Here is a 111,554-nt window from a genome sequence, read left to right as displayed (position 1 = left end):
ACTGAGGGTATATGACGGTGTACAGACGCGGACAGATGGAGAGAGGCCAGCAGGGAGGAGTGTGTAGAGGTTCAATCTGAAACACTACCTATTCCATAGGCTGAGTCTTCAATACCCCGACGTCCCAATTTTCGTTCCAATTGCACCCTTCGTTTTCGTTCTTTTTCTCTTTTCTTTTTTTTTATCACTGAAAATTTGGGGCAACACTGTGCCGAAGTGGTCACGCCCGAAATTGCTCGTCTAGTACGGCGGTGAAACTACATTGCATGTGCACCACACTGGGTCAAAAAGTTAGTTGGCAATGTATCGGCTACGTAGCCATCAGGGGCAGCAAAATCAGTCGGAAACATCTATCACTGTTGCTTGACGAATTGGACATTTCGCACAAGACGTCGCGCCAAGCCGCTTTTCCGCAATATTGCTAGCAAATTAAAAATATTACGCGCTCTCTGTCACATGCATAGCTTGTCGTGCTGAGTTTACAAGCAAAAAGTTGGTAATCTACGCCTTCAACATTAACTGCCTGTCTGCTGCTTTAGTGTACCTTTTCTGTTTCTAACGTCGTGCTGATATTACGTATTTATGGTCCAAATAAAATGCCTTAGAAACAGAATTACGAAATTATCCATGCAATAACGGAAGGGTTTCGCTACGTTGGTATTATCCATAATAGGGCAAACTGTACACAGCACCATTTCGGTCCCAAGCGGCCACGAATCTAAACAGTAGGTATAGTTTCGTCAGCGGGTTCTGCGTGGTGTTTCAAGCAGTATGGCGCCAAGGAAATATACAAAACCTGTAAGAAATCCACAAAAAAACCGGTGCGGTTTGTGTCGGATTACCAAGACTGTTCTAATCAAGGAAAGGTAACGGGATTAGTTTCGCTACGGATTCTTTTCTTTTTTTTCCTTTTCATTGCTCAGATGTTCCCGCCACCGTCGCAGTTGTGTTACTGTTCCCGGTAATGGAACGGCTCTTATGTGGATGCCGATAGATAACCCTTTTCCGCTCTGTCAGCATACCTTTTGCCTAGGGCGGTTCTTTAGAGCACATAACACGTACCAGCTTCCCGTGGCATAGTGTTTAGGGTGGCCGCTGCCCACGCCGAGACTGGGAGGTGACGCGGGTTCGAATCCCCGAACCGACTGGGGTTTTCCGGCAGACTTTCCAGACGAATGTCCGCACAGTTCCTCTTGAAGTCGGCCCAGGACGCATACTAACCCCTCTGTCCCCCACTCCTTCCTGCTGTCCCTTCTCCATCTGTCCACGTCTGTACGCCGCTCACAGGCACAGTTGCTTCGCAGTGCTGACACAGAATTTAAAAAAAAACATAACACGTGCACAACACACAAGTAATTTCGCTTCGGTGAAATCGTACACCTTCCACTGCTCCCCCCAAAAAAGTCTATAGAGAAACGAATCTTCATCTTTCTTAGCACCCTGCAGGAACCAACCAGACTTCCTGTTATAGGGTCATAGACACACACGGACGCTACCAGGAGTAAACAGCGCTGTTATGCGAATGTGAAACGAAAAAGCCTTATGCACGCGTTCTCGCGCCGATATATCATGTGGTGTTTGCCGCACGTACTACCGAGAAAAGGATGCTCAGAAAAAGAAAAAAAGAGAGGAGAAAAAAAAAGATCGCTCATGTCATCTCGTAATTATAACAGGGATTCTCCGAACTCAATGCCAGCCAGTCACTTTCCTTTCCGGTACTGGGGAAACGTGATATGCGTTTTCGTTCCATCAGAGTTCCCTGCTTCTGACCATGTTCGAACACAAACAACAACAACTTTTGAGATGATGAATGGGGAGTTTCATCGCTAGGGGCGATACTCTACCCCATCGCGGATATATAATGCACTCTGTTAAGTTAATATTACGTGCTGACACTAGTAAACAGAGTATCGCGTTATATTCAGTGTCAGCACGCAATATTACAGTGCATAATATATTCGCGAACAAGTAAAATGGCAGGACAGCCAACAGGACAGGACAGGACAGCATGACAAGTGAGCATGTTAGCAACGAAACTCTAGTGCTTTTAGTTGGTAAGAGTCATTCCAATCGCAATGGACGATTGGAGATTTGGTGCTGAGAGTAATTGAACCTCTGCACTCTGAAAGAAAAAAAAAAGGAGTAAAATGGGGAGTAATTGCAGCTTCTAGTCCCCTAGATTGTAATTCCTCCCCATTTTAGTCCACTAACCCCCAAATTTACTCCCCAGGACTGCAAATTGTACTGCACTTCGCAAATTGTCTTCCGAATGCAACAGTCTACGTAATTATGTGTACTTGATCAATTTCATGGCATAAGGCTGTATAACTTAGCTAACGTAGCAATTTTCCACCCACACAGAGTAAGAAACAGTTAGCCCTTCTTTCTTCGCATATTGTGCCCTATGTATGTCGCAAGGTTTTATATCACTCGATATATAACGGTTGACGGTTTAATTCGAAGCATTTAAGTAACAGAACGTGAAATACAGTCTCCACTCTGTGACATTCATTTACTCCCGTGCATTTACTCCCTAAAGGGACTATTTTTTGTGGCAATGCATTTAGTCCCCAAAATTAGTAAAATTACTCCTTTTTTTCTTAGAGTGTGTATGCAATAGGGGGATAAATCGAAAAATCCCAAACCGAGAAAACTTCAAGTAAATATTTGGTAAAGCAACTGCAGCTGGGTTTCCTCGAATAACGCAAATACAAAATGTGTAACATATATGTGTGTGTGTGCCCTACATATATGTCCTGATAACATCGCTTTTGGGTGTGTGACTTACCAGAAAGTGAACAAAATCCAGGAGCATGACATACCCCTTTTTTCAATGTAACACTGCATGCACAGGGTTTGGGTGCAGAAAAAGAAACAGTTCTCACGAGCCAGACTTTGATGGCTGAGCAATGGTAATACAAGGTAGGGTGAAGTCACCTAGTGGAGCACTTCATTTCTGCATCGTAGCGAAATTTAAGCTACGCCATTTGTATGCGTGTGTAGAAAAGGGGCTCGGACTGACTGTCCATCCCATTAACACACATGTATTTCCCGTTCCTTAACCTCCTGCAGCGGAACAACAAATTGTAATATGGTCCTAAATATTCTCTGACAGGTACATACTGGTATGCAGATATGTCATTGCAACAAAAATACTAAAAAGGGGGTACTTATCCGCTTACTTGGACTTATCCCCTTATAGGGTTTATTCACATGACGTCATCCGCAGGAGACCGCCGCTGTCGCTTGCAGGCAGATGTGCTGCATCGGCCGCCATAATGTAGGTCCCATCCAAGCCGCTAACCATATCGCACCCACCGTATACAGTCAAACTCCTTTATAGCGAACACCTTTTTAACGAAAATACCACTACAGCAATTTTTTTTTGCGGTCAGGCTGGAGCCCTATAGGTCCAATAATGGACATCCTTTTTAACGAATGTACCTTTACTGCAAATTTTTTTTTGCTGTCCCCTGATTTCGTTGTAAAGGAGTTTGACTGTATTTGGTCTTTCAAAGTTACTGTGCAGCGTAATTTGTAGTATATCCAAGCAACTTCCATGTTTTCCACGTTAATAGTCACCCAAAAAGCATATGGCAGAGAAGTAATGCGGGAACATAACTTCGAGGGACCTACAGCTGCGGCGGCGAGGTGACGTCAGGGAATAAACCCTATAGCATATAGAAGCTCAGTTGGTCCTGCTTCCGACATTGATCGGCGTCACGCGGGTTAGAGATCTGGTAGCCTGATTGCGCCTCGTCCCACACGCCATTCTTTTCGCTGACAGCTGGTGTCATGGTTCCGAGGGATTCGCGAGGAGTCTTCGCATATCAAGTCGCGCTTCCAATTTCAGAAAAGTTGGAGCATTCCTTCCTACTTTGGGCACACGTGGTGCCAAATAAGTGGAACTGCGGTGGAACTTCAGGCGCAGCGAATAAGTAGGTATTTTGGCAACGGTAAGTCAGGCCATGGATGTGCCAAAGGACTATTTTCATATTCGCGTCGGCCCAGGCGGCGTAATGTCGAACGTCGTATCTTTCCCATCATTAAACATGGGGACGCTTTTCGGACTGGCACGTTGCGTGGGAAGTCGCAAGAGAAGATTGTAAGAAGAATGCGGAAAGAGTGAAAGCGCATTGTACTGATTATCCGTACAAAGCACTGTCAAATGTCGACCTCAAACGTCCGCGTAACCTTGAAACCAAATTCCCCCCAATGAATATGGCAGTTGCCCATAGGTGGCTGCGCATATGCTTAACCGGGGAATCCGGACAAAACGTCTCCGGACGGAAGGTCCCCGGTCAAAATGTCCCCGGCTGCCGTCCCTCGCTGCGGAATGAAAGTTCCTGTTACACAGCCGCTGCTAGCTTCTGTGACAATAGATGTTTGTTTTCATGCTGTCCCGTGGAGATTGTGCGTCCTGGCCGACTTCTCTCAAGAGCATTTAATTGCCTTTGCACAGCCGTTGCTAACTTCCATGACAATAAATGTTTGTTTTCTACCTAGAACTTTCTTTTCGGTCCCTCAAGGTAACTAATTAACACCTTGTCCAGCGGCATGCTGCCCGTTGGAGATTGTGCTTCCTGGACTGACTGCCTCCCTTACCTTTTCCTTGCTTCATTGCCTCCCAGTTCGGTGGAATGCTGCTCCGTGGCCCGAGAAGTTGGCATAGGACGAATTATCTCCACCGCACAGCATGCTGCCGCGCAATGACGCAATTGAATCCCTCTGCGAGAAAACGGCCCAGGACGCACAGTCTCCACGGAGTAGCATGCCGCCGAACAAGACGATTAAATTCCCTTGAGAGAGATGTCGGCAAAGACCGCACAATCTTGGAGATTGTGATAGCACGGAGCTTACGAGATAGCATGGAAACAGACATCTATCGTCACGGAAGTTAGGAACGACGGTAACAACAACTCAAATTTTAACTTTCATTTAGCGGTGAGCTGGGGACCTTTCGTCCGGGGACATTTTACCCTACATCCGCTTACCCAGAAAAGGTCCATTACGAGTACAGAAGCACATTGAACGTGCGATAGAGTGTTGAAAGTTGGATAACTGTAATTTCGACCCTACTGTGATCTGAAATTCGTAAACACACAGTGGGCAATAAAGCAGACAACCAGGGCAACAGTTCGTTGACTTTTTTGTGTTTTGTAGTTCGACTATACCTTAAAATTGAAAAGTCCATATACCATGTTGCAGGAATTCAAGTGTTAGACTTAGCACACGGTCAGCGTCTCGGAGATCCATAATATTTTTCAGTCATGAGCTCCGCTGGCCGTTCTGGATTATGTCTTCGGAGATAGTATGATAACTGGAATGTACTGGAACGTTTCTGAATTCCGTCGTGGTCGATCTTCGTGAGATCTGGAACGCTACTTCTCTCGAATTGGTTAGAATTGTAAAAGTTTGTGAGGATGCTTATCTGTCGCGAATCAGCGACACAGATGGCTACACCGCCACCAGACAGGCCATACTAATAAGTCTAGCGTGCTCTCGGACGCTATTCACGTAAGGAACACGCCAGCACCCTCTTTCTGCGTTGGTCCTCTCTGTCACGGCGCGTAGCCGTATCGCCGAAAGTAAAACATGTTTTCATCAAACGCGGGTACCACACTCCGGAAGAGCTCCTTGAGTCGCAGTCTGTAGTGTATCTCCGAAACCTTCTGAGCGCACATTCGCTGCCGTGGAGCTCAGCTCAATCCGACTAGGTTGAATCGCCATGTATACCATACCCTTTGCATTCGTGAGCGAAACATTTATAAGGCCTTCGCCTACCTACCTACCTACCTACCTACCTACCTATTCTTTACGGATTTGACACCACTAGAGCGTGTACCAACATTTTCCAGCTTAGGTTCTCATGCAGATACAACGAACCACGAACTCACCGAATTCAGAGTCATCATCATGCTCGTCGGTCCGGCTTTCGTAACATTCAATCCGTTTCATAGAATCATTGTCCGAAGGTTGACATGCCGACAAAGGTCTTTCACGCACCCTTTCCAGCATATAAACATGAGGAGCTTCTTCACCTCTAGCAGAGGGGTCATGACCTCCAGGTGGAAGGTGAATAAACCGGTAAGTCTTCGAGGCGAGCTGCGGCTCTGCATGGGAAGGATGACGGCAATACTGTTCCAGGTCTTGGACACTTGAGTTCCTTGATAAATTTTCCACTTCATCCGGGCCGTCTTTTCGGTATCGCCATGCACCTGCCTCATTGGCCTACAACATATACAACCAGTAAAAATGACAAATCACAATTTATGCTCACGACCCGGACTACAAAGACATGAACACGGGTGGCTATTCGAACAGAAAAATGCACTGACGTAACACCTCAATTTTATTAAGCCAAGTAAAGAAGTTCGTATCACCAGCTATTAAACCGTGCACTCAACGGCTCCTTGTCTATTGAGTCGAACCCGATGGAATGTTTCTTAACACAATTATCGTGGCAACAAAATGTCTGTGGAGCGCGCAGCATCGAACTGGGAACCGTCAGGTACAGCAACATTTTCTAAAGACGTCGCTGACCTCAACATGTTGATCTCAAACGCACTGACACCTGATCCCTCTCCTGACTCCTCCGCATGTAAAGACAACGATTCGTCGGATCTACTTGTGTTCATGACTTGGGAACCCTCCGATGAAGTTTTCGACCAAACGCTGGCATAGTCGTACGTCGACGTGGTGGCCAGATCGTAAACAGCATTCTTCAAATCCTGAACTTCCACAAAGTCGTCCCACTGCGACCGTGCCCTCCTCGCTTTGTCTTTGCCCAGACATTCTACCACCGAGGGCTCGCTAATGCGTCTTGGTCGTGAAGCAAATACATTTCTCAGCGAAGCAGCGGTTGCTATGGTATCAATTCTCATTACAGTTTTGTTGGTGCCTCCAAACGGCGGAGGTTGTCCAGCAGACACCACTGGAGCAGATGGAGGAACATGTGCGCTAGCAGGTGGCGGAGTTGAGGTCGTCTCACGAGGTGGTGTTTCACTACGTGGAAGCTCGGTTGGTGATGGCTTGCTAGGAGGTGGTAGGTCCCGATCTGTTTGTGGGGGCTCGTCAGGTCCCTCTTTTCGCGGCTTCAGAGTTGCGCCTGCTTCGCCGTTCTGCGGTTCCTCAGTGTTTGGTTGCTGGTGTTCATGGCGTCGTCTGTGTCGGTGCCTGTGCCTGGGACGGTCTTGTTCCGAAGAATTTTCGGGCCCTTCCTCCCTGTTTCTACGCTGAATAAGTAGCGTGGGAAACACTGTATCACCTGGTCCCGATGATGTCGTGCTGGGTTGCATTGCCCCTGGTGACGTTCTTGGAAATACGTCTTGAGAGTCAATGGAGTCATCTTCACCTGTTTCGATTATGATAAACGTTGGAAATCGTGGGATTCCGTGAAAACCCGCAACACCACCGCCCATACCTGGTGCTCCCATGCCACCCAAGCCACCCACACCTCCCATAACACCGACTCCTCCCACTCCACTTGCACCTCCCATACCGCCCATACCACCAATGCCTCCCATGGAAAATGTCGGTCCGTGGAACATGTCCATGTCTGGCTGGTCATAAAGGCTGAGTGGAGGGTGGCTGTGTTGGTACAAAGGAGCACGGGCACGAAGCTGAGGAACTTGTGCGTTTGCTGCACGGAACGGTTGGTACAGGTCAGAGGCTAGTCCTTCCTCTCTCGGCCGCTGGAATGTTTGGTCTTGCCGTGATCGTTGGGTGGGGTCCTGTCCCGTCTCGCTCACAGTCATAACAATAGGACCAGCTCTGGGATAATTGGCATCTAAGAAGAACTCTGGAGGAGCCGGAAGTCTAGGCCTGTTCGCCGTGTAAGGCACTCCACTGGTCTGTCCTGTGTCCAAGGGAGCTTGCTGCAGTGGTCGCAGCTGTTCTGGCGTTCGATTGTCGGGCATTCCTTGCTGATAGTAGTGCGACGGGAACCGTTGTTGTTGCTGCAATGTCGGTTGTCTGTACGCTGGGTATCCCTGAGGAGCAAGCTGACCAGGTGCTGCTCCAGATGCTGCTCCAGGTGGCATCTGATTCAAGCTTTGCGGACCGTCGCGCCCAGAAAAGGTGTACTGCAAAGAAACAAAAACTGCTGCTACAGTAAAAACGATGCAAACAGGGAATAGAAGTCGTCAACAGCTGTCAGTACAAAAGAAAACTCGAGATACATACTTACATTAAGAAACCACACAATATTTCCAGCTCTCTCGATTGTAGTTTGTTATATTTATGATTACCCATTGCATCGTTTTGCTGTGAGCAGCAGTTTCTGTGCATACTCTATTGCAGTGTGCTACCCGGGGATTATTGAAGTATCTTTGAGCATTCGATTAATCAGCGGCCTGTCTGCAATCTATGCAGATATGACGCGTTGGAAGCGACGTACGATGAAGCGAGTCTCCAACCTTTGACGCACAGAAATCATCAGTAGAGAACTACGCGGGTGCGGGTATACCCGCAAGTACCCGCACTGTTTTGCGATTTGCGGGTAGAAATTCAATGTCCCAAAATGCGGACGTATCCGCAATACGTTCGCGTACTTCCCGCACGTTCCTGCAAGTCTTAAACTAGCCGTTCGCGACCTTAACTTATTATTAGTCTTGACATTCATCCCGGGCTTCATCGTGAAAAATACCAAAAATAACATAACCCATGACCTTCATTTGACCTTCAACCTGGCCATCCGCGTCTATCCGACAACACACGAGACGATCATTTTATAATATCGCGGTCATATTTGCACTAGCTGACCAACGTTGAAGACTGCGTTTGTTCGCACAACATGAAGTGTTACTTGCGAGTAGGAAATTCACCGTCGTTGCAGGCGTATCTGCACTGTCGTCCGTCAACTTTGGTTGCGACGGAAGCTCTCAAGGAAGTTGATCAGAATTTAGTTGCATTGATACATCGAAATTTAATACTGCGCTCAATTAAGCACTCTGCATGCCTATAGAAAAAGCGAAATCCAGTACGGATCTTCAGCGCCCATCGGATAACGTATGGGGACACAACACGTACGCAACGACTTCTGCCGTTGCCGATTACTGGCCAAGCAATAAACTCCACACACTTACTGCACGAACAGTTTCCTCTGGTGGTTGTTTCGAGCAGCTCCGTATAACCAGTGGTGTTGCAACACATAATGCCATCAGAACCATTACGGGCAAGATAAATACGAGTGGGCCTAGGTTTCGACTCCATGGGGAACTGGTATCTGCAAATGATGCAGCCAGTGAGCCTTACAACAGCGGGCAGGAACATGTAATTCGGCGGCACAATACAACCGCTCGTGAGACACTCACCACAGACTTCGTCGCTCTTGTCACCACAGTTGTTGTGGCCGTCGCAAACAAAGTTGTCTGCAATGCATTTGATATCAGCGGTGCACTTGTGTTGTCCCATGCTGCAGTATGAGCCATCTGTAACGGGCAAGTAATAGCGAGAGCAACGCGTTAACTTTAACTCCGTTTACAAGCAGAAGCTTTCCAGATTAGATAAAACACATGCGTACAACAGAAATCTCTGTAGAAATAACTAACGGTAATGATTAAAAAGGTTATAGCACAACACAGTGATTTTCCAAATATTTTCTTCTAGGGGGGTGTTGGAAATCAGTGTGGGGGGGGGGCGACATAATACGTGACGGTCTCGCATGCGTCACAACCACACAACGTCACGTGACGTCACAAACACAACCAGGGTTGTGAGCATCTATTTCTGGTTCTGTGACATTGTGACAAAATCCGGCACTTTTCTTTCCCGCTTATCGCACCAACGTTGAGGGCACCCCCCTATGCCCGAGGGTAGCATGCGGATTCATTTAGCTGCGCTCTCCGAGGCCGCATTGTTCCACCGTCAAGGTATAGGGTTGAGATGGTGGGAGTGCTTCCGTCCAGCTATTTGCGGTAAAAGAAAACATATGTGGCCAATAACCCACAGGCCGAAAGATGCATTTGTGTAAAGTGGCCCCTCCGCAGCAACAAGTGCGGCAGTGGACGGCTGTCGGGACATGTGTCTCCCATTACGTCCACTTAAAAGAGGGACACAAGTATAAAGGGTACCGACGGGTTGGATGGGAGGCCCGTCCTTATTGTTCCTACACCTTCGGAATACGTGTTTGTCGTTGCCATCAATTGCCATCACGTGTTTGTCGTTAAGGGTAGGAGGAACGTAATGCGAGTCGGAATCTTAAAAGGAAAGCAACGAACCCCAAAGAATGGCACAGTAAATATGGAGAAAAACAACCGAGAGTATAAAACCTAAGGGAAGACAAAGACTGGGGCAGTCGGATCAAAATGTGAACCCAGAACGGACGCGCCAGCACCAACTCCGAAGTTTATCCGCGAATCAGTGTCTTAAAATTGTGAAGTGAGGTGAAGTGTGTCATCGACAGTCATCAGGAACTCCATCTGAACAACTCATCCATTCAAATCATCAACGGCTGCCATCAACGAAATCATCGCCATCATCACTCGTCAATCAGATAAGACATTTTATTCCCACTCCCCGTCCTACTCGAACTGTTGTGAAATTAGTCCTTGTAGTTATGTTTGAAATCACTGTCCGCACTGTTGATAGTCAGTGTTGTTAGAAACCTTATATTAAATATTAGTTGTTCTATCCTGGTACCTGGACTTTGTTTCGATGTGTGTCCCATTGAGTGTATGTCGGTCGACATAGGACAGCCCGTCCCATATTTTACTCTTATTGTCCGGATCGGTGATTGAGGTACGCGCGCTAAGAACCTCTGGCTATTGCACACCTGGTTTCCGTGACAGACATTAAAAACAGAAAACGAGGACAGGTGAAAAGAAACACACACACACAAAAAAAAAAACACGCACACATGACGCAGAGCAGTTCTCTTCATGTGAAGCGGTAAGTTTCCCCTTCATAGCCTCCTTGGTTTCCGAACCCATTTTTGAAAAGCTTTATCTATTAACTCGTGGTACTTGTCGGCGCTGCCATCAAGCGTCACCTGCTGTCGCGGAATCTGTGGTTCTTCGATGGATGTCTTCATTAGAGCGTCAACATGCGCAGGAAGCAATCGCGAAACTTTCTGACCAGAGTATTCGATTCATAGAACCATTCATGAAACCAATAGTTTAGTGCGAGAGCACAACACTCGGTCTCGTTCCTGTATATCTCGTTCAAAAATACAGTTACCACACATTTAGCAACGTGATCCACCGAGTGCACCGTACTCTCGCACGATGACCCGGTGTAACCACGTTAAACCGCTGTTACTTTTTTATGCTTTACTCACAGCGTTCAAAACCAGTAGGCATCGTAAATATCAAGATTTGACTTGAATACTCTACAGGACCAGATGGCACTCCCCCGGTGGTGGTGGGGGTGGGGGGGGGGGGAGATGTCATGAGCAATTCCTCGGGGGGGGGGGGTTCGACGAACTTTTGGGGGTGTTAGGGGGGAGGGGTGCTGGGAAAACACTGGCACAACAGCAACGCATCCTATATAGTGCGCCAGACTATTGTGAAATTGGTGGATGAAAAGTACATGCAGTAATTCTCAAACTCAAAGACTCTACGAAGGCACCTTGAAGAGGTCGTGGTACCTTGATAGATGTAGAAGGGTAGAAAATCAAGCGGACTGGTAAGGAGATGCTACGGCAAGAGCCTCAGCACGAGAGCCGCCGATATTCCCAACAGAGACTGTTCTTCTCATATGTGTAGTTCATTACATCACGCACGCGTTGTGCTACACGCCAGAGTATCCAGGAGAAAGGAATTTGTCTAACTCTCGTAGTTTCGCGTCAGGCGTCTCGGTCATACCCATTGGTTCTCGAAAGCACGTGACTTCGCCTGCGGCAGTCTCATCACCGACGGAGATTCCTTCGGTGCTGTCAGAGACGCATGAGTTTCGGTATTCCCGGTCCACTTCCCCTGACGCTGTTAAGACATCGAATGCAGGCTCACATCTGTAGTCCACAACGAGTGAGCTCACGAGAATCAGTCTCGTGATCTCGGACAGCGGGCAGTCTTTCACCTGATCAGGCAGTTGATCCGAAGGATCGTACGGGTCTTTCAGTAAACGCTGCTTCCAGCATGAAAACCACGGTATTTCTGTCTATTTAACAGTTACGACTGTTACAACACTTGATGCAAGTAACCGTGTTTAACGTTTACCAGGCATAACTTGGTGTGAAGTTTCAGAACACCGCGAACTTCGCTTGAGACCTCGCTCGGTGTCAGAGACAGGTCAACGAAAACGAAACTACTGGAAACCAATCTGGAAACGGCGATAAAAATGCACCCGTTTCCTTTTCCCGGTTTTAAATATGTTGAAGGGAATGGGGTTACCTTTGAATGATGTAACAACGGCGCTGAATCCTTGATCCGCTGACTTCGGTGCTCCTCCTGTACTGAAGGTAACATTTATCACATTCGACGCGGACTTCAGCGGTTCCGGTAGAGACTTGCATATGGGTCCTGGATCGTTCTGAACGTTGCTAATCTAGAGAGAAAGAGAGAGAGGAAAAAGAAAAGAACAATAAAATGAAATTGAAAATGCCGTGAGCTGCAGCTCTCTCGACAACAACTCTGCATTTCAGCACCACATGGCGACAAGGTCAGAACTGCTGCGTTATAGGAGTACCGTCTGAAATCCCTACGTTCACCGTAATGTAACGACGTGTTGCTCGTGCAACGACACTCGTGACATCTTGGCTTTAGCCAATAGACGCAGCGCACGTACATCCCCTCTATGGGATTTATCACCCGAACCCCACGGGGATTCACCGCCCGTTCAAAGGAACAAGATATGGTTAATCTTATATGCTCAATCTCATACTCGCAGCTGCGGATAAAAGGCCGTTCAGGAGAGGCTTGAGAGACATTCAGTGTGGGAAGCAGCGGAGTGCAAGACAGAACAATTTCTTGTTCTTCAAGCTTGCTATTCTTGTCTTGTTTGGTGTGCAGTCGGGCATGGGACATGGGCGCTAAATCCCCGCACGATTCTGGTGGGAAATCCTACACCTGTTACTGAGATATGTATTCAATGCATGACGGTACGTGATAAGTTTCAGGGCTGTCGGGAAGTAGGAAATCTGGAAAACATAAAAGCAAGAGTTTGTTCCCAGGAATACGTTCAAAGGGTTGCGACAGTAATCGTTTCGGGCAGAAACTGCACATTGGAAAGCTCACTGATCTTTCGAAGAAAACAGGCTTGAAGAGGTACTAGGGTGAGCGACGCAACGGATGAAACCTGTTCCTTTTGCATTGCTCTCAAGGTAACGACAGTTTTTATTCCGTGATTAGAAATTTTTCCGCTTATATGCACTTGTTCGGCTTACCAACAGTGTGTCTGAGCAGTTTGGAAATGCCAGCTTCTCGAAGACAACGATTAGCCTGTAGCCGGACTTCGTCTTGACGGTGAGAGTGCAAGTAAGACCGGACTTGTAAGCATCGGATTGGTGCGAGGTGATCAGCAGTGCCGAGCCGCGCCCAGAGGCAGCGATGACGATGGAACGCGGAAGAATGTCGCATGTGTCTTCCATAGTGACTGAAAGGGCAATCAGCATCCCCCAATCATTACAGAACTAACACGCGAGTAACATTTCTCCAGAGGTCATTTGTTCAAAGAGGAAAGATGGAAGTCACTGAAAAGGTTAGCCAGCTGTAGGACTCGAACCCACATCTTCTGGATTACCGTTCCAGGGCTCTACCAATTGAGCTAAGCTAACACACCTCTCCAGCGACGTCCAAGGGTGCGTCATCGGAAGGGACAAACCAGCTACTCTCTCACTCATCCCCCTTTCACTCTTACATTTTTTCTCACCCATACACACATTCATACGACGGGAACGACGGGATTCATACGACGGGATCCAGCCTCAAGAACATCAGTTATCTCACATCGTCATTTGTTCGGTGGGTATGGCGTATGGCACTAAGACGAGACCCGCATTAGGGCGTGGTATAGGACTCTGGTAGCATACGAGAGTTAGCACGCTTATGTAGTTTCGATACTCACTTGTCTCATAATCAAGACTAGACGCATGGCCATCCCCCAGCTGTGACAACAGAAGGGCAGCGAATATGCCCCACACTGCCATTCGGCTGGCATCTGCCCTTTAATCCTGTTAGGAGTGTCATAGATAAAGTTGAGTCGCAGACGACGATGCAAATAAAACGGTAAGCGACAAATGATGCAAGACGTTTCGCAAGGCTGTCTTAAATGCGCTGTAACCCTAGTTCCCGTTCCCATTAGATATACCTCTTAATGTACCGTTAAGCGTGTATGTCCGATGAACAGCGTACACTGCAGACATGTCAAAATATCAGGAGGACATTACCAAGTTCACCTTTACTGCAGCATGCCCAGCTCGAAGACCTCCGTACCGACATCAGATGCGAGCCATGGAGCAACTGAGGGATCTCGAGCTTTGAAAGCACGTGAGCCCGATCATCATGCGTGGCCATTGTTTAACCGGCTGAGGTGTCGCAGCAGGCCACAGGCTATCCGCCATGCACCTCATGTTTGTCATGGTATCGATCTTATGTACGCCGTTGGTCATGCATTAATTTCGCTCTTGCTCGTTGTTGACTGCCTCGCAGTTGCGTATGCTGGGCCCAGACCTATTGGTATTACAAGTGAGTAAGTCAGCAGCTGTAGCTGCTTAGAAGATTTGTCTTTGTTTATTTACACCACTGGTCCTCGATCGGTGTTCTGCGGAACCCAGCGGTCCCCCGAACCTTTCCCTGAGGTTCCGCGAACACGATACCGTCTAGCTCCCGCAAGTGAAACTTGAGTGCGTACCAAAGCTTGCCCTATAGGCCAGCGTCGGATCACACCGTGCCCGACATCTCATCGCTGGCATAGGGATTGGCATTGAGATCGGCGGACCGGTTCCCGGTTGCCGTACTAATGTTCGCTCTAAAGAGAAGACCCTGCGGCTAATGTCATCTACCATGTGTAGTTGTAGGTTCTTCAGAGTCGTGCTGACGTTGGGGGTCCTGCTGGGGGTGTTAAGGGTTGTTGACCTAACGTAAGGGTTGTTCTAACAGTTGGAAAATATGCCTTGCAGACCTCCCAGACTCCGACTGCACCAAAGACCCCCTGACATTGGAAACCAATGCAACAGGCAGCGCGGCAACGGGAGAGCTGAGAGTCTGGGTGAAAGCTACAACGACATTGGCTGATTCGTGCGAAATTCTTGTTTGGACACCTCACGATACCGGACTTGTGCTTTCTTTCATCGACATGTACCTCCGACCACCTCACATACCAGGAGCCTGCGTCGATCATTTGATGGTAATGACATCTGTGCGTTTTCAAAGTGTGTCACCGGTAATAGTTGGGGATAAACTATACGGCAACGACACATTATCTTGTCCCAGATAGGCGCCTCCCTCCTGTTTTGAACAAATCAGGACAGTGTAGGTAAGACGTAACCGAGTTTCATGACGACACAATTTATGAAGAAAAAATTTATTAAATACATATCAATAGCGCTGTGTGGCAGCGAATGCGGGTAATGATGACTCGTCGTCCGCGTGTGTCTAAACGTTCATTCTAAATATCCTGAGTGATGTCTTACTACATTGCAACAACAACTTTATTGTGAGACGATCAATGGGGAGATTCATCGCCAGGGGTAACCTGCAACAGTATGCTTGACATTCTCCCTCATTGTCTATTATCTTCTTATCAATTAAAGCTGTTCGAGGCAACGAGAGGATCAACTGTTCCGCTCAACCGCCTTTTTGGAACCTGTACCATGGACACCGCCAGCGGCCTGTACTACACACAAACCGAGACTGACGTCATGCTGCATGTAAGGCTCACAGTCGGCGAGCGTGACAACCAGTCCATTGTCGGCTATCACTTACATTACAGCACCTACCAAGCCAGTAAGTCATCTTGTGAGAAATGCACCATGTATACGAACGTGCCAGTGTCTTTCGCCACAGCCAACGGAAGCTGCCCATCGAAGGACCAATTCCAATGTAAAGACATGCATTGCATATGGAAGGGCCTGGTATGCGACGACATGCAGAACTGCCTCGATAACTCGGATGAGTTTCACTATTCCTATGCGATGTGCAGTGAGTAAGACCCCCTCATTTGGCTCCTTGATATATCAAGAAAGTTAGCTGAAATTGAGCACAGGGGAGACTAGCAGGGTATGTATAGTTGGCACATGGTCAGTTCCTTTGTCCGTGTTCCTTTCGCCGATTCGATCTGGCTAGCAGAGGCAATGGCAAGAACGAAATCTCACGTTTCTTTCTGTTCTTCTCACGAAATACAAAGGTAACGTTCCATTCGAGTTTGAGTAGACACAGCTGGGTTCACACGGAACGAGGTAGTCAAGACAGACCCAAAAGTATGTCCTGCTATGTGGTCGACTATTTTTGGACTGTGACGCACCACGATGAAGCTAGGACATCACTCGGTTGACAAATCTGAAATAAATGAACGGTTCCTTTCTGCACAGAAACTTCTCTAGCTAAAATATTGACAGCGGAAAATTCGAAAACCGCAACGCATCCGTTTCTCACGGACTAAACCCCGTGTCGACAGGTTCTTTTTAATTTTTTTCTGTATGGAATTTTTTCAAAATAAATTTATACTTTTGAGAATTGTGACTCCACAGTGTGCGCAATCTGCCATGACTCTGGCGACATTGCCCCTCGAAGCACTCCCACGGAGTGTGTGTCAGCACTTACTTTCTAGCCCTTTCTTATAATAAGGTATATTTACTGACTTTTCTAAGTCATTACAAGCTTTTGCGGGATTGGCTTTTTGGTACCGGAGTATTTGCGCTGATTTAACTGGTATCTAATAAGTCTGTTGGAAGTAGAGACAGTCCCTCGGCTCTTCAGTGGGCGCTTCTCGATTTCCTCATGAACAAGCCCAAACATCAACATATCTGCTTGTGGAGAGTCACTTCCCGTCTCCTCACCACAACTGTCGGCAATCTTGAAACGTGGGGAGTATAGAGCGGAGACCGGGAAGGCTCGTGCGCAATGGGAAGATGTGAGAGAACACAAGGACGTCACTATTCCTGAGAGCCCTACTCCTACCATCCTATACTCTTGAAGAGTCCGAAACTATGAAGTTTTGCGGGTTGCTTAGAAAATTAATGAAAGTGCGTACGTACATCGACGGCATTTATATTTTCGCACTGAATGTTTGAGCGAAGTTGATTTATAATATGAAATTACATAAGCATTTTTTTTTTTCAGAAGCATGGTAAATTATTGCTGTACCTAAGCGTTGTAGTTACTGTATTTTTCGGTGTATAGCGCGCACCAATGTATAACAGGCGCCTCCGGAAGATTAGCAGAATTTGAGAAGTACATGTGCCCGTATACGTGACTCATTCTCAAAAGCTTTAACAGCGCTTCCAGCACGAGCAGCGAGCGCGTGGTCGAGCGTGCACTGCCGAGGCTATTTGAGACTCGCGCTGAACTTTCATGCAAATTGTCCCTGGTGTAAACGTTTTTTTTTTTTTTTTTTTTCGAAGCAATCAAACTCCCCGCCGGCAGAATCGGTGTCATGGCAAACCTTGGTCCCGGCACCACTCTCCGTCTCTCTATCTTTTCTGCCTCACGTTCCTCCTCAGAAGCGTCAGCCTTCGCAAATGAGTTCATGATCCTTCATGGAGGGAACCCCTGAGACACGGAGAAAAAAAACGAGACGTACGCGTGCACACACACACACACACACACACACAAGTACGTCTCGTCTTTTTCTCCGTGTTTCAGGGTTTCCCTCCACGATAGTATTTCACCAGCTAGCCTGCGAATAATCCTCTACCCGATAAACGTCATCATGACCCATGACGAAAACCCGAGACTGGGAAAAAGACGAAAAACAGACGACACAACACAAAGTGAGACTTTGTGTTGTGTCGTCTGTTTTTCGTCTTTTTCCCAGTCTCGGGTTTTCGTCGTGGAACTTAGCCACCAGCTCGCTTGCTTTTTAACCATTTTATCTGTGTCATCATGACGTTGGTAGACAGACCGAAACAGATCGGAACGGGAGAGCTGGGTTCCACGAATTGGCAATTGTTCGCTGCCTCCTATTGAAAGAAAAGTAGGGGTCGCGTCCCCTTCAGAGACCATCGTAATCCCCTCAAGACCGTGGCTTTCGGCCGCGATCTTGTTCGCCACTAGCTCTGAACATAGTTCAACTCTACCAAATTCGTGGCGTTATGGAACACCATGACGTCATTTGTTTACAACCGGTAGACGTCTATTGTCCCTTCTCCGTGAGTTTAGGATCGCTGGCACATCAACGACGTCCTATGATTCCTGAACCCACTTCGCAACCATTTTGTACGGTGTCTCTGTCCACCCTTTATGTACTCCTGTTCGTCGTGTATCGTATAGTTTTCCCAATTTTCCCGATCACTGCACTCAAGTGTGAGTAACCGCGGCTAGAACAGGGGCGGATCCAGGAGTTTCCTGAGGAGGGCGTCCAGCTATGGACAGCATGCTAGACACGCGATCTAGGGTCAATTAAACACTATGTGAAGACAGAAATTGAGGAGGGGGTCAGGACATCCGGACCCCCCTCTAGATCCGCCCTTGGGTTAGACCAAGACGCAAAGCTAGACGTTAGAGGAAATTTTCCTAGAAACAACTCTTTCGGGAAAAACTACGATGCGTACACGTAGATAACGCGCACTGCCTCTTCCGGACACTTTTTACGCCGTGTGTATACACCGCTGTTAATACGTTACTGCCTTTTGCAGTAGTTGTGATGTCTTCAAGAATATGGTACCTACCATCTATTGCATGGTACTGATTGGGTACGTGGTCTGTGATTGAATGTGGAATATATAATAGTTCTTTATATTCTACAGGACAGAAATTGAACTATGGCCTGGCGATGCTGGGTTATTTCGCAGCCATCGCCGCCACGGTCCTGTTGCTTCTTACGGTCGACGCGCTGCTAAGATTCTTGCTCTACAGCTGGAGAGTTCGAAGAATGCAATTTCGAAATGGTCGGCCATCTCGCAAAGCAGCAGAGATCTTCCGCGGCAACGAAGAACCTACCCCATTGCAGACACCCGGGACGCAAGTCCACCCACTAGACCGAGACCTCGCTCTGCTCGAAGAACGACATAAAAGTAATATCCCCACCAATGAAGGAAGTGACAGCAAGGATGCTGCTCGCAAGCCCATTCTGAAGCACGGCAGCAATCAAGGCAGTCCTGCACAAAGCGCAGACAACACCGGCAACGAACAGAACGTGGTTGACATAAGCAGCAGGGCAACAGCAACGGAGACTCAAAAACGTCCGACGTCATCTGCAAGCATCACTGCAATAACAAGAGAGGATGACGAGTTGGTAATAATCGGGCGAAGTACGGGCACTGCACAACCACCATCATCCTTGTTAGACGCTGCAAGTCATCTTCTAGAAGAGACTGACACTGCTTTGCAGACTACGCGTGCTGATTCGCCTACAAAATCGAAGGACAAGACAGAGAATATGGATATCGAACGACCGGAGAGCGCGGGGTCGATGAGTATCTCTTTGCAGGAAATGTGTCTAGTGGAAGAAAATGCCGACAAAATAACCATTCCTGACAACGACACCACTGATGATGAGACGTCTGTACCTCAAAAGAAACGACGTTCAAAGTTTAAAAAATTGCTCGGAAGACTACATAGCCAGGGAAAGTGAATATGGGCGCGCAAAGAAAACACAAGGAACTGCGGGACACGGCAGAAGCTGTGAAGCCGTCCGTCTGATCAATTACGTCTTGGTTTGTGGTCAAAGGTGTCCATAGCAAGAGCATCGTGCACAGAGAATGTGAAGGGTGGACTGGAAGTAATCATAGGTTACCATATAATAAAATAAGGAAATAAACTGCATTGTACTTAAGGAATCAGTATTTTCAGGCTACTTCGCACGGGGGCGGATCTAGGATTTTCTCGAGGGGGAGGGGTTCCGCAGTGGCCAAGTGCCACGTTGGTCCACTGAACCCTATGTTCAAGTCTGGATTGAGGGGGCGTCCGGACCCCAGGACCCCCCCCCCCCCCCCCCCAGATCCGCGCCTGACTTTCGAACGGGTTATATACAGCAGAAGACGTCTGGCATGTGGAGTTGGTCACTAATCGTCGTGGTTCAATTAAACAAACAAACACCGGAACTACTCTGCATGCTTTCTGGGGTTCACGGTGTTAACACTAGACTGTTGCGGTGATTGTGATGTGCACGTCAAAGTTGTCTGGTGCGACACCAGGGTTATTCTGGTGTTGCCTGGTTCTCCTGGTGTGCACATTAAACCGACTTTGTGTTCTTGATGTGCCCATCGGGGTGGCCTACTGTGGCACCAACATGATTCTGCTGCTTTCCAGTATGCCTATGGTATGGTGTGCGCATCACAGTGGCGTAGCGTTTTAGTGTGAACGTTAGAGTGGCCTGGTGTGGTGTAGGTACGGACACCAGAGCACATGCACTGGGTGTTGTTACCATGAAAACCGTTATTTACAATAATCACAAATAGTCATATGGTCCTTAGAGCAACTTCTTTTTGCTTGGTACAATATCTCGGAAACAACTTGCTTGAGTCTCGAAACCGAGACGTTTTCGCAGTCCTCAGTTTAAATCGAAACTTTGTGCTCTCATTGTCACGCATGACCAGCATGACAGAGCTCCATCGGCATTAGAATTTTGAACTTCGCAAACGAACAGTCGCTGAGCTTCTAGGTTTGTACCTTTCATCCTGCATTTGAACACCTAAAACCGTGCATAAATGTGAGCACCTTCGAATCTGTGTTTCTGAGGCGCTATGTTCAGAAGGGTAGAAAATCCAGGGAACCGGTAAGGAATAATAATAATTAGGACTAGAAAGGCGGGAAGGAAATATGAAGGGAAGTGCCTCAGGACGACAGCCGCCGATATTTCGCACAGTTATTTAATTATATTACCTGTAGTCAATAGATATTTCTGTCTGACTGAACAGTCTGTGTTCGCAATATCGGCGGCTCTCGTCCTGTGAGGCACTTCCTTTCACATATGCTATGCGCGCACGCACGCATACACATGCACTCTGTGTTCTACTAGCGTGCTTCGTAGGTTGTGTGTCACGTTTTGGTCATCTGCTTTGTAGTTCTGTAACGTCCCCAGATATACGAAGCAGATCAACATGTAATGTAATGTTACATATATCGATTCAATGTGATGTTCGAAAAGCTACTGAAACAGACTGGTACTGTGAAAGTGTGTCCACTGTTCACTGAAAGACAGTGCGAAGATATACATACAGAAGAAGATGCATAGCGCTGGTGGTACACATCTCTAAGAAAGCCTTGGAATTCCACACTGAACATTACGGTTTGAGGTTTCATTACTGCCATGTGTTTCGCTGGATTTTTGCCATTTTTTCTTCCTATTATTCAATAGGAATGAGCCGAGGACTCTTCTGGTTCCCAGCCTGTTTCCAACTGGCTTAAAACTTATGAGCTGTGCCCGTGCTTGTGCTGTAGTAGCACGGGCAATGCCACTGCCACAGTATATTGCACATACTTCTGTCGAATGTGTGCTTGCTTTGTTTGTTTGTTTCTTTGCATGAACTCTACCCCTCACCCTCCGCAGGGACTTTGGAGAGCAAATAAATTGGTTGGTTGAAATTGTACTAACAAAAGAGGAAGATGCCATGAAATGTCATAAATTTTGAAATGGAAAAATTTTGAAAATGCTGAAGGAGTCAAAATGTTAATGTGCTTACATTAGTAAACAAGAAAGTAGAATGCAGGCACTGACCAGCACCTGTCTTTTGTACATTTGTAAGACAAATGTTCTAAATATGGCCATGACAGGCAAGTCCGTCCATCTTTCCCCCTGAGCCACCCAAAACATCTCTGCCATGAACATGATATGCATTAGAGATGAGGACTAGAAAGGTGTCGATTCAGAAGCCAAGGTGCTGCAAAGCGACTATAAAAAGTGTTTCATAGGGAAAAGTTTATTTGCCTTCTGAAGATAAATATACCTATATAAATATATGTACGTTTCTACATATATTTATATATTGTATACGAACAGCAGATCATGGCAAACACTTTGCTTGATCATAAACATATCATGCATCACTTTGTCTGCTGCCATCAGTCAGTCATCATTAAATAAGACCTTTCGAAAACAAACAAAAACGGCATTTACATTCAGCAGTGATGAAACTTGCACAATACAATAATCATATATCGCAGTTGATGTCTATCTACATGAACATGGTGAGAGGCTTAGCACGGCACTTTGTCATTTGGCATTAATACTCTTTGGATGGAGTTTCGATGGATGACTTCTACGTACTTATTGCCACAGTTTAGGAACCAATAAGCATAATGCAAAATGAAATGTGGTACACATAATTGCTAATGGTGACTGCTACATTTGGGGCACACACATGCTTGACAATTCCAGAACAGAAGACACCAGTATCCAACAACTGGACTTAAAAACCGCATCACTCGTCTTGTGATTATTTGTGTCCATGATGCATCTGCAGAACCTGCCTAATTTAACATGTAAAGGGAAATGTTCAGGAATATATGTTTCCACTGTCTGTTGCTTCACCAGTTGATCTCAGATGTAGCAGGCTTAAGCAACTTAACATATGCAACTTAAGCAACATATCTTCACTGGCACGAAGTTAGGTTCAGTTGCGAAGTTCACATCATCAATCAATGCAGATGTTAAATATTTCAGCACAGAGAAGATGTGCACACTGAGCCACTAAAAGCGAAGCTTAAAAAGAAGTCGATTTTTTCTGTAAAAGACGGAACACGACATAATTTACAATGACCGTGTGGACTTTCCTTTGCGCAACCTAAAATACAGCATGGAAACATCCCAAAATCTGCCCTACCAATGAAAGACAACTGCGGCAACTAGAGATCTCGAGGTTTGTCCCCTGTCTGACTTTTAATCTATGGCTGCTGTCTGCGGAGCATTAAAAAAGTTTGCTGTGGCGCAAATGTGTCGGTAACCATGAGGCAATGAAGACATTGTTAAGTACAGCTTGCCACAAGAACTGTACACGATGTTAGAGGCTCAAAGACTGCTAAATCACTAATCTCTAGAAAAATAAGTATCAATTCCAAAGAGGTAAGTACATCTACCTTGCCCCTTCTTCTGTCTCAGTTACTATTGTAAAATAAACATGCTTCGTTTTTTGGTTTTCACATTATTCTTGTGCATAAGATAGCTTTGTGAATTATGAAGTAATTGCTACTTCCATTTGTCCAACGACTTCAAACTTCCATTTGTGTACGACACCACAATTCTTCGAAAAATGTTGTGTCATGCTGTTCTAGAATAACTACACCATGAAGAAATGAAGCAAACCACTTATTAAAAGTTAAGAGTACTGACCTCCTGCATCCAGGAGAATGAGATCAATGGCAAGATGCCTGCCATATAAAGATTGCCCTGTTGTATATTTATAGCATACAAGATTGGTTTGCATACTAGATGACTGCGTGATACTGCAAAATTACAGTGCTTCATATTAAATACTGGAAAGAATCTCCCGCTCTCTCTACAATGCATCAAGCATGATTTTAAAAAAAAACTCCACTAAAGCCAAGGATAATCAATTGTAGCCTTGCAACAAGCAAAACTGCCTTAACTATTTAAACATTCTCAGCTTTACTAAGCACCCGCCATTTATGCCACTGTCATTGTAGAATTATTGCTACTTTAAAGTAACATTTACACAATACAGAAGCTTTGTGGAACACCTGGCACTGCCAACATAGTGAGCCATTTCAAGCATCGACACAGCAATTAAAAGAGATGAGCACCATCCGACAAAGGAGGGAAATGTAATGACAGCTGTTTAAGGACAGAGAAAGTAAATGTAATTTCACAAAACAAAGTGTTACAATTTTTTTGTAACAATGTAGTCCTCGTCCTCAGAACAGTAAGCTGCCGAGCACAAAATAAATAAGCTTTGCTACAACCTTGTGCAAGACCTTGCAATAGTCTGCAGTGCTAGATAGAAAGATACAAGATGGAAACGAAAATGTCTTTTCAGTGGTCCAATTTAGGAGTATCTACTTTTCATGGCACACTAAAACAAACAACATGAATACAGAAAAGTAAGCACAACCCACTTGCCTACGAGCACAAACACAAAGTCACGGCAAACTATCTACATTTTCAATAATGCACCTTTGACATATCATTGCTTTGGAGCAATGCTTACATGCATATCCCACACTAATCTAAAATAGCATAAAACTGGAACAATCTATGCTCCATAATTCCCCCACACTCAAGCAGCTTTCTGTGACAGTGCACTTGCCTTTAGAGTGTTTAAAAGCTCCTTATTTACTACTTGCATTAAGGCAGCGCACAAATGGACGACAACAGTCGTGTTGCAAGGTAACACAACAAAGACTCAACGGCTATCAGAATTGAAGGCAGGCAGTGCAACGTAAGCGGCATGGCTGTAGGCATTGTTGGTATGGATGCAGGTCAGCTAGAGAGATTTCAGCAATGTAGCAAGGGACCATAAAATGTTAACCTCAGAACTTATGGGACTAACATGCTCCACTTTCTCATGTTTAATGCGTAACACAATTACCGATCCAAAATGTCCAATATATTCAATTGATGTAACCTTGTGGCTTGTAAGAATTTATCAACATGAAGTCTAGAAATGTTGTGTGCCTTTGATCTTAGCCTGCTTCTCCTCAACTACTTTATTTGAAGTTTGTAATCCATGAAGCCAAATGCAAAATGACTAGGTGGTACTGTATTTACTATTGCTTCAAGGCAACATCTTCCATTTTAGAAATCTTAATTGATCACTGCCTCCTATGTATCACTATCTCTTTTTGTTGGTTGAGAGCTATACATTCAGCCATGTCCAAAGCTATGCAGAAACAGAGATATACACATAACACAATGCATCCTGACATGCACGCACCAAGTGAAGCCCATGGTTGCTAAGCATCCAGAGCGAAAGACAAGAGCAGCCTTACGGCGTACAGTCCCACATGGTTTGTAAGGTAGTGAGGTGGGTTTTGGCATATATGTACAAATGTTCATCTGTTTCCATGTGATTTGCATGTTGGATGAGGCACTAAGAGGCATCCTGATGACAGAGGTTGGAGTCTGCACCAACTGTCCTCAGTCTTTGACAAGGCGATAGATGTGATGCTGAGCCCCGTGGACGCTCGTTGAGACTTCAAATACATAGGCAATGCACAGCAGTGTCTCTTGAGTGTCACGATTGGTAACCACCTTGGGAAATTAATTCAAAGAATTAATTAATGTCAGCTGTTGTAAATCACCTTGACCTCCTTTTAGAGGCAAGAACTGAGAAATTTTTCATGTCCAACATAAAAAATTCAGATATATGAGCAAACGCTCTAAGTATTTAAATTTACGCAACTTGTGTTAACGATGACACTTTCTAGCAGACACTATAGGAAGCATGCACAAAGTATGGGTAGCGCTGCAGCGGTCAGCAGCTGATGTCTTGTCTAGACGAACTGTGTCATCTCTAAAGCATGTCGCTTCCCTGCACTGTTTCTGGAGTGCCCCTACCAGTATGCAATGGTCCTCCACAGCATGCTTGATAACTACATATATATTTTACGTGCAGCCACTGATTTCCAGATTTTTTTATCGTAGTAGTACAACGGGCTTTGCATAGCAGACGGCGACTTATATTTTTTACTTATATTTTCGAAATAGCAGCAACAACAACATTCTCTGTCTCATCATCCTCCCTCCATAAGCCTGTTCTCATGTTGTACCAGGACAAAATCGAGACAGTTCTCCACAGAACACAATCTCACGTGAACTGAGAAAACGAAGTGACTACCATTTGACCGTTTGCAACTGGACATAGGGTACGATGCGCCCCATTGTGACAATACAACAATGATTGATATAATCCTCATCAAATCCGCCTAACTCCCCTGGGGAACTTCGTTGTATGTGTTGGAAATTACGTTGAAGGGGCCGCATTTTTGTTTGTTATTAATGTATTTTCGTTGTAAAGAAATTTGTACTAAATGTTTGAAAAATACTTTAGCCCTATGGGGCCTCTGTCAGGACGGTGAAAAAAAATCAAATAGTATTTTCATTAAAAAGGCTTTCGCTCTAAAGGAGTTTGACTGTATTGCTGATGTCAAGTGATTACTAAAGTGAGACTGGACTATCTATCACCATCTAGTTTAACGATGAATAAATAGCAAAAACATTAACGAACTAAGGAAGCTTGTCTGCAGTGTGTAGTATCAATGTGTGAATGGGTTTTGGTGAGAGGAAGTTCGATATGTTAGAAGCAAAATGGGCATTATTACCATGCAACACTAAAGTGGCTTCACAGGAACCTACCTGACATATTATAAAAGTTTCCTGCAAGTACTCACTTGAAGTATTGTGAAGTTTTCCAGCACACTATTCATCATGTACTTTTCTGGAAGATGTTTCAGCTTGTGGATGAAGTTTATCATGTATTCGCACATGGGGGAGCGATGAATCCTGTACACAAATCTACCATTTTCAAACCTTGCATACTCGGTCTGCAATAAAAAGAGCACAAAATGGAGCTGTTGTGGCACCAATGACAGCAAAGACGTGTATTGTCCTACGCTACGCCACTCAACATTATGATGTCAATGTATTATTCCAGGTTGGCATACTGAGTTATTGTCATTGCATGTCCTATTTTGCCATGCTGACATCATCGCTCAGTTTTTCCTTATCAGAGTCACACCAAACCACTGGGATAAAGCGGAGCAGTTGGTTTGAACTTCAAACTTCACACCAAACTTTTCTCTCCTTTTCCATTTTTCTTTTTTGCGTGTCACCTTGCTTAAGGGCCATAGGAAGAGCTTACAGTGAGGGTCGCATCCGTTCCAGTCGATTTTTGTAACTATGGTGTCATTTCATTCCTCGCTGACCACTGACCATGGTATAGAAAATCTCATGCAAAATAGTGGCGCATTTTGACTCCTACAGCAGAACCATGTTATTGTAACTCTGTATTGTAACGGTATTGTAAATCCGAATTTAGTAAAAACCCGGTTATTGCATATGCAAGCACCACTCCCGACTGAATTATTGCACCTTCTATGGCTTAACGTACACTGGTATAGTAAGCCACAATGACACAAGATACCAGTTATAGTAAAAATTATTTGGTGTGGTCGCTGCCGTAAGAGGCATTGGAGCACGAGAAATAGACCAAAACACCAAAACGAGGCATGGATGCATTAGAGGTGGCGCTGCGTGTGCTGTCATTGCAACTGCCGCCTTCAATGGAGCCTCCACACGTTTGTGTCACTTGTACTGCACAGTTTGCATGTGTTTGTTTGTCAAGAATGAAATTGTCACGAACGTGAAAACAAACTGCAGATGACTTGGTGTCTCGTCAGCAACGATGTCAGTTCTGGTTAAGCGAATTGAAGACGCATTTGCGAATGGCAAAAGTGGGAAACGGAAAAGCTGCAAGAATCTAAAAACACTGTCGAAACAGCGTTACTCGAGTGTTTTTTTAAGGGCGTGCAGCCAATGTGCCAGTTAGTGGACCTGTTATAATAAAAATTGTTCCTGGTATAGTAAATGGCTTGGTCCCGACCAGTTCACTATAAAGGTGTTCCACTGTATTTGATGGGATACATTAAAAGAGCAGATGTTGGATGGTGAGAGTAAGCCGGAATTCCCTCTCTCATACTGTGAGTGAGAGGGATGCCCTCTCACTCCTCCCACTAGGGAGTGACATCATGCTGATCTCGTTGTCGCCGGACACTCCGCAGCTACGGAAACCTGATATTCAAAATGTGTTTATTTAATATCTACGCACTTGTTGTGCACTACCACGTGCACTGTGCACAGTGCAACCACGGTGCACTACGAAGCCTCTGCCTTCGTGGCGGAAACGAAGAGCACCATGGCAGGTCGCAGTTTAATGTGCTATTTTGAGTGGCGCCATAGAAGTTCTAACGTCTAATAACAGTGAGGTCTCACACTTTACCAGGAACGAGTCTAATCACTGTCCGTCTGAGTGCCACTGCCGCAATATCAGGCTCCCAGTTGTCTCACAGTGTTAGATGCAAGTTCGCACGCGTGCTGAGGCAGCATTGTTGTTGTCCTGTCGTTCACGGTAGTTTAGACTATTGTACCTGTCACGTGACTAAATTTATCATTTCTACGAGGGCACCCGCAGTTCGCCCTAGATAGCTGTCTACTCCGTGAGACTGTAATTTGATCAAAACGGGAAAAATATTTGCAGGATGCTCGCATGAACGAACTTATACGAGAGCCGAATAGTTCAAACCTCAGCAAACATATTGCGCTAAACTTCCGTTTGTCTTCTGTCGATAGACCAAGATCATCCCCAACGAAAAGTGGGACCTCTAACACAGAAATTAGAGCTGTTTTAGCCCTCCCCAGGGGCACTCTGGTGCATCGAATGTTCCTTTGTTTACCTTCTTGAAGCGCGCACATGGTTCCTCCGGCCAACCAGGAGCGTCCTAGAAACTTCACTGTGACGTCATGCGCATTGACCTCGCGAACTTGCGGGCTGTCTACTTATCGAAGAAGTACGACTCATTCGGCCTGAGCAAGAAGCTACTGAAGCGGTACTTCGGTCCCTACAAAGTACTTCGACGCATTGGAGACCTGGGTTACGAAGTGAGTCCTTGCATACCTGAGGGCAGCGTTCCCTCTCGACGACCCCCGAGGACTGAAATAGTTCACGTCGTTCGACTCAAGCCGTACTACAGCAGGTAGCGCTGAAGACTGGCTGGAAGGAGACAACATGACAAAAAAAAAAAGAAGGAGAAGAAACTGCATCGAGACGATGCCACGTCTATGGAGGAGGCAACGCCACGAATCATCACCGCGAAACTTCCAGGACAGGCACGAAACGGTACATCTCATCCAAGCTGGAGCATTTATTCTTGAGAGCTACCACTCTTGTGTTTTGCTACCAAGTAGTCTAATAAACCATTCGCTGTTTATTCGACGACTCGACGACACATTTCGCTTCATGACAATATGCAGTCAAATACGATACATCGTAATCTCCAGTAAATTGTTTTAACCAAGTTTCATCATAGAAGAATAATGGAATTAAAGGAACAATGTAGATGCTGAAGCAAGCACTGAGCATTATGTTAGCAGTGGACATAACATGTAGCACCTTATCATGGAGCAGTGGAGAGGGGTGGGAATGAGCGCCAGCCGAAGGTAGGGAAAGACAGGCAAGTACAGCCCACAGAATGACGCAATGTGTGATTGACATAATGTGTGATCTATTCTGATCCATGGTCGGCTTCTATTTTTGGACGACTTTGCTAATAATTACCACAAACTATTTCAATCATCAGAATAACGAACACATACCTCAACCTTTTCAACAACTTGCTTTCCAAATGAACAAACTTTGGTAGAGCAGGTTATTGTCATATTTTCGTTACTTTCATACCTGAAAAACAAAAATCATTCAATGAGCATCAATCCCGCAACAAAGTACAGCTGCTGACTGATTCTTCGGACTGTCAGAGGCCACAAAAATTGATTGAAGTGATAGAGCCCAGACTTTTTAGGAAAGATTCACTCTTTTTAAGCTTCAAAAACTGCAAAATGAACCACTTGTACAACACATGTTCCACCAACAGGCCTCAGAAGCGTGAAAAATGAAGCCCTCTAAACCAGCTACACGTACTCGGAAGTCCATCCCTTTTTCTAGGACCACGTATATCGTGATAGATATTCAATCTAGTGCATCAAACAGAACTATCAACTCACTAACTTGCTATTAACCACTGTTTTCTTATCTTCTTTTTTTTTTTTCAGGTCTGTACAGTGTAAGTACATGTAAGTTTGCAGTACTGCAAACTTGCATGTACTTCAAACTATTGACAATGTCCAACGATTCATACAGCTTTGCGAGACATACGTTTCATTCTGCAGGAGTGCCAAGTTAATTTCTTCCAGTTCTTTTTGTAGTGTCTATTTATAGTGTAATTTGTATTGTCTCTTCATAGTGTCATTTTTCTTTATAGTGTATTTCGAATAGTGTTTCAGATTATTTGAGCAAAAAAATATGCACAGTGCTTTGAAACGTAAGATTGCTTAAACGTATAAGCCTGTATATGTGTCCGGCCCAGCATTCTCAACATATACTTGGTAGAGCTGCCCTTTGATAGCAATGTCTGCATGCAGATAGACGGTGTATTGGTAGGGAAGTATGTCCTTGTGCTGGCTTATAAAACATGATGAATAAGTGTATACTTACTGACTAGTAACGCCGTAAAATACACCAGCCTCATCTTGAATGCTGGTGTTGAGATCAGCCCAGAACTTGACAAGAAAGAAGGCATCTTGAGGTCCCTTGTCATACAATTCCTTAAGGCCCCCCTTTTTCTCAGGAAACTTGTCATAAATTTGCCTGATATCGACAGCCTACAACAGAGACAAGATCAAATGTGAAACACAAAACATGCGAAATTGAATATCACTGCATCTCTACTTTCAGTAGCGATTTGCTAAGTATCGTATCAGCTAAGACACAAAAACAGCAGATACTTCCCCAAGGTCATATCCTTGAGACTGAGGCAACAGAACACACACAACTCACACCGGCTCAAGACTGAGTCGGTGTGTTGAGTGTGTGCTGTTTCGTTGCCTCAGTTTCTAGCATATGACACCTACACAAAGTTTGCACCAGTTGGCTTGCATCCTGCTAGAAACATGTATGCCATGCTGCATGGCATACATATTTCTATCATAGATGCATGGGAACTAAGAAAAGGACGTATGAATCATACCTCTAAAAGTGGATCTGAATATGTTGGGGGTCCACCTATGTGAACAAAAAGGTGCTTGTTACACTGAAAGGAGATAGAGGTAAGCAATTAGTTCCATCATTTAGCAACATACTGCATTTGAAATGGACGTACATACACAAAGATTTCAGTAAGACCCATCAATCATTTGACACCACGCTGTACTCACTGTGTCAGCGTCTTGCTGCTGCTCCATAAAGGCAGAAAACTCGACGAGGCGCAGCTTGTGCGTAGCAATAGAGCGGCCCTCCCAGGACGGAGGGATTGCCGAGTGCGGTAGCAGGTCCACCGCCGCTCCCGAGGGGGGGGCCTTGGGGGTCTGCAGGGAGTAGGGCTGCGCTGCAAATGGCTTCACACTGCAGAAGACACGAAAAGGCCATATGTCACGCACCCAGGTATTTGGTACAATGCGGCACAAGTGTGCAACTGTGCAGATATTCGAATTACATTTGTATAGGGTTCGAATCCCGGGATTTCTGCAAAATTACATGTCCCGAAATCTCGGGATTTCGGGTTCCTTGACAGTTTGGTGGAATTATTTGGTGGTACGAGTGAAAAGGAAAGAACAGCGTCTTACCGACTTTTAGTTTCAAGTGTTCCTACCCAAAAAAATCTCATTTTCAATCCAAAACCGAACCAACTTCATCGTCCTCGACACATGACAAAGGCCTTAGCTGCTGACTCGTGTGAACCACGCAAGCCACAGCTGAGAACAGCCCTAAGTAGTATTAAAACTACGAAATCAGAAGGAGTCTTCCGATCCATGAGAGTATACAAAGTATTACAGTATCTCTCTCTCTCTCTCCAGAATATCCTTTTTGTTCTTTTGATCCTCACGAATACGTACATTTGAAAATGAAGAGAGAAAATGGAGACAGCCTGTTCAGAAAACTAGGCTCGGCTGCTCCAGACCAGGCCACAACAGTTACTGTGGATGAATAAAAGGGGAGAAGAGCAAAATGCACCATTTCATGTATACACACAAGCGACACTCCCCAGAGTACTCCAGTGGAAGATTAGAAAAACGTCACTGATTTTAGATGCCGCATAAGTACCTAATATCTTCTCGTGCACTGCTAACCGCAGGGATATATTCCGTAACAGACGACAAGAAGAGACACATTCCAAGGCGAAGTCGATAACCCGGCACGGTGCGACTGGTCGGTTTGATATGCGGCGAAACTTTTGCCCAATGAGCTTTCATTTTATTTTTTCACTAGAAAGTTCCGTTGGGATGACAGGAAACGCGCACTGTATCACAATTTGTGATAGCATGGATGTGCAGGTGGAAACAGTCCTATACAGTAACCTGGGGACTGCTGAATAAAAATCCCAATCCCGGCCCGGGATCCACACTTAAAAATCTTGAAATCCCTGGATTTCGAGCCCTACATTTGTACTGCTTATATGGCACACAAAAGTATGAGAAACGCATTGGTGCTAAGTAATGAACTACTACTTCATGCATTGTGTTAATACTGAGCGCATACGAGAGTGGATCCGAATGTTTGCCACCATTATGCTCTACACAGGCTCATTGCAGATCTACATAATGTCAGGTGTCATATGACAACAATGTAGACATGCCATGTGCAAGGAAATCAACATCCCATCATCTCACCTCAGTAATGATGTGGTGATGCATCAATTTGCATCTAAAGTTAACTCAAGGAATTAGTACACATGCAGAGCAACAAACAGCGGAGGCCAACAGCAATGATTCCCATTCAACCTGATACTATATACGAAAAGAGTAGTTAGCTACAGCCAATTCGAAAAAACTGATTGATTTTGGCATGATACCAATGAAAAATATACAAGCAAAGGCAAGCCATAAAGTCAGCGGGAAGACGTAATCTTGAATGCATGCTCACACACTATCACAAGTGTGCACGTGGACAAGTCTGATGAAAAAAAGTTAGATTGTACTCACTCTTCTGAAGTTCCAGGCTGACCAATTGTAGGTTGCCAGAACTGCATGAATAAAAACAAAGAAACCAAGTAAGCTCAAATTTCATTGACAACTAAGTGTAAGGTCTGTACGAACATTTGGAGTTTTTGAAACTGAAGCGAAGAATTGTGCACTCGATTGGAATTTTTAACTGAATATGAAATATGTACTATATTCGAAACAAAGCTGCACAGATAAGCCAGAAAATGCCACAGAACGATACAGTAAGTGCTGCGTCATTCAAACACCATTACACATATATCAGGCACATATGTTGTATATCTGTATGTATGCTAAATGTGTATTCGATTTGGATATAAACTATCTGCTTTGTATTCGTTTTGGTTATATATCTATTTGCGCCATATCCACTTCCGTTTTAAAGTGATTATTCACACAGCACACTACTAAATGTAGCCGAAGTGTGTTCTTCGTGGTGTTGCTCTTTCTTGATGAACAATACATGTTCTGATGTTGCATGAGTGCAACTGTCATCCAGCAAAATTATTTAACACTGAATCTATGCAAATGTGTATATGCAGTGACTATATGCATACCATAGTGTAATTGCTGCCAAGTTTTGCACCTTGTCTTGTCCACTTGAGGCAGAATATAGAAAATGATGAAACATTTTATAGATACTGCAAGATGTTAAATGTTATGTCAGATCGCGTAGATCCTACCTGAAATAAATTTTGTGTCTCCCTTTTGAAGTTACCGCGCTAGTTTGCAGTTAAAGCACTTAGCCAAGTGGTTTTGCAAAGTTATATTGCTTCATATACCACTTGCAAGTGATCCTACTTGCAAACATTTGACACCTCAGAAAGCACTCATCTTGGATTCAAATCCGTATTGCAGTAAGTTCCCGAAAGACCTCTAACAAACTTTGCTTACCATAAAGCAACACCATGGACCGCAAAAAGACCAGAATAATCACTGGCTAGTAACTTGTTACTAAATTCCTATCTCTGATGAGATTCTTTTACTCACAGGTGCTCCTGTGTAGGTAACCGGCGGAACTAATGCTGCTAGTCCAGCTTTGTTTTGCATTGCAGTCGCTGACACAATTTGTGCTGAGGACAATGATGTGAGTGATTGCAGGGCCTTCTCCTTGGCTGCAGTATCCTGGAAGATGTGGAAAAGTTGGCAGCGATTTGTAAAGTGCAGATGAAAAGGTTTGAAAAGACAGATGTTTTATTTTTGTCTGTCTTTTCCTTCAGTGATAGTTTTCTCAAAATCAGATGGTGAAGTCCTGCTAAGAATAGCAGGCATTGTGCACATGCTGAATTTCTAAATAACGTTTCGATAGAGGGTACCTCCTCTCCGCAGCTTGTTGCCCTGATACATTAGTACAGTTTACTGATGAATATTACTTTATTGACACAGCTGTTTCCCAATCTGCCCATGGCCAGCGAAAGTGAATAATAAAGCAGCTCCAAATGTACTAGTCACATGTAATGTAAAACATCAGCTTTTCTTGCTGCATATACATGAAAAGTATATTCTGAAGAGAAACAAATACCTTTAGCTTCGACTGAATCTCCCTAGCTTTTCTCCGGGCAAGCACCTGGATGTGGCTGGAGACCTGCTTCCGTGTCCGCGTCTTGCCCGTCCGCAGCTTGATGTACCTTGCAATCAGCTCATTGCGTCCTGCATACCCCAAGATAAAAACAACTGTAAGTAACATCTAGCAGCGAAAGCCAGAACAGTGGGGACAATCAAGTGTGGGCCTAAAAGACCAAGCTCCACACACTTCTTCAGCTTTTGACTTGTCTTTCTTTTTCCGTTTTTTTTTATACGCTCCATAATACTAGCACCAGTAAACAGCAATCAATTCTGCTGCATTACTTCTAGCCGGAGGTAAGCGCCGTTCTCCAAAGCTGTATCGCCACGCCGATACACAATGCAACCGCAAAATGAGGTCTCAATAATAATGGTTGTTTCCAATACGAGGGTGTGCTTTGTCTGCTACCTTTCCCTTATTTACTTAGGGGAAAAGAGCAACAAAGAAAAAGCTATGCCCAGATAAGCACAGATAGGTATGACCCTAGTGTACACTTTGATGCTATGGCACATAGGCCAGCTTGTTTTTGTTGATCTAACAAACATCTAGGCGAAAATTTATGAAATTATGGTATTATCAGAAGTTACTGTGGAAAGCATGAGACACTGCATCATTGGCTGAATGCAGAGTTTATAGATACTGAAAAAAATAAATAAATACAACGCAATTCTTTCAGTTTGCAAATGGTTTTGCCTGCGGCATATCCTGCAGCATATCCTGCAGCAAGTCACAGCGCTCTTGCAATTGGAGTTTGGAGTTTTCTGGCGCAAGGAGCGCTCTTGCAATAATCGTAACAATAATCGTAGCTGGCTGTATCGCGCGCGCATGTGCGCGAGGTCTGTGATCTTCAAGCCCAACCGCGTGGAGAGTTTTTCGGACGCTTTCGCGACGCGCGCTCGGTGTGCGTGTGACCTCGGAAAACCAGTTTTCCGACGCGCGCAGTGTGTATACGCCGAAGTCTGCCGACTGCAGATATAGTATTCGCGCGCGTCCGGGCGCGTTTTCCGAGGAGTGGACAGAGCGATGGACGCCGTGCGGCAAAGTTGCGTATGAGTAACTCGCATACATTTTGAAACTATCTACACCACACTAAATTTTACTTGTACATTTCAACGACGTCTGGAACGAATTAACCCAGAAACCGTAGAAAACAACAAACGCTTGTGGTCGACGAATATCGCAACGTTTCTGTGGCCGTGTTTCCTAGCGTGGCTTGGTTCGTTTAAAGAGAGGGTAGCTAGCATGGCGCAAGCATCTCTGACCAGCAATCAGAAGGTGTGGGTTCGAATTCGTTCCATTAGAATATGGCAGCAGCGGTGTGCGTCACTCGCTCTGTACGCGTGCCACGCGTTTCGTGTGGTCGTCCGGTCGTGCGGCCGTTTCTTCGCCGCGCGTACAAGGCCACGGCGTGCACGCGACGTTTTTTAACGCTGAGAAAACGTTCCATGCGTTTCGGCCTTTACACACACTCCAGCACTCCCATTCTTCAGAGGACCCGTGATTAAAATGAGGGATTCTGACGTCACTTCGTGACCATGGAGGATGGACCTCAACGGTTTCTCGTTAGGGTGATGCTACGTCACACGCTCCCGATTACGTCACGCCGGGAAATCGCGCAGGGCCTCCAACTGACTGTCGCGCCACTCGTGGCTTTTTTCCTGAACCGCCTAGAAAAAATCGGCAATGCGCGAAGCGGCGAAACCTTGGGAGCGCGGCCCGATCTGCTTGTTGTGACGTCGAGGGAAGGTTAGCTGTGATTGGCCACTGAAAATTCGTCTGCTGGGGATACGGCGCGGCACTGAACGTATGCGCTTCGGCCGAGTCAGTTGATGCCACGCCTTGGTCCACTTGTTCGGAATGTCTCGTCGTCACGTGGTAACGTGAACGTCCCCAATTCGGGTATCTCAAAAGGAGCGCGTAGGATTCAAGAACGCCCGCACCGACCAAAGACCTCTGGTGAACCCTACAGGTCAGCTATGCTTGTGTAAGGACGGATGATATTTGTCGTACAACTAAGGAAACTTTATGGAGGGGCTTGCTCTGCTGCTTTAGAATAGATCTTCTCAGTTCCTGGGTTTTCCGGCAGACTTTCCAGACGAATGTCGGCACCCTGAAGTCGGCCCAGGACGCATACTAACTCCCCCTGTCCCCCACTCCTCACTGCTGTGATCCCTCCATCTGTTCATGTCTCTACGCCGCTCATGACCACAGTCGCTTCGAGGCGCTAACACCGAATTTTTTAAGAAATATGTTTTTCAACATAAAGCAGAGTTGGCCAGCTGCGACTTGACGGCACAAGTTGCGGGCTTCCCCGCGTTCCGAAGATGGAAGTGAAAGACCTTTAACGCATGAAAGTGCTACTTTTTTTTTTAATTCCGTGTTAGCGCCGCGAACCAACTGTGGCTATGAACGGCGTACAAACGTTGACAGGACAGCAAGCTGGAGTGGGGACAGGGGATCAGTGTGCGTCCTGGGCCCACTTCAGGGGGAATAGTGCCGACATTCGCCTAGAAAGTCTGCAGGAAAACCCAGGAACAACCTCACACAGCACAGCCGGTGCGGAGGTTCGAACCCGCGTCACCTCCCAGCCTCGGCGTGGAAAGCGACCATGCTAACCACTACGCCACGCGAGCTGGTATAGCGCTTTAACGCACTTGCAAGACGTTGTATTCCCTCGTTGTCTTGCAGTGTGGCGACTGCCAGAACCCCAGTAAGCGTTACTGCTCCCCAATCTTAGCGTTTTAAGTGTGAGTGTCGGGGTGACTGCATGCAGGAGTAGAGATGCAAAATTTCCGGAAATTTTGAATCGCTCGAAAAAAAAAAGGTTTCTTTTCTGTTTTTTTTTTTTTCGAAAAATTGGGGAAAATGGAAACAAACGCGGTTACTGCTGAGTCGAGCATTGCCGGCCAAGCTACAGCATACAATGAGCTAGAAACTTTAGTAGTATTCACCCTCTAGGCATAAATGCAGAGCAGAGCATCCCATGAGACTGCTGTCTACTCAGCGATAGGTAATTGGAACAACTCGTCCACTCCGACCAGAACTCCGACATTATGTGAACGCGATGGCGATCGCTTGGAGCAGCCAGGCGGCGCTCTAAGTTGGTGGTTGTTGGCGGATTAGAGGCACCTAAGGCACTGCTGGCGAATTGGAACGCATCAAAGGCACGAAAATCTGCATTTTTAAATTTTGTCGCCTGGAAATTTTGGGCTATTTTTCCAGAGGCGAGGAAAAAAACCGAAAAAACTTTTTTTTTTTCCAGAATTTCCGCGGTTTTTTTTTTCGGGGCTTCGCATCTCTAGGCAGGAGTCCGGAGGAGATTTCGTATTTTCATGAAAAAAAAAAATGCTTGAATTGTATCTGGAAAGCTTCTTTTTGTGTCTGTATATTGATTTTCTGCATGTTTCACGAATAGGCATTTACGATTATTCCTGATGGAATAGCAGTAATAAATGGTATCGTGCAGCGAGAGAACCCTGCAAGGACACTATAGACCCTTTTTCGCGTTGATGCAGCCTTTTCAGGGGACAAATTAACAGCTAGCGATCTTGGGCATCGAAACAGGAAATAGTACGCACTAGATAAAGGAAAAGCCATCCGTTGTGCACTTTGTATTGTGCGGCGTGTCATCCGTGGCAACAGATTTCGACCTCCTCCTTTTCGCTACAACCAATCCCTTTCCTCGCCTCGTCCAGGCGAACAAAACGAACAACACTGCTAGTAAAAAAGCGGATAAAGGAGAGGGAGAAAAGTAATACTTGTGCTGACATTCCAGACGCATTCTTGCTACGGTCGAAAACAGATCGAAAGGAAGCCGTGACGTTGGAATCTTTGACGCGGGAATATCCGACGCAGACGCCAGATCGTCCCCGCTTGTTCTCATGCTTGATGACTGAGTTTTTTTGTGTTTTTCTTTCTTGTGTTTTTTTTTTTACCTGTTTCACATGTTCTGTCTCTTCCTTTCATTTACATCAACGAAAGACTTTTTGTTGCTCGTCTTCAAACTCCTCTATACGGACATGCTACGGTGCAGCTCCGACTATCTCTGCAAACACTCAACGTGCTCCTTCATGTCGATTTCAATGACAAGTGCACTCAAGTGAACTTCTCGATTGTTAAGTTAACAAATGCAACAACTAACAAGAACGAACGAAGAGTATGCAGGAGTTTGTGGAATGTTTTTCCTGATGGAGGGGTGGGACTATGGAGGGGGGGTTGTTGCTCCAGTTTTGGTTAGACATTGTGCAGTGCAGGGCAGGCCATGCAAGCACATACGAAACCAGAGGAGGACGCGGGTTCAAACCCCACGAACACCTTTGGTAGTGGATTCGGGAAAAGGAGGACGGGGGCCAAATCCTCTTCCCCATGCAATGTTGCCACAGAAGCCAATACCAGAATATTTGTCTGGCGGCGCTACTGCTTGCAAGTGAGTCCATACCTTATAAAATGGTTTTGAAACAGTAGTGTAGCGAGAAAAGGAGTTCTACGGGGATTTTGCATGAGGGAGACGATTTCACCTTCGTTTTTCGGGGGGTATGAACCTCCAAAACCATCCTCTCGGGCTACGGCGCTGTTTTCAAATGATGCTTGGCGTTTCATGTCTCGTCCTTGCGTTCCAGACCAGATTCGACTTATGGTCGAGTTCTTTTTTTGAAAAAGAAAAAAAAATGCACATGAAACCCATATCAAAACTTTCAGACTTCGCTGTTTCGTTAAAGATTTTGAGTACTTCCGAGAACGTCGCTTACTGCACAGGTCTATGCCACAAGCACGTAAAAGAAAAAAACTGATGTGCAAGTTTCTGTGCGGACCGTGAATTAGTGTTCCCAAAAGTTACACCCCTCCCAGGACACGTGACAAGCATCTGTTTCGAGGCCATCTCGACCATTTCAAAGGACCCCCCACCAACGTACCCATGCGCAGCGAAGAGCTCAACGCGGGCAACGCACATCTGCTTTGAACACCGCAGCGACAACAGCGCCTTCGCGGTCGATACTTACAAAGATGGGTGCAAGCCTGGGTGAGGACCGGATGGCAGCGCCCCCACCACCATCTGCTGCGTCAGCGTGTACGTGCGTGCGTCGCTTTGGAATGCCAGGAATGCGCAATTACGGAACGGCGGCTCATCAGCCAGGCCCGTTGCGCGGGAGACCGGCTCGCTGGAATGTCCGGAATGCCTCTCGCCCGACGCTGCCGTCGCTATATTCGCAGGAACGGGAGAAGGCCTTCCAAATTGAAATTCTACATCCCAGCTTTCTCTTCTTCCCCAACCGAAGCAGCGAGGAAGCCGGCAACTGCCGCCGACATGTTTGGTCTGCACCAGGGGCCTAGCACTCGGCAGCTGCATGTCTAGTCACAATGAACGCGATTGTTGTATGGTGTATCAGTTGAAAATGCTATCTGCTCTGGACGACTATAATCAAGACCAAGAAAGAGACTGCGGTACATGGCACCAGAATGGTCCTGCGGAGCTCTGTAAACGTGATGGCAAGATAACTGGATTTCGGTCGCGTCAGTTTTGTCTGGCTCGTTTTCATCGGCTTGAGTGTCGATGGACAAATGGCAGAGTTATCTGCACGCTTCGTGGTTATTAAGTTCGTTCATCATCCTGGCTTCCCGTATATATGTTCCCTTTGTTGGTGTGGATCCCCCTTCGTCAACAGAGGTGGCGTAACAGTTGTTTAAGCGCTCCTCCATTCACAGATGCCCCACTGGATCCGTACCTCTTGAGAGTCATTCATCTCTATTGTCACCAATATACTGGGTAAAACGAAAGCACATAATTCGAGTGATAAGCCGAATTATTGCATCACGGCACGAACGACTGCCCACACCTAACTCCCCTAATCGCCATGCAGTGCCATAAAGTGGAGGAGTCAGACGCAGACAGTATTCGCAATAACAACCACGCAGAAAGGCATGTGACGCTTTGAGTATCAGTACGCACGTTTATTCATTTTATTTTCTTTCTCTCATAGAATGGACCCTGTAAAAGCTTTAACAGGCTCTTAAACGTACAAACATTAGTGAGTTTTAGTATAACGTACGCTGTCGCCTTTGCGTACGTATAGAATAGCGTGGTGGTTCTTGCGCACTGCGCGAAGCTCTGTTTCGGCTATGGGCGTGCGCAGACCCACCAACGCTATCCCTTACGTACGCAAAGGCGATAGCGTACGATGTACTAAAACTATCTAATATCCGAGGCGCCAGACACGAATTATCAGCGGTGGCGTTTCTGAGACCATTTAATCACTAGGAGGAGGTAAGCTAAGTGACCATGAAAAATGTTGGCTTGTTTGGCTGCTGTGACCCTGGGCAGAAATTTTCAGAAAGTACTCCAGAACGACAATATGAGGGCTTCTAGACCGTCATGTGACCACTGCAGCAGAATGGATTTTACGTGAAGTACCTCAGTCCTTGAGATCTACCACTGGTTAAAAATGTTTGTGGACACACTAAGTACTGTATGCGCGCACGTTTATAGAGGTATTTGTACAGACACATAAAGCCTAGCTGTGTTAAATGTGAGAGGGACCGTTCGCGCAAGAAGGAATACCGAAGATGGCGACACTCGGCTTCAATGCAGTTAATACGTTAGGAAAAGAAATAGCTCTTCCACTACAGAAACACCGAGACAGAGGTAAAAATTCATCTTTTCCAATCGAGCCATTTTATTTCATTCGGCTCCGGATTGGTCGAAGCAAAGGTAGAAGACAGCCAATCGCGCAATATGTGGGCGGCGCTTGTTCTCCTTTATATCGTTTGTCGAGCCAGTCAATATTGCCGTGAACGTTTTAAGGTCTCGGTTCTTCGAAGTCTCTTCGTAATTTTGCACGTATCTATGTAATACCTAACGTAATTAACATAAACGCCGGTGTCGTGCGAACTAGCCAACCGTGTTGGGCGTCTACTGCTCCTGGTAACTTAATTTACTGAAAAAGATCTGGAGAAAAATCATACCCGTTCACCCGCTTGTAGCATTCCTGTCTTCAGCATTTCTTTTTTCTTTTTTTACGCTAGGAGACAGAGGTTACGTTGCATAACGATAAGCCAAGTCTCTCGAAATCCTTGAAGCGAATGGGTGCGAAAGAACTGGTTGACCTTCTGAGGTGCTTTTGCGTGCTCACCGTCTCACAAGACTGTTGGAAGTGAGAAGCACTACGTCACGTAAATGTGCCTTAACCTTTAACAGAATTGTTGCAGTAAGCGCTGCTTGGTAAATGAACATGATCATTATACAGATAGACGTAGAGCCTGGGCAAGCTCCATTTATATGACGGCACAAACACATGACCTTCAAACACCTAACGTACGATGAAATTCACGAAAAAAAGCCAATGAGTGCCCGAGACAGCAGTCCATCCTAGACCAACCCAGCATCCCTGACCGGTAATCATAAGGGTCCAGGCTCCACCTGTCCACGGTCACAGAGCCGTAAAGTGGGGCTCTTGTGGTAAGCGCTAGTCGCTAAATTGAACGTGATCGTTATACACGTGTATGTCATTACAACTGCCTTTAACTTCGAAAATACAGCCACCGCTGTCCAGTCAGCCAGTCGAGGAACCTGTCCGCGGCCACAGAGACATAAAGCTGGACTCTTTATAGCAGCTTTAGCCGGACTCTTCAGGTAAGCGCTAGTCGACAAACAAACATAACTGTGCTTAATTGTTTATCATAACAGCTGTCTTTAACTCCGAAAATACTATTTCTGCTAAAACCATACCCTTTCATTCCACGAGTTGCTATTACATCAAGAACAGCCGCTGTCCAGTCAGTCAATCAAGAAATCTGTTCGCGCGGCCACAGAGGCGTAAGAGGTCCGGAGCCACCGGAAGATCCTAAAACTACGGTAGTTTCGAGCCCATTCCCACCGTCTTGTCATCAGTGAATGCGATTGATGCACACAGATACGTACCGTACATCTTGCCCTCGTCGGAAAGGATGATTTTGCGGCGTCCGCATGGTGGATAGATGGCGAGAGCCTCCTGGAAGCTCTGCTCGATATCGGGGCTCCAGACTCCCTCGGCATCCGAGTTGGAAACGTCATTGATGCCGTGGCGACCTGCAGGTCCGTCCTTGGAATTGGAGTCGTCGGAGCCCGGGTCCGAGAGGGGCTGTTGCTGCGCCGGGGGCCCGCCGGCGGGCGTCGGCCCCGGCCCAGAGTTCCAGGGCGAGGATATCTTGAACACCGAGATAGGCGCCACCCTATGCAAAGAAAAAGAATATGTGAGGGCGATTTTAGAAAAACGATAGTGCAAAACAAGCTACGCATATTCAAGCGGCTTTCCTACTGGGAACAACTGGAAAAGCATCCGTAAGCTTCGTCGTAGTGTGTAACAGCGCGAAAGTGATGCATGCATTAATAGTTCCTGACATCATTTACGAACCAGTGCATGCTCAAAAGTAGTTTGCTATCAAGAGCCATGAGCAGGCTGAAGAGAGAGATGACGTTTGAGCTCCCAGAATAGAATAGAAGTAGACAGAAAAAAAAAAAAAAAATGAAACGTAGGTCGCACTGGTGCGGCCAGCTGTTCCATGACGCCATGATATGTGAAAGCACTGAATGATTTAAAAGATTTGAGCTCCCTTTATGCTGAAGGTAATAAAGTGCTTTACTTGTAACAGGTGCTACAGAGGCCTGTGACGCTCAGAAGCGTAACGCGTTATAGGCTCCAATACACGACCAACATATGACACAATCCCGTGGCAAGAAGTTCCCGTCGTGCACGCCCAAAGTTCAAGTTCAATCGCGGGCTTTTTGTTTTTGCGAACCGCAGACAGAGGCGAGGATCTTGAACGGCGCCATTTTTCATTTTTTCTTATTTCGCCGTTTCCTGTTATGACTCATGGCGAAACTGGTTTCTCTTCCTTCGCCCAGATAGAAGCGTGTATATATTTAGATAGGAGAACAGGACGACGTGGTGGTGCTCTAGAGTTGTCGACCCGTTGACCTCGAACAGCAACTGGGAGAGGCAGACCTCCACCTGCTTGCTTCGAAAGAAATTATCTGGGCAACAACTCCCATAATCGCTACGTTGCGCCTGCTATACATTGGATGAAAAGACCCTCTGCTGCAAAACAGCAGCGGACAATAGATCCACTGAAGCGCGGAGAAGTCTTGGCCCCTTCATGACGTCATTATGAGCCTGCTTTGAAAAGAAACGTCGCGGGTGACTGCTGTCCAGAGAGTAGTTGATTTCGCGGAAGCCACTAATTTTGTCCGTTGCACCTCTGTTATTGTGGCTGAAGGAAGGATGAGGAAGAGTTTTGAGCAGGGCAGCCAAGCATGGTAAAGGGTAGCTCTGGATGGAGGAAGTTTTTGGGTCTGATGACATGTTTGCGGGAAAGTGGTTTTTGCGTCGAGGTTTATTACGGGCCATATCGAACAACTGACAGGCTTGCCTGCAAAGGAATACGTCTCTAGTCGCCGTGAGAGACTCTATTGTTAGAATGCTAGAAGGCCGATTGCAAGCTGGACAAGATGGAAAGTAACTGTTCTGAGGCAGGAACTCACACACAACACAAGCCCCTATAGGAGCCTAGGAACATGGAAGATTGAAATATGGAAAGTCGTCGAAAAAGTGGGACAGTGTCAGAAATCAAACACGCACCCCTTGATTACCGATCGAGTGTCAGTGTAGCGCAGACTTGTACGTATTTTTTAAGTACTGTAAACGTATTTTTATTCGCGATGTACTAATTTTCGCGAACCGCGCATTCAGTTATTTGCGAAGTTATTCGCGAGTATTTAATTTCGCGATTCCGGGGCTATTTTTCTTTCGCGGGATAAACGTCAAGCTCTGTTCGCGAGTACAATTTTTCGCGATTCTTTAGCGGTCGCGAAATTCGCGAAAATTAATACAACGCGAATAAAAATACGTTTACAGTATTATATTTAAAATACTGTACTTTAAGTACTTTATTCGGTATTTAGTATCTTACTAGTTACTTTTTCCAATGACTGTTTTGTACTCTACCGAAAATACTTTGTTCGGTATTTTCTACTCAGTACTGTAATTACTTTGTCAAGTGTCTTGGCACTGCTGCTAGCTTCTCGTAGCCTTTCCGTTCTTTTTTTTTTTTCTTTTTTGCTTTGAGTCAAATAAGGACAGTGTTCGATAGGGCTCAGTTAGGTTGGGTCTTTGGGACTGTCTATATTGTCAGATTGTAGCATGGTGCCTGCCAAGCAGCCGCCTCTACGTCCTTGGCGATATCTCAGTTTAAACACCCACGGGTCTTATTTACAATCAATAGAGCTCAGGTATCTTAAACGTATCTTAAATACCTTTCGAAGTATTTGGTACGGGTGTACCTCGAAATAAAGTGACCGAAATCCCCTTTGCAACGTAAACTACTGTAAATAGATGTTATATGACTATAAGATGCACAGTCGTGCGCGTGAAGCTGCCAGCAGCGACCTTGGACTAAGCTGGACGTAGAAATGCCAGCACCGAACTTGGACTAACCTAATTATAACTACCCAACGTGCTGTTCCGTCGTGTCCGCCCTACTAAGCCTAACGCCCGCTAAAATGCGGCTTTCGTTCGCTGAAACGACTTGGACAGACATCGAAAACCCGTGCATTTGAGTATAGTTAAATAGTGAGTGTCGTGTTTTTAAACACGGCACATCATCTTACGAAGCAATCGAACATTCTCCTTGATTTTCCTTGTTTCGAGAACGGGAATTTCGATATCGAGAATTTCGCAACCAGGAATATCGAGGTCCATCCTTTCCCTTTGGTGCTCTATATAAATATTTATATATTTATGCTCTCTCTATATAAATGCTTTCGTTTTCAAGCATTTTCAAGTATTGTTTAAATACATTTGTGCGGTATTTTGTACCTGTCTGGTGTAGCGGAATGGTTAGCACACTTGACCAAGAAGTGAGGGTTCGAATCTTACCACAGTCTGGCTTTTTCGACGACTGCCGCATTTCAATCTCTCAAAGCTAAAGCTCTGTGCTGTGAGATGAAACCTATTTTTCGTTGAACGCCTAAATAGCGACTCGTTTCTTACTAAAATACCTGAAGTTCTCTGTGACATTTTGACCCCTAATCTGGATTGGTTGGTCCGTGTCGCAATATAGCCAGGATATGCGAACCTGTAAGCTTAACGTAATGAGCCAATCAGTAATGAGTTCTGTATTGAGCCAACATATTTTAGTGCTTAATGTACGTAGCTGTAAAACCATTTTTTCGCGAGTGGGGCATGGGGCACATATTCGCGCACACTAAGTTTTGCGAATTCTGGATGCTCAAAATCCGTGATGACTCCGAGGTTAGCTTATCGCATTCGACAAAAGCTGCATCCCACACGTTTGTGAGTTTCAATGATAGAAGCCCGTACAACCATCTGTGAAACAGAAGTTTGCGACTGCACCACAGTTTTCGAAGTATTCATTCGCGGTCGAAATTTTAGCATGTTCATAAAATTCGCTGAATTCGCAAAAAAGAAAAAAAGAAGAAAAACAGGGGCTCGCGAACATTCGGGACTTATGCAAAAAGATTAGCTGTAAAAGCCAACTTTCACTTCCGGAGTTTTCCTTCTCCTCTTGTCATCCAGTAACCCTATGTCGGCGCCCATGCCTATGCACACGCCTCCCCGCCCCTACCCCCTACCTGAGGCCGGCTCTCCTAACCTTGCAGGAGCTGCAGCTGACCTAAGTTCAGGGACCTTCGAGACCCTGCTGCCAAGTCTGACGTGAAACGGAACCCTCCTCTCGCTTCCCCCCTCCTGCTGCACACTCAAAACAGGTTTTCTGGCAGTGATTTATCGCAACCGCTATAAGAATAACATAAAATTCGCAATGACTACGAAAAAAAAAAAAAAGACGAAGCCAGAAGCAAAGAAAGAGCGTCTGAATACAGTGGCGCCACCGGGTTCAATCTTCGGACGTCGCATGCAAGCTTCTCGTCTACTTACTTACTTTCGCATACACAACAACACGGGCGCACGCAGACCTCGGACACCTGTTGCTCCTCTCGTATTTATCGTTCGCTTTTATCAGCCCAGAAACAGGTTTGACCTGGCACCGGTCTTGGAGCCTCAGAACGGATCAAGCAAGCAGTGGAAAAGAAAACGAATGATGCAGCAGAAGACGGGGAGCGTCACGTAATAACTGTGCGCCATTGTATAATAGACACAATATACGTATATATAGAGAGTATAAATGGGGTGGTGGGAACAGTAGCACAGAAATTTACACGCACACACACACAGGTATTTACGAGACACATCAGGAAGGTAAGTCGCGTTCCCATATAGGGTTTATTCACTGACGTCATCCGCAGGAGAGCGCCACTATCGCTAGCAGATTTGCCGCCGTAACGTAAGTCCTCAGGTTTAGACTGTCCAGGCCTTCACCCACATCGAGCATTGGTGTTTCAAAGTTACTGTAATACTGTAGGTGAATATCATACCCACGTAATTTCCATGTTTCCAACGTCATCTAAATAGCATATGGGAGCGAACGAAAACCGGAACAAAACTTCGCGGGATCATGGCGGCGATTTCGCCTTTTCGAAGCTAGTGCCCTCTGGAGGGGTGACGTAAGTGAATACTACTACTATACTGGCGCTGCCGGACTACGATCATTGTTGTAGGGATGCGTGGAAGACTGCAAGTCCACTGGGGAGTCACAGACGCCAGTGTGAGACAAAACAACAACAACTTTATTTTTAAGATGATGAAATGGGAGTTTGAGACAATAACATGGTGTTGACGTGTCGTTCTTCGTATTTCATGTGTTTCATGTGTGAGGATCTCTCCACAGTCCGCCGCCCCTCGTGCATTTCATTTACATTACACTTTTGTCACTTTGTGGCATGCTGGTGATGATGATGATTTGAGTTTTCTTTTTTTTTTGGCAACTAGGTAATGTCATGATCCTAGTTAAAACTTGAAACGCTGATGTTAAAACAACGTCTGTGTGTGGCCAAGAACGACGTACTTTTATGAACAGTTATTTTAATATGTCCTCGACGTTTTTTTTTAAAAAAATATATTATAGCCGCCGTCGAATATGAGGCTGATTCCGACGCACCGGTTATCGCTTATCTCTGCTTGACACACACACGCGAAATGACCACTGTGTGTCACAAACTCTCGTGGTCAAGAGCTGAAAACGTGCTCTGCCCAGCGACCTCGAAGTTTGAGCAAAGGCAGCATATTAAAGAGGGACGTCTCATGAACAGGTTCCGTGCATCCCCGCTGAGATTATGAAAGCACCTAGGGCACACACCAGTCACCTGTTGACAGCAAGGCCACGACATGTCGATCGGGAATTCTGTCTGCACTGCACCATGCGAGAAATGTTGGTTTGACATGGTGGAAGAAAAAAAAGAAATGTTATGCCGTGTTTCTCTGTCTGGCTCATTTTACGATGCAGACGCACTGTGGAAGAAAGCAAGAACATGTGCAACAAGAACACGTGTCAAAGTGGCGATCGGAAGATTATGAAAGGCTTCACAGAACGGAAAAAAATTGTTCTTTTTCTTTTTTTTACTCCTTTCGAAGGAAGGGCACTGAAATTTAGTCGTAGTGGCATTTGTAACTTAACTTGCTTGCATGACGTCACGAAGCGCTGTCTGGTGGCTTACGATGGATTGGCGATTGAGACCGGTGTAAAAACTTGGACCAGCAAGGAGATGTTAAAACATCCACTTATCTAATAAACAAATCTCTGCAACAGTCGGGCGTACGAAACGCTATGGCGTACAATGGCACAGGCGCCCATGCGTAAAGTAAGCAATGGAGGAAATGCTCACCCTCATTCACGTGCGCCTTGGCACCGAGCAGAAAGTGAAACAAAGGAGAGTTAATAATTTTATCCCGCCCGCATGATCTAACTGGGCCATGGATGAAACGTACGGTTAACCTTGGAACGCACCATTAGGTGTGTGCACTGCCCGTCCCTTGGGGCTATTACTTCTTTTTACTTTTTCGCAATAGGCATAAGACAGGTTCTCCGAAGACTTCCGTGGGAATTTCCGGTCTCGAACGTGACCAGTGGCGAAAGGCTATAGGGAGCTCATCGTGGTGTGCGTAACAGTGGAGTCCGAACAAGCTAAGCCTTTTGGCAAAATCCTGTAAGCGAGCCTGACGTGCCTGACTGGAGTCGATGTGAAGTGATCCTCAGGGGCCGTATATGCTGTGGATGTGAGTTGCGAAGTAGAAATCATACGATTGGACGGACGAGTCGGAGTCATTTCGAAGACGTACGAATATCGCACTGCTGAGTGGAGACCGTCGTTCCATTCTTCGACGTGTAGTGGCACCCCTGGCTTCCCGCCAGTAGACAAATGACATCTCCCCATCTACGCTTAGAAGAGTTGATCCAACGCTCGCTTTCCGGATGCCACGAAACACCTCTCGTCAAAACGCTGCATTAATTCATCGGATGCGGCTCAAAGTGCCTTTTACAGCCCAGTGGGGTTACCGCTTGAGACAAGTTGACTCTCCCAGATGCCGTCACTGCGGTGATCTGGAAGATCTAGAGCACATCCTTCTTCATTGCCCACATTACCAACCTTCCCGAACCACACTTTCCGGGTCTCTCAATCAGCTGGACTCTCGCCCCCTCTCTTTGTCAAAATTGCTTGGTCCATGGCCGAATCCAGCCCACCAATGCTCTGCCCTCTAAGCTCTTCTTTCATTTTTCTGACACCGTAGGACTTCGGTCCTCACTGTCAGGCGGCCCATTATTCCATTTTCCCACATCACCACCACCAGGTATCGCCCCTGGCGATGAAACTCCCCAATCATCTTCAGTAAATAAAGTTGTTGTTGTTTTCTTTCTTTACTTTGCATATGTGTTCGTTCTTCTCTTCCATCACTATCTCATCATACCTCTTCCTCATCGCCTTTCCCTTTCCGACTTCCCTTAACACTATACACAATAGTAAGATGCAGCGCATGACGGTGAACATTTGTGGAACGGTGTCATGTTACCCGCAAGCTTTGTGCACGCTCGATTACAATTTAAATCGTCAGCTTTTAATACAGAACACGACAGGAACCTTAATCAATACGCGCGCCGCAACGGCTTCTCGGCCTACATTCAATATTGTCCGTGTTAGTTCTTAAGCATACAAGTCGCGATTAAGGGAGCCAAAAGCCTGCCAGCCTCCAGCCCGGTTTCATGAGCCGTTATTCACGCACGCGGCGGCACGCGGTAAACATTACATCGCTCACGAAGAAAGGAACGGGCAGTTATGTATCGCTAAAAAAAAAATAACATAACAAAAAAGCACGTCCCCCTCGAACTGCCATCGCTCGCTATCTGCATAAGAAAAGCATCAGGCCCGTGTGACGTATGGGCTGCACGCTCTGGGCCCCCACTCAGAGAAGGAGACGTGCACAATCAGCACGTGTTTGCTCCATAGTCCCGCCCTTAAACGTAGAGACGCAGATACATAGACTAGTGTTTGGGGTCATTGTTGCCGCACTCCCTTTTTATTATCATAGCCAAATGGAGTTGAGTTAAAAAGAAGGCCGGTTTGCCCAATCGAAAATAGGTGAAGGGTGTGGAGGATGCGAGATTTGTTCTCGATTTGGTCGCGCGCGTGGACCAAGTAACTTGGATTGGATTGGAAAAGAAAGAAAAATATGGAACCTGTATGGAACCTGGAAAGTATGGAAAGTATGGAACCAAGTAACTTGTTGCCCGTACGGGTTGTGTTTGCTTTGTGTTCCTCCAAATTGACTTTCTTTTTTTTTTTCTGTTTCAACGGAGTGCACGTTCAGTTAATGTCTGCGCCCTTTAGACGTTGCGATGGAGTCGTCAAGAGGTCCGGGAAATGATTCTATGCATTGTGTTACTCGTATTTTTTTCTATGTGTACTTCCTCGTACCTCTTTTTGTTGCAGCAGGTCGAGGCATATTTGTGTGTTTAATCACTTTCCATGCGTTTTGTGAACACAGTGTCTTAAAACATGGAGTACTCATATATGGTTTATTCAGATGACGTCATCAGCAGGAGAGCGCCACTGTCGCTAGCAGATTTGCCGCCATTGCATAGGTTGACTGTCCAGGCCTTCACCCCACATCACATTCACCGGGCATTTGGTGTCTCAAAGTTACTGTACTGTGTAAACATTATTTGTACCACGATTCGAGTAATTTCCATGTTTTCAACGTTAATATCCTTCAAATAGCACATGACAGTGAACGAAAACCGGAACCAAACTTCAAACCCTACGTCATGGCGGCGGTTTCGCCTTTTCGAAGCTAGTGCCCTCTGGAGGGATGGCGTCAGTGAATAAACTCTATACATCTTTTAGGAAGCGCACTAGCGTACTGGGGGAGGTCTTTGAGACTTTGGTCAGTGTCCTTGGTTCGCTTACGTCGAGCTGTCGACGATCCAGCACACTATTATTTACGTTCCATGACTTGAAAACCCGAGACGAGATAGGGACAAAAACAGACAAACACAACCACGGTCTCAAACTCAGCTCAGTTTGAGCTGAGTTTGAGACCGTGTTTGTGTTTGTCTGTTTTTGTCCCTACCTCGTCTCGGGTTTTCAAGTCATGGATCGTCACCACCAGCTCGCTTGCTACCTAACTTTCCTTTCGTTATTATTTACGTATTTATTTATTTACTGTTGTCCATGGTTGATTAGTAATTTATTCATTCATTATGACGACACTCGCAGGGAGCGCTATACAGGCGCTACCGCAGCGCATTTCCCGTCATAATTTAGGACCTGAGAGTCTTGACCATCCTGACCTTCACCTTTCATATGGTGTTCCCAAGTTGTATGTTTTCAACGTTAATTGTCTTCCACAAAACATATGGCAGCGCATATAGAAACCGAAACCGGACTACGGCGTTCCTACATCATGGTGCGAGAAAACGTAAAGCGTGTTGGTTGAGTAACATGGTAGCTAAAGCGAATGTCATGGCGACGGTCTCGCCTTTTTCGTAGCTAGCAGCACTCCACAGCCTAGAGCACTACACGGGCCGAATTCTTAGGCCCAGGCCCGGCCCGATGGCTCCTACCTGACCCGGCCCAAGTCCGTTGAATTCCCTTTTCTTCCTTTTTGTTTACCCACAAACGCGTTTTGGAGTAGCCAGTTCTGACTGGGTCGGGACTAACCTCTCCATATTTTTCTTTCTTTTCCAATCCAATCCAATCCAATCTAGGTTTCCTGGTCCAGTCCCTGCCCGAAGCCGAGAAATGCATAGGCTAGCCTACCCGGTGAGCCCAGCCCAGTGTAGCGGGCTGTAATAAATTGACCGTGGCTAACTAACAGTGCTGGGGTAACACATGCACGAGCCCGATCTAGACCCGGCACAGGCCCGACGCGGTCCCCGTAATGTCAAACGCGAGCTCGGCCCAGGCCCGCGAAATGGTAGCTTTACCCGGACCGGCCTGCGGGCCGGGGTCGGGCTTTCGGGTAAGCCCGTGCAGTGCCCTCTGCTCTCCACAGCGCTCTCATGACAGTTCGTACACCCTCGCACTCCACCGCAATAAACTGCCAACTTTGTTTATGTTACTTTTTCTTCCAATACAGGAAGTACGGAAGCTTTGTTGCAGTTGGCGGTTCGTCAACAACAGCAACTATATAATGATGACGACATGGGCTGTTCCAGTTCGTCAAACATCCGACATAAAGTCCGAACTTGCGCGAAGCTGCCGCTTACCGAGTTATACTTCAATCATACATAGTACACACAGCTACAAACAGTTGATGCAAGGAAGCTGTTTAGACAACGTTCTACTAAAATAGCGGGGCATGCAGTGAACCGCTTTCAGACGTTCCCACGCAATCGTTCTGTTTGCACTTTCAGTCCGACCGTCCGGCGCTGATGGACCAGCGTTAGGCACGCCGGTTCGTGTGCTTCCCAATGAACTTTTCCCACGTCAGCGTCCGTCGCCTCGGCCAGCGGTGCGACCACCTCTCCCCATTAGCAGAGACCCGACTATATACTTTGCCAGGGGTTGATGGGAAACGGGAGCAGGGGCGTTCTCGCCCACATCCCGATAAGTGAGGGGATGAGCCACCCACTCGAGGATTAATGTCACGGTCGGAGCATTTTCCCAGGTGGACGTCGAAATAGCTAACGGTTGTTTATCCAGCTTACACGCTTCAAACAGAACTTCACCGCACAGCACGATGAAGGCCAAGCATTGCGCAGGATGATACCGTTATCACTCTTGATTTGTGATAAGCGCGGGGCATACGTCTTTCTGTGGCACTTAACGTAACCGCTAAGTGTCACAAAAAAAGGCATTTTTTTTATTCCGTGTTAGCGCCGCGAAGCAACTGTGGCAATGAGCAGTGCATAGACGTGGAGAGAGAACAGCAGGAAGGAGTGGGGCACATGGGGATAGTGTGCGTCCTGGGCCGACTTCAAGGGGAACCGTGCCGACATTCATCTGGAAGGACTGCCTAGGGAAAACCTCAGACATCACAGCCGGTGATAGGATTCTGTTTGTGAGATCGCACAAAGCCTTTTTATAAGCGATAAGCGTCCTGTGATAAGATAGCTTGGGGCAGGGTATTGCCCCTGGCGATGAAACTTCCCGCTCATCATTATTTAAATAAAGTTGTTGTTCACCAAAAGAGATCAGCATTTTTCGCACGTTCGACTGTCACTGACCATAGTTCGATTTCTGAATCAATCTTCAGCCGAGACAAAAGAAAGAATTTCGCGCTTCTGCATATTCTCGGGCAATCTCACTACACTCAAAGGGGGAAGAAAAGGAAAAATTTGTCCTTTATTGGGGGGGGGGTAGATACATCCCCAAAGACATTTGTCCGTTTCGGGATAAATGCGCGTAAGTTTATGCAAAGTTTACGGACTTTTTGCACTTGTGGGGAGTAAATTTCAGGATTAGGGACTGAGATGTGGCGTAATTGCAATCTACTGCACTAGAAGCTCCAGGCTCCCCAATTTACTTTACTTACTTAACATTTTACGTTCGTCTTTTTTCTTTTCTTCTTGGAATGTAGTAGAAACATGGTAAGTTTGTGAGGTACTCTACACAAATGTCAATCTACATAAAAGGCCTTTGCTGCGTATGCATAGGTTGGTCCCAAGCAGCACAGCATGTTGGCCCAATATTGGCACAAGATTGGGCCAATATTGGGCCGGTATTGCCAATATTGGTCCAATATTGGGCCAACATGTTGTGCTGCTTGGGGTACAGAGAATTTCAGCACGTGACTAGAGAAAGATGATTCCGTTGTGAGTAACGTTTCGAGGGAGCGAAGGATAGGTAAAAAAGAAAAAGAAGAAAGTAGTGCAGGGTTACTACCACGGTCCCTTGATAGAGTATCGAGGGACCGTGGTTATTACCCAAGCAGCACAATGTACTGAAAGTCGAGTATTGCACTCGGGGTGGACGGCATGTGTCTTATCAATGTTCTTTAGTTTCACGAGTTTGTTCAAGGCCTTCCACCTACCCGTTCACCCCATTGCAGTCGACTTTCGGTACATTGTGCTGCTTGGGTAGCGTTTCCATTTTGGGGTGACTTTTTTTCTTGCTGAGAAGTCGAGCATTCCTCACGTAGTTTTGTTTCGCGGGTAAGAAAGTCCCCTTCGGGACACGAGGGCCGAGCTTTCATATATTGTTTGCACACCAATATGAAGATCGCTCGGCTGCCGACGTCTCCATAGTCTCCTTTGTTTTTTTTTGTTTTTTATTTTTTTATCATATCACTCGGCGATACGTGTGACTCAAGACAAATAGTGAAAAGGTGTACAAGTCAGCGAATAAACATCTGGGGCATACTGGTGCACCGCATCATTTCCCTGCCAAAGAAAACATAAAGCATATAAAGACATAAAAAGGATTAATAAACGACGAACGAGAAACAGGAACCTACAATGGCTTGAAATATGAACGTCATGCGGGATTTGGTTGAAATGTTAGAGACTGCAATATATTGAGTATTGAAATATATAAAGCAGAGCGACTTGCTTTGTAAGAAAGTAAAAGCCTCTTATCATATTCCAGTAATTAAATGGTCGCGTGTTCCTGGGTTGTACTCAATCCGCATGTTTAAAGAAAAGGGAAATGTCAGAAAGACCATGGCGTCAATTTGACGCACGCAAACCGAGACGCTGTGTGGGTCGACAAAGTCCACGCTGCCAAATGTGCAGACAATCCTGTCACCAACAACATCATATTTTCGTTCGCACAACCCTGATTCTCTCAAGATACACCCAGTCTGCAACAACCCAATGAATATGATAATGCATCACTCCGGACTTCAATACGAGCCCACGAACGATTGCTAACGGATTTCCGGCATCATTTCTCATCGCCTGTCGCCTTTTTCTCATTCCGTCATCCTGACTCTCGAGAAGACGCTCATTATCATACAGGTACAGGCAGCGGTCACGATTCTATCTAACCACTCTATCCCTTCACGTGCATCCTTGCTTCGAAGCTGCGATTACCAACACGCAGGGGGAGTAACGTAGCGGTCAACAGTGCATGAGTCACCCCCAGCAGCCTCCGCAGAAACTTTATATCGTTTTCCGCGTGCATCACGTGACATGGCTTCACTCGACACGCACACAATTGAAAGCAGGCGGCGCTTCGCGAGGAAGCTCCTACGGCGAAGTGTTGAGTCAGACTTGCAACTGATTCATTGAGCAAAATAAACGGCCTCTTTGGAGACATCGCCCTCTTCTCCGTGCACGGTCGCGAGACCTCGGAAGCAGTTCGTTATCTCGTAATAATGCGTCATTATATGGCAATTTTTAATGACAATGAGTTTCTACTGCACGCAATGAGTGACGAAACCAAACTATCCGTTACGAGACCAAACCCGCTTCGTCCTTCAGAGAGAGTTCTTCAGCGTGCTTCGCTTCGTCCTCCTGCGTGTTTAACGCTTTTCCATCTTATGGAAAGCAGCAGAAGCGAGCGGTAGCGGAGGAAAACATTGCCGGCTGCACAAAATTTGTAGCGGTAATACCATTTCCGCTCCCAATTTAAAGCGTAGCGGGATAGTGACTCCACTATTGAACGAAGTAGCCAATACGGCAGCATCGTTACCAGAAGCGCTTTATGGCTGACCACAGTTCGGTTCCTTCATCATCTTTGTCAAGTGCGTGTACAGATTTCCTTGGATACTAAGGTGTTCGTACGGAAGTTTTTCTTCTGGTTGTCAGTACTTCTTATTATTCCGTTATCGCCGGTAGCGTTACGGATTCGATACGGTAGCGCCTTTCCTTTCAACTTTTGCTGTGACGTAACTCATTCGTTACACAGGGACATTAGTGGTGTTAGTTGACCGGAACATGCTAAACATGCCGGAACTAATGGCGGCGCGTATGACTCAGAATCCCTATGGGTTGATTGGATGCGACAGATACGCTGCTTCAGGAGCCATGTTATAAACCACCATAAATGTGCACCACAAAGGTAGACCATTAGGTTGTATATGGGCGCCTCCAAAATATACGAATTATTAATTGATTGATAAACGATCTACTATAAATACTCTACTACAGAGTGTTCGTAGATCTTTTATAATGTCACTGTAAAATTATCGTGCACACCAAAACCGATGGCAGCGTGCATGACTCGAAATCTTATCCGTTTATTGGATGCAGTAGATATTGGTACTTCGGAAGGCACGTTATAGACTGCCTACGAACTATTGACGAAAAATGTTAAAAAAAAAACGCCGTGCGAGCGAAACAATATCGCTGTCCAAGAAACGCATATTGTAAGCAACGCCCCGCTCTGATCGAGACTAGTCAATAACACCAACGATTAAATGATGAATGATGATGTCACGAGGCGAGACAAGTCAATAAGCAGCTGAATAGCTAATTCATACGCAGTCAATCATTTTGAGCCAGTGCACTATAAAATCCAAAAGACAAAGGAGGCAAGAGAGGCAAACCAATCGCGTCTGGTAGATTAGTCGCAGCCTCACAAAACAGACTCCTCCTCGCCCTCCATGTTCCCTCCTCATCGAACCACTGCAGGGCAGCTATTACGTGTTCTTCACTGCGTTATGGCAATGATGTGTGCAAGCGATTCGCTTCCGACCCTTTACGAGGGAATTTCACGACAGCGCCGGTAAAACGAGTTCCCTCTCCCCGAACGGCGTTCGTCTTTATTGACGGACTTCCGTCGCCGGTTCCCGGAAGGTCTGAGCCTTGGCCAAGCAATTCTCAACTTGTATCGCGCCTACCTGACTGATTTAAACTGTGTCAGGGACAAGAGCCCCTTTCGCTTTTGTGGCGCAACCGTTGTCAACCGTATTATTCGCCTCGGCGCAGGCCATGAAGAGGCGAACTTGGGCACAGATGCAATTCCTAGAGGGAGGCAACTGTACATCACGGTGCTCCAAAGCTACAATAGGTATACGGCCCCGTACCTCAACCAGTAATGTACCAGCTCAACAAAAAGTGTCCCATTAGCGTCGTTTATGAGCTTGTGTCCTCGTCACAAGGACAAGCAAATGATGTCCAACAAGGTGCATGCTAAGGCAAACGATAATGTACTCTTTTCTTCGAAAGTATATTACGTGCTAGTTGTCCCTCATGATGATCTGGCTGTTCCTCCGCCTCGCATTGATGGATTCAGAACCTGAACAATACCCATTCGAAGCATGCCCGCCAGAGACGAAATCATGTTTCCGTCTGTTAATGGGATAGAATACAAATGGGACACACACGTCAGAAAATCCAGGAGTAGGTTTCCAAACCGTTTCGGTTTCTGTTCCCTCGGCCGACAGTCCACGATGTGTCAAGGTGAGCGAAAACGAAACGCGAATGACTGTCCTCCTTTCCACATGACAATAGTCTCCCAGGATGCAGCGCGCGCGCAATGAGCAATGGAATTTCTTGAAATCTTTTTTTTTTTTTCGATGGGCTTCTATTTCCTGATTTACGACGTCCTTGCTTCACTTTTCGCCGACTCGAGCTCTATTATAAACCACTGGGGTACACACGGTTTGAAATTCGCGCGCAGAAAGACGTATGCGCGACGTCACAACGAGGAAATATGGGCGGTTCCTTTGTGCCTCACTTGGTTCCTTGTGGTTCTCTCCTGTTGCGGACAACACATAAGGAGAGGGTGTGGGAGATGACGCTGGCACGTCACGGGAACGTCACGGGTGCCGATGGGGAGATTCTCCGGTTTCTCCTCCTCGCAGGTGCAGGTTCGCTGCTGACTGTCTCGACAAAATACGAAGAACTCTGGAAATATGTCGATTGCGAGCCAAAGGGCTCAAAGGACAGTTGATTGGAGCGAAATGCCGATACCGATGAGATGCTCCCTGACTTTTCCGACGGATTTTGCAGATGAATGTCGGCACGGTTCCCCCTGAAGTCGGCCCAGGACGCATACTAACACCCACCCACCCGTCTCCCACTCCTTCCTGCTGTCTTATCTCCGTACGACGCTCACGGTCACAGTTGCTTCGCGGCGCTGTCACGAAATCGAAAAGCAAAGAAAAAATGCGGATTCCGTGCGCTGGCAGTATATTGTTGTACACACCGTCGGATATAATCGTGACGTATCCCTTCACTCTCGAACAACCTTCCGTTGACCACACTGGAAGATTCGGGATACCTTTCGAGGACATTCACTGCAAAGATGAGCTCATGACGCACATGTAGAATTAATGGAAGACAGATGGGACGACGATTGTTACTGTTTGAAAGAGCGTGTTTTATTTTTCTTTTTTTCGCTGTCTCGGTCCCTCTTGCTCTCTCTCTCTACCTAATGTCTTTTCATGCGAGAAAGCTAGCCCTCGTGCAGTCCTCCTCTGCCATAGTAAACGACGACTGGAAGAATATTACAGTTACGCGTCGTGCAGGAATCTACAGCTTTTTACAGCAAAACAGAATAAACAAAAAGTAACCACTTGAAGACTTAAGTTACCACGCTAATGACCACTAAATGGAGACTGGCTGCACTGCGGTATTGCGTCCGGGCCTAAATCATACGTGCTGCTATGCACATGTAACGAAAGCAGCACAACCTAATTCAACTGGCTAGGCGCACCTACTTGACCAATGTTCGCGCGGAGTGCAACCACCAATACATACTCAACTGAAGTATGCACATCAGCACAGCCATCAAGTACAGCCATATGCGTGGTCTTGACGATGTTTTAACATTTTGTCCATTTACGTACAAAAACGAAGTTAGAAGGTGCATAGAAACTTGATAGCTCCGCTTGGATTTGCAGTGTTCGGATACCACTCTCTCCCTCGTTCTTGGAGTCTTATCCGAAACTGTGCCAATAACAAACAAAAAGTAAAATACGTTTGCACTGTATTGATTGTCCCCTATTTGGAAAGCCGTCGCCACACTTAACCATAACGCGCGATCGTGTGGCCCGCAGAGATGACAGCGCCGCCACGCGTTGAAGCTGGGTTCGAGACATTGGGTCCCTGCGCCTAATGTCTCGCACCCAGCGTCAACGCTTGGCGGCGCTAACGCCTCTGTGGGCCACGCAGTCGGCGTTTAAGTGTTGCGGTTAAGTGTGGCGACGGCTTTACACGCCTTTTTTTATTATTATAAATCTACGAACCAACAAGCCTCAGCTGATTGATTTATTGATTGATTATAATACGAAAAAAATTGAGAAAATTGGCTCCACATACATGGAGACCAGCTACGCCATGGCACATACTGACTTAAAGACACACTTGGCATGAGAGAACTGATGTTCTGAGGCTGGAACAACATAGAAGGGACAAATACATACAAAGCCTCAATTTACCTAAGAAATTAACGATGAAAGATGAAAGTCACTGAAGAGGTTAGCCAGCTGGAGGAGTCGAACCCACATCTTCTGGATTGCCGGTCCAGGGCTCTACCAATTGCGCTAAGCTAACGCGCCTTCTCAGCGACTTCCAGGGTGCGTCATCTGAAAGGACAAACCAGCTACTCTCTCACTCATCCTCCTTTCACTCTTACATTTTTGCTCACTCATACACACATTCATACGACGGGATCGACGCAGGCGGCAACTGTTGAACATGAGAGAACCCCTTGTCCCTTCTATGTTGTTCCAGCCTCAGAACATCAGTTCTCTCATGTTCAACAGTTGCCGCCTGCGTCGATCCCGTCGTATGAATGTGTGTATGAGTGAGCAAAAATGTAAGAGTGAAAGGAGGATGAGTGAGAGAGTGGCTGGTTTGTCCCTTCAGATGACGCACCCTGGAAGTCGCTGAGAAGGCGTGTTAGCTCAATTGGTAGAGCCCTGGACCGGCAATCCAGAAGATGTGGGTTCGACTCCTACATGCAGCTGGCTAACCTTTTCAGTGACTTTCATCTTCCGTCACACTTGGCATAACACAAAATATATAAAAAAAGCGAAAAATAAAAAAAAGCCTCAGTTGAAAGTCCTTATTAACTTATGACTGCTATAGGGGAGCTCAACATGAAGAACTGGAATTGTTTGTCGTTATTACAGGAACACCGGGCGTGTTGTTCATTCACCGCTACATCAACTCCGGAACCACATTTCAGCGTTTGGCGATGTCCGTTTTTTTATGAAGGACGACTGAGCAGCTGTGGCTATTGTTGGGGGATGGTTATTTAAGGTCCCTATTAAACAGCATGCTTCAATGCACTCAAACGAAAGGAAACGTCGGAATGCCCTATTGCTTCGAAGAGCGGGCGAGACACACATAAATAACTCCTTATTTATGGGGCCCGCCTTCAACTGGAAGTGTTGCAATACTGCGCTTACAAGCCCGTGTCATTGCTTACTTGCAGCGATATTTTTGGCAAGGAGCAACAGACTAGACAAAACGGGTACGTCATAAACTGATACAAAATACGTTAGGCTGGCGGAGTCGCAACGAAGATCGTGTGACCTATCGCGGACAGGTGCACGGAAAGTATCATTTAAGAATTTTACACAGTAGTAAGCGCATCCCGGAGCGGCCTTGGAAGTGTGTTAGTGTAACTGGTGCCTCTCCGTGGTGTACGACGTACTATACGACTCAGTCTGCGTCGTCGTGGCAGCACCTACGGGCCATGATTGCTGTACACCGTTTCGGGACATCGAATTAATTTTGAGTTGAGTTTAGTTGATAAGAAACGAAATTGAGAAATAGGCACTCATTAATTCATTAATTAATTTTCACCAAGCATTTCACGGTGGAAGTCGTCATTTTGTGTGGGATTTGCGTGAAGGCCCGCAAAACGTATCAGCCTCCTACTCGGCGCGCTGGCTCCGATTGGTTGACAACGATAGAGGAGTCTGAATCAGAGTGGCCCTCACGACTCACTAAAATGCTCTGTTATTAGCGAGTTTCAGTCGACCCGAAGCGATACGCTAGCGGTACGATACTTTACGACAACGAAAACGAAAATCTCCACTTTATTGTTTCTTCAAATAAAATAAAATCATCAATCACGTTTCGATAAAAGACGGGGCTCAGGAATGTGATGTCACTATAGTTTCAAAGGAACGGCCCCATTGGCTTATCGTGCTTTTGGGAACTTTGTCGTGCACATTTCAGATACCCCACAACTCCCTATTGCGGCAGTCTTTCCGGGACCGTTTCACGAAAATGGGTTGCCGCAAGACGAAACGCGAACAATCTTCGGACGACTGTAACTCTGTGCGTGTGCACCGTCACTGATACGTTTTTGGAAAATCATAGCAGCCGTCCGTGTTACACGTCCGATAAGACACGTAGGGATATCCGGGATATCCTTTATTTATTTATTTTTTGTCATTATAGCGTCAAGGCCGTTTCTAAGTCAGAAAGAGAAGGGTCCGGTTTTGCCCACCGTTATAGGGTTTATTCACTGACGTCACCTCGACGCCATACTGTAGGTCCCTCGATGTTACGTTCCCGCCTTTGTTCGCTGCCATATGCTTTTTGGATGACTATTAACATCGGAAACGTGGAAATTGCTTAGATATGCTACAAATCACACAGCACAATAACTTTGAAACAGCAAATATACGGTGAGTACGATACGGGTAATGGCTTCGATGGGATCTACAATATGGCCGCCGAATGCAGCACATCTGCCTGCTATTGATAAAATACCTGCCGACAGTGGAGGTCTCCTGTGGATCACGTCATGCGAATACACCCTATTCCCTGTTCTTGGGTATGCTCTAAGGGGAAAAAAGGTAGAAATTGGATAATTACTCCCTATTTTAACTCCCAAAATTTACTCCCCTGCACTGCATGCACTACCTAAACTTCGCAAGGCATCTACTCTCAAAAGGGACTATATTGTTTGCGCCAATGCATCAATTCACCAAAAGGACTATAATTTCCCTTTTTCTTAGAGTGTATAGCAAGGAAAGCATGTCCGAAGCACTTCGCCGAGGACAGACGACAAGCCCGTGCCATTCCTGCCCTTTATGAAAAAAAAGAAGCGTCGTCCACTTCATTTCTTATCTCATCGGCCGCAACGGAAGCCATTATTTTGTTCTTCTTTACGACCGATGATAAAAGCACGCCACACGATTACTAATCTATTCGCAAAGCTCAGATTACACACTTTGTACAGCCTCGTCCCAGTGGCAGCCTTCCCTCCGGCTACACTACATAAGAGTCCAGCAAAATGACGGTAACGAAATTCTCCAACCAAGGTACAGGAAGGGTTTACCCGACGTTTTGGAGCCAGTTCGGCTCCTTCGGTGCCCTTCCTCAGGGGGGCCCTTAAAGTGGCCGTTGACGACCACTACAGTCGCCCCTGAAGGAGCCGCACTGGCTTCGAAACGTCGGGTATCCCCTTCCTGTACCTTGGTTGGAGAGTTTCGTTACCATCATTGTTTTACCCAACCAGACGCACTTGTGTCGAAAATATTCACGTTCAAGCGGCAAAATGTACTGAAAGAACGTCGCGAAAATGCACAGGGGTGGCTGGCAGAGATTTTATCAGTAGAGCGTTGCCGTTTCGCAGAGACGCAGGCGGAAATGAAACCTTGAAATGTCCACGCATTCCCACCACATCACGCGCGGACTACCACCAATTTATATACAGTGAACCCTCGTTAATATGACCCCCGATAATCTGACATACGCGCTTTACGACCATACTCCTGGGGAACAATGCAGTGAAACCTCTGCAAATCCCCCCATTAATATGACAATTCCGCATTATGACCAAAATTTTCAGGAACGACCATGGTCATAATAACGAGGGTTCACTGTATAGGTTGTATATCAAACCCCGTTAAATAGTAGACACACAAAGCTTGATTCGTTGTCGTACGTGATATGCAGGTGTATCAACCATAATCACAAGCAACAAAATTTACAGACCGTAAAGTACCAAGTTATCATTCCTGAGGCAGTCGGCGTCCAATGTCAGTTTTGTTCACTCCAAAAGAGATTTCGGGACTTGAATTGACACGTTGAGATATGGTGAAAAGATTTATGCAATATTCCCGCCTGCGTATGAAGTTCGGGAAGGCGTATGGGGGGGGAGTGGTGCACGTTTCTCTTTCTTTCTGCGTGTGTGTGGTAGGGGAGCGAATAATGGGAGTAGCACAATTCATCGGATGAAGAATTCAATTTCTCACTTTCTTTTTGTAACACTCAAATCGATATTCATTGGTTTGCATATCTGAACCGTCCTCGTCCTCTCCATTCAGTTTCTGTTCGTTAACTACATTTCATGCAGCGGTGTTTTGTGTTCCTTTTACTTGCAATTACGCAAATATAGTAACGGGGATAATTTGTACACTACTTCGTTCTTCCACTTCAGCAATGAACTCGCACTGAACACAAAAGAAGACTCAACATACAAACAAACAAACAACAAAAGAAGACTCATCCACTATCTATAACCATTCCATTCGTGCTGCTACATCGTCGGAGAGTCACCCTACTTAGCGACTCAACGTTGTCCGACTGCTGAATTCCGTTTATTCCTCCTGCCTCGCTTACACAGGATTCTTCCGAAGCTCGCCTTCCCATATCTCACAGTGTTTACCGATTGGCACGGGTCCCAGAAGTTGCAGGGACACAACACGACCGTGTCGTAATCCGTTGGCCTCGTAGACTTTCGTGAAGGAAATCGAAATAGGCACGGGAAGCACAGCGCCACGAAACGGCAATCGTTCTACAAATTATGCCCACGACAACACACTGCCGTGTTATGGAATTATATCAGGGCATACTGAGGTACCTTCATATGAACATAATAATAATATTAATAATAAATTGAAAATAATAATAATACAGGTAGCGCCGCTCGAGCTTGGGACCAAATGCGCCCGAAGTACGGAGTCTTCAACAGTGTTTTGCGACATGATCTGTGAACAAGCTACAGTTATATCAGCATGCGTGCGTCACGGATAAGCCAATCGCAGACGTCCTTCGATTTGTGGCCTGCCGGAGTTGGCTGGCCCCGAAGTTCTGTTTCGGTCATCTTCACTCCATGACTCAGTTTTTTTTTTGACACGGAGTCACACAGACTGACTCGAGGAACGTGTTTGGTCATTTTATGTGTAGCAGAGCCATATATGACAGTTCTGGAGCAGCTGCTCAGCGAGCCCAATAATAACGCGAGCCTCTCGGTCTCCCTCGCATGCAACACAGGATGTTGATGTAATAGCGCTACAGGAGATAGGCAGAGCAAAGTCCATCTCTCATTGTCTCTGCCGAAGTGTCGAACGTCAGCCGGAGCGATCAGGTTCGCCGAGTCGCTCAATGTCTGCCGCTTCTCCGTGTCCATGCGAAGAATGGCACACACACGCGAGTCGCGCATCCGATAATTGCAGTGTTGCGAAAGAGCCACTCTGACTAGGATAACAACGTGCGGGAATACTGTGCAGGCTTATCTCGCTGTGATACGGTTGCGCTTCCAATACGCGCCTATATGGGAGATGCAACGACTTTTGTGCAGGGCTTCTCACGTAGTGGAGTAACTCTGATGCAGCTGTAACAGTTGCCAATTATAGATCGCAATTCGGGACGATAGTTTTACTTAAATACCTTCAAGCTCTCCCTACTCTGAAGGGGGCAGGCTACCAGGCACAGCACGAGAAGTTACGTGGATACTGATATAGTGAACTATGCATCCTCATCATTTCACATCACATACTGCCGTGGGGTAGTGAGCCACAAATTAAGTAGCAAGTTCCCTCATTCATAGTCACTTCATGTATTTGCTGTTTTTGCATCCGCGCAAGGTCATATATTGGCAAATTGATGACGGGGCCAACATCAAGGTTAAGAAAGAAACATTAAGATGATGAAACATGTCTTGATAGGAACGGTATTGGTAACCCGTTGACGTATGTTGTTTGAGGAAATGTGTTGAACTACTTACATTGACAACTAACTACCAACACAATTCATTGCAGACACACTACATATAGCGATGACAAAGTGAGATACTATACGTGCACGTCTTCAAACAACGTACACGACTGTACTATGACTGGCTATATGTACCTATACACATTTACGGAGGCACACCGGCGATGCTAACATGCCCACCCTGAATGAGAATGGAAGGGTGGTCGCGCCACCGACGCCAGAAACACACTCCTCTCAGCGTGAACAGGTCTAGCTGCTCACCTCCAACCTCAGTATCAGTATACTGAGTATAGGAACAAAGGGATGTTGCATCGACGCTGTGCCATAGCTTTGCATCGTGCTGTCCATAGAATCTGTGCCCCACATGCCGTTATAAGTACACTCACGACTGTCGACGATGAAAGGCCACTGGGTGACGATGAAAGGCCTAGTACTTCAGAGCCACAATTCTCGATCCCTTTTGCTGATCATCGCAATTCCGTCATTCCTGTGGCAGGAGGGTTTCCAGACAACTTAGAATGTCAAGCTATTGGGCATTATTTCTGTAGCGGTGCTTCGATGATTGCTGTAGCGGTGCCCTTTCGTGTGTCCTGTGACAGCAATACGTTCCAGAAGGGCTGAAGCCCACGAGGATGGATCCTTTGGGGAGGTTTACCAGCAACTGCCATCCATAAAACGCCAAGTGTCAGGCCACTGAACAAAGGACAGAGCTGCACTCTACGAGGTTCATCTTGTGCACAGCGCTTTGCGTCGCTGTGAAGGGCAACGAAATGCAATTGCAAAGCTGAACATTGCAGGTCCGCGAACTGCCCAGCCATGGGCGTTCTTTTTTTGTTTTTTTCGTTTTGTTTCTTTTTGGTTTCTTTCCTTTTTTTCGTTTTCTTTCTATCTTTTCGTTCCCTTTCCTTTTCTCCGTTCCTTTTTCTGAAGGGAATAGCAAGTCGGTCTTTGCCTGACTCACCTTTCCTTGCATTTTTTTTTTCAATAAACATATCCCCCCCCCCCCCCCCCCATGGGCGTACCGAGAGATCCGCCACCCTGGATCTCCAAGGTGGCTTGTGAAAACTGTGTACTCTCTAGTAATAGATCGTCACTATTTTTTCTCAGATGTCATAATATGATCCTCTGAACAGCCGCACAGTCCACAGTGTCCGTCTTCAGGAAAAGAGGGGAGTTGTACGCTCCCCCCCCCCCCCCCCGGAAGCACTTTGCCTCCATTGGAAAAAAAATCCTGGAAACACCCGAGTCCAGCCAAAGCAGCTAGTCCCCGAAAACGTGTCAGCAGACACGCGATCATTGTTTGTCGGACCATGCTGTATCTGTGTTCGCGGTACAATATGAAGTCTTTATAAAACTAAGCATAGCCAAGAGTTCATCAAACCTGTGACAAACTAACATTTACGCCTTGGGACATGACCTACAAACAATAAGAAAAGAAGACACGTCTGAGTGGAAGCTCGTCTTGATCCTTCAAGTTTGTTTACATTACACGAAACAACGCAGTCGACTTTTCAATCACGACGCAGAGCGCTCTCAGACAAAGATGAACACTGGATGTCGTAAAGCCCCCACGACCGACCACTCCAAGTGCAAACATAACGACGAAACAAACTTTCCATTGCCAGACGCAGTCTTCAAACACAAGCTCATAACCAAAAAACTCTTGTGTCAACAGACATCCTCGCCTTTCAATTTCAGAACGCGCGTCAGTTTCATCATAGCTTTCTCTTTCACCTTACGCAGGCCGAGTGCAAGACTTGCGTTGAAAGCTGCACGAACGTCACTGGCGGTGGCGGCCCGCAGAAGAGTACCGGCATCGTTATGTAGCGTCTGTGGAGCGAAAGCAGTTCCGAAACACGGGAACACCCCTGTGTTTCTAATTCTGGAGTGGCCTGACCGTGTTCGCAATAGAAACCTCGTATGGGCTCTCTCTTTTCCATGCCCGGGCGCAGATCACACGCAGATTGTAACTGGAGTGCGACTTCGAGACACTTCACTGTTGGTCGGAGCGCTGCTGTTCGATAATTTAGCATATTGGGTGCCCTAGTGTATATGGTATGGTGAAATCACTCCGAGCTAGTGATTTTACGTTGGCAACCTTTGTTTCGTTTTTGTTCTTTATCCCCCCCCAAATGAGCGCGTCCGAGACACCATAAGAGCTGCAGTCACAGACACCACCGAGCTGTACTCCTCCGCCAGCAGGAATGTAGTCTGCAGGTTGAGAGTGGGGCATACAAAAAGATGGCGGACGCCATAGAGACAAGGAAGCAGGCAGGTACATGTGTTTTGCTTTAAAAGCATCCAAACGTGCTCCAGGTACGTCGTCTACGACGCGTGATTTAGCAACATGATGAGTGTACAACAATTTCAAGCATGCGGGCGTACTACGTTGTGAAGCGGAGCCGTCATACACCCGCGTAAGTCAATCACAGAAGTCTTTAGATTTATGGGCGGAGTTGACCTGTATAGGTTATAACTTGTCCTAAAGGCTTGCAATGGGAAGTACGCTGAAGTAATTTAAAGAGGAATCAAGTCATGACACACCAACTGGAAGGGGAATGATAAACCCGACTTGGCACTCGCCCACTCAAGGTCTTCGTTGTACTGGGGAAGTTATTTACAACTAGTATATCCTGCCCTCTACCCTCGCCCTCTTGGGGCCTCTTTTGTTTCTTGCAAACCCACGTGCAATCTGTGCCTGCAAACGTGGGCGTAGGCACAACCGTCCACACGACGAAGCGTCCTCATGTTTATGCATCTGCTCAGATCTTCCACTTCCGGCACACGACTTAAGGCACACGTCTCGCCAGAACGTGAACGCCAGACCTATCGAATAAGGTTAAGGTATGAATGGTTAGGAGTTGCCTCTCACAGCTCTTCTGCCTTGTAGTTGATCCGCAAACGGTCGCAGTATAGACTGCACTGCAGGATGGACATGGCGATGTCGGCCCAGGATGCGCTATCCCCCCGCGCAACATGCCGCCACACCGCCATAAGGTGGACACCGTAATAGCTTATGATGTGCCAACAGTGCGCAGTTTTTCTGTTGCACGATCATAGTTCCACGCGCGTACTTGACTGACTGACTTGCGGCTGAGTACCGCTCTGCTTAAATGCTATGAAAGTTTATGGAAAAGAAAGAGATGGCCTGCATTATGAAGCATATGTTTACAAGAGCTTTGTCTGCGTCTGTTATACACTAGTGATAGGAGATTTACAACAGCGGAGGACATATTCGCGTAGAAAATTGCAGACCAAAGCTGGTACTGCGCAGTGACGGTGCTTGTCGTCTGGTTATGGAGCGACCTGCCTGTCAATAGATGGATGTACGCTGCCGTGGGCTGTCACGACATCAAAGCACGCCTCACGGCAAATCGAGTTGCTGATGTGGACGGTGGCCTCGGGGACGTGCTTCGGACAACCAACAGGAACAAACAGTGTTAGTAGACTGTTGATAACGTGGCCTTCGAAGTACCGTACCTCTCCGCACACAACCGCTCCAGTTAGAAAAGGTCCCCGGGCCCAGAGTGCCTGTCTAACACCTGACAGGTGTTATAACATATAGCTCAAAAAATGTGTCATGCTCATAGAATCGGAAACAATGCGATTAATCCGCGGACTCGACGATACGCCTCTGCGTCACCACCGACCCGTGACGCCAATAAAAGCCATGGAAGCCGCGGTTCCGCCAACTGATGTAATAGTTCCCGCGCTCGGATGCGGGCCACTTTTGCAAATAACCACCCGCGGCAAACATTAGCAATGATGTCCGGAACCTTTCTTAGTGCTCTCATAATGGAGAATGGCGGTAATGGAACAGCCGCCGAGTTTCTGCAATTAAGAATTACCAGCACAACCGGTTTCCAGCCCACTGCCTGGTGGTGCAGATCAAGGAAGTGGAGTCCAGTGACCACGGTGGCTGAAACTCAATAGGACCTGTCCGAACCTGAGCTCGCTTCGTAACCGGTTTCGGGGAATATAACGGGACGCTCGCCGATCTTCCGGTCGTATACAGGGCACGCGTGTTCATTTCATCTCTCAGTCATGACTCATTGGCTCCTGATTTTTTTAATCATTCTTTTATGCACGATGAAGATTCGGTCGATCGGTTCTGCGCGTGTCTGCTGGGAGGAGGAACCATAATCCTAAGTCAACAAGTCACTTCCTATCCTATCCTATCTGTCCTAAGTCACTTGTGCGCACCACACGGACGGGATTAACTTGAGAACATCATTTGCAAGCTTTCGTTGGAATGCCGTCGATTTTCAGGAAGATTTCAAACACCCCATGTCACCATCCCTCATTATATAATTGTTGTTGTCGTTCCTGCTGTTGCTTTTGAAGGAGGATTTCGATGTTGCACCAAAAGGATTGTTCGACCGGTGAAAAACACAGCGGAAATCACCTGTTGCAAAGAGTTTTGTGTGGGAATGTTACGTGTTCTTGTCGCACCGATTCGCGGAATGATAAAGGGCGGTAGAGTGGTTACGTAACGAAGTGAACGGGGACTGCATTCACTGAACCAATCAATTCAGATCCAGACAATTACCAACATTCCAATGAAAAAAGAAACAAACAAAAACAAGAACAAGAGGAAAATCCAGAGACCCGATGATGGGAGATTGAACCAAAATCCTCAGGTTCGGGAGGCACCGATATTTCGAACTGCCTCTAAGGTACCAACAATTACAGCGAACAAAAACCAAGAAGGCCACGGAGTTCAAAACAAACCCGTTGTATATAGCTGCGTAGGAACAACCTGACGTTGAGCCTTTCATCCAACCATGTAGGGCGCTTCCTATACCTGTCGTGACGCGCCTACACAGCCTTCAGCTGCAGACAATGAGCGTGACGCAATGACACTCGAAAGCCCGGACGTGAGAACCACTTCCCCAAGTGACAGTTTGTCACATACAGGAAAATGGCCATCGTTAACCTCAAAAGCGGTGCAACACCTATCCCGCTTTGTCATAATGGCAGAAAGTATTCCATGCACGTGGAATATGTTGCATACCTCTTCTAGGTGTGTAGCCATAATTACCTCAGTTTTCTTCGGAAGAACTCGGGCTATGTAGATAACTTTAAAAACATGCAACACTGGAGCGTGCGAAATAACAAAGAACAGGGACAAAACGAACTGGGCAAAGAAACTCACAAACCAGCATTGATATATATATATATATATATTGATTGATATTATATTGGTAAAATATCATTTATTGATATTACACTTATATAAACATTAGGCATACGAAGACGAAAAGGATAGACAGCTCTACGCAACTAAAGTTTACGGCTTTGTGCGCGCAAAAGAAATGAAACACTATGCACCGTAATTTCGTGTAAATATCATTTCCCGTACTTTTTTTTTTTCTGTCTGATCTAGAGGTGGTGGTACAGTGAAAATCACCAAAGTTTAAGAACGGACTATTGCAGGAGATATACAGGGTGTCCACGCTAACTATAGACATTTCTTTTAAATAGGGATATCATTTTTTTAATTTTGAAGTTTTTCAGAGTCCGAAGCGATATGACTGTGTATTCTACGCCAAAAGCCGCACATTACAATGGCACCTGCAACCTACTAAGCCGATGCACTAATTCAAAAGTGATTTGTCTATTTTTAAATCCGTCTATAGTTTGCGTGGACACCCTGTACATATAAAAAAAACGACATTAAACTATTTGTTTCGACATCACGGTTCTTTTGATGCCTTCCCTTTGTAGCTCCATAGTACCGTGTGCCCCGTAGAGAATTATTTGCATTATGGCATGTTTAGACAATTTCTGTGTAAGTAGCTGCAAATTGCTGGTTAGTCAAACATTCAAGTATTTATTTATGATGCGCCAATGAACGACATTCATTAAATGTGTCCAGAGTAACAGTCGCCCTGGATAAACATCTGCATACTTGCCGGTGGGTTATGTTGGAAGAGAAGCACCAAAGCCGCCTTTGTTAGTGGTCTTCAAAATTGCGAATCAATATAAGAGTTCTGTCCGTTACATCGACTAGGAAAATGCAATTCCGCGATTAATTGTGTTTCCATTTTACAGATGACGGCTGTTTTTGCATTTTGTGAGGCTCGAACTCACTTCGGTTTCCCACGTAGTCACGTTAGGTGCAGATCATGTGGTACATAACTTCTCAAGTGGAGCAGGTAGCACCCATAGTGTGGAATATATCATTAGGTAGGATCACCTCGCATAGTATAGCTACATAATAGTTGCGCAACAAAAGAGATGAGAGCGGGCAACAAGAAATTACTAACGTCTCCATTTTTTTCTTCTAAAAATCAAATCAAATCACTATAGAAATGCAACAAAAAAACAAAAACACTGAAATGTAAACACCATCAGAATGAGTGCCCGCTACGGCATGGCGCTTCGTGCTTAGGTAGTGAAGTATAGAATAATAAAAAATTGTACGAAAAAAAATAATATAAAAGTATATATATCGTATGTGACAGGAACTCTGATGATACACTATTGATCGCTTGCTTCCCGAGTTGCTCTCAATCAAATCTATACTTGGTGTTAACGTTTCACGCAGGGACAAGTTTTCTACTTGAACTGCGCCCCAGTGGTTCCATATCAATCATCTTGGATAGTCGCCAAAAAGAGGTTTGACTGTTCAAGCTCTTCAAATATCGGGTTTATTTCTCTTTTCTGCGTTTCACTCGCGCCTGGTTTCATCATAGAACTGATGTCTTTCCCATGGTGTACGTGACTCATAGTTAAGAAATTTCATGTAACGTTTTGGCATTGCGGAGCCCAGCGTGTCCGAGAGCACAGAGCAAGAAAGCCTCGAAAGCAACCTTCGAGGCCTATAAAGCTCCCCCACCAATAGACATCTCCCTGTTTGTAAACAAATGACGTCATAGTGTTCGACAGCGCCACCAATTTGGTAGAGTTGAACTACGCTCGAAGCTAGAGGCGAACAAGGTCGCGCCCGAACGTCTTGAGGGGATTACGATGGTCCCTGAAAGGGACGCGACCTTCGGTCCTACTTTTCTTCCAATAGGAGGCAGCGAACAAGTGGCCATTCGTGGAAGCCAGCCCTCCCCTTCCGATTTGTTTCGGTTTCAGTCTGTCTACCAAAGTCATGATGACGTTTCTCGGGTAGAGGTCTATTTCGTTCCAAAGCTTTCAAACACGCTCGATCGCCAAGCAGCGCCCGTCAACGTCGTCCGCGAGTGGTTCCTCAGGTGTTCTCCAGAACTGTCAACTAGTGGTGCAACTTACCTGTCAAAGTCATTAACGCAAGTCAGAAAACTCACTCTAAACCAACTTTTTTAAAGTGACGCCTCATTAACTATCCAGAGCTCTTCTGGGCTCGGAAGTGCCCCAACAACGTACCGGCATCTGTACCATACAGCCCTATCGTCAGATTGAGGTACGCCGAAATGTCGCTCACCTGTATGTCTACAGAGCAACCGGAGAATCTGCGATGGGCTCCGTTGTCTCAGCACGGCTGGACGCCCTCAAATGGCAGAGCCGCGCAGCCGCCACATACAGCGTTCCTTCTTGAAGCCGTCGTGTTCCTCTACAGCAGTTGTCACAACGTGAAACCCGTCGTAATCCGTCAGCACACACTCCGCTCGACGCTTCTGTGCACAAACTGTTCCAACAGCCGGTCCGAGAAGCCGTCACCTAGACACCACAAGAAGCACCAATGAGCTTCTCATTCATCCGGTGGTGCACACACACACACACGTAACACCCCTTTCTACCCCTTTCATCGTACGATATAACCACCAAATAACAACAAAAAACTATATCACACCGAAAGAAGCAAAAACTCGCAACCGGAAAACACGAATCGTTCACAACACGGTGTACGGACAGCCGGGTCTAGCATGAGTGGCATTCTTAGAGCCGATGAAGGGCCGCTCACAGGAAGCGTTTCCCTCTTTTCGACTGAGCGGCAGAGGGATGGGATAGAATACTACGGTACTAAACCGTACGATTTCCTCCTCCCCCTGAGAGAAAAAAACAGGAATCGGGAAAGGCCCTCCAGGTATGGATCGTGGTACACAAGAGACGTATGTCGGTCCACGCGCCCGGGCCTTTGTTAGGGTTTACTCTCGGTTGAGAGGAAGCAAGAATCTCTCACCAGGTGGCATGACTCGAGGAAAGGTTCCGTCATTCATGCGCCTTAGATTACCCATTACGTCGGATAGGGGAGGGGAAGAGATAGATAAACAGATGGGTTGAATGTACGAAAAAAAAAGAGAGAGAGATGAAAAAGCTGCATGGTGAGGGCTTTTTTTGAATGACGCGGTATAACGGTTTCTGGCTGAGCTCACCGCGATGCCATTTTGCCTTCCACTTGGAGACCGGTACTCTAGGGCAACACCACGCTTGTAGGGGGATAAGAAAAGCCAGTTCTGTAAATATAGCGTTGAATAGGGGACCTTGAGTGAAGTGGCGATGCGACGAAGAAGTGGTTTATGTAGTACCCTGTATATAGATCACTCTATCTAGCGACACAAAGCTCATATAATGGTTCGTACAATGTGCGTTTTGTCAGTGTTCCTACAGAGTTTATAGCCCCATGAACAAAGGGATAGACAGTGTGCACAAACGTTGTTCAAGTGTAAGTCACAAAACAGATGTTTCAAATGTATCGATAGTCGCACGTGTAACTTTTTGACAGACGCAAAACTGTGCCAGTTTGTCTAGTTGAAGCTCTTGAACAGTAGTAGCTTACCCAATCTTGCGAATCTTGCCAATCTTTAGGCACTAACGCTTTACGGACAGAACTGGTCTGTCACGCAATTTCTACGCGCGGTTCAACAACACGCGCCGTGGCGTCTTTTATCTAACGAGCGCCGAACAGGTTAGCTTTCAACGCGCATCGAGCTCCAAACGTACACTCAACTCCTGCGAGCACGGCTGCACAACAAACTATTCACCAATGCGCCCAAACCGGCAGGCTTTTCTATGGTGACGCACTCAGGATTCCATTCTGCATTTCGGGCATGCTCAAAATAGCAAAAATCCCAGAGACATACTCGAAAAGCTCCCAGCATTTGTGGACTCAGCGGCCACCTGGCGTTTTTTTGGTGGAGGAGGAATTTGAGGAGAGGCAGACACCACCTCAATGCAATGGGTGTCCCCCCTCAACTTCCCCCGGATGGCGGTTGTGCCCGTGACCCAAGTCGATTTCCGGCGCGCGCATGATTTTCGGAGAAAGCGCGCTATTTGACCTCCCTTCTGCCGTTCCCCAGGGTGACACGCCTTTTCGCTTTTGGATTGGCCTTCTATCCAGAGGAAGCCTTTGTTGGAATACACGGCAAGGTCACCGGCGACGTGTGTTGTGTGTGCTCCAAGAAAGAAGTGCTGTGAACTTCTTCGGAGGAGGCAGCTTAGTACTTTGTGCTGCTTCCTGTTCTGGTTTGCCTGAAGAAGAGCACATAGCGAAGTCTTTTCCGACATGACGTAAAACCCTTTGCTTATGGTCGCCCCTCTTCAATGTCTTATTTTGGAATCGGTGTTACTTTCTACGTACAAAGCACACAAAATCTCACAGCGTAGCCATATTCAAATCCACCGCTGCTGCCTCGCTGAACGAGGCAACGTTGCAAGTCATTAATATATAATTGAATCACGGCCTTCGTTCTTAAACGTCCTCGTGCGCAATGACCAAAGCCGATGGAAGCACAATCGTAGTACAAGTGTTGCCGCTGTCCTGGAGTTATGGCAGCTAGCCGATATGCGGTGCCTGTGTCGTTTTTCTCCCACTTTTCACAAACCAGCAAGTGGTGCACGCATACTCCATGGCAATCTTGACTTTTCTCTTTTCTTTTTTTTTTTTTTTTTTCAGTACTGCGTACATTCGTGACACACTTGCGATTCGTGGGCGCCAAATGGGGCACCCTTGTTGCACCCGTTCCCAAGACATAGCACATCTTTACGTCCTGCAGACGAGGCTCACTGCATACAGGCGTCCTTCATGCGCGTAGTGACGTACAGCTTTTATCATAAAGTGACACATTGTCTGCTGGCTTCGAATACCGTCGTCTTAGCTTTGAAGATACAGAAATGCGAGCTTTATATTGCTTAGCGCTTCTTGAAAGCAGATATGTTGTTCATTTACGAGTGCTTCCGAGAGCAGCATTCAATGACACCGCGCTGACATGTTGGCCGTCGTAATGTTAAAGACGTTCATGTCATAAGAAACGTACATGTTACAGACAGCCGCAAGCAGCTTCTAAACCATTTCTTCTTCTCCCTTTATTTAGTGTACGATAAGAATGTTGCAGAACAAGAAGAATGGTGGTGGTAGTGTACGTTATTGCCAAGGTGCTTGCCTGCCAATATGGCGGCATATGTTGCTCGAGGGGATTGTTGGTTCCGGGCCGACTTCACAGGGAAGTGTGCGACATCTGTCCTACAGCGTCCGAGAAAGACACAGGGAAGACACCCAGATAGCACAGTCGATGTCCGGGTTCGAACCCTGGCAAACTCCCAGTCTCAGCGCGTGAGATGGCTATATCGTAACCGCACAGCAACGCGAATTGGTCGCGAAAATAACGCACGTGCCGCGTTTTCAATTGCGATAAATAGAAAAGCATGCAGTTCACTCGTCACGGCCATTCTGCTGACGTCATTGGCGTAGCGAAAGAGGTCGAGCTTTGCAAAGAATGGGGACGGCTAGAATGATGAGAAAAGTTCCGTTTTAACAGTACTTAGTAATAGTTTACAATGGTATTCGTATTAAACAGTGTGGTTAGACATTTTTAGCGTCATAAGTAGGTCGCAGCCTCAGCCCGCAGGCACTTCGCGTCTCGCCCTCAGCTTCCTTGCACAGTTCGCTAAATCTTTTCTCTGCCTTTCTGGACAACGTCTCCCCTGCAAGATGAACCACAAAAAGTTCTGACAAGATGTTGTAAACTGCTTTAGTGGCTTCCAGGTTTACTTGTTCCACTCGAGACCACGTCCGTGATGAAATGTATTGTTGATGAACTTCACGTAAGGACATTCAGCATTCATTACGCGGTACTCCGTATTCATTATCCGAAACGGGCGCGGGGCTGTGTGTCCTTGTTCCCGGGCTGCCAGGAAAAGACACTACACCATTTCTGTTGCCAACCAGTTGTTCCCTTTTAGCGCAGTTAAGTTTACAGACACCACGATGCTTGACATCCACTACATGCTGTCCGCCAAGAATGAATTTGTAAGATTCCCAAGAATCTCGATTCAAGATTATCCTCACTGCTGCCGCCTGATCTCTTGGACTTCCACTTCCACGCGCACGCATCATTCAAACCGCCGACGGAAGCAAAAAAAGAAGATGAAAGAAAAAAAAATAGAGAGAGAGAGAGAGACAGGAGCATCCGTTTCATTCAAGTCAAGGAAACGGCGTGGAAAACAGATCGAGCTCCTCTCCTGGCAAACGTTGCAGCCCAGGGTTACGGTACAAGACAACATCAAAAAAAGCGCAAGCGCCAGTTGCAACCCAACGGCAACTTCTGCAAGACGTCCTATTTTTGTGTGAAGTAACACGACGCTCCCCAACGTCGTTGACGTCGTCAGCGTCGTCCGTTGCCAGGAAGGTGCGCCCAAGGTGTGCTCCAAGAACCGTCGCTTGACCCAGGAGTTAAATATACATGTGCGCCAAGGCAAAGCAAGACAGTTGAAGGGCCTCCGTGCAACCCCGTCTAGTTCGCGGGCAATTTACAGCTGCTTTAATTCGCTGGAACCAGCTACTTTTTCCACAGCGGGGGGGAGGGGGGGGGGGGGGGGCTTCCACGAGTTGCGGTTGTCAACACTGGATGTTTTCGTCTCGAGGAACGGTCTTACGATCTTTACGGAGAAATACACGCAAGAGTGCAGGGAAATGTAGAAATTTCACTTTGTCAAATAATACACTGAACCCCACCTCCCTGTCGAAATAAATCACGATTTATTTGTTGTTGTTGTTGTTGTCGAAATAAGGCCTCGAAATTCTACCCCAATTTTGGTATCTAGAATGAATCAAAGGCGACTCACGCCCAAAGGTATATCAGCGACCATATCCTGCCAAGATTTATTTTCACCTGTTCTTGCGCTCCCTACGAGTATGTGTCTTCCCAAGCAACACAACATGCTGGCCCAATATTGGTCCAATCTTGGACCAATATTGGGCCGACATGTTGTGCTGCTTGGGTTTGGTGAGTACTAGAGATGGGACGAATCCAAAATTTTTCGAATCCGAATCCGAGCAAGGTTCTACGAATCCACGAATCTTACGAATCTCGAATCTTTCGAATCCTTTCTTTAAAAAGAGTTTAGTTACTTTTAAACTTGTAATGTAACTGTTCCTACCTGAACTCTTTCAGTCCAGAGCAATGTAAACAAACAAACAAACAAACAAGAAAACACTTGTCGGCCAATTATAGGCTCTCGGCGGACTCCAGAGGCGCCATGATTTGAAAAAGAAAAAGAAGAAGAAGGAGGAGAGGCAAACAAATAAACGTGGTTGGTGGATTCGAAAGATTCGATTCGCCGTTTTGGGCACTGCGATTCGGATTCGGGATCAACTCAACTGGGATTAACTCAACTCGTGAAAATTCCGAGACTACCTTTTACTTAATAATGCTTTGCGTACGTATTATTACACGGTTATTTACTATCTTCATTTTTAAATGCAAAATATCACTCACATTAGGACTTTACATGACATTCGTGGGGGCGTAGTACAGCATCGCCAAAATAAATTTTATGAACACGAATAACGCGTAATCGTAAACATACCACACAACATAAATCAAGAAACCGTGCTCTGTCTATATGTATGCCTCGGATCACATCGAACCTGTGCACAAAAACGATCACTCCTCACGAGAACCATATCGTATTCCTGCGGTCGTTATTCTGCATTATTAGCATCCGCGCGTCCATCACTGTTTCTCATACTGGAGTGGATATGGGACGCAAAAAAAAAAAAAGACAGGAAAAAGAAATACAATAACACACGCGCGCGAAATACATAGAGCGGGAAAGAGACGACGGAGAAAGCATGCTATAGTACACAGTGGGCAACACGTACGCGGTCGCGTACATGATGCTGAGCATGAGATATCAATACCAACTTCTAATCTCGTATCGAATTTTCGGTCGATTTCCTTCTATAGTCACTTTAGCCATTTGAATGCCTCCTTAAAAGACTGACGAACAGAGCTAATTTCGTATTCTGTCGCATTCGGGAGGCAACCGTATCGACTAGCTTTCCTAGTGCACACAAACGTCTTCCGTTGAGTAATGACAGTGCGAGCTCACACGGAATTATGAACTGTTCTGGGCTGAAAGCCATTACTGGAGAGACATGTTTCGAAGGAGGGGTGCATTCATATGTAGGGTTTGCGATTCGTTGCATGTATATGGATGTTTCCGAATCGCATAAGCGAGGTCGTGCGGAGCCCAGCTGGGTTGTGTGCGAGAACATAAGTGTGATGCCAGTCGACTTGTTTGCCACGTCATTGTTGCTACGTCCTTCCGGCTGAATAACCATTGGATGCTTGCTACTTCTTTGGTTTACGACACCTCCGGTTGCGGAAGAGAAATCTGGCCTCGCCAGTTCCGAACAAATTCGGCACGAAACTCCGGTCGCCGAAAAATGTTCAGGGCCCAATTTCGGTTCGGAAAGAATTCTGCCAGTTTTCGTGTCATGCCGTTCACGCTCAAGAAGCGCGCGCACCAAGCGAGCTCTCCTTAGATGTACATCCCGTGAGCTGTGACGTCACTGAACAAGTGACCAATGACTTTACCACCCATACGAGAGCGATCGCAAAGGGAGCTGGAATGGCAATCGAGAGAGCAAGCGGAGAGGAAAGACAAGAGCGAGAACATCTACGTCGTGACTCTGCAATGCCTGAGCTTGGTGTGAGACGCAAGACCTCGCTAACTTCAAAGTCAGTCCTGATGATGATGATGGCGATGGGGATGACAGGAACAAGAAAATTCTGATCGTATCGGTTTGCTTGATTCGTTTGATTTGGAAAAAGAAGAAAAACATGTTTGCATTGGTGCTTTGTTTTGAGTGTTGGAATATAAAAGCACAAGGAGCTTGCGTACAGTTTGTCATCAACAACGATTGATTGATTGATTGATTGATTGATTACGAAAAAGAACGACTTTGCTATAGTGATGCTGTAGCGGATTTATTGCATTGATCTAGAAGAAGGGAAGACAAAACAAGTTGAAATCAAGGCCAAACGTACTACGTCATTCATTCATAACAGATGCCATAGTACGTTCTGCAGACTCCTAAGAAATAAAAAATATATATATATGGGAGAGAGGACGGAGAGGGTATTGAATCCACGCAAAAGTGACGGTGCGAAGGCCCTGATTTCCACAGACAAAGTAAGGTGCAAAAAAAAAAAAAAAAAGACGAACGCGTAAAATTCCGTGGGAATCGTGAATGAAACGGGCCGAGTAACTGAGCGACAAAGAAGTCGACTTCCGCCATACGGGGCAAACAGGATGCACAGGTTGATGGGCCACACCGCAAGGTGGTCCCTTTCTGGAGACGAGTCGGCCTTCAGGTGTGGCCGCCGTGTAGAGTATTGCTTTCTTCAAAGGGCAGCACAATTTAAAAGAAATAATTTCCCGAGTTATTTCCCCAATCTTCGAAGTCTTCCCTCACCACGTCGTGAAGTCCCCAAGAGCAAAAAAAGGTGTACTGTGCTGCCTCTCCTCCCATGCAGCATTCACGGTGAGGTTCAATGCAGATCCCCACGTATAGTGTCACGTAAGGAATTGGGGGAGCACCGTTCTCTTTTTTTTTTCTTCTTCTTTACTTCTACGGATCGTTTGCACGGAATTGTTGCTTGTGTTCAGTGCACTTCTGGGACTCAGTGCCTCGCGTGATCAAATCCCGTGTGATCCCTCGTGGGTACGTATACACACATACAAAAAATAATACGCAACTTTGATTCCAATACATAAGCATTGAACCGATTTCCGGTTGCTCGCAGCCCTAGCCCCGCCTCGAACCGAAGACGAACTTCCGGTTTTAGTGGTTCTTTTCAATCCTGTCTCGAAGGAACGGATTTTTTATACATATATTTCCTGCCCGACGCCGGTTTCCTTCCGAGATAATTTGCTTGTACCTTGTTTTTTTATTATACGTTTGATTTTTTTTTTTTTGCTCTTGGCGTTACGACTATTATTGCTCAGGCGAACAGGAAACAAAAGGGGTTTCCGGTGTTCTGGGTTGTGTAACCAGCCCCCTGATGAAGAACGCGTAAAAGGGGTATAGGTTTGTTTACGTGGGAACACAGTATTGGAGGCAGACGACGACGACGGAGGAGAGAGACGATGATTGGTTATGTAAGATGGGCTCAGGTGTAGTGATTGGTTGAGGCTAAGTGGTTGTGGGAAACGCCAACAAACGTATCCTTAACGCAACCGGAAGCGAGGACTGCGTGAGAAGTGTGTGAGACATTACGGATCAGCAGATGGCTCTCTCGCGTGGTAAACGCGGTGGAAAAAGACAGTTGCGCGCTATTAGCACCGGATATGAAAAACTGCGAGAGCCGAGGTGTATATTGACGAAGATTTTGTCATATGTAGCGTCGTAGTGGGTGGCAAAACTTAATGGCAAGAAACACGTGGAGCATGCAAACAGGGGAAAATATTATACCGTTCACATAACAACACACCGAACTGAATTGAACTGGAAAAAGAAAAACACGGACCTGTAGGTCATTTTCCATCAATACGGATGCACGCGCACCCCGCAAAAATATGTCTTCCCACGCCTTCTTACAGACACCAAAACAATGTGGAAACCAGTCTCTTAGAGCGCAGCAAAGGCCTATGAGAAACCCTCTGTTTATAACGAGGTGTAACATGCTCGGACAGTATACAAGGACGTACATTTCGATTTTTCTTTCTTAAAGAGTAACTGTACAGTAACCAAATTACTTTTAACGTGGTAACTGCAGCTATAACTGGTTACATTTCGAAAATGGTAACTATATGGCTCGGTTACTATTTTTATAGGCTAATTGCAACTTCGTTGTTTTATTGTTTTTTTAGTACTTATAGTTACCCATGACTGGTTAAAAACGGCATTATGATTCGTTATACCGTCGTCCACGCATTTCCGGCGATGCTCCATTGTGGCGGTGCTCAAACAATTTGCTTAACTTGAACATTCAAGACATCCGTCATCCCTTTCACTGGAAAGCAGCATCCATGTCATTATACTTAGCCCCTCGGCTCTGTTCATATTAGACGTGAATCGTCCATTAAAGACTTGGGCCTTCATCTTGACAGTTCTTTAACTTTTCACACGCATGTAACTCAGCTGTGCACCTCTGCGATGCGTAAACTCGGCATCATCTCGCGGATCACCAAACACTTTCAGGATCCATCTGGTTTCTTTCGCCTATTCTTCTCCACCGTACTCCCTCTTCTTGAATTTGCATCAGTGGCCTGGAACTGCCTCAATATCACTCAGTCCGCTGAAATAGAAAACGTTCAGCGACGCTTCATCTCCGTTTTTCATCTTCGTCATCTTGGCTGCAGCACTTACTATAACTACGATCATATTCTGAACAAACTCTCCATCCCCACATTATCTCATCAGAGAACGATTCGTGACTATCATTTCTTATATAGGCTCATACATTCTGTCATCGACTGCCCCGAAGTACTATCGTGCACCAACTTCCGAGTGCCCTCACGTTCTCTGAGGTCTCATCTTATTTTCTATCCTCACTCTTTTGCAAAGCTTCATCCAATCAATCGTTTACAACTAATCTTTAACTCCGCGTTACAACACCATGACATTGACATTTTCTTACTAGTATTAGTGCCACTGTTTCTATTTAACTTCGTTTGTTTCATTGTTAACCTTGTTGGCTTTTTGTATATTTGATTGTCTTTGTTCAACCTTTTGTGGTGCACCAATCAGTAGACCCTAGTGGTTGTTTTGGGTAAAGTTAAAAGTTATTATTATTATTGTGACCGCAGTAACAACAGTAACGCATGCAATAATGATTTCTGCGCTCCCATCACGCTACTATTTTAACGGCTTCTAAACTACATTTCCAGTTTATGGCATGTGGTTGCGTCGTTACTTCAACGGGCACGAACGTAAATTTTCGAAAGAGTACGCCGTTCAAATATACCTCATAAAGCTAACAATTCGCGTGCAAGATACGAATGACAAAGCACAGGTGGCCCAACCGCGGGGCACGCACTCGTGAACAGCGCTTGGCCTTCGATGCGAGCACCTGTGTACATTAATAAACGCAACGCCGGGTCAAGTAATAAAAGCAAACCAACCAACAAACAGAGAACGCATCATAGCCGAACACTTGCCGGGCATAAGCTGCGAGACTATATAAGCTCTATACAGTGTCAGACATACAAGCGCGCCAGGCACGTAGACCTGATTGCAAAACCGGAAAGCGACCACATTTTGACGGGCAAAGTCACGGACACGAAAACGAACCCACCTGTGTACACCGCGTCGTCTCTGTCACGTGTGAGGTCACGTGATGGCAGTTCGGTGAACGGCACTTCCGCCACGCGGCGAAAACTCGCGAAAGTGCCAATTACGGTTGTCAGACCGGCGGTCGACACAACGAACGATGTCTATTAGTAAAGGGAGAAGCGTGTATCCAATTAACCTTAGAGTTTCACTCGTGGAAAAGTCAGTTAATGTGTTTTAAAGGCATACGCGCGTGAAAAATCGAGTGCGCGGCCGAGAGAGAGAGAGAGAGAAAATGGTGGTTCCGTAGGTATTTCTGTTGAATGGGTTGAGTTGAGTTTTGTAAATTGCATTGCGTTAGCAATGACAGCTGTTGTACCTGTAACAGGTAGCAGACCTGTGCCTACGCCAGACCGGCAATATCAGAGAGGCGTGCGTTCAAGTCCCGCCCCCTGCACGCGCTGACTTATCGCTGACTGTAAGTCTTTCACATCATTAGTTGGGCGTTGGTGGGGCTTACATTGTGTTTGTCTTAATTGTTCTTTCAACCTCTGCAATTTACGATATTGTACCTGAATAGTCGAGCCAAATCAGATCGCATTCTTGGACAATTAAAGCGAATGCGAGTCCTCACTTAGCTTTTATCTCAGAATATATTTAATGCACAAAATGCCGCTATGGATTACAAAATGAGCACAATTAAGCAATAGGACCACAACATACTCATAAGCAATACGTTTCTAAAGTTCTTTTTCAACTGCGCAGAGAAATGACCTCTGAATTTCTAGTCTTCTTAACGATCAAACTAATAAAAAATTTAAAAAATTAGAAGCTCCTCTGCGAGACTTTACGTAGAACCGCGAGAACCGATTACGTAGTACTACAGCAGTCACGAATCATTTTCGGAAACGTTGCGAAACAGGACTAAGCGTTTATTGCAAGTCATGGCGCTACCAGTGTGTCGGTGCCTGTTACCAGCAACCGGTCAAACAGTGGCAAAATAGTTTCACTACATTGTAGCTGGCGGCGGGTAACTTGACATATTCTCCTATTGATGTAGCTCTACTTTTGAGAGAGAGAGAGAGAGCCAGCCGAACAGCTGCATCACGCCAGAAAAGGGTTGAAGACAAAGCAGCAAAAGGTGGGCAAACGCTACAAATTGTTTGGTTCACACACATGTAGCAAACATGAAGGATACATAATTCCCATATACGTTGGTGGATTTGGTGCATGTGACTTATTCGTTCGATTTCAAGACGCGCAGTATGTCACGAAAATACAGGGTGTTTTTATTTTTATCATCTAAAGATTGTTAAAGATTCATAAAAAAAGCTATGAGAACAGCTTAGATGTCATTTTTGCAGTTGAGTTATACGGCCAATTCATTAATTAACTCTTTCTGTCACCGGCTGTGCTGTCTGATGTTTTCCCTGAGTTTTCCGAAGACTTTCCAGACGAATGTCGGCACAGCTCCTCCTGAAGTCGGCCCATGACGCATACTAACCCCCCTGTCCCTCACTCCTTCCTGCTGTCCTCCCTCCATCTGTCCACGTCTGTACGCCGCTCATAGCAATAGTTGCTTCGTGGCGCTAACACGGAACTTAAAAAAAAATAATTAACTCTTTAATTAGGATATTGTTGACAAAACGCGAGAAAGCAGAATGGGAGGCTATCCTCGTTGAAAGTCATTCAGTCTTTTCAAATTCCAGAAAAGAACGTGTGCCGTGAAATATCCATAGTTGAATTTCGCTGTGCAAATGAGCCGAAGCCGAAAAAGCGCCCCTCAGGAACGCATCACCTTCGAGGCTTATCTGGGCCGGAAAGCGGTTTACCTAGCCAGCAGATCTGCACCTACTCCAACGATCTCCATCGCTCCAAATCACGTGACCATCTGACGTGTCATGAGCGCTGTGCCCCCCCCCCCCCCCCCCCCCCCCCCCGCTGTCCCGGTCGCCTCGGTTCCTGTTTCGGCACATATTTGCATATCAAAATTCAAGGATGATATTTTAACTCACAGGTTTGGTTCAGGAGTTTTATTGAACGTGGAATGGCTTTCAACGAGGATAGTCTCTCATTCTGCTATCTCGCTTTTGGCCGAAATATCCTAATTAAAGATTCATTATTGAATTGTAGGTAATTAGTCGTCTTGTAGTTGCATACTTTCTTCGAGAGGATGTCAGCCTGGCCGTTTAACTCAACTGCAAAAACAACATCCATGCTGTTCCCATAGCATATTTATAAAAAAATATGTAAAGGAGAAAAACAAACTCCCTGTATATTAAACAAAAGAAGAAGAAGGAGACACGAAAAGGCAATAAGTGGAACTACATCTGCGATCAACCTACAGCGTAAGCAGTTGTTGGTAAAAAAATACGCACAAACAAATAAACACACTAAGTGTTTTTTTAGTTCGTTACAGGTTTCCTTAAAAGTTATGAGAGCCGCACAGACACCGTTTTTGCATGTAGGTTACACGGCCATGCGGACATTCCCTGGGAGAGAGTATTAACTACTAGATGACTAATTACCTAAACTACATTAATTAACTCTTTAATTATGGGCTTTCGGGCAAAAGTGAGATAGCAGAATGGGAGCAGCAGAATTCGTCGGGCAACGAATTTAATTTCTCTCTTCCTTTTTTTTTTCTTTACACTTAAATAAAATCGAATCAAGAATAGAAGGACGAACAAAACAACACTTAAGCTTCACGACGCCCAGTTACATGTTTCTACGAAATTCTGATCAGGCTATAGCTATAAAGTATTTTCGAAATTCATCATGAACACAACGTCTTCCTCGAAATCGCATCGTTTCACGCAGAACATCTTGCCAAATCCAAAGACCTCGTATAACATTCATCTCCTGTCTAGACATGCGCTCGCCTAGGAAATGGCATTTCTCTCTTCGACGCGCATCTGGTATTTAAGCCCTCCGTTCGAAGTCACCACCTTTTATTACAGCTGAACGCTAAAATGATTCTTATCGTATTACGAATATATTCTCCGCTCGCCGCCTGCTGCGTTTGACGTCCTCTCGAAATATGAGAAAGGACGCCTTCTGGAAATCTATCTACTACCAAGTCCTTTCGAACAATCAATCCAGCTACATCATGCAAAACACATATTATGACGTACTAACGTAAGAAATAAATGAATTAAGAAGTGCCAAACGCAACAATGAACGACAAAAAGGAATGTCCTCTGTCACTTCGGGGATTTTCGTGAAGAAAAGAACTCCAAAAGAACTCCGACGGAAAAGAACTCAAAGGTGGAAGGCATGACACCAACTGTATTTTCTGTTAAGAGGGCACGAAAGTGAAAAAAAGTATCTTCGCGGAATCAAAGCGTTACCTTGCCCACGAGCGACATTCCTTAGAATACTGCGGGGGAAGAAGCGAAAAACGTCATAGCTTTCTGTTGTGACGTGAACGCGAGCGCTCAACCAACACCACCTATAGATATAGAAAGCCTGCTCACTCGTCGACGTGACGTAACAACTAAGAGTCAGCCAATCAGGATCGTGTTTTCAGTGGCCGTAGCCAGTCACGAACGTGCTTTCAGCAGTCGTAACCATGGAGACGAACCGCCGTCGTCTGCGAGTAGTTGTTGAACGTCCCCGCGTGCTAAAAGGGGAAGACTTTAAAATAAAGGGCAAAACAGTCCCACATCTTTCTCAAAAGCGTGTTGCACATTTTATCTACAGATTTAAGTCTGCAGGTTCAAAGTTAGGTGCAATCATTTGTGAGTTCTTGAATTTGTAGAACGGGGAATCGTAGTAGCAGTAGCAGACGAATTCTGACTTTATATGTCCACGTACAGGGAGAAGTGGCAATAAGCAGGCCTTCTGTATCTATGGGTGGCGTTGGCTCAACGTCGTGCCTTCACGTACACTGTCAAGACCCCCTAATTATAGAAAGCCTGCTTACTCGCCGACGTGACGTAACTACTAAGAGTCAGCCAATTAGGCTCGTGTTTTCGACAACCGTAGCCAATCACGAACTAACTTTCAGCTTGCGTAACCATGAAGACGAGCCACCAACGGCCGCATGGGCAGCCACTGTAGTCTGCGAGTAGTGAACCTTCCCGGCGTGCTAAATGGAAAACCATAGCGCTGGTGAAAGGGCTCGCCATTGTCGACCTCACAGAGGTGGGGAACGTCACGACTGACGCCCTGGGGGAATGTGCGTCCTGGGCCGACTTCTAAGGGAACTGTGCCGACATATGTATGAAAGCGTCTAAAGAAAACCCAGGAAACACCCCAGACAGCACAGCCGGTACCGGGATTCGAACCCGGGTACCTCCCAGTTTCGCCGTGACATGGCCAGCACGCTAACCACTGAGCCACGGGAGATTTTTCTTCCACTACAAGAGGAGTGTCCAATCATGATCCAATCATCGCGGGAAATCGTCTGCGGAGACCAATGGGAGGCCGCACCGCATTGTCACGCCTCTTGAGAAGGACAGAAGAGGGAAAGAGCAAGTTGCACTTTCCTTCGCGCATAAGTCCGGAACGACGCAATGGATGAATCGCGTTGCTTTTGCATTGCTGTCAAGATAACGGCACCTTCCATTCCGCGACGAGAAATATTTGCGCTTTAGTGCTCATTTAAGTGAAATGGGAAACATGCGGCTTGTATGGTCACGGCACACCCAACCGTACTTTACGACGAAACCGAAGTGTAGGTTACACCAAACAATAACGCCGAAGAAAGGCAACGATAAAAACGAACGGGATATAGACAGGCGGACGCAAAAGAAACGCAGATGAGTTCATAAAGTTCCCAACCACGTTCGTTTTTAAAAATGTTCTACTTTTTTTCACAACCGACACCCCTTCGTCGGGACGCGCTACCGCAAGACCCCGTGATGAAAAGCTTCGGAAAGCGTCCCCCTGGCGCTCCCCCCTCCCCCCTCTCTCTCCCTCTTTTGTTGTTCACCTGTGCAATGGCAATATGGCGGCATCACTGGCGGGTGACACGAGCGTCAATGGAACAATGGTCTGTCTCCCCGTCAATGCGGAGAATGCATGTTCTCACGCGGGATGGATCCCATAATGGCCCGCTTTCCAAGTCTCGCGTGCCCACATGAATCGCTCGCCCCCACCAGAAGGAGTTGCCTCTGTTGCGCAAAATAAGGGCACGGAGCTCACGAATGGTTTCCTTGCGTTTCAATTTCTTCCTCGCTCTTTCTTTTTTTGTTCGGCGGTGCCGCAGGAAATAGCGCGAACAGCACATACGCAAGATATCGCAAGGCGAGGTGTACGGATCGTCAAGATGCCGTATGCGGTACACGCTCAAGAATCGGTCGCTTATCAGTCTTTATCTTTTATTCGTCGTTTTCCGGCCATCACGTTGTTGTGCATTGCTCAGGAGCAGGATATGTACGACGGAAACGTCCCATCCACGGAAACCGCGGAAAAAGTGAATGCGGCTCAGCGAGGTTCCTGTTCGAACCCAACGGGTGTAACGTGAGCTGTGCTGTGCGCATATCGCATCCGCACCGACCGATTCTGATGCGCGGAATGAATCCGTATACGGTCACCGCACCGCAATTGAGAGGATTCATAATTCAGCGCTGTAAATTATGAAGGAAACACGTGTTAAAACAGGACAAACCACAAGAATTAACGAATCCAGCGTTACCCCCAGTGTAATCGCGTGGTTGTGACTAGAGTCACTAAATAAGCTACGCTTATTTAGTAGCTTATTTAGTGACTCTAGTTGTGACGAGAGACAGCTTGCATTTTTTCGGAAAATGAACAAAAGCTGACAGAAAGCCACGATCCCAAAAGGGGCCGAAGAAAGTTGAGAAAATTCTTCGGTGTCGTCGTCAGTAACATTGAGGGACACGGATACAAAACGACGAGGAAGATACAAAACAACCAGCCACGAATCGGTCTTGTGCTCGTGGAACTGAAGGACATGTAACCTCTTTATTTCGAAAGAACAACGTTGAGGAGTAGCGCGAGTACTGAAGTACTGCCGAGGGTACACTGAGGGCGACAGTCAGGAATTTCCCCAACGTTCGTGCTGGCGGGCCCTGGACATTCCCTGGAAACGGGCTCTTGCACATTTCCAAATTTGACTCGAGAAACTCAAAGTTAACTCCAAGCAGTGCCATCGTCAGAACTTTGATACGTCGTGTAAGTTTAACATCAAAGATGAACGAGTGACCGCGGAGGATGACGTATAAGCAACATCCAAGTCGACGGAGCAGTTCGATAATCGGCGAGCAGCTGCACGTGTCATGCCCCAGCTGAGCACAACCCGTCCGTCTTCAGAACGAACAGCTGGTGGGGCAATTATGTCTGTACCCGTCGTCACCTTTCGAGTAGCTCATGTCTGAGTGTATGAAGACATACAGGTTGCAGACTCTGCCAACACGTCTGCTCTCCAGCAAGACGAATAGCATGCCTCGGGATTCTCTTGGTGGCCTTTTGCATTTCCCAGAAAAAATTTTGTTTCTTTCTTCTTTTTTCCGAGAGAGAGAGAGAGAGTATCACTTTTTCGCAGCCACTCATACTCTATGATTTACTATGGTTTCCTCACTGCGGCACTTGAGGAGTCCCAGTGAAGTACACATACTTTAAAGGGATAGTCTACAGCCGTCGACTGGTTTTTTTAGAGTAGAGTTATATGCCGTATCTCAAATTTCATGCGACAGGGCGTCGTAAATGGATGAGGTAAAAAAAAAAAAGGGTGTGTTCGCATCCGGTTTCGGAACGATATAAGAGATATTAGAAAAGAAACCTAATCAGCAAGTGTTATCTCGAACCGGTTGCTTGATTGCTTGGCAGAAAAGAACCGGAAACTGTGACGTCACCACAGTGAAAGCGCGTAGACTACAAAACTACATCTTGAATAATTGGCGGCGAGCTTAACAGAAGTATTTTTGAATGACAACTATAGTGAGCATCCCAAGATAACACGTAACAACATTTTCTTTCAGCTTTCGTTTGTTTCCAGATTATCGCAAAAATGTAGAGCAGTCCTCCTCTTTCTGCCATTAGTAGGAGAAAATCATTACGAAAAAATCAAGACAATGACTGTGCGCATTCTTTTTTTTATTCCATGTTAGTGCCGCGAAGCAACTGTGGCTATGAGCAGCGTACAGGCGTGGACAGATGGAGAGACGACAGCAGGAAGTAGACACGTGAAAGGTGACTGTGTGGTGATAATGTAAGCAGCTTGTTGAACCTAACCGCTAGTAGTCACTAGTCGCTAGTAAACACTGGTCACTGGTTTCTTCAAACGAAATCCCGCGACGATTGGCCAAATCGTGTGAAGAGACCAGTGACAGGACGCTCCGCAATGACGCAGTTCTCAAGAAAGAGAGAGGAAGAGAGGGAAAACGAAACGGTTTTGCCCGCGCATAAATCACACGACGCAACAGATGAGTCGCGTTCCTTTTTGTACAGGTTAACGAGAGGGGGGGAGGGGATATGTTTATTACATGAAAAAATAGGAGGGAAAGGAGAGGGGAGATGGAACATGTAAAGGTAAAATGCGCGGAGAGGTTGGTTGCAGTTATGAGGACCTGCTATACTCCGCATTCATTTGTTGCCTCATGCAATAGCCATTGAAACACGTGTGTCACTGGGACACTGGTGACGTCACCGACAAAGTCAACACAGTCAAAGACGAGAAACCGTTCCCGTGTCTGTTGAAAATCGTGGTTTCCATGGCAAAACGTTGAGATGCTGGATGGCCCCATAGGGCTCCAGAAGAACTTGCAAATTCAACGGGCCAGTGGTGAATCCCGCGTACACGTAACTAAACGTAATGCAGATGCCACCTTGCGGTAAACCGAAAGCTACCTTTCAGATCACCAGTACCTCTCAGGTCATCACGAATTATTCAATGACTACGTACGGTGCCTTATTGAAAGTTAAGCACTTTTGCTCTGGGCAGTCCGTCATGCACCGTTTTAACTCTCAGGGTTCTTATAATATGTGCTACATCAACAAATGCAACAGAGGAGGTCAGGGGTTATGATCCCTACACATCCCTTCCACACAAAGACACACACATCACATCCCTTCCACACAAAGAAACACACATCATAAGCCCATTCTATTCGGCGGTTTGATCGGGATTAACGCTGATGTTGTTTCTGTTTCCAATAACACCCACAAAGACCTTTAATTAACCCCTCCCACGCTCTCAAAACAAGAAAAAAGAAAAAGAAAAAAATATGCCTGGCGGTTTGAACTCAGTCACAACCCGAAGGCACAATGCAGCACAATGACGTTGCACTCACCGCGAATAGTAACCTCATCTGCATTATCATCTCTCCACGACGTACTTTTTATTTTGCACAATTTAACTTGCCACTTCCCCCTTCGAAGCAGCAGCCTGAAGCTCCCGATTTATTTTGAGATTTTTTTTTATTTACTTATCAGCTTATCAACTTATTTTGAGATTAGAGTTTTATCGCCTGTACGTTACATGTGGATATCATATGCAACATTTCATCCAGTAGAGCGTCGTGAAGTTTTATCTTAAAAATTTTTTTAAGATAAAAAAGAAAACGGCACGTACACATCCAGTTTAGGATTCACGGTGACGTAATCGAGGGCTAGTTACGACCGAGATAACTGTGATTCAGGACACTTTTTAGATATGGGAAAACATAACCAGCAAGATTTCCCTGGAAGCTTTGGCTTTATTGCATTGCAGGGCAGAAACCGGAAGTCATTAAGAATAACGTCAGGGCAGCAAAAGCGCTGACTGGTAAATCCAATTGTAACATTATAAATAATCGTCAGCGACTTTGACAGAAATATTTTGCACTGTGACTCTGCTGAGCGTAAGCACGTGACAAAGTTTGTCTAGCTTTTCATTTGTGTATACACTTCAAGGCTGCAAGTTCCAAGCAACGTAGAATAGCCTGCTGCACTTAGGTCAAAGTAACACCTAATACTCTATTCTACTACCATTACTCTTCACCTGACTCACTCTGCGTTGTAACTGCCTGCGCGAAGAAGAAGGGAAGAGCTCCAGGAAAGCCACCTATATCTCGAACAGAGACTATTGCAGTCCTAAACCAACCCAACCCAACCCAACCCAACCCAACCTTTAGTACAGTCTTTCTGTTCGAAATACCGGCGATTCTTGTACTGAGGCTCACCGGTTCGCTGGATCTTCTACCATTCTTTGTACAAGAAGGAGCCGCATTTCAAATGCGGTTATGAAATGTAAGTTCTGTAACAAGGTGCCGTCACGAACCAAGAGTTGCTATTCTCAAGTAAGCTAACGTATTAAACATTCCATTAAACACAAAAACAAAAGCACTGAAGACCTGGGTAATCAGGTACCTGAGAAAGAGCAGTCTCGTGCACGAAAGCTTATACCATAATAAATCTACGATTGTCTTCAGTACTTTTGGTTTTGTGGTCCCAAAATACGGTCTTGACTGCCCTTCTACGTCGCTGTGCAGCCTCGTGCACGAAACCTCGTACCGTAATAAATCTGCGCCCCTCTTCTGTACTTTCGTTTTTGTGTTCTCAAAATACGGTCTTGATTGCCCTTCTACGTCTCTGTGATTCCATTAAACAGTAAAGTAACTTATTTGCACGAGTAATGTACTACATGAAACTCACTTTGCCTTAGAAATGTTGCAACACAGTTTTGTTTTGAAAAGTTCGCGACTTTTCCGTCGACCGCCGTTACCATGCAGGAATCGATGAATCGGATATTTTAGAAGTTAAAAGTGACCGAGTGAGAGGACAATCGATCCGCGCCGGTTCTCCGAAGACATTTCTGTTGCATCAGGTACATGTGGCGTGCTTCTCGGTACAATTATGGAGGCCCAAATAGCAAAAAGAGATACGACACGGCCTAACCGATTAACAACTTTTCTTCAACCTTTTTAGTGGTAATTTGGGGAAGAAAGAAAGAAAGAAAAAAAAAGCAGGAAAACACGCTCAGATTCGGAAGCTGGCGTGACGAAATCTCGTGTGTCTGTATGACGACAGTGACACGACAGGCTACCGCAATAAATGCTCTGACATCGCAGCGCTACTGCAACGCTACTTCACCATATACTATACGTGACAATCCGAGGCTTTCCACAGGCGCCATGAAAGGAGTGTGCGTCGCGTTTTGCGCCTGCATTGGCTGCAACAACAGTTACTATCACTCAGAGATGGGCAGTATTTAAATACATTGTAATTAAAATGCTATTTAAAATATAAATACATGTATTGATATTTTGTATTTAAATACAGACTCGAAAAATGTATTTATAATTATATTTAAATACCAATTATTGGGTATTTATTCTTGTAAATACTTTATCAATAGCTCTAAACACAGAATATACTGACTCATGTCTTAAAGTTGCCGTGCATTTGACCTTTCGGGATGAAGGGCGAGTTTGGGGAGCAGTGTTTGAGCTAGCGTGCATGCGACAAAGCATTTTAGACGGGGAGTTTCTCGCTGTTGTTGCGGACAATGGTTCGGGCTGATTACTACCTTGTTGTACGAAGAATCTTCATCAAATTTAATACAAGCCTTTGTTCAGCGGCACCTGCGGAGATGCTGTTTTCCTTTGTTCATCTGATTGTACGGCGCCAAGCAGAAGACGCTAAAAGACGCAGTCTTCGAGAAACTTCTAATATTAAAATTGCCATGATAATCTAACAAATAAATGCTATTGTTATTTGCTGATTTGTTGTTATGATCATCGTTATTTCTGTAATTCCAGATGACATCTTCCTCACTGTAGTTATGGTAGTAGTTACGGTATTTAAATACTGTATTTATATTTTTTATTTAAATACTCATATGGAAAAGTACTTATGAAGAGTATTTAAATACCCCTTTCAACAAAGTATTTTGTATTTATATTTAAATACTCAAAAAATGTATTTATGCCCATCCCTGCTATCACTATCATAATAGAGATTACGTTTTGCGTGCCCGCGCCGCTCGCACACTCCTTCGATTGTGGTCCGCTAGGAATGTCTCGTATAGTCCAAGTCAGCGAGGGACCACGCTGAACTTACACATGTGGTTTATTAAAACAGTTTGCGACGTGCTCCCGACTGGCGTATACCGTACATTGCAGCTTTTCGCTGTCCGATGAAGTATCGTTGACTATACAGAACAGATGTTCAGGGTAGCTCGTTTCAGATGAAATCAGCGCCAAAGCGCACGGGACTAAGGGAACAGCGACCACGCTAAACTTACAACTAAAGTTTACTGCCAACCATGCAAATCTTCAAATATCTCGCGTTATCAGTATCACCCACTCTCAACTTTGACCGTTATAGTTGTAGTTTATCCACTGATAGGACCCGAAACATATAATATTGTGTTATATCGATGGATTCACTACAGCAGGTAAGTTAAGCATGGATGATAAGGCGAGGCATTTAAACTTCCTTCAATTTGCTTCAATTTGTAAGTTCAGCATGGTCCCTATAGTGGCACGGTCGAGCCCGCGCGTTGGTGGTAGCCAAGGTCGTGCTGAAGCCTGGGAGGTCGTGGGTTCGAATCCTACCACCGGCTGTGCTGTCCGAGGTTTTCCCTGGGGTTTTCAAAGACTTTCCGGACGAATGTCGGCACAGTTCCCCCTGAAGTCTGCCCAGGACGCAAACTAACACCGACCCACCCGTCGCCCACTCCTTCCTGCTGTGCTCTCTCCATCTGTCCACATCTGTATCCCACTCGCAGCCACAGTTGCTTCGCGGCGCTGACACTGAGTAAAAAAAGCATGTTCCCTGTTCCTCTCGTCTGTTTTGACGCTGATTTCACCTGGTACGAGTTACCAACTACCCGGAACATCTGGTTTATATACAACAACTTCACCAGACAGCGAGAAGCTGCAACGCACGACAGTCGACAGCATGTCGCAAACTGCCCAGCAGACCTTTTCACCCTCAAGAAAAGATATATGCGGTGAATGCGGAACGGCAGATGTTCCATCTAAAAGCACAGACTGGGGGGGCAGCCTCTCTCACCTGTCGAACCGTTTTATGAACACCATCCCACTTTTCAACTCCTTGGACCTACCCTCTAAGCCATTGTTGAGTTCCTCGAGTCCATTCTTGACCACCGACCTGACCCGCATCCCCAGATCTGGACCCCTAAGTTCATTTCCGAGGAAATGTGCACAACAGATTGAACGCTGTCGCCATTGTATGCCTCGAAAATGAGGCAAACACTGCGTGTAAGGTAAGGCATCTCTCAAGGCGTTTAAAATGTATTTGCGTAGTGTAATCGCGGACGCCTATATAGTTTCACAGAAAGAAGTGCCTCGATAACAACGTTCAAACATTCGCGCAATGTGCGTGTTTCGATTGTCTTACATTAGATCCGCTATGGTGTAGCGTTACACTCCTGGAGCGGAAAACCTCCCCACTTCATCGTCAAAGTATAATTGTTGTTGTTCTTGATTGTCTCGTAGTAAGCATCATAATATGAGGATTAAGATCAGAACCAGAAAGTATAGTGTTAGTACTAATACTATCTTCATCTTTAACAATGTCCCGGCCAGTGATTTCCCCAGAAATTCACTACTGAGGGTGCCGAGCTCTCAAAGGGGGGGGGGGGGGGGGGGGTATGCTTGCTGAAGGTTCCACTTAAGGATTTTTTCTTAGACACGGACAGAATCGTGGCACAATGGTGACACCTCTGCACAGCTTTCCCGTTTTATTTGTACATGTTATTACGTTAGAACACAGTACATTAGAATACATTCATTATGAACGGCATTTCCACATTAAGATGCATAATCACACGACCGACAAAGAAAAAATACTAGCACCTTGTCTCACGAAGCTCAATGAATACCTAGCACACAGATTGGACAAATGCATGGTACGATTATCTGCATGATTTTGGTCTTACAGCCCAAGTTTGACGGGTCACCTGAGAAATTTCAGGGGGGTGTTGCAAAAATGCAGGGGGGTGTACACCCCCCTGGAGGGCGTAGGGAAATCCCTGGTCCCGGCAACTAACGACCATCACGGTAGATGCACAGAAGAATAATTAACCTCGTACCCGTGAACAAAATGATAATTCAGGGCATCAAATTACTGCTCTCTTTCGTAAGTTATTTTATGGACGCACGTGTACGCGCAAAGAAAACAAAGTGTCACACCTCCACTGATAAAACAGCGAAATTCAAGTCCATATAGTTATGCAAAGCGCTTTCCGCAGTTCGTTTCCGAATCCCCCTGGTGTCTTGTCACGCGTCTACTTCAACACTCTCTTAACCCCAGTGTCTCGAAAGACCCTCGCGTTCGTTACTCGGTAGTTCGGAACTCTGCCACTAGCCTGAGTGCGTTGAACGGCACGCCAGAAAGAACTTCCGAACTAAGTTTCAAGACCGTCCCACCCGCAGAGCGTCTTCACGGCAACGCGAGCAGAAACAAAGCGAGTCCATTTTTGAGCGCCAGCCCATATAAAGAGAATCCCTGTCAGCCAAAAGAGGGTCAGGGAGCTTAAAAAATCGAAGCTACTCGTCAGACGTGGCGTTTTTCGAACGCTTCCTAATGACAAATCGATGCGGCATCAATTCTTGGGCCGCCGCTCTTCAGACTCCCATGCCTGCCACTGCGGAGCCCTCGTTGTCTCGCCACCTCGTCGTCGTACAAGTTGCCCACAAAACTAAACAGGCCCCGTGGGAAAAGGGGCGATAAAATGAGCCCCAACCAGGTTAATCCTTCGCAGCCCGCGTCACTAATGCGGGCAACTCAATACTTGCCGCGTCTGATTAGCCTCAGTGATTGTAGGTCCTGTGCGTGCACGGGTTATCTTTGTAGTATCTCTGTGTCGTGTTACCAGGTGCATGCGCTTGGAAGAGACTCGCGCATGATGATCGTGGATAGTTGTGGCTTGCCTGAGGGACAACTGCACAGATAATGCACTGAACGCGCGATGCGACGCCCGAAAAAGCAAAAACGGAAGCGCAAATCTAGGATTCTCCTTTGCATTTGTCCGGCCTCAAACAACGTAACTGTGGACGGCTATTGGACGGACCCGTGGATCTCCCGTTTAAATCACGCATTTCAATTGAAGCCCCCCGCGTAATCCGGTGGGATTGGTGGTTGCGCGTTAGTGCCGAGCGATCTGCCTGCCTCGACGGCGAGTACCGTGCGCCTTAGGCAGACCTCACATGGGACTGTGCCGACATATGCCTTATGGCGTCTGAGTAAAACGAGGGGAGACACCCAGACAGCACGGACTGCGCCGGAATTCGAGCATGGCTCATCTCCCAGCCTCGGCGTGGAAGGCGCGGTCATCATAGCCACGAAGCCACACGAGCTGGTTCGTAGGATCGCAGCGATTAAAAAGAAGAAAAAAGCTGCTCCGCGTTGATTTGCCTATCACCTCCCCATGGAGCATATATTGAGCATTGAGTATATACCTCTCCATTCAGCATCACGCTCTCGCTTTGTCTACACCGCACAACCTTTGAACTTCCACAACGCGGCCACGAACGCCATCTTCCATCGCAGACAACTACGCCTTGTCCGAAATACACTCGTGAATGCAACGCGCTCTGTTTCTCGGGACTCCCAAAGCGTCATCGCACCCAAACTGCTTGCGTCAGTCCGCCTTCAAATTTGTTTGGAAAGACTCCCTGCGGTGGCAGGATATTTCCGTCGTCGCCAGCTGCAGGGAACGTCGCCCGTGGGCAGACCCTTGACCCACTTTCAGCCACCTATCACTCACTTTCCCCCACGATTTAACTTCTCTTGCGGAGCGTGACTTGTGCGTGGTCCTGCAACAAAGCCATGGCCACAGCGCTGGACATGTAACGCGTCGACAGGGATGCCAGTATTACGTGCAGGTCTAGCCTCTGAGGTCGCGCTGGAAAGACACCCCTTATCGCTCAAGGAGGTTACTCTGTGGGCGGAAGGACTCTCTAGGTGTGTCGCAGTCGTAGAGCCGCTGAGAAGCACTCAAACTAAAAGTTGTCACTGCGGCATATCAGCGATTACTTTAGCGTCTACTTTAGTCGTTATATGTACATACAAAGGGCTGCCAACTGACATCAACGCATTGTGCCACGCTTGCGGACATTCCTGGACAGTAAACGGCTAAGGTCCTCACCGTCAGGCTCATCATTATGTTTCCGACAGATTACCGCTTGCAACTAGGCAGGGTATCACCCGTGGCGATGTGGCACCCCGATCATCGTCATCAGAATCGTTGTTGTGCCGTGCCTTGTATGCCTAGCCATGACATGCCATGTATTTTTCCATTTATGTCCGAATCCGACGAAGGTCTGCGGGTAAAGTATGTTACATGGCCCGACTGTTTCCTCGAAATCGATCTACCAGTCTTGGGAAGTATCAAATTGGGCGTCCGCCCATTTCATCGAACGCCGTTTCATCGACGCCTGACCAAGGTTAGGTCAGGAGATTTTGTTTATTCCGTGTTAGCACCGCGAAGCAACTGTGGCCGTGAGCGGCGTACAGATGTGCACAGATGGAGAGAGGACAGCAGGAAGTAGTGGGGACAGGGGGAGGGGAGGGGAGGAGAGCCTTTTACGTATTTCACACGTTGCCGCAAGGACAAGCGGCGACCACCGATTCGACGAAACTGCGTTCGATGAAATGTCACGGAAGCATCAAGTTGCTGTTTTCAGGGACGATTTTGAACAAGTCTGTCCTTTTGTACATACTCGTTTCTTGTATCGTACGCAATCCTAAGCAAAGGCGAGTTCTAGTGCCACAACTTAGAGGCATGGGGAACATTAAAAGTTCCTGGACAACCAAACTGCCTGTCATTCGTGTCTCGTAACTCCTCTGTTTGTAGCTCGGCGACAGCAAATCATCATCTGATATGAGATCGCGCTCTCCCTGCTCCATAACGGTAGTGGCCCTTAGGCTGCACAAGGTGCCGTTCCGAAAGCTTGTCGAAGAGCGGCACTGGAATCTTGCAACGCGGACTGCTATGGTCATATGCGTACATAGCGTTCCCCTATGTGGCAGACGCATAATCCGTTCAATTTCGATATGTCCTAACAAGAGTGGTGAAGTTTCAAATACGTCCTCAGATTCTTTCCTGCGTTTGTCGAATTTAACCTCTCCGTCCGGGATTCCTCTTTTTTCCGCTAACCCCTTTACTCCTCCCCAGAAAGGTCTTCGACCAAGAATTACTCAAACACTCGCAGACAAAACCGTGACTCCTCGAAACTAGCGGACAACACGAGGAGGAAAGAGTATCGTGCTGGCCGCCATCCCGAAGCACCCGTGATACACCAAAACCGTATTTTCTTCTCCGTCGTCAGAACAACACACGGCGCGATGTAAACGTGCTCCAGTGGCAAGGAAACCGGTTTCCGCACACTAGCCACTCCACCAACTGCATCTAAAAGATACACACACAAAAACGAGGTAACCTGTTTCCCCCCCCTTTTTTTATGTTTGTTTGTTTTCTTGCCAGCCTTCGTCTCGTGAACCCTCCACCCTGTATAGGGTCGAAAACGCGAAGAATCGTTCTAAAATATGAGTGCACACGAAAATCACCGGCCCACGCGACGGAAGATGATTTGCCTAAAAGAAGGCGGCAATTATCATTCGTAGAGCCTTTTCTTTTTTTCTTCTTTTCTGTTTTTTTTTTTATACGATGGGGCATGCTCTGACAGGCGACGCCTGCCAGTAAAGTACCACGCCCGCGCCGCGCAGGTGGAGAGTCAACAGCCGGTGTCGTCGACATAGCTGCTGCTACCGACTGCTGCCGTGACCTTTACAGTGCGATAACACGTTTCCTGTCATTCACTCGATGAATGATGCTTTCAGGAGATATGAACGAAGAGGTACGGAGCAAGGTGTGGGTATCCCAGCCAGTTTGGCTTTCGAGAAAGGGAGAAGAGCTGTGTGACATCTCCAGAGGAGAGGACTGACCGGAAGGAGATTATATGCGCTTCTTTACATGTCTCATGTCACGACTCCCGCGATTTATAGCGGCTGCTTAAGATTAAAGCACTCGTCCCCGGTTGCCCATGTGCATAAAAGCTATGCATGGACCTTGCATGTCTGATATGGCGACGGATGTCCTGGTAGAGCGGTGCAGTAACATCGGTTTGTTCGAAAAGAGTAGAAGGGAGGAAGCAATTAGAAGTAAGGGTGTCAAGAGACATTGTGGCCGAAATATTGAAGCGTGAGAAACATCGATTAAAACGAGAGAGACACCGTCAATGTGAGGAGGAACTGCACACTTTACACGGCAATAAGGACGCTGTTGAGTGAAGACGTGGTAAAAAAGTGAACGATTCTTGCACAGTTTGATTCGACAAGAAATATGTCGGGGAGCGAAGAAGGACAGCTTTTATATCAGTAACCGTGTATTCACACCAGCGACATTCCCCCAGAAGCGGGAGATGCGCTCTGCTGAAGCTTTCTGCTGTCACAAGAGCGCGAGCGCTGAACGTCGTGTCTTCCCGTACACTGCTAACCGTGGAGAATATCCTGCTACACAGCCACAAGGTATTCCGTAGCAGACGACAGGAAAACACGCTGACGGTGTCGTCTGCTAAATGCGCAGTACGCCACTCCCGACATTCCGCACCGTGTGCATGCTGAACATAACACGGTGCGGAACTTCGGCTCTGTGAGCAGTGTTTTCGCTTGTTCTTCCACTAGAATATTCCGTGAGGATGTCGCTCGTGTGAATACACGGTAAAACAAATTCGTGTACTGTACCACAGGAGACCCGTGCAGACCACGCGAGCCACATGCGTTACTTACTAGCTAAGCAACACGAAACCTGACGTGAAACCTGAAGAGTATGAATTGTGCCACACAAGAGTCCCAAGCTTGCGAGTCGCCAGAGTTCTGATCAGCCTATAATTATGTCAGCGTAAAGCTACACTGCAATCAGAAGCCCAGAAAACGAGTCAAAGCATTTCCTGTGTGGCTGCTTGAACGAGCGTGCTCGCTCAAGCTTGCGTTTCCCACTCCATATCGCGGCAATTTCACCGACTATATGGTCCTGATTCGCAATCTAGATAGAGGAAAGAGCTCAGGAAGCATGTGGTTTATCCGGAATCGGCAAGTACATGGGGGTGTCGTTATTACAGTTAAGTTGTAACAGCTTAATGTATCACTGCCGTCGTGTGTCTAAAGCTGCTCCCCCCACCCCTTAGTAAATGGTGCACAGGAAAAAAAAGTCAGGGGGCGCCGCTGAACATTCAGGGGTGTTGGGGTGGTCTGGAGAAATCACTGTACAGGAAGGAGCACGAAAGCGCGAATATTGTAGGCTGAACGTGCGTTACTCGTGCGCAGCCTCCACTGGGTCTGGCGAAAGCGAAGCACAGCGGGGGACGCAGCTTCGCGTGAGCGTGTCCTATTTCTGGACGGCCCTGGTTCTGGACCTTGGCAGCAGTCGCCAAACTACATTTTCGGCACTTCTTCGTAGATTGGGGCCTAACGTTGCCTCTCTTTTGAGCCGCCTCGCTCTGTTATTCTCCGGAGGTACGCTAAGAACTGGTACGTTGAGTCGTGGCAATGAGACAGTTGTACGTAACGCGTTACTTTTTTTTTTGGCAACGAAGTAACGACTTAGTTGCTTTCCAAAAAAAAGACCAACTATTACAAAAAATTGGTAATCCGTCACCTCAAGTTACCTTTTTCCCGACGCCCCTTTCGCCTCAGTGTGGACGACATTCTGAAATTGGTCGTCCTCCCTACACTTCACACATTGGTGCTCTGACCTTGATGTTGAGTCAGCAGGTTCCCGGTATTCAAGTCACTGACCGATGTACAGCCTTCTGAAAAAAACACCTCGTGGTCTTCTTTCCTGACTCTTTGCTAAGATAGAACAATGAGCTTGTGGCACATTCTATAGCTTTGTAAAACCTGCGCCAGGTGAAGCACTTTCTGAAAAAGGAGATCTCCTATGTAACCGCGCCGCCATAAGACAGGCCGAAGATCCACCGAAGATTTTTTCGCCTTTGCGCGCGACGGCTTTGCAAGTGTACCGCAGTCTGCGATGACCAGAAGCTGACGGAATGTCTTCAAACTACGGAGAATTATGCCCTTTCCGCAATGAAAGTCCGCTTCCATCGTGTGCATGAACTTTTTCTGAGGGTGAACACGCCTGTCCCTTCAAGTGCTCCCGTTCAGCGCCTGTTCAGCTTCGCCGCTGATGCATTCTCGAGAAAACGCACAAACATAACCGATGGACATTTTGAGCAGCAACTGCTACTGAAAGGAAATTCAGTATGAAGTACGAATGGAAATAAAAGCATGTTGATTTCGTAACTTGGCGTTCTGCAACATCATTTGTAACGGAAAAGTAACTCGTTAGGAACGAGTAACGGTAACGCGTTACTTTTTGTATTTCAGTAACGAGTAACGTGTTTCGTTCCTTTTTTTTTTTTTTTCGAGGAAACGAGTAACGGTAACGGTTTTTTTTTTTGTTTTTTTTTTGTAACGTGTACAAATCTGCATTGAGAACGTGTGATGTTCACGAAAACAGAAAGGAAGTATCGTGCGAATCTTGACGCGTGCAACCGAGGGACATCATTGCAGGGCAATCTCCTTGCCTTAATCTCTAGCGTCTCAAACAGTCAACGAAATCTGCAAAAGCGAACGAGTTGTTTTAATGAGAACTAATTCCAGAAGGCGCCAGCACAGCACCTCAGCTGGTGTTCTGATGTTGAACATGACCATACTGAATAGCAACTGTAAGTAAAAAGAGGAATCACGACAGCTTGGCATGTGCGAGAGCTTGATGAAAGTCGTACAAAAAGTGTAGCAGCTCGAAAACTTCTGGAAAATCATACCGGGGTGCGAAATGCCGTGCCGGCGCCTTCATCACATCATAAACCCTGTACACACGTGCGCGCGCTTAGATTACGTCCCACAAGCAAGTCTTCTACATGTCCGTTTCTGGCAGACAAGGACAATTAACGCACACGAACGTGTCCTACGCCCAAACTGCCCTGGAGGTTCCTCGCACGAGTTGAAAGCTGTCTCCTTTTCAATGCGTTCTTCGCAGGCAGCATCCATCTCTCGCGCAAGTACAAGGTCTAACCAAATGAGGCCCTCTTTCAAGCAACCTTGACCATGAGCCTGACAGGAAATCCGCAGCATTGTGAGTCATGCTACCCAGAAAAAACCACGCGTGTTAGTGCATGCACTACGCTCCTCGCCAATACGAATGATTTGCCTCTTTTCTCGCGCGACCTAAAAGGGGCCTGCGGCGATGTAATGAGTGTCTGGGGAGTTGGTAAGCGTCATCGTGGAAGTGTCGTATCTGCGGAAGCCAGTCAACGGATAAGATCCTGAGTCACAGTCTGCCGCGGTGGTTTATCCCTATCGACACGGCTCGTCGAAAGTCTGTGTGACGGTCCACCGAAGCGCTATCACGAAGCGATCTTCTTCTCTTGCTGGCGTCTTCGACCCTCGACAAAAAAGGAGGTCCACGATGGAATCACGGAATCAATACAGCAACGGTCATTGAAGTACTTTGTACAGTAAAACTCGTCACTCCGTAAAATCACATGGCGCATGCTTGTCAACTTGCGCTGTGCTTCTGGTAGTTCGACAGCGACGACTGAAGACGCCTGCTCTCCAGTGACAACCAAAGACTAGGTGGCCAATGAAATCAGTGAGTATACCAAGGGCTAGAAAGCCAATGATATCAATGAGTACCAACGGCTAGATGGCCAATCAAATGAACGACTACCAATGACTGGATGGCTGACGTGAACGCAATGACAAAGGATCCGCAAGGATGATTCACGCGTTGCCATTGCGCACGTAAGGGAGAGCGTTGGTGGTGCTGCGCACGCGCAAACCATAAAGGGAGCTTCGCGCAGTGCGCAGAACCACGACGCTATGCCTTGCGTATGCAAACGCGTATGCAAATGCATAGCGTACGGTGCACTAAAACTCACTATTTACGCATCAGCAGTGTGCTAACTGGTCGTTCAACGGGTAAGTACTGTTGCGCAACAACAGCGCATACAGCTGCAGAAGCAACGTGTAGAAACAAATCAACAAAAAAAAAAAAAAAAAGAAGAGAGAGAGAGAGAGAGAGAGAGGGAACGGAGCCGGCAGAGCGCGGAGCGACAGCACGTTCCGGAGAACGAACAAAAAATGTCGAATTTAAAAAAAAAAAATAAAGAAGTGAAGCAACCGCCGTTAGCAATCAGGTTGTACAGAGAAGTGGAGCAAGCTTAAAGAATATGTTTTTAAACAACGAGTGTCCGTATTTTTGTTACGTTTTTTTCTCTCTTTTGAAACGGACCGCCCCGTTATAACCAAGATTCCAACCGCCACGGCCGACGGTGGCTTCATTAGACGTTTATTGAATCACAGTTTACCGCTTTGCTTGCGATGCTCGTTCGTAAAGGTACCCGCCATCGTGAAGTGCCCCCTCTCCGCCCCTTTGCAAAAAGAAGAATAAAAAGAAAACCACATCACACCTGATGTAACGCCAAAAAAGCCTGATGTGTCAGCTGATGTCGTCGGAACACGTTAATAAAGCTAAAGTTTTTACTCATGGTTGATAAAGCACCAGAAAAGCCTATAGTGCTTGCTCTGCTGTCCTCAGAGCATCCTGATGTGACCTCGGATGAGCCCCACATTGTACTGGTTCTCTTTTTCTACAGATTTCGCTCTATTTAAAAAGTTTGAGTGAAAGCCTACCCACACTGTGCAAGCCCTCTGAAACGAGGGCCTGCCCCTAAACAGTACAGTTTTGTGAATTATGTATTATATTATTATATGTAATAGTGGTAGTATTATGTGTGCAATGTTGTGCGAATGCCCGGCACAAAATTCTGAGATGTAACAGGATCATTTATGAAGTCCAGCCGATCTAAACAGCCTCTTGACTAGAGGCAGGCGATTGTTACTGGTTATCTCGGGTAAAAGACTCCCGAGCACGAGCCGCAGCAACGAACTTTGCGTCATCTTGCAGTAAGAGCAGTCACCTCCCATGCACCTGAACTTCAATACATTGTACTCTTATCATTGTTGTCAGTTATCGCCTTATCAAACCACCCATGCGACCGTTCTAGCAGCTCTCTCTTTCCGTGCGAGGGGCCAGTGAAGGTTGTCCAGAAAAAAAGAAAAACGTGAAACGATATATTGAAATCATACACCTATAACGTTTCGCGGAGTTGTTTCCAGTTTAAGTGGCATGCCACCTCATCTTACATGGCATAGGCCCGGTTTCACCAACGCCGATTAACACTTTAACCGAGATCAACAGTCCCTTAACTTGAATTTAACGCTGAATTGTGCTTCACAAAAGGGAGTTATTATTATTGAAACAACGTCATCACGTCACCAACTAACGTTTACAGAAAAGAATGGAGCATTAACTTTTAAGTTACGTTAAGTTTTAACAACGCTTGATCTCGGTTCAAAGGTAACCAGCGTTGGTGAAACAAGCCGTAGTTGTGCCTGCAGCTGTGCTACCTCTCAGTCGAGTTTTGTTACAAGGAGCGTGTTAAATTTGCGCAGTTTTACCCCCTTGGTCTTAGTTTGTAATTGAATGAAAAGCGGAACACACACAATACAATACAATTCAAACGAAAAGAATACAATAATAGAAAAATAAATGGCTACAGGGGCCAGAGCAGGTAATGGAAAACGCTCTGCATGAGCGACACAGGAATCCGCAAGAGAGGACCACATCCTTGTTGCTCCTTTTATATGTGCATGTGCATTCGTTTTGTCTGATAATAAAAAAAAAAAATAAGAAGGACGTCAGTCAGGGTACGACACGGCACGTCAACATCGTTGCACGAATGTCGTCACAACATGGACCATTTCTTGGTAGCTGACTGATTTCTTGGTAGCTGTTTTGTACTCCCGTGGTACAAGAAGACCAGGAGGAGCGTGCACTACAGTCAAACAGATAGCTTTAGTTTATTGCAACACCCTGCGGAAACTATGTGATACATGACGTTGTCAAATGCCCAGGTGAGCACTGTTGTGCCACTCATTTGGAAGGGATAACAGTATTGTCCCACTGGCGGTATATTGAAATAAATAAATAACGTGATAGGCTTAGCGTGCTTTCGGAACCACTATCGCGAATGCGCTCCACTCAACTATGAGGCTCCACAATACAGTGACACATACGTTGACACGCTCGGCGGCTTCTCGGTAAATTGCAAATCCCACGTATTTAGTCCAACACTTTCAAAAGGTTGGCGCCTTTTTCAGCAGTACTTCCTTTAAAAAAAAAAAATCCATGTTAGCGCCGCGAAGCAACTGTGGCTATGAGCAGCGTGCAGACGTGGGCAGATGGAGAAGGGATAGAAGGAAGGAGTGGGAGGTAGGGAGTTAGGGTTAGTACGCATCATGGGCTGACTTCAGAGATAACTTTGCGACATGTGTCTGGAAAGTGTGCCTGAACCGTACGTTGTCAACAACGACAAGCACGAGAGTTGTGGCGAGCCTCCGATGCAAAGAAATGCATTCGCTGCATGGTCACCGTAACGAAACTGTGATTGGGGCTTGGGCCGACCAATTTTGACGTGGCCAGTAATGGTCAACGAACTGATCTGGAATCGTCAAACGCGAGACTCGCGTAACATCGGCCTGCGTCGATACCGTTACAAAGGACACAGAGAGTCTATATATAAAAAAAAAATGTTGCGCAAAAAAAGAAAAGAAAAACACTCCCTAGAACGTATACTCTCACGCGATCTACGTTGGGCTGGCGCCATATAAATCAACTGCATTTCCCGCCGAAGGGCACAAGAAGGCCACTTGAAGGTAGTGCAGTTCTGGTAGACCTCCGCGGCTGCCAATCCATGAGACGGATGCGATAAAGTGCATAATCTAACTAAGGGAATAGGGCTTATGAGATCAGTCTTGCGTATATCGAGAGATCGCATCAAAAATGAGTGTCGCCGTCAACAGAATTCGGCCGACGCTTGCCATCGACAACAACCGAGGACAGCCAACCGTTCATTTTCTAAGGCGAGATAGAATAAAGGGGCAACGCTAAAACTAGAACATCGATAAAAGAGGCATGCCCAGAAGCGGTATTACGGTGCTATTGCGTCATCTGATTGCTGGCGTAGCAGTATTTCTCGCGCGCGCTCCCAACAAAAAAAAAAAAAAAGAGAGAGAGAGAAGAAAACAACGATGGTCTGAAGAGGAAATAAATTTCTTAGCTCAGTGAAGCAGTGCATTTAGAGACTGTTCCGAACAGGAGTAAATGCGAGTCGACTGCACGTACTTCTGGTCGGGGAGTCACAACATGTGTGTCGGAGAATTCGTCCTGTGACGTAGTCAATTTTCTCCTACTACTGTCATTTGATCAACCAATCAATGGCTGATCCATTCGACTACATAGATACAGGAGAGGAACGGTAAGACGTGATGAAATGGGTGATACGCGGTTGAATGCCCTGAACTGGGATCAGAAACGATTCGACCTGCCTACAAAAAAAAAAAAAAAAGGGAAAAGAAAGATGAAAAAACGATTGCGAGAGCATTTTTCAAACCCCATGTGTCACAACTCAACTTTACTGCTAGCACTCCACTGGTTGTTCGGAGATAAACACGCCGGTGTTTGATGGCTGTACTGAAAGGGACATACTGATAAAGAAATGCACAACAGAGGGGAGGTTCGTTATCTCTGCCTCGAGCCCGATTAACAAACCCTTGTCAAGAAACAGCAGACCTTGCGAATCATGTGACCGATATGACGTTTCCTTTGCAAGATAATACACAAGTAGTGGACCAAATGTCAAGAGCTTTCCTGCCTTCGGGGAAAAAAAGAGGCACGTGATCAATGTGAAGAGTAGCACAAACAGCGAAAGTTCCATGATCGAAACAGATTGTAGCGTGGAATAATACTGCATTGAACCGGAAGAATAAAGAAGCTTGTGCAGTATTGCTGTGGTGCAGTCAAATATTTTCCCTAAAGTTACCATTGCCAGAGCCACGGCGGGCCTTCACCAATCTGAATTACCGAAGAACAAGAGTATCTGTGCAATACGGATGGGTTATCGAAGCGCACGATATCCGAACTGGCAGAAACCACCTTTCTTGCAAGATCTGTGCCAGAAGATCCCTGCCACTCCAGGGGGAGAGTTCACAGATAAGAACAGATACGCATGCAGACATCAACGGGAAGAAAGTAAAAAAAAAGGGTCGAAGGAGACACACACAGTGTTTCGCAATAATAAAAAAAAGAAGCTGAGTAAAACGTGTAGAGCGGTCACCCAAAAACAGAACAAACAACAGAAATGAAAATATCAGTCCCTAACGACGAGAGAAAAAGGCGTACAGAAACCCGCCTGGGGCTGCCCGGACGGGGAGCAACTATCCTCTCTCACTTGGCTTCCCTTTCCGAATCGGTGGCTGGGACGTCCGAAAGGCAGACGCCGCCGCCAACAAGTGTTCCCCAATGCCCTCTCACAAGCGGCCACCCTTCACCCTCGTCTTCTCCAATATGGCGACGGAAAACGACGCCCGCCAGACTGGGCCATCCGAGGAAATATCTTCGCGCCCCTACAACGCCAACTATCAACGCTCAGCGCTGCGCCGCTCAACTCAGTTCAACGCACAACACACGACATTTACTTCGAACGGCAACTCATTAAGAGTTTGAGTAACGTGCCATGCGACCGTTGCTCCAGCAGCCGTGCTTTCAAAAGGCTGCTGAAGTTGACGCGTTTTATGTACCGAGATGTATGTGCGCGGAAACACATTGGCAGATACACATCTGAGCGTTGCCAGGCAACCAACCGTCGCGAGGCAAACAATCGACGGGACACGGTTGCGGCGAGTTGGGGATCTAAAGTGTGGGGTGGCGGTCGACAGTGCCGAGCACTGTGCTACGAAAGTTGCAAATCATACTTTTAAAAGCAAGCGACCTCATATTGCACGTGGTGAGTAATGAACTCCGGGAGTCAACTGATCAAATATCGCACAGTGGAACATCAATGCCATTCTAATAAGCAAATGACAGCGGATGAAGTTTAAACAGAAAATGACAGTGATTTTATATTTCACCACGATGACTAGTATATGCTTAAAGGAAAAATTATGTATACCTTAGACTAACACAACCAGAACGGTGAGTCATGCTGCACATCACTACTCAAATTACATCAGGGTTGTCTCTCACCTGGCTTCACTTGTGATCCACAGTTGGGAATATAACGGCGAACCAAGCAAAAAAGAACTCCGAACACAGTAAGGGAGATCCCGCCAGCAAAGAGCAGCACAGTCACTCCGTACTCGGACAGTCACACGAACCAACACTTGCCTTTCAGATCGCGGTAACACAAATCAAAGTCACATCTAGCTTCCAACTTTACTTGCTGATTACGTCGGTCGCGATGCAGAAGCGACCGTCTATCCCGCGCTTGTTTGTTTTGATGTTCAAACGGTCAAACTCGAACGCGGACCAACGACGTCAAGAATTCACGGCGCCGCACAGCTGCTCCCGAATTGGAATGCGAAGTATGGCACAAAGAATCTCCACAACGCGGACGGCCCTGTGCGCAGCGCAAGCGGCGCATGGGTGGGGCCTTGACGTCACTTCCTGCCGTCGTGCATGACGTCACACTCCGCGCATGCCGCTAGTGCAAGCCGCACATTCGTGGCGTCGCTCGCATTCTGCAGCAGACGACAGGAGAGGAGCACGAAATGACGACTGTGGCGCCGCCGTGCCGGTTTTCCCGTCTTGTTTTTTTTACTCCTCTCGTAGCGGAGGCGTCGTTGTTTGAGAGGACCATGAAATTTCTACTCGTTATCAAAACAGGTTCTCGTATCGGAAGTTCCCACCGGTTCTTGTTGGAAACTTGCCTGGCATCAGAGACAAGTTCGACCAGCTTGTGCCGTACTCGTTTCTATTGATGGATGTGGCCTTTATATCTGTTAGTGTGCTCAAAGAGAGCTCGGTGAACGAGTTGTTGGTGTGCGTGGGAACCACGGCTACTTACGGAAAAACGGATTTTCTTAGCATCCACTCCTGTGAGGGTGACACCGGACGCCTTTGTCAGCGACAACGTTTCCACATATTTGTTAAATGGCAACGAGTTCTCCGGCGTATTTTTTCTCTCTTTCCTGCCATCACGGTGTTTTATGATTGACAGTCAGTCTCTGTAAATTGTGCAGTGACCCTCGGAGCAAGAACTACTCTTTTGATACCTGCAACCGTAAAGCGCTTCAATTCTTTGTCCCACCATCAATGCATCCTATTTTGTTTCTGCTTTGCTCACCCAATTTTATTCATGTTCACGCGATCTCCAAACATGTTCTGGGATCGAATAATGTTGTAGTACTGCGCAGTATACCGACCCTCAAATTCATAAATACCACTTGTCATCTTGCGCCTACTGTTTTTTTCTCTCAGACACGCAATAAAACTGCACCGTGGTAAGAGTACCACTCACATACTACGAATATGCACCGTCTGGACCAGCAGTGCAAGCCGAGTACCAACATGGGCCGCATGAAATTACTCAGAATAAATACACATAGTACACAGAAAAATGGTTTCCATGTGATCGAATGGCTGATGATACAGTACTCACGCGGCTGACGCTAAAGAAAGCGAGCGCCAATGTTACCAAATGCTAAACTACCGTTCAGCATATTACTTTCATGACTGACAGTTTCTACCGTGAATTCAGCGCTAGTGAGAAAGTTAGAAACTTGTGCACACCTGGTAAACTTGCCACGCTTGAAAGACTATAGCTATCCCGCCATTTGTCCTCAATTTGCACAGTTCAGCAGCACACGCACTCTAATCCCAGTGTCCTGCTGCCAAAATTGTTGCTATGGTCGGAGAATGTTACAAGTGCTACAAACGCTCAGCACAAAAAAATTAATTTACCTTCTAACGTGTAGTTTCAAATTGGGAACTGATAACTTGTGCGCACATGGTAAACTTGGCACGCTTGAAAGGCTAGCTATTCCGCCTTTTTGTCCTCTCTTTGTACAGTTTCACCAGTAGACGCACTTCAATCTGAGTGTCCAGGTAGTGCCGCCAAAATTGTTGCTAGAATCGGCGAATATTACGAAATGCTTAAAAACCACTCAGCATAAAAATGCAGAGTTCGAGGTAACTCGTTACAAGTAACTCGTTACTGTAACTAAGTTCCTTTTTTTTTGGTAACTAGTAGCTTAACTTGGTACTTTTGCGTCGTGGTAACTTTCAGATGAACTCGTTCCTTTTTCAGGTAACTTTTCCAAAGTAACTTAAGTTAAGTTCCAAGTTACTTTTAACTCGCTTTTCACTCAAGTCCACATATTTTCCTGCTTTCTCTCCGGTTCCTTCGTGGCATTTTTTGCCATAAAACGTCATATTCAATCAATTGCAGTATTTTGCCACTGAAATGAAGCTGAACCATTGTGCGCCCACAGGGAGTAAGATGCAATGCGTTCGAATAGGCCTCTACCAGAGAAACGTCATCATGACATTGGTAGGCAGACTGAAACCGAAACAAATCGGAACGAGAGGGCTCGGTTCCACGAACGGGAACTTGTTCGCTGTCTCCCATTGAAAGAAAAGTAGGACCGAGGGCCGCGTCCCTTTAAGCGACCATATCGTAATCCCCTCAAGACCGTGGCTTTCGGGCGTGACCTTGTTCACCTCTAGCTTCGAGCGTAGTTAATTCTACCAAATTTTGGCGCTGTCGAACACTATGACGTCATTTGTTTACAAACAGGGAGAGGTCTATTGTTGGACATAAACGAAAGCGATCTAAGCGTGTTGCACTCCTCCGCAGGCAACTCAGGTCTAAACTGCTCACGCGCGCTGCACCTGCGTAATGCTATTTTCTGTCCGAAGTAACTTGGAAGTAACTCGTTCTCTTTTTTAAGTAACTCAGTAACTGCGAGTTACATTTCAGGCTGAAGAACTTCGTTACTAACGTAGTCACATTTTGCATACGGTAACTTAACTTATAACGAGTCCTTTTTGACGGGTAGCTTCTTAATCTATGTAAAAATATAATTGCTGGCTTTCTAGCGAGTATTTTAAAATTTCGAAGCTCTGAGAACGTGTGCACACCAGGTAAACTTGGCACGTTTGAGAGGCTAGCTATCCTGCCCTTTGTTCTCTCTTTGCACAGTTCCACCAGCACATGCACTCGCATATGGGTGTCCATGTGGTGCCGCCAAAATTGTTGCTGTAGTTGGCGAATACTACCAAATGCTCGAAACCACTCAGCATAATCTGCTTACTTTCTAGCGCGTATTTTAAAATTTGGCAACTTGGCGAACTTCGACACACCTGGCAAACGTGACACACTTGAAAGGCTATCCTCTACTTTGTCACGATGGAGAGGCGAGCACGACACAAGCCTCACTTTGTCCTCTCTTTGCACATTTCCACCAGCACATGCAGTTGAATCTAAGTGTCCATCCTGCCAAAATTGTTGCGGCAGTCGGCGAGTGTTACAAAATGCTTAACCGCTCACAATTTTAATTAATTACTGACTTTCTAGCGCGCATTTTAACGCTGGTGAGAAATTGGATAGCGTGGGGGACTTGGATACAATTGATACGCGCGAAATAATTATAGTAATTGTCTATTTGCTGTCAGCATTGATACATACAAAGCAATGTGGGACTGCTAGCACAAGCCTAGCTGTTACGCAGTCCCATAGA

The 111,554-nt window shown here is 46.2% G+C and overlaps 3 protein-coding genes and 1 long non-coding RNA gene across 7 annotated transcripts; 1 reads left to right on the top strand and 3 right to left on the bottom strand.

Moving 5' to 3' along the window:
* Positions 1 to 6,339: 6,339 nt before the first annotated feature.
* LOC135400928 (uncharacterized) lies at positions 6,340 to 14,432 on the bottom strand. Of its 2 annotated transcripts, none has more exons than XM_064632945.1 (7): positions 14,327 to 14,432; positions 14,005 to 14,110; positions 13,325 to 13,533; positions 12,333 to 12,486; positions 9,315 to 9,431; positions 9,087 to 9,226; positions 6,340 to 8,084 (listed from the first exon to the last, which is right to left on the bottom strand). In XM_064632945.1, the coding sequence occupies exons 2-7, from the start codon at positions 14,084 to 14,086 to the stop codon at positions 6,456 to 6,458; spliced, it is 2,331 nt and encodes a 776-aa protein (XP_064489015.1). In that variant the 5' UTR covers positions 14,087 to 14,110; positions 14,327 to 14,432; the 3' UTR covers positions 6,340 to 6,455. The 2 variants fall into 2 exon arrangements, with proteins under 2 accessions (XP_064489015.1, XP_064489016.1); XM_064632946.1 differs by having other exon boundaries at positions 14,336 to 14,428.
* Positions 14,333 to 19,862, top strand: LOC135400929 (uncharacterized). 2 transcript variants are annotated; one of them, XM_064632947.1, is made up of 5 exons: positions 14,333 to 14,624; positions 15,059 to 15,285; positions 15,692 to 15,884; positions 15,945 to 16,079; positions 18,845 to 19,862. In XM_064632947.1, the coding sequence occupies exons 1-5, from the start codon at positions 14,348 to 14,350 to the stop codon at positions 19,669 to 19,671; spliced, it is 1,659 nt and encodes a 552-aa protein (XP_064489017.1). In that variant the 5' UTR covers positions 14,333 to 14,347; the 3' UTR covers positions 19,672 to 19,862. The 2 variants fall into 2 exon arrangements, with proteins under 2 accessions (XP_064489017.1, XP_064489018.1); XM_064632948.1 differs by having other exon boundaries at positions 14,511 to 14,628.
* Positions 19,863 to 21,938: 2,076 nt separating this feature from the next.
* Positions 21,939 to 42,342, bottom strand: LOC135400925 (transcriptional enhancer factor TEF-1-like). Of its 2 annotated transcripts, XM_064632943.1 has the most exons (11): positions 42,240 to 42,342; positions 34,283 to 34,410; positions 33,751 to 33,885; positions 33,318 to 33,359; positions 32,743 to 32,783; positions 30,979 to 31,165; positions 30,792 to 30,854; positions 30,260 to 30,426; positions 29,365 to 29,446; positions 26,385 to 26,537; positions 21,939 to 25,245 (listed from the first exon to the last, which is right to left on the bottom strand). In XM_064632943.1, exons 1-11 carry the CDS (start codon positions 42,244 to 42,246, stop codon positions 25,132 to 25,134), a joined length of 1,119 nt encoding a protein of 372 aa, XP_064489013.1. In that variant the 5' UTR covers positions 42,247 to 42,342; the 3' UTR covers positions 21,939 to 25,131. The 2 variants fall into 2 exon arrangements, with proteins under 2 accessions (XP_064489013.1, XP_064489014.1); XM_064632944.1 differs by lacking the exon at positions 33,318 to 33,359.
* A 72-nt stretch (positions 42,343 to 42,414) lies between these two features.
* LOC135400927 (uncharacterized) lies at positions 42,415 to 108,568 on the bottom strand. The gene is made up of 3 exons (XR_010424683.1): positions 108,061 to 108,568; positions 71,976 to 72,211; positions 42,415 to 42,529 (listed from the first exon to the last, which is right to left on the bottom strand). It is a non-coding gene; the product is annotated as an uncharacterized LOC135400927 (long non-coding RNA).
* Positions 108,569 to 111,554: the final 2,986 nt, after the last annotated feature.

This window comes from Ornithodoros turicata, chromosome 7 (assembly GCF_037126465.1).
Source record: "Ornithodoros turicata isolate Travis chromosome 7, ASM3712646v1, whole genome shotgun sequence".
NCBI classification, from domain to species: domain Eukaryota; kingdom Metazoa; phylum Arthropoda; class Arachnida; order Ixodida; family Argasidae; genus Ornithodoros; species Ornithodoros turicata.
This window is presented reverse-complemented; position numbering and strand designations above follow the sequence as displayed.

Excerpts from the sequence above, each read along its gene's own strand:
- LOC135400929 (XM_064632947.1), top strand. The coding sequence starts at position 14,348 with ATGCCCAGCTCGAAGACCTCCGTACCGACATCAGATGCGAGCCATGGA. Across the intron at positions 14,625-15,058 it reads CAGACCTATTGGTATTACAA|ACCTCCCAGACTCCGACTGC; the intron begins GTGAGTAAGTCA and ends TATGCCTTGCAG. Across the intron at positions 15,286-15,691 it reads CCTGCGTCGATCATTTGATG|CTGTTCGAGGCAACGAGAGG; the intron begins GTAATGACATCT and ends TATCAATTAAAG.
- LOC135400925 (XM_064632943.1), bottom strand. Across the intron at positions 33,886-34,282 it reads AGATTCAGTCGAAGCTAAAG|GATACTGCAGCCAAGGAGAA; the intron begins GTATTTGTTTCT and ends CACATCTTCCAG. Across the intron at positions 33,360-33,750 it reads TTACCTACACAGGAGCACCT|TGGACAAGACAAGGTGCAAA; the intron begins GTGAGTAAAAGA and ends TTCTGCCTCAAG.
- LOC135400928 (XM_064632945.1), bottom strand. The coding sequence starts at position 14,086 with ATGGCAGTGTGGGGCATATTCGCTGCCCTTCTGTTGTCACAGCTGGGG. Across the intron at positions 9,432-12,332 it reads CGTTGTTACATCATTCAAAG|ATGGCTCATACTGCAGCATG; the intron begins GTAACCCCATTC and ends TGCCCGTTACAG. Across the intron at positions 9,227-9,314 it reads CAAGAGCGACGAAGTCTGTG|ATACCAGTTCCCCATGGAGT; the intron begins GTGAGTGTCTCA and ends CATCATTTGCAG.